Source organism: Polypterus senegalus, chromosome 1 (assembly GCF_016835505.1).
Source record: "Polypterus senegalus isolate Bchr_013 chromosome 1, ASM1683550v1, whole genome shotgun sequence".
Classification (NCBI taxonomy): domain Eukaryota; kingdom Metazoa; phylum Chordata; class Cladistia; order Polypteriformes; family Polypteridae; genus Polypterus; species Polypterus senegalus.
In genome coordinates, this window is record NC_053154.1 from 210,517,033 (window position 1) to 210,661,211 (window position 144,179).

Consider the following 144,179-nt stretch of genomic DNA (forward strand, 5'->3'; position numbering starts at 1 on the left):
ATTGATGTTGTTCATTCAATGTAAATTTTCTCTTTCAAGCAACTTAAAATTAGTCATTTAGTGTTGTAGCTTGAAATATTTGGTTTCAGATCTCAGTCAAAGTAAAAAATTTGATTGAACCAAAATAAGTTATGGTGGAGGGAATAAGCATAAAAATCCTATTTCATTTAACCTAATATTTTAGGTTGTTCATGTGCTGTGTGGAGGGCCGTTTGAATATTCTTCCGGTCGAACTTTCCAGCGTGCTGGCTTTCCAACTGCCAATAAAGAAGAACACTTTCCCGAGTGGAGTGGACATGGCAATACAGATCTGGTCATTTTTAGCAGGATTTCTGATAAGTAACTCTGTTTCTCAACTGTTAATTTTAAGTATAAGAACTCGTAATAAAACATACTTTCCAAAAAGCTGTAGAAATGTTTAATAATTTTTTGTTGTATATTTAAGATTTACACTGCAAAATGCTTGTGTATTTGCACTAGATTTTTAAATAAATGTAAAAAGTACAGCATTGGAATGTTTTATGTTCATAATATTTCTAATAGCATAAAAACAGGTTACGACCAATAAACCATTTTAAATTGTAACAACTTAAAAAACAGATTTACTTCAGTATAAAACAAATGAAATACACCCAATCACACTAAATGAATTGCCTTAACTTAATAATTATGGGTTCAATAAGATACAAAGAATTATATTGGTTCAGTTTGAAAATATTAAGTGTGAATCATTACCTTAATTATTTTAAGTTGAATGGAGGTTATACTTTTTTCAGTGTAAGGTTCATTTGCCAGAAGTTTCAATGCCAAAAATCACACAGACTTTTTACAAAGTATCCATAAACTCGGACAATGAATGCTTTGTTGGCTTTTGTCTGTTGCTGTGACAAACACAAGTAACCAAAGAGAATCTGCTAGACTGCAGCATGGACAATGTCCACCTGTGCTTTTAGTTCCATCCAACTCCTTGAATTGGCAAAAAGGAATGTGAGCAAACTCGATACGGTGTCAACCGGACCAGGAGATGCGCATGCTTTTAAGAAACTATAATGACAGTCATTGTCAAAGACTCCGCTGCCAAAAACGGAAGAACCAAACCATTAGCAAAGCTGCAACAAGGACTGCCAGGAGCTATTAACTATAAGATGTGTTATATGCAAAACTGAGAGACCATAAACAAAGTTGAGATATGGAATGTTATAAACCGTGAACCAGAAAACATAAAATACTGAGCGTAAAAACTGAAGTTGTATCTGTAATACGATTGTTTTTGCACCACAGCAAGACATGGTGTCCTGGTTCCTTCTGGGAAACAGACCCCAATAACAAAGTAAGGCATCCTAGTAACATAAATGGTAATGTGACATATTTACAATTAATGATAAAATTTTCCACTGGTTCCAAACTACAATATTAATATAATACTCCCTGAGATTAAAGCATTTTCACAACCCAGAATAGACCAAAGAGAAAAATGTATCTAAAAATGGAATATTTTAAAGGTAGTGTGCCAAGCTGAAATAGCAATATTTTTTTTTTAAATGGAAGTCCGTTAAAGGAGAGAGGCTCTGGAGAGATCACTTTGCTAAATAGGTTGAATGCGCAAGGGATGGTTGGGGGCTTCGCAGGATGTCTTGAATGTAAGGACGCGGGTCAATGAATTTTAGCAAGGATGTAAAGGAAATGCTGATGATAACTACACATTTCAATTTTTAATAATCAACCTAAATTGGAGATTTAATAGGAAAGAAGGAGAAGGAATAACACAGCTGAGCCTCAGGAACTGAAAGGTGCAGTTGTTGCCATCAATATAAATATCTCCAATGAGGGAGATGCCCTGATCTGACCATGCTGGAAGAACTTACCATCAGTACGTAGGGCTGGGATGACAAAGAAATAATTGCATCTCTTATTTACACTAAATACCCAATGTATAAGTAATCACTGAGCCATTTTACAATGTCTGAGATTATAGTTTTGGCAGAGCAGGAAGGAGAGCCAACAGATATCTGGGGGCAGCAATTAAAGTATTAACAGGAAGCTCAGACGGAGGATTGTGGGAGTGGGAGAAGCAATTCGAAATAGATCATAGCACATAGCATTGTTAGATGTTGAGTTTAAAGCAAGTGATGAGTGACATAGAAGAACTTCATTTCCTACATAGTTTCACAAAATTGCTTTGTATATGATGTCACTACTGCAAAATGCAAGTCACTCAGATTTTGTCAAGTTTTTTTGTGGTGAAAAGTAAGGGATATTGGTTTTTCCACAGCTGAAATTGCTTTCTCCTTTCTCAGCCACCCTCTAGCACCATCCCAAAATTCCATGGCTCCTTCCATGCAGTATCATCACACTGCCTGCCTTTACATTCAGGCCATCAGCTCAATTTAGCACCACTCATTTATCATTATTACTGATTATTTAGCTGATGCATTTACACCAAGCGACTTACAGCATGTAAGATGCAATTAGTTACATTTCTTTTGCTTTTCTACTGGAGCACATGCAGGTATTGTGACTTGTTCTTGGCGATGCAGTGTCAGCAGTGGGATATGAACTGTCAGAAACTCCACACAGAGCCATAGCAAGGTTTGGGGCAGCCACCCGTATATTGGCATCCTGGCTGCAAAATCGTAAATATGTTACACAGCACTGATGTGTATAAAACCGAGTCCAAAACAGAACTGAGGGAATAAGGAAAAGATGGAGGCTTTTAAAGGGGAAGACAGGAAGTGAAGTCAGATGGGTTAGGCTCATAAGGGTCTTTAGCCATAGGCTCAAGTCCAGACGTGACATCAAAGAGGCCAGAGCCGATAACGTTCTTCCTCCATAGGCTCGGACCCAGAAGTGACGTCAACAGGGCCAGGTGGAATCTCCTGTGGATGGTCTGCCGGCCAAAGAGAAAAAGAATCAGTGCACTCTGCCACATCCCGGTGTGTCCTTACTCAAGCCCTTTAGCTGCCTGCCATACGCATGTGTGTGACAGAGCCTTCAACGAGTTCAAAGTCCAAACCCTTAACCAGTATGCCACACTGTCTAGGCTGGGGGCAGAGGTTAACACCACGGGTAACACCACCTGTGCTCAGTTTCTCCACCACTGTAACCTGATCATTGGTGGCCACATACCCAGGCAAGTGAATTTTAGCAACAGCTAAGTGCTTGGAGGTATTTGCTTTGTAGCTGCACACCTCCTTCCACTTTCTGTAGCAAACAAAATTTTCCCATGCTGGTGTACAGGAGAAAAAAGTTCCAGATGAGATGAAAATATCTGAACTAATGGTGCAGAATTCACTTGTGATGAAAAACAATTTGTCTTACCACATTTTTCATTTAGCAAAATAAATTTTACAGCAAATTCAGTTTCACATGAATTGTTTTGCTTATCGCCAATCATCACACTCTGATTTCTCCAATTTTCCATTATATGCAATTTCCCATCTAGAAAAATATTTCTTTGTGGAGTGTATGAACTTTTCTTTGCATGTGGGGTCACTAGCTTGTTTCTGGTTTGCATGGGCAGGTCCTTAGACCCTGCAGTGTTCTAGGCCTACCTTTGCCCAGGTGTACACACATGGCATGCAGCCTGACCTTCTCAGATCTGGTTTGGTGCTTGAACACTACAACGCTTTTAAAGTATTCCATTAGTTAATTTTTTGTGTGATGCAATTTAACTTTCACACTGCTATTTCATTATTATCAATCACCTTGCTTACTTATCTATAACAGGGGTTCTCAAACTCGGTCCTGGGGGCCCACTGTGGCTGCAGGTTTTTGTTCCAACCAGCCTCTGTTTTTAATTGGATTCCTGTACTAATTAAGTGAACTGTTGTTTCCCAGATTCCCTGTTTTGGGAACAATATACAAATTAGAAAACTAAATTTGTTAAAAAAAAAAAAGTATTAAAATGTACTAAGCAGTTATGTATTTTTTTCTTTTTAACAGTATTTTCATCTACTTTTCTAGGTGTTCTAATTGTTTAATTAATCCGTTATTTACTACTTTGTGGGGCTACGCTAAAGTAGTTGCAGCCTTTCACGATTGAGTGTTGTTTGCTTGGGTTTCTGCTCTGCTTGTTTTTAATTGTCATTATTAAGATTCAATGAAGGGAGCAAACTGCACAGAGAAAGGGCGAAATTTAATAAAAAGAGAGTTAAGCATTTAAATCCATAGGAAAACCAGAAATATTTCTATGTTTCTTATCAATGTAAGAATCATGCTGCTGTGCTTTTCTGAATGAAGAATAAAAGATAAATAAAACCAGCTAATTAAGTGAGATCAGTGCTATCAGGTGTTGTCACTGATTAGGAATCTGGTTGGAACAAAAACCTGCAACCACAGGGGGTCCCCAGGACCGAGTTAGAGAACTCCTGATCTATAATATGATTCAGCAGAAATAGGATGAAAATTCACTTATGTGTCTGGTGTTGAGCATTTGATGTTGATATTAGGATATCTTTACTGTATGACAATACATTGATAAATCTTCACTGTGTTTGATATTTTTAATCACATTATTTGGCTCATATTTTGAAATCACTACTACTGGCTGTTCTGTTGTAATATGACAAGGCAGATAAATTTAAGAATGAAATGATGCAATGAAACATGAGCCATAGACATTATGAAAGTCAATATTGGGAAATCAGAAACTCAATATATCAAAAAAAAAGTTCATAATCAGTGAATCACACAAACATAACTACAAACACAAAATATTAAATAATTTGAAAACTGATAGAAACAAAAATTTACATCATAACACTAGTGTCCAAAGTTTTTCTGGAGGCAAGCAACACAGCTACCACCGCTCTGATCTTCCATATCCACTTTAATGCCCCTATGAGCTGATCCAAGACAGGATCCTTCCTGCAGAGGCGTAGCGACAGGACAGGCAAGTAAGGCAATTGTCTATGGCCTTGGACTGGGCAGAGGCCAATGAAGGCATCTGTTTACATCGGTACTCATTACAACAACAAATCTGAGAGAACATCCCTTGATGCATATCATTGACACACTACAATAGCAGAGTCGGAAACTTCTCCCAGGGGTCCCAGTCTCCTTTGTGCGTATGTTTGTGATGAAAAGCAGTGCTGCTTTCATAAATCATGAAGAGGATATACAGGTCTGGAAGCAATAAGAACAGGAGGAAAAGAAGAAGAAGGACACTTGTGTTATGTTTCACCTAGGACACCCAAACTGGGGTTCAGATTATTTTTTTGGCCATTTCTTGATTCTTTGGTTTATATTAATCTTCTTCTTCTTCTTCTTCTTTTTCAGCTGCTTCCATTAGGAGTTGCCACAGCTGATCATCTTTTTCCAATTGCTCGCCAACCCCCACCTGACCACCCTCACCGGCCTGCGCTACACACCACCCACTTTGCGTCTCTGCCGCTCGCGTATGTGGATTTCACCTCATATGCCTCTTAATTGGGAAGTAACATTACTTTTTCCGAATTATACAATCTACAAGTCTTCGCCTTAAAGTTTAAATCCAAACAATATTTTCAATCTCTTTTCACCGAATAATAATTTCCATTTTTTTGAGACTTTCGAATTTTAGTACTTTCATGATCTCTAACCTGCTCTGCATGTGTATCACACCAACGTTTTTGAATTTTTTATGATGTTCTACTTTGTCATCTACTCTTTGTCCTCTCTCGCCACATCCATAAAACTTCTCTTAAGTCTTCCTCTTTTCCTTTTGCCTGGCAGCTCCATCCTTCCATTTTCCCAATATACCCAGCATCTCTCCTCTGCACATATCCAAACCAATGCAGTCTCGCCTCTCTGACTTTGTCGCCAAACCATCCAACCTGAGCTGACCCTCTAATGAACTTTTTTCTAATCCTATCCATCCTCGTCACGCCCAGTGCAAATCTTAAGATCTTTAACTCTGCCACCTCCACCTTTTTCTCCTGTCTTCTTGTCAGTGCCACCATCTCCAACCCATATAATATAGCTGGTCTCACTACTGTCTTGTAGACCTTCCCTTTCAATCTTGCTAATATCTGTCTGTCACAAATCACTCCTGACACTCTTCTCTACCCATTCCACCCTGCCTGCACTCTCTTTTTCACCTCTCTTCCACAATCCCAATTACTCTGTAGGCCTCCCTGCATCCTCATCATTCCATTGACCTCCCTCTCATTTACACACATGGATTCTGTCTTGTTCCTACTGACCTTCATTCCTCTCCTCTCTAGAGCATAACTTCACTTCTCCAGGGTCTCCTCAACCTGCTCCCTATCTATGTTAATATTGTTGATAATTTCGTTTCTGTATCTATGTATCTTCAACTGTGTTACTTGTTTTTGAGGGCAGCTCTTTAGCGGTGATAGGCAGGTGGCCCCACCTTATGGGAAATCACCTGCAAGACACAAGGAGCATAGTAGAAGTTACATAGACACACAGAAACTAAATGATCATCTGTATTAACATAAACAGAATATTCAAAACAGAACAAAAAAGACTTCAAAAAAGGAATTTGAACCCCAGCTGGCTGAAATATAGCAAGTGGTAATTAGTAGAGAATCTGTAATGTTGATTTAGTTAAGCATGTCCATGTTAAAATGTTTGTTGGAGTTTTGAAATGAAATGATCAAGTGGAAGAACAAGAGTATCTCACACACTCTAAACGAACGAAAGGATGAAGTGTTTCACAGCAGCAGAGGAGAATATCTCATAATTTATATAGAGTGAAAAAGTAATCAAATCAGGCAGTAAAACAAAAATTACAGTTGGAATAAAAACCATCATCTGACTAGGAGAAGTAACCAATAGTCTGAAGTCGATTATCGAGCTGATGGTAGAAGCTTGAAAGCAAGTATCATACACCAAACCAGCTAAACTCTGAAGGCACAGAAACAACTGAAAACATCTAGATGATGATGAACTCTGCACTAAATGTAAGTTTGATTTCTCCTGTGCCTGATGAGGGCACATTTGCATATTGTGTGTGTGGCAGCCATTTACGGCTTATGTTTATCAGGTACAGACAGCTTCATTTGCCAAAAGTGTAGCTATCTAATAGTAGTAGATATCTTACAGCTGGTCAGAAAAATATGCAGTTTGGGGGATCTCATTTGGAACCTGATAGCTATTAGTTAAAGCAACAATTAGATTGGCCTGGTTTACTTATATAATGTGGTCAGTTCTGAATTAGCCTCAGACAGTCTCTTCAGGCCCCACTGTAGTCAGTATGAGGCCAGAATCACCAACAAAAAATCAGCCATAGGTGAGTTGGTAACAGTGAGACGAGGTCCAAGAAGTTCAACTTTTGTCCATCACTGTGGCCCCTGGTGAGAGTAGTTTTAAAGCTGATTAAATTTTATTTGAGATCTACCAGATGCCAGGAGAAGCTTTCAGCCCTAGTGCTAATTTCAATAGAACACAAAGTTCAAAGGTCTTTGGCCCAGGAGGACATCATGGCTGCATTTGATGTGGCCAAAGCCTACAAACAGCCATTTTGAAAGTTACATTAATACCTTGTAAGAACAACAACAGAAACAGATGAATCCAGGACATTGTAGTGAATCCAGTATAACTGGCAGATCAAAAAAAAAAAAAAAAACAACTGAAAATAATCTTTTTAGACGCAATTTCCCATTCGATTAGCTCCATGATGGTGGCAAAGAGCCAGTTTTCACTCTGGAGGACAGGAAGAGGCGGGTTCAGGTGACATCATTGGGATGGAACTGTCAATCACAGGCAGGAAGGGAAAACAACAGCGCCATCCCCTGGTTGGGAGTGTAATTACATTTATGTAACCCTTAAGTTGTCTCCCAATCGCATGCGTGTGACAACGTTTATGATCCATTTTAAATTTTTTTTTCCTTTTTTGATTGTTATTATATGCACTTTTTAGTTTATTTTAAAAACTATTATCATGTGCAGTTTGTATTTATTTTTATTACCATGTGCATTTTACATTTATTTACATTTTATTTGCTATTGTACTATACAAGATTTTAAAAAATTACCTTTTTCTATTATTATTGTTTTCCTACATTCAATACCAATGTATTTATTGTGTTGTTTTATTTATATAAATGTTTATCACAAAATTAAAGTAAAGAATTTGTGTTTATTAAATTCTCCCTGTCGATCTTATTAATTTAGACTTTGAGCTAAAATAATGGTAATAAATTTTATCATGTTGGACTTGGAAGGAGGATGAGTTGGAGGGCGCAGTGAAGTGCTTTGCTACAGCCCACAGAATTCCTAGAATTGCCTCTGCCTCATTACAGATGTGGTCCATGGCCGGCTTTGTATCCCGGCCAATACCCCCAGGCCGCCAGAGGGAACCCCTCACAGCATCATGGAAGGTCTCCGAATTCCAGCGGAGCCTCATGGACTTTGTAGTTTTTATGGACAGCCCTGCTGGATACCATGGAGGCCACCAGGAGCCGCTATAGGGAGGCTTGGGGAGTGTTATTTGCCCTGTGCCCCGGAAGTACTTCCAAGTCATATGAATGGAAGGAATGATGTACTTCCGGGGTGACAAAAAAGGACTTTTATCTGACCCGGAAGTGATAAGGAATTATGGGCGAAAGGATGAGAACACTTCCGGGTCTGGGACTATTAAAGGACCATGGGAACTCCAAGAGGGTTGAGCTGAGCTGGGTGGTAGGAGGACAACGTGTCTGGGAGTGGAGGATTGGTTATTGTTACTATTATACTATTGTGTTTGGTTAATGAATAGTGTAGAGTGGAGGGTGCTTAGTACACATTATTATAATAAAAATATTAATTATAGCACTTTTACCTGGTGTTTGGCGTGATACCTGAAGGTTCATGGGAGCGATAGTGCCCCCTACTGCTACACAGGACAATTCCTATTAAATCTGTTCTTAGTTTATTGCTGCATTTTCTTTCATGTGAGAGCCTACAGTATATTTAAATCTCCTCTTTTTTTCTGCATTATGAATTAAATTGTAACTTTCAGCACTGATTCATTTTGCTTATCCACATCACAGATTTAAGCAGCTTGGGGAAACAGTTACGTTAGCAAATAGTTTTATCAGCTAATTATTCTGCCTTTCAATGGCAGGCGCAGTTTTTTATGAGACTGTACAAAAGATAAGGTGTGGTCAAAACAGCTAAAAGTTAAAAACCATGAGGTTGAGAAGTGAGGCAAAAATGAAAGTTAAAAAGTTCATAAAATAAGATCAATGTTGGGAGATTCAAAAGGATTTTTTTAAATGGCAAACAAAACAGAATAGAAGTGTAGAAAGGGGGACCTTTTTTGTGATGGAATTTGAATTGAAATCAAAAACAAGCACTTTAAAGGGGAACATGACAGGAATTACAGCAAAATAAACCCCATGTTTGGTACCCACCTCCCACCTTACCACCCCATGACAGAAAGGGCACTCTCATTGTGAATTAGCACAGGGGTCACAAACTACGTCACCACGTTTCCTGCAGCCACAATGGCGTCCCAGAAAACGGGTACACAAAATAGCAATTCCAGTAAAAGACACAATGGTGGCAGTAATGGTTCAAAATAAAAATAGAAAATAGAAACAAAATGTTGATAATACAAAATAGCTTTCTTGGACAAAAACAAATTTATTAGGTACTGATATCAATAAACAGAGAAGCAAAAAATAATGAACCCTTAAAACAGTAATGAGCAATTCTGCATTATTATAGGGACCACTTTTAATTGGTAGTTGCACACCAATGATTAAGGAACTCATTTAGGGACGGAGACACAATGAAAGTGTTGTCACTTAGAGACAGACCGAAATAGGATCACAGAATTTGTATCAATGCAATAATTAATGCATTTTTATTTATCATGGTGCCCTCACACATACTTATGTCTTAACAATATCATAGGCCCCCGAGCCAAGTAGCACACTGGGGCCCCTGTTTTGATAGCAAAGTAGAAACATACACTAATATCAGAAACATCACGGGCCGCTATGCTCCTCAGCTCCCTGACCACTGCCCATTGTGCACACACTGCATACCTACGCTCACGCATAGAGGGACCAGCTGTGAATCACCACTTAAACTAACAAGCATGTGTCTGAGAGCAAAAGGAAGATACGTTCGGAAAAACCTACACAGACATGGGGACTCTAAACAAACAGTGATTGGGCATGCTCAAACCATTAAGTAGAAGTGCTAATTACTGTGCCTCTTGGCCATTCTTTAGCTCTTGACATGTAACTGTGTGGTTTTCCAATCTCCAGGTCCTGGTTAACTGCCACACTACAAATACTGCAGATTCATTGCTAAGATCAGCTTGCCAAGATAAGCTATAGATAACTACTACTCTGGCTTACTGTACAAACGTCCTGGGGATCCTGTCCCCAGAGTTTTTTTTATAGACACTCGATGCAAGCCCAGAGGCTATCTGACCACAAAAGGGACAGACAATTCTGCCAGAACCAGTTAAGACACAAAGAAAACAGGACCCTAATTACAAGAACATCTGTGTCTTTTCCCAGCCTCTTTATAGGAAGGAGTCCCCAGTCTTCTTCCCTTTTTATAGTACCCCTGTACTGCTGTCTTGGAGGGGCCTTATGATACTCACACAACTGGCATCGTTGCTGATTTGTTCTGGTTTGTCTCCCATCCAAGACAATGTGAAACGTGATGTAACCTTGTACCCGATCCTGTCCTACTTCACACATACCAGGTGAATAAAACAATGTGTCTATGACTTCAGTGAGGATAACAAATGGTAAAGTGTGATCTTTACAAAAAAAATAATACTTACTATAATTTTATTTGGTTCAGAGAGCCTTGAGTCATTTAAAAAAATACAGAGAAAAAGCTCAAAAACTGCAGAACTCATGAGATTCTGACTAATCTGTATCCACCTCTATGTTATGGTCTTTCCTTTGACTGACCAGCAGAAAACAGAGATAAGCTCTTCTTTTTGAAAATGAAGCAGTGACAAAGAGGTTTGCTATATGCTAATTCACAATTTTCAATTTAAATAGGGTATATGATCTCTAAAGTAAGTTTTTTTTCACATAAATGAAGCACAACTTAATACAAATTGACAGTGGCCATATGTTAACTATATTAATGCAATGCACAAATATCCCTTTACTTTACAAGAAATTGTTCGTGAAGTTGGATAGGAATGTTTCAAAACCAAACATGGAAATATGGCAACTAAATATACATAAAAGCTAAAAGAAATATTCTAAATACATGTAATACAGTTATATTATATTACAGTATATTGTGCCAGACCCGGCACAGACTGGACACGGGAGTCATGTATAAAATAAAATAAACTTTTTATTTTCTTCAGCTGGAGGGCACATCTTTCCCATAATCCCTCTAGTCACAACACAGTCCTAAGCACAAGACACACAATACTCCTTTCCACCACCACTCCTCCACAGCTTTGTCCTCCTTATATATATAGTGTGATGGGGAGCCAGGCCAAGACACCTTCTTAAAGGAAGGGCCGAGGGAAGGACTTTCCACAGGGCAATACCTCCCCCAGGACGACAGAGGGCAGCCACCCTGGCTTACTACAGTGCCACAGGTTTGGAGCATTAAAGCGTAAAACTACTGGGGCCTGTGGCCACTGCCAGGGACACAGGGGGAATGGCTGAGCACTCTTCAGCAGGACTGCCAACATATCTGGAAATATGCCCAGAAGGAGATCGCGGGACACCTGGAGCACTTCCGGGTGCTGTATAAAAGGAGCCATCTCACTCCACTCAGGGAGCCAGAGTCGGGAGGGAGAGGATGAAGCTTACCCGAGGAGGAGTGGAGGCAGAAGGAGACAGAGAGAGAAGTAAGACAAAGTACTGTGCACTTGGCACTGTGTTTTACTGGACTGTGTACTGTGCACTGAAAGTGGGAGACAGTTGAAAAGCGTTTCCCACTGAAATAATAAAGTCTTGTGTTCGGCTGTGTTGTGTCTGTTGTGTTTAGGGAGCTGTGCACCACTGGTGGTCACAATTTACATACCATTGATAGTTTTTTTTAATAATTTGTTGTAAGAAAACCACAAACAGATAAATCATAAAGGGTTGAGGCACCAGCAAGGGATCCCTGTATAAGTGTTTGCAAAAAATAACTAAGCAATATAACACAGAAAGTGAGAAAATTTTTCCAGATGCGAGTCCAAAGTCTGACTGCTCAGTGATGGTGGTGGACTATGAAGTAGGTGAGACTGAAAACGTCATCATCCTGCCAACAGTTGTCTGCAGACAGAAAAACGTGACAGAGCCAACCCTTGATTCGGATGAAATAACCATTTTACAAGGTTGACATTTGACCTTACCTTGTTTTGTTGTTACTTATTCTTTAATGTTATTGCCTAATCTTAATTGATTTTCTTTTCTTGTAAGTGTCTCTTTGTAATCTTGTAAAGCACTTTGAGCAACATCGTTGTATGTAAATGTACCATAGAAATAAATGCTGCAATTATTGACAAAGCCCTGAAGTTGTGCCTCAAGCTTATGTGTGTGACAATGTTTTGACTTCATGAATGTTCACCTAAAATCCATTTCTATATGTGACAATTAAACTTTGCTTGTCCATTGGTAATACAGGTTGGTAATTGGTAACAGGTAATGACTGTTATTGGGCTCGAGATAAAAGATGATAAGAAGTGAATCTCAGAGCCTGGTGTCCTGAGGACACTTCTGTTGCCAAAAGTATGCCAGTAATGCCTCAATGACACCAGTCAAAAGAACATGTGAGTGAGTTTGACAAATGCTAAGGGGTTGGTCTTCATGGGATCAAGTGGTTAACCTGATTTACAAAAGCATGAATTTGTTGCAGGAACAAGACTGGTGGCACAATGCCTGCAGAAAATGCGGTGTTCAGAGGAACAACATCACGGGAGGCCGTTACAGTTTTTCTCTCAATGCTTTTCACCAGTTACACAGATGCTGCTTCGTTTCTCTGAGTACTTCACACCATTTATGACGCTGGGCCTGTGAATCCATTCAGTGGGTCTTTTACAGTAACTACCATTGTGTGTCAGATGACATGGACCCTAGAGCTGGTGTTGCATTGCATGACTTGTATTTAGAGGGGATGTCAAAGTTGACGACTGCAGTTTCTAATCTTGCAGCATGAGGATGCCAGATTACACAACTAGAATTAACAGGGGATGACAAATTAGATGACTAATTAGGGATGATTTTCCAGCACAGTTTCACATTTCCAAATTGTTGTGAGGTCACCCTTTTATCTGAAAGCTGACAGACCTGGTAGGTACAGTGAGTTCAGTCACAATCACTGGCATTTATTTCTTTTTTCTGTCCAGTCACGGTACATAAAACATGTAACATCAAACAGATAAGTTTCTATTCTGTTTGAGAGGTTGATTATTCCTTATAGCTGCATTATATACAATACACGTTTGGAATTTTTAGTTACTGTATATAATCTTTACAAATTATTACAAGTTTATACATATAAGAAGTTGTATTAATGAATCAATTAAAACAAGGAAAAGGACTGAAGGTAACTAAAGGAGTAACTAAACATGGCTTAAAACTTAAACATGTGAGGCTTTTGCCTCATCTTCAAGGAGCCACCAAAGTACTTACTAAGGTTAAAATGAGGCAGATGAGTAACGAACACCATTCTGAAAAGAGAGGTTAAAGCAATGGGAAAGTCCAAAGACCCCTCCTAGAAAGCAGCACAAAGTCAATAATAAAGACTCCTCTGTCAATGAGGTGCCATTATGGTAAATGGGAGAGTCTACAGGAGTCTGAAAATACTGGTGGCTGTAGTTGATTGGTTAAGATGATAAATTCTGTATATTAAAAGTCAGATGATGTGATGTGTTAGATAAGGTAATGGTAATAGAAAAGTATAAAAGGTAATGAATTGTTTAATTAATTGGTCATTCCATGGACAGAGACATTTGTGCATATCTATGTGCTGTGATGGACGGCTGGCATTTCAGTCCGGTCGGGACGTCACTCAAATGAAGAAAACAGCCTTTGCAGGACAATACATCCCCCGTGACGCTAGATGGCAAATCCCCTAGATGGAAATGGTTACCCGGATTCCTGCAGGACAGCATGGGACATGGAGTCCAGTTCTTCAGCCCTGTTGGGTGCCATGGGTGCCGCCAGGGGGAGCTCACCAAGAACCAGGGGGATATTATGATGACGTTAACCCGGAAGTACTTAGGAGTCAGGAGGACAGAAACCCGCAGTACTTTCGGGGCACCTGAAGAAGGTGTTTGACCAGCAGACAGAATACTTCCGGGTCAGGGACTTTAAAAAGGATTATGGGAAACCCAGCAGATCGAGCCGGAGTTGGGTGGTAGAGGACGGAGCTGCTGGGAGTGGAGGATTGTGTTTATTATTATTGATTATTGTATTGATTTATTACTGGAGAACTGTGGAGTGTGCGGTACTTTGTGCGCTTTATTGAAGAAAATATTAAAAGAATCTTCTTGTGCTTTTCCAAGTGTGTCTGGGACGTCTGTCTGGTGGGTTCAACGGGGCAACAGTGACCCCTAGCGTCCACAGTGCCAATAAAGAATCATTCTGCATTTTCTTCTGACTCTGTGACTGACTTCTTTGAAAATGGAGGAAAGCTTTTTCCACAACATCCAGCTGAGCATTCATTATTTGTCACCTCTCATCTAGTTTTGGTAACATTTCTTACTTGAGCTCTTGAAAACATACTTGTTCTATGTACCAATCACAAGTCGTTTGTATAACTTGATGACACATTTCTTTTGGCCATCTTGACTTTTTCTTTATCACCATCTTCCCAGATATATTATGACACCTGAAGCAATTTCTATTTTGATCACCAAAAACTAAGCAGCTTCTGTGTGTCTGCTTTCATTGGGATATATAATGACTAACTTCAGTCTAAAGATTTTGTGTTTTTTCCATTAGTCAGTCAAGGCAGTCATTTTTCTAACCTACTTTTTTCTGAACTGGGCTTTTTGGGGGACTGCTTGAGCCTATTCCAGCTAACATAGGGTGTGAGGCAGGGAACAAACCCTGGACAGGGTGCCAATCCATCACAGGGCACACACATACACCAAGCCCACACTAAGGCCAGTTTAGGAGTGCCAATTCACCTAATCTGTATGTGAATTCTTGTATTTGAATATACTCTTGCTTTTAATGGCAGTGGAGAGTTGAATTGTGTTGGATGTTGATCTGACATGCAAGTAAGAATTTTCCTGTACTCTGTACATGTGATGATATTACTACTACTATTACTACGAATGTTGGCAATGAAAGTTATTTCAAAGTTCCGCTGGACTGTAATTTACACTCCTGGCTACAGTGGACAAACCATAAGAGAGCAAAAATACCACAGCTTGGTTGTTAATGAGAGTGCTGCCATGCCATCCAGCCCCTTGGTTTATGTTTACGCAAAACTCAGCAGATGTGAAATTTGTGAATTGCTGCCATGACTAGATTCTTATATGCAGTTCACTGGGTGGACATACTGTTTGATGTGTGGCTGACCGGGCTGTAGAAGGAGGAGATTCAGAAATCTTGCATCGCTTTGTTTTAATCGTACTGTACCTTACAATTTTGGATGTCATAACTACGTATGTTCCTCACATTATGAACAATGAGTGGTGCATGATGGAGCAGTAGTTGGCAAAATTGACTTGTCACAATGATATCCAGGTACAGTCAAAGCATTCATTACTTTACTAGATGTAATTTAAGGGAAAAGGTACCTTAGCTGAAAGGGAACAAATACAACAAAATATAGAAAAATAAGGTCTGTCCTAAGTTAAAATACTGGGTTGTACTCCAGAATAGTTAAGATAAAGTTTTCACAGCCATGTGAGGTGTATAAAAGTGGATTTTCCAATCAAAATCCTATTGTTACATAATAACTTGACTTCTTTCTTCATATCCATATGTTTTTATATACTATTTTGTAATGTTGTGGACTCCATTGTAATGACGATCAGTTATTCAAGTTTCCGTCACCTCCATGGCCTTGAGTTTAAATTCCTTGGGACTTACTAGTTTGAAAATTCATCAAACTCAAGATGAAAAGCAGTGGGTGGCTCTATTCTGAGCCTCCGCTGGTGTGTGCCAAAGGAGAGACCACCACAATGGAAGTGCGTCCCATCTTTTTTGTCTGAAGAGAGTGCCATTTCCAGCTGGCAAATAAAACAAACCCAGAGGTGTAAGAGAATGAACTTATTCCTCTCCATGTAGCCATGTGCTATATGAGAACCCTGGTGGCCACTCTTTAGCTCTCTCTCTCTTGTTCTATATATAGTGCCATGATGCATCTGCAAGAAAGCAGCAGTCTTCTCATCTGCCTGCACTCTGCCTCTGCACTCGGAGCTGTGCAGACCCCAACACTTCCCATTGCACCTCACAGATCCTGTGATGTAAAGGTCTGCTAGGGCATTTTAAAGAAACCCTCCGTGCTCCTACCTTGCGACTTGCCCAAAGCACTTTTTATAAGACGAGGATTCTTTCACGCAGGTAAGCCCATCTCATTCTGGAGTGAAATGTTTTGCTAGCTGCATAGCCTGATAATTACTAACCAGAAACAATTAAGAAAAAAAGCTCACACTAGAGCTTGAAGGAAGGCGTGGCAGGCAGCACTGAGGTTCCTCGTGTGATCCTAATAAACTTAGATACTTTTGGCTAATGGGAACGTTTCTGCATGCCCATAGAAATCATTTGAAATTATTTTTACGGAGTAACTTCATACGGCTATGTGTTTTTCTTGTTAAGCGCACATCTTGAACTGCATATCAGCCTTTGGGAATTTGCTGACCTCCCAACTTTGCTAACTGCAGCAGATTTATATAGCCTGCTAAACCAGGAATACCCATCTGTGGTAACCCGACCTCAAATGTGAACTGTGAAGACTTTACAGGAGGCCTTCCAGTCCTCCCATTAATGTGGGCTTGTGGTGCTGGCTTTGCTGCAGAAGGAGCACACAATTGTGTGTGTTTTTGTTTTGTTTTTTTTTCACTAAGGAGCAGAGACTTTGCTCAATAAGTGAACTGAGCCTTCAGGCCAATGAAAACAAACCTGACATTCTAACAAATGTTTCAACTACTTTGTTGTTTAATTCTGGGTTGGACAGGGCTAGTGTCATTTTAGTCATGGACAGTTTACTCAGCTGGAATAACAAGATCTGTTTTTTTTCTATTAAAACCTGGTATTGAATCTTCACTTACATTACTTTTAAAGATTTGAAATAAATGCATGCAATGGAAAAGACTTTTTGAACAAACCAGCATAACTGGGTTCCTCTGGATTGTCAAATTCAGGTTCTTTTTTGACAGTTCATTGCCATCTTGCAAAGATCATCTTTTATACAACTCTGCTTAGCACCTGCTGTTATTGCCTTTTTATACTTGTAATGTTTTTCTGACTTTTCGTATAACATGCTCACAGTGTAGCTAAATAGATGGTCTGTTTTTGTCTTAAGGCAAAAGTAAACAATTCAAACATTCATGTAGGAGTTAGCAAAACCCATAAGAAATTAGGACATGCATCAACACGAAAAGCAACCTTTAAATTATATTGCTCCTTTTCAGTGTGACTACCATCCCAAGAGGCTTTATGTATGTATGTATGGTATATTTTGGAGCCCAGGCAGGTTATGTGACTTGCTGAAGGTCACACAGTAGGTCAGAATGGGGGGACTGGACAAGGAAAAAAGGATTGGGGTCCACTTCCTGAATAAAGTCCAGTCACTTAGGTCTTGTGAATCACTGCTATCATATACTGCTAGATTCAAAAATCCAATGCTGCATATATCCAGGCTGTTATAAAGGTAGAATGACTTTTTAGGTGTCCACAGAGGGCTTTATGGATGTCGAGTCCTGGAATGATTCTATTCCTTTATCTAGGTTGCAATATCTACTATGCTACTTGGTCTTGAAAGTCATTGGACTAAATAACTTGACCTGTTCATTTCCTCAGTCTACTTTTTCAGAAATTGGCATTATCACAAATAAGGTTTGAACCAAACCAACATGGTGCACCAGACTCACTCATGACAGATAGATAGATAGATAGATAGATAGATAGATAGATAGATAGATAGATAGATAGATAGATAGATAGATAGATAGATACTTTATTAATCCCCAAGGGGAAATTCACAAAAAAGTAATAAAAAGTGTACATAAAAGAAAGTGGTAGGAGTAGTCAGAGAGACAGAGAAAAAGGTAGAAAGATAAAGAAGATAAAGTCATATACCGAGCTGCTGGAAAGGCTGCCACTCACGGCGGCGCCTAACTACTGTAACGATGGACCATGTCTCCATATAACCTAGCATACACTCCATGAGAATGTGGCTAGAAACTCAAAAAGAGAACATACAATCTCTACACTAATAGTGACCGGGCTGTTAAGCAAGCCAAAGCACCTACACTCTTAAAAATATTAGTTCTTTAATGGTAATATACAGTATAGTCCATTATGGGTTGTGTTGTTCTCCATAGAACCTTATTTTGGGATGTGTTCTTTGCATATGAAGTTTTTTTTTTGTGCTTTGAAAAAATTCCAAATGTGTAGAAAAAAAAATTAAGTCTTTAATGCATGGTGGGCTGCAAGACAGTAACAAATTAAGAAAACCTGGTCTTCGCCTTTGTTACTGGACACATGCTGCAAGAGTCCTTTTAAAATCATGACCCAGTGTTATTTCACAAATCTCTTTTCATGGTTATTTAAAGCATTGAGCCTGTTATGGGTCTAAATAAATAAAGGTTCTTTCAGCTACCTTCATGTGGATGCATCTTTTGGGAACCAAAAATGGTTCCCCTATGGCATCACTCGGAAGAACCACTCGTCCACCTTTATTTTTAAGAGTGTCTGCATAGTAGCAGTGCTAAAGGAATATTCCCCTAAAAATTATATATTTTTTTAATTTATGTGCCCCGTGTAGTTTTTAGTGATAGTCAGGAAAATTGTTTAGTCTCATGTTTTCATGCAAAACTGACATAATAAGGTTTCTGGTGGAATGGGAGCCAATGGTGACCAACACTGGACAACAGCAAACACATAATCCATATGTGAAGTCATCCAGTCGTGTGTTCACAATGTGTAAAACACACATATTTTTGCTGTAAATATTGTTAAATAAATATATACCTCCAGAAAATGAAAGTAGTCGATGAACAGGCAGCACCTGCTTTTTTTTATCTCAGAAAGGATTCTTTACCAGTGAATAAGGGGTAGAGGAGGGTCTTCGTTTTAAAAGCACAATCCTGTGTGACGGCTTATTTTTTTCGGACTACTTTAATTTTTCAGAGGCATTTATTTAACAATGTTTTACCTACAAATACATGAATTTCACATGTTGTCATGATCAGGCTGTTTTTTTAATAAATTCTCCTTGAAGTCAAAAAATTTTTAAAACATTGTTTTAGGGATTTTAAGTGTCAAGGAGTCTTGCGGTGACATTAATTTTCGTACCTCTTATAACAATATTTAAAATAAGTAACTTTCTCACCTAACACCATTTTGATTTCCTTATTGGAGCTGCCATTTTGAGGGGTTTTGTTTACTGTTGATATGCCGTTGCTAGGCAAGTTCAGCAGGAGCAGGAAGTACGAGGTATGTAACATATCCAGGTCAACAGTATGAAGACTGCATTGCGCACTTCCTGGTTGTCCTACACACACCAAATAAACTGCTGTTCCTTTGAAATATTTCTGGTTAACAGATTCTGACACTACCTTTTGTCTACAATATCAGATCAACGTCTTGGCTATGGTTACATGTGTGTGTATATTGTTTTTTTGAATTTTTGCACTCTTTCTTGATCATGTTTTTTGTTATGCATATTAAGCATCACTTGTTTTTTATCTTCACGGTCATGACTCTCTGCTTGTTCATTGAGTTACAATTCATCTCCCGATTCTTTATCGAACTTAATTCTGCTACTGTTCTGAACAGTCAGCAGAGCTGTGAGCATACGACTAGAAAACTTCATGTGTGGATTATTCAACAAAAGTATAGTAACGTGAGATATTTTATTTTTGCTTTTGTCCAACATTGGTCACTATAGGTTCCCTTTTTTATCAGAAGCTTTGTTATCTTTGTTTCTGCATAAAAACATAAGATTAAAATGTTTTCTTTCCCATCACTACAAACTACTAAAGGTAAGTAAATAATAAAAAATAAAAATTGTGGGGTGGTGTATTCCTTTAACGTATGTGCCTCTCACTAAACTCCCTCTGGTCTCTTCTGCTTCTCAAAAGCTTGTGCTACATTTTATTCAATGGGAAGCCATTATTTCAACATTATCCCATAAAACATTTTAATGAATTTAATCGTCCAAAACAAGTGTTATATGAATATAAAGTATTTCCGAGTGATGCAAGTCGAGTTCAAGTTTATGGGTGCATGCTCAGAGTATGTGAAAATCTTTTATCATTTATGTTTGACGAAAATGCCTCGTGTCACCTCTCTCTAGTGATATTATCAATAAATATTATCGGCCAAACATTAAAATCTTTAAAAACAAGCTTTTTGGGTTGCCTGGATGTGGGAAAAATCAGTTTATTAGATGAGTATAAATCTCATTGGGTGGGCTTCAAAGAAGAAAATGAAGAAGATAAAAAGGAATTCAGGTCAGAGGTCAGAAATGTCCTGAAGTTGTTTTACAAGGAAATGGGCAAAAGTTGGCCAAAAAGATGTGGTAAAGTTAAATTAGGGATGTTTGAAGGGATTAAGAACACATTTTTACTTCGAACTTTCAGTTGGTACTGCCCATTTGTATGTCTTTCTTTGTTAGCTCTTGTATGAAAATGTTCATATACTGAAAGGTTGCCTAGCTGGGCAAGGGCATGGGTGACAACAGCATGACATCGGGCAAGAATTACTGTAAGTCTCAGAGCAAATCAGAGGTAGTTTCACACAGAACTCATATATGGGTGGAAAGGCCCTGTCATGTTTATTGACCCATAAGTGAAAGACAGGCCAGGATAGTAATGGACAAGATCAAGTCTCATAGCAAGCCTTCATTTAGGTGATTCGATTTGATAGGACTTACTAGTGGGCAGTATACCCTGTCCTGTATGTTGACCCAGAAGTAAAAGAGAAGTTATACATGGATGGCAACCGAATAGGAGGTCTTTTCATTAACAAATGGCAGGACAGGATTCCTAAATGGTAAAGCTGGCTTGAGCCTGCACAGTTATGTACTGTCTGGCATGGCAGAGAGCCAGCCAACAAGTTGTAAAAAAAGACCAGGAGATAGAAAAATGCTGTAACAAAGTTTAGAGACAGACCAGGAAGTCAAAATGACAGTGCACCTGAGCCAATTTGTTAATCAAAATCAAAAATAAGGCTCTAGAATTAATTGCCAGATAATCAAAGAAAACTTTCAACACAACTCACAACGTTAATGTAAATCCAGAAATGGAGACAATTGAAGATGTTTGAAAATGACTTTTATACTGTCAGACTAGTGACTGTAATGAGAATGAAACATAAAGATGATGAAAAGGGTTTGAGGCCTCCAAAAAGACCTATAAAGGCAGGCCAGTATCTTCACTAGCCAACCCAGCTTACCCCAGACAACGTAGGCCTAGCTAGGTCCAAAGTGGGGAAAAGTGGCTTAACAATTGGAAATATAAAGACATTTCGAAAAATATATCAAACACTCCTACAAGGGGATAGGATAACCACAAACCACCAGCTCAGAAGATCAAAACATGATTTACCTAAAAGCCACCCCAAAGCAACCCAAATAAATCAATCCAAAAGGCTCATCTAAATAAACGGCCAAAAAAATCCTGTAACCACCAAAACGAGAAATAATAACACTTACAAAAAAAAGACTCCTAATAAAAACCAATGAACCACTGACCACTAGACCTCTTACTCTTGTCTAGTATTATAGATAAAGCCAGTGGGAGCACCCAGCAGTCGAGCTTTACCCATAAAACACTTGGAATAGAGGCACATTTACATTAAATAATTACAAAAATAATAGAAAATATAGCAAAATCTGAAAAAGTAATAATTCAAAGGTAATAGAAAAACACCAGTTAATACAGTGACATTGTGTAATCTGTTCAGTTAGCCAATAAAAGGTGTCATTTTGGTTAACTTCTCATTGCATCCACACTGGCTAACACAATTCAACACTCTACTACTACAGGCTGAGGAAAGGGTTTAATGGTAGAAGAGGCTGAAGCCAGCAACCTAGGAGTGAAAGGTGTCTCTACCTGAGAAGAATTCATTGTGCCACTGCACCAAGGGAATGAAGGACTATTAGGGGCCAGAAGAGTGTGATATAGCCTGGTCTTCCTGTAGTCAAAGTTGGTAGCTTCTGACCCTGGTATTTTTCTGAAGTTTGGTCTTGAAGTGACCTAACGATAGGGGTTAGGCCCAAGAGCAGAGGTGGGCAAAGTCAGTCCTGGAGGGCCGTAGTGGCTGCAGGTTTTTGATCCAACCTAGTTCCTTAATTAGAAAACAATCCTTGCCAATAATCATATTTCATGGCTTGTTCGTGCTTTAACTCTGCCATGTCAGGTCATTCTCATATCCTAGATTTTTTTTTTCCTTTCTCAGGATAACATCCAAATAATTTGAAGTCTAAAAAGGAGAAGTAATTCTCAGTCCTTCACTTTTTTTCTCTTCACTTTTCTTCCAAGTATTTAATTAAACTAAAAATGCACGATAAATACACACAGGTGTAAATGGTAACAAGCTAAATGGAGAACTGCTGCTTTCCTTTGTCATTTGCATCTTACTGCTAATAAGGAGCAATTAAAAACCAAGAATACAGCTGTTTAAGACTAAAATAAGCAATAAGGGTTCAAAATCTTAACGAGCGAGACAACTAAAATGAAGCAGAAGTGCTTCCTATTAGGCCATTGGGTTGAAACAAAAACCTGCAGCCACTGTGGCCCTCAAGGAACGACTTTGCCTACCCCTGCCCAAGAGTGATGACGAACCTGGAGTCAAGACATGAGTTAGAGCAAGGTGACAGAAATATTGAGAGAGAGAGAGAGATTGGACCGAGCCTTGACTGGGAGAATTTTTGATGCTTGAGCGCAAGTGGACTACCACTTCAGTTTGTAGTCAGGAACCAGACACCATAGCGTTAGGCCCAGGATGGCATCTGAGGTTTGTTTTAAGTGTTGGTAACTGCATGACAACCAGACACATGCACAGAAACAGGAGCCTGCACAATGCAACCCTCTCAGTGCCGGCTTTCCTGCAGGAGAAGGTGAGTGTTACTCTGCAAAGCATGGCTGACAAACCATTGCTGAGATGTAAACCTGGATGAGCTTACAGAGCAGACATAATGTTAATAAAAAACAACAACAATTACTTATTAATCAGTCCTTTACCCAGGGGAAGGTAAGAAATAGTTAGAGAGTCAGACATGATGAATCCAAAAGTACGAGGGAAAGGTTTCCAAGAAGTAAAATAAAACAGTGGGAAGATTAACATAAAAAACAGCAAAGCAAGAATATGCAAAAGTATCCAAGAACATACAAAAAATGTAGAAATTACACAATTGTGACCAAAGCTTTCACAATGCCTTGTTTTACTTATCATGGCCTTGCCATATCATTAATGTTTCATGTCTATAGACACTGATAAAAGGTGAAAAGATGTGGCAGGTGATGCCCAGGTCAATTCCTGGCATGTGTGCTTTGAGTTGAAACTTTGTATTCCCCCTTTGATTATCATTCTCTTCTGTGGCTTTTCTGTAATAAAAATTGATTTTTCAAAAATGTAACTTCTGTGGCACCTTTTTTGGAATTGGGGGCTCACATGTGAAACCTTTCACAATACACTAAAAAACTGTAGCAGTTGCAGCCTTCTGCAATGACGTGCTGCGAATTACACAACAATACAGTTTCTGTGTTGCACCCAATGCTTGCTGGGATAGGCTCCAGCTTCCTCATAATCCTGCTCTGGATCAGCAGGTTTGAAGTGGAAATTATAGAAAAAACATCATTCTTTCTATAGTGTCACTCATAGTAGGTATCATCCACAAAAAAAGGTATTGCATTTTTAAAAATACTCAATAAGTATACGTTAGGTGGGATTGCATTTCACTATGTAGTATATCAATCTCTGTCAAGGAAGGCTCAAAGAGTTATTCCAACCAAACAGTAGTGCTCAATTTTCTGTCCACATGAAGAATAAACCTTTGTACACCTTTTATGCAATAGATATCTTTTAGCACTTTTTCTTAATCATAAATAATTCTCTTTCTCCAACTGTCTGCAGCATACATTACACGAGAACAGAATGAGTCATTGTTAGCACATTTTCAAGAACGTTTTCTTAATTCATCACTAATGCTCAGTGCAGAGTAGAAGATTTTTTCAAATACACTTACAGTATATTGAAAATGTCAGAGATCCTGCATACAATGAAAGATTTTACCAATTGCCAGGGGGCGCCCCGATGACTTGAGAATCCTGGACCTTAGCACTTCCGCCACACCAGGAAGTGCTGGGGGGAAGAGAAGAAGGGACACCCGGAGAGCTTCCAGGAGTACAGCCGGCACTACCGCCACACTGGGGCGTGTCGGCGGGTGATTACCGGGGAGCACCTGGAGCACATTCCGGATGTGGATAAAAGGGGCCGCCTCCCTTCATTCGAGGCTGGAGTCGGGTGGAAGAAGGACGAAGCAGAGGAGAGTGTGGAGGCGGCCCGAAGAAAGGTGTTGTGTGGCCAGGACTTTGGGGGATTTGTGTGCACCTTTGGACTGTGTAAATAGAATACAGTAGTTGTAAATAAACGTGTGGTGGTGACTTTGCAACATGTCTGCCTGTCTGTGTCCGGGCTACGTCCACAAGATGTACATTCACACCTGTATGAACCTGGAATTTTGCAGAACTTCTCGTAAACAAAATGTGACTTTTAAACAAATTCAGACAACAGCAGTCAAATTCAGCGTTCTGTGTGTTATTTTACGGTGAAAATTTAAAAACAAAATGTGGATGGAGCCATGATTGGTGTCAACATGGCTTGTGCATCTTGCAGCACAAGTTCTGCTGCTCATCTCTCATACATACAGTATCTGCCTTTAACATGTAACATCTTTGCATTGCAAATAAAAAACTCAATGCCCCACATACTATAATAGTTAAAGTCCTACAGCATTTTATTGAACGTGTATACTGTAATAATATATTTATGTTTTGAAACAGAAAATTAGAGAGGTTTGATTAATCACTGCACAGCTCACATTTCAAGACAATCTGGGAAGATCATTATTTAAGACATTGTCCCAGAAATTGGGACAACTTTTGTGATTCTTGGAAGAGTTGAATCTGGCTCAAGATTTTGCATGTAATATGTGGCAAGCATAAGAAGCCACCAACCTTGCCCCTTTCCTGGAGCAGAAAATGAAGGTAAGGTAGGTAAGCAAGCCTACTTCACAGTACATACCTGTCCTCCCCTCATGCTGATGGTCAATCCTTAAGGCCTGAAGTTCACTTGAAGTTCAATTTTAAGAGACCACAAACCATGGGTACAGGACTATATATTTTAGCATTTCTATAACCTGAAAGCTAATTTATTAAGTTAGATTTAAACAACATACTTTCATCCTTTTTCTTAACTCATCTTATCCATTAGAGGGATGTAGCAGCATCGGGCAGGAACCAACCGTGGATTTGGTCACAAGTGCATCACAGGCCACACACTTACATCAGGTGTTTTTAAAACTTCCAGCCAACCTAACATGGATCACTACAGGACACTGGACAAAACTAATTAAGTTAGAGAGAACATCCAAACTCTACAGAAGCATTGCCCAGTCACTGGTGTTGTGGGCAGGGCATAGAATTGCTTCTACTAAAACAAAAAATTCAGACGTGTTCATCAGTGGGCTTTGCGCCCTAGGAACCAAGTTACCTGAACTACTCTATAACATTTCAGTAATTACTTACCACTCTGATGCTGATCTTTCTGATCATCTGATCAGTAATTAACGAGAAGAATTCATAGTTAACTTTAGAATTGCGGCATTTGAGGGTTCCTCTAGAGGGCCTCTTTCTCATGTGCGATTTAGCTACAAAAACTAATCAGCACATCATCATCACAGGCTTAAGCTTCAAGTTTCAAGTTAAGTTTCCATTCAGCCATTTTAGCTCTAGATCACCCTCAAGAAACTGTGACACACACCCGTCATCGAGATACTGATGTTTTCGGTATCAGGGGACCCTCAAATCTCAAGATCGGTCAAAAACCGAAGATCAAAATCTTTGGCTAATCTGAAGTTTTCACTCCTCCCCCATAGATGATAGGTTATGGTGGGGAAGGGGGCAAAGTACAAAATCACGCAGAATAACTCAGTTAAGTTAGTTACATCATCTTCAGTTGTCACAATATATGGTATATTGTTCAAGCTAATTTTTTTTTGTCTGTGCAATAGAGAAAGCAAACCTGGAGAGTAAAAACCGTTCAACCACTGTGTGTCATTGAAACAGACCATCTAACCACTCTACTGTAATTCCATTTGAGAATTTAATTTTGGATTTCTTGAGTTTACGTATTCGTAAATTTTATTTTTATTTCACAGATTGCATTATAATGAGTAAAGAGCAAGCAAATCAAACATACAAGGCTACATCATTTTCAAATCAGATCATCTCAAAGGCAGAGTGGTGGCTCTGTGGCCAAGGATCTGCACGGATATCTAGAAGGCTGCTGGTTCAAATCCCGTTACTGCTGGAAGGGATCCTACTCTATTGGGTTCTTAACCTGAAAATTGCTCTAGGGTGTTGAACAATGGCTGACGCTGTGCTTTGACACCCCCTTCCCTGAGATTAATATATTATACCAAATCAAAAAATACTTGCAGTCATATGGATCACTTTTACATTTGACTGTGTATTTTTAGCTGCGGTGGGCTGGCGCCCTGCCCGGGGTTTGTTTCCTGCCTTGCGCCCTGTGTTGGCTAGGATTGGTTCCAGCAGACCCCCGTGACCCTGTAGTTAGGGAATAGCGGGTTGGATAATGGATGGATGGATTTTTAGCAATCAAATATAAACATATTTATATAATTCGAATACATAAAATTGCAGTACCCTACAACTGACAAATTATATGAAAAGTGCAATTGAGAAAATTCCAGTTCAGTTGTCTGGTGCTCCTGTTCTTACGGTATATGCCATGATTTATAGAATGCCACCAACCTGCCATTCCTGTTGTCATAGTGTCTCTGTTGGTTTGTATTTTCTGTGCCTACATTCCTGAATTAGGATTGTGGAGTGTTTGTGGCTGTCCCATAGCAAAGACAGCAAGACAGGAAGCAACTCTGATTGGGATACCAGTCGATTAGAGAGATGTCTTTCGATCCTCTGATTTGTGAGTGTGAATCGGTAAAATACGGGGTGCTAGAAGTAATAAAAGAATCTCATGCATATCAAAAGATGGCTTGCAGTGCTTTCCATTTAGGGAATTTGGAAACACATTTTGTGGGTGTACACTTAAAAATGTAATACAAGGGGTATGAAGTTTGTGGAGCTTTGCCTAGTAAAAGTGTAACACTGCATCTCTAAGTACAGCCTTTCTTCTGCTTATTCTACAGCTTTACAAGAACATCAAGATGCCTCTGTCAGGGACACCAGCACCCAATAAAAGGAAAAAGCCAACCAGCAGCAAAGTCATTGCTGAAATCACACAGGAAGGTGAGCTCTGTTACTGAAACGTCAGGCCATTTGCTGTTTTTAACCCTGTTTATGAGGTGACGGTAACTACCTAGACTTATAGCAATCCCTTTTAACCTTTTTTCCTATTGGGAAAAATAATTCCATTATAAAGATAAACATTTTTAAACCTTTTAAAGGGGCACAATTGCTCTTGGGCCTAGATTTGAATCTCAACTTGGGTGTCTCCTGTGAAGTTAGTATGCTTTTCTTGTGTTTGCTTCAGATTACAGTATATACAAAGATTTAATAAAGCCATCGCCTTTCTGATACTCACAGAAAATATAATTTTAGCATTTTATATTTTCTTAACTAAAGAACTGTATGCATTTAGCATATAATATTTCACAGCATACCTCAAAATCTTTTCAGAAATCTGATCTGTGTGAGCAGTGGCCTCAGTTTTTCTTTCTCTGTCTCATTTATGGAACAGCCTTCACATAAGACTGTGCAACTATTTGGACGTCTTTCCTTTTTCTTTGGCTTTGCACCAAAATCCAAAAAAAGCAGACAGAGAAACAAATATGTGTGTTGCTATTTGATCGCAGTATATCAGTCTTTACAATACATTTAGAAAGAATTATTTTAAGTGTAGTTCAGTAGTAGAGTTCATGCCTAACAGCTCCAGAAGACTAAATTCAGATCCTGGCCTTAGTCCGTCTCTGTCAGTGTCCATGTGGAATTTTCTACACCTACTTTAGTTTTCTTCTCCATGGCCATGAAACAGGATTAAATGGGATCAGAAGTTACACAAATGAATATTTAATATTTTAAAATTGATTATATTTTCATGACTAATCCTGACAAAAAATTGAATCTATTAACTCTGTGTGGCAAAATGGTTAACCAGCTCCAGTTTGCCAGGGACTGATTTCCTTTGTCAGAAAGTTTATCTGTTCCTCCAGTGCTAATGTGAGATTTTTCAAGTATTTTTGTTTCCCCACTATGTCCCAAAGATATGTAGGTTATGTTAATTGACAACTTGAAACTAGTCCAATGTGTCTAAGTGTGTGTTCCATCCAAGAAATGCTCCTGTCTTGTGCTTTATGCTTCACTTTCCACTACCAATGTAGAAAAAGCAGGCTTGACAATCAGAGGCGGCCTTGGAGGTATACGGGGTCTAGAGCTGACCAACCCCACATGGGGCCGGTATTTGTGGACTGTATAAACTTGTGCGTGAATTTAATAAAAATAATGTTAACATATACTGGATTTTCTCATTACAGTATTCCTGCCAAATTTTTGCAAGATAATATGCAGACTTTATCAGAATATAACTGGAGAATATAACTTGACAAAACCGCTCAAATGGGACACCCGGACCTCAAAAGCGGGGCTCCCTTAGTTGCGGGGCCTGGGGTGGTCGCCCCACTTGTCACACCGCCAAACACCACTCTTGTTGACAATACATTAATAGATGTTTTACATTTTCTTTAAGTAACAATTTAAGACATAAAGTGCTGAAAAATAAAACATTTGCTTACCTTACTTAAACATTATGAAAAGATGAGAGAGACTAGAAATACATATTGCTACAGAACTGCGCGTCTTTTGACTTTTTACTTATTTGGTGGAAGGCAATTATTCAAGGCCATCTCCAGCATTTGACACACAATTGGTTACATTTCTTGTGTTTTTCCATTTGGAGTACTGGCAGATGAACTGACTTGCTCATGGTCACACAGTGTCAGTAGCGGGATCTGAACCCCCAATCTCATGGTTTGAAATTTAAAGTTTCCAACACTACACCAGACCACTTGCCTGGCATACAGCACTAGATTATGGGCAACAAACTTGAATCTCACTTGAACCCAAACTGTGATTCCCTTCTGTGATATCTATTATAAGGAGTCTGTAAGCTCTCAGCATATCCATGTGGGTTTCCTCCTATGACTGCAGTTTCTTCTTCCAGTATGGTTGATTGAAAACACTAAATTGGCTCAAGTGTCAGTGAGAATGCCCTTCAGCGGGCTGGCACCTAGCGAAGAAGTCATTCCTGAATTGTACCTGTTGTTCCCAGGATAGGATCCAGCTGGCCGTGACTCTCTGCTGGAGGAAGCAGGGTCCTAATGTCGATGGATAGATTTACTGGTTTATATTACATCTCCATATAGTGCCATTAAAATCACATCACTACATAATTCTATAGAGTGTGGTATTCCACTCCACAAGTGGGTTTAGAAGATAAATAAATGGATAGATGGGTGGAAGATATCATTCCATAAAGAGAAAGCTAGACACCATACAAGACAAGTCTGTTATTTTTTTTTTTTTTTGGCTTTTCAGATTTATGGCTGGTGAGTACATCTGTCATTCTGGGTGTAGTTTCACTGAGAATACAGCGCTGCAGCAAATTTCATCTTTTGAACACTTAATTTTCATTTTTTGTCTGCTCGTTTTGTTCAGTAGCTCATCATCTTCTTGTACTTCCAATGTTATTAATGACTGCAAATGTTTACAATGATTTGACTTATTCCATGTGAAAATGATAATACTGCTTACTTGTGTAGCAACTTCAGTTTACTCGGGACTATGTGCCAGTTTTCTGCTAACTGTGCGCCTTCTTCATTCAGTTTCAACTAAATTCACTGTTTAGCTGACTTATGTGGTCCACATAAGATTTAAAGTTTTGTGATTATGAGGATGCCATAGAGCTAGTTGAGTTAGCTAACCGCTAATAATTCTCGTTCATACTCAGCACACGAGACTCAACTGATTTGATTCAGTTCTCTAAGTACAGGTTTAAAGCTCGTTCACAAGTGTGCAAATATAGTTTTATATAATTATCTGTTAAGATGATTTAATAGTAAATCACACACCTAGAGATGAGGAGTATTTTGTCTGACTACTAGGATTACCTCAGTCATTGTTCTTACTCTGCCCAGTCCATTAAGGGGATTGAAGGGAGCACAGCATATTTTTAGCACTGCACACAAGGCAGGACCCAGCTGTGGATGGGTGTTCAAGTCCAGGCACCATCAAGCATACACCTACACTTATCCATGATGGTCGTCTGTCTATTGACTGGGTGATTAGTTCAGATAAGCCTACTCATCCCAGAGAATTAAACCAGTTTAGTATCATACAGTGAAGACTGTGTGAGGACCTAATCCAGGTCTTTGAAATTCTCAAAGGCATTGATAAAGTAAATCCATCTGTATTCTTTCAGCTTAAGGGTGAATCAGTGGAAATTAAGGGGAAGTTCATTTTGAGTTGAAGTCAGGAAGCAATTCTTTAGGCAAAGAGTTGTGGGAATCTGAAACACGCTACTGAGACAAGGAGTTGAAGCAGGAACCTTCCCAACATTTAAGAAGTGTCTGGATGAGATATTGAGACAGCTTAGCTTATTAGCTAAACAAACAAGTTTGATGGACTGAACGGTCTCTTCTTGTTTGTCAAATTTCTTATGTTCTTATGTATATGGACATGGGTAGAATGTGCAAATGCCATAGAAAAGACAATTCATAAAGAAACAGAACTGGGTTCCCAGTCCTGTGAGGCAGATTATGAAGCTCAGTGCTTCTCTTTATAATTTCCTATAGACACCTTAGACAGCCATGCAAAGAATTAATACTTAAATAATTCACAGTATAATAAAATAGAAATGAAGATAAATATCTAATATTTTTAGTTTCAATTTGGAGCTGATATTGAAACCAGTAAACCTGTAAACTAAAAGAGATCTGCTGTCTTTGACTTGCCAAAGCCGTTGACGTCAGCTATTTAAACCAGTGCCCATAAGGCCAGAGAGTGTGGTGTTTCAATAGTTCGTTTCATTCTGCACGGAGTGGAGGGCCAATACATTTTAGACTTGGTAATTCCCAAACCTTTGCTTTGCTCTTGCAACCCAGGCTGATGAGACAGGGTAAGGCATCATGTTTCAGAAGTGATGTAATTAAGAAAGTTCCTCTGGCAACATAATACTACTTGCCCATCCACCTTCATCCAGCAAGTACATCTGTTTAACCAACTTTGAAACTGACACTGTCCAACCCTGACACACTCTCTAACTCAAATGTTCACTCCAAAATTACTTCATTAATAAGGTACAAAAGCAATTCTTTTTCAGAATTCTGAAACATTCTACTGCACCTGGTCCTGGCAAAGGAGGCTCCTGTCATTCTACTCTTATATCATCACATCAAAAATCTTCCCACCTTTCACATTCAAAGTAAATCCCCACCTTCTGCCCTAATTCTTTGTTATTACCGTAAATGAACTATTCAATTTGGACCAATGGTGAAATGTTGTAGAAGGTGATACTTACATTCTGATTTTGCTATTGGCTACTACAACTTTTAATGCATGATTTAATAATAGTCTAGATTGTATTAAAGTGCCTGTAGTTTATATATCCACTCATTACTTCTCTCTTTCCATTTTTTGTAAAAATCAAATATGTTAAGGGATTATTTATGACTTGTCTAACTATCGTGGACACTTAGGTTTACAGTCATTGAGTAAAATTAACAACTCTGCACTGCACTGCACTGCTCTCTGCAATTGGATCTTCTATAGGACGCCTGTTGTAGAGTGATAAAATACCACATCTCAGCAGAATCTAACATCTACACAGAGAGCAGCTTGGCATGGGTGGCTTGTTCGTTTCTCATATTTAGCAGCATTGCCAAATATAAAACCTCAGCTGGCTATTTAAGGGGAATTTTGACCTTTTCTCAACAATATAGACCCATATTGAAAAATGACACCATGCAATATACTCAACACCCAATTTTATACTTCTTGGTGAAACCACATTTGTTGACTTTTTTTTTTTTAACAAAATATACCTTTAACACAGTACTCCAGATGAGGCCTGACCAGTGTGTTACAAAGCTTGAGCACAACCTCCTTTGACTTGTACTCCACACATCATACTATATAACCTGACATTCTGTTGGCCTTTTTATTGGCTTCCAAACACTACTAGGGAGGTTGACAGCATAGAGTCCACTATAACTCCTAAATCCTTCTCATAAGGTGTATTCTTGATTTTAAGACCTCACACTGTGTATTTAAACCTAACATTTTTACTTCCTATGTGTAATACTTTACATTTACTGACATTAAACATCATCTGCCACAAATCTGTCCAAGCCTGTGTGCTGTCCTAGTCCCTCTGTAATGATATAACAGATTGCGGATTATCTGTCAATCCACCTAATTTGGTATAATCTGCAAACTCAACCATCTTGTTACTTATATTCCTATCTAAATCATTTATATATGTTAAAAATAGCAGCTGCCCTAGCACTGACTCCTGCTGGACACCACTCTGAACATCAAACAATTCTGATGAGGTTCCTCACACCATCACCTTCTGCTTCCTGTGTCTGAGCCAATTCTGCACCCATCTAAAAACATCACCCTGAACTCCCACTTCTTTTAACTTGATGCCCAACCTCTCATGTGGCACCTTATCAAATGCTTTCTGAGAGTTCAGATGAATAATATCATAAGCTCCACTTTGATCATACTCTTTTGTTGCTTCATTGTAGAATTCGAGCATGTTAGTAAAACACGACCTCCCTCTTCTGAAAACATTGTGACTACTCAGTAAAACACATGTACTTGCCAAGTGTTACTCAATCATTTCCTTAAAATTTCCATCCATTAATTTGCCTGTGATGCACGTTAAGCTTACTGGCCTATAGTTGCTTGGATCTACCTGGTCACCCTCTTTATATAGTGGGACAATATTTGTCATTTTCCAGTCTTTCTCAATCTCCCCAGTGAGCATTGACTTCTTAAAAATATGTGCCAAGGGTTTATATATGTATTTGCTAATTTCCTTAAGAACTCCGGGGTAAATATTATCTGATCCTGGAGATTTGTTTGAGCCTATTTAATCTGAGTAGCAATCTCCCTCAACAATTTCGAAATCACATAGTACCTCCTTAGTAATTTCTTTTACTGCTAGGTTATCTACTTCTTCACATGTGAAGACCTCAGAAAAATGATTATTTAGAGCATATGCTATTTTAACGTCTGTATTTTTAAATTCCCATTTACTATTCCTGAAGCACTTCACCTCATCCTTCACTGTTTTTTTACTACTAAAATACTGAAAGAATCTCTTTGGGTCATCTTTTGTCTTATTTGCTATATTATCTGTTATATTCCTCTCCAACTGTCTTTTAACCTCACTAATATCCTTCTTAATGGTTACCTTCATGTTCTCATATGCCCTATGATTCACACTGGAGTTATAGGTCTGACACGCCATATACAGCTGTTTTTTATTTTGTGAGTTCTTTATTAACCGACTACGGAGATTTAATAAATTTCCTACTAATTCCAAATTTAGGTATGTACCTGTCCTGCATTACATGTAAAACATTTTTAAATCTGTTCCACTGCTACATGACTGTCTCCACACTTAAAAAGCTTATCCCAGTCTATCCTTCTTAGACTTTGTTGCATTTGCTCAAAATTTACCCTACCAAAGTTAAACTTAACAGTTATAGTCTTTACATCTGCGCTCTCGTAAAACACTGAGGACAGTATTATATTATGGTCACTTGACCATAGCGGTTCATCACCTCTACAACCTCAATTCTATAGGGTGGTCCAGATCTAATTATGCAATTTTCATTACGCTATAACTTATTAAGTTTATTACATAGAAAATCACCTGAAAAATCCCGGACAATCGAGAAGTGTGCGAACTGAAGACATGAAAAATCATCTTCGTGCCGAACTGGAATCGTCCCCACATAAATCAAAGTCATTCAGACGATCCAGATCTGCATAATTAGATCTGGACCACCCTGTATCCTGATTATTACAAAATACTAAATCCAGATAGGCTTGACCTGGTGCTTTATTATTTGTTGTTTTAAATGTGCTTTTATAAATAAATTTAACTTAACTTGCCTATTGTATTAAAAACAGTCACTGATTACTTTTTAAAACTCCTGCTCTTGTGCTCCACTATTTGCAACATTATCCCATTTAATATTAAGTAAAGTCCACCATGACTATATCTCCCTGTAAACTTGCCTTTTTAATATTACTAAAAAGACGTGTGTTGCAATTACTGTCTGCATTGGGTGGTCTATAACACACGTCTCAAATAAGACTTCTTACCTTCATACTTTCCAGGCGAAGCCACACGTCCTCACTAAAATGGGGTGCATCATCCAACTGAAGAGGACTTGCGTTTAAATTCATTTTGACATAAACAGCAACCGACCTCCTTTTCAGTTATGTCTATCTTTCCTAAAAAATGTGCATCTCACTGTGTTATACTCATCCACATCACTTTTATTTAGCCAGGTTTCTGTTATTGCCATAATATTATAATTATTCTTCTCTACATACAACTCCAACTTATTTGTTTTATTTTCGATACTTCTAGTATTAAGGCAAGCGATTTGTAATGTGTTTTACTTTTCCATGTAAATGTTGGTTTTGAGTTTACATTACTCTGCATTTTTCATTTTACACTATTATGTGTTCCTTCATGTACAATTCTAAACCTGGCCTGTCCTAAACTCCCTGCCCCCCACACCCCCAATTCCCTAGTTTAAGCAATCCTCGACTAGCCTACACATACACCTCCCCAATACATTGGTGCCCCTCCAGTTCAGATGTAACTTGTCATGGTCCCATCTGTTCCGAAAGGAGTCCCAATGCCATATAAACCTATACCCTTCTATCCTGTACCAAGATTTGAGTCACGCATTAAGCCTTCTAATCTCCTCAGTCTTACCTGAACTGGCGTGTGACACAGGCAAAACTTCGGAGAAGACTACCTTGTCGGTTCTGATCCTCAGCCTGGCACATAACTCTTTAAATCTGGATCGCAGAACTGAAAAACTACCGTCATGTATGTCATTTGTTCTAACATGGGCAATGATAACTTGGTCCACCCCCACTCTGGCCAAGAGCCCATCCACAGGTGGGAAGTCCCCCACCTGTGCACCCAGAAGGCAACACACCGTGCAAAGACTCTCTGTGTTTGGAGCAAACCTGCTCTTCAATCCCCATAATCATTGAGTCCAGCTATCATTATCTCTCTCTTTCTGGGAACTGGGTGATGAACATTGGGTTGTATTTTCCCCTAGTTGTCACTGCTAATAATTTTAAAATACTTTTTTCCTGCATTTTCTCTAATTTTTGAACAATTACATGTTGCTTTTGTTTTTACAGTTATTTCAGTGATTGCATTTCCTTTTTGTGAATTTCTATTTTTATGGGCACTGCGATTTTATATTCTTGATGGGTGTCTCTATTTTGTGTGTGTTTTGTTGCTATGATGCTTCATAGCTGGTAGGCACAGGAAGTGCTTTCCATGTAAACTTCATCAACATGGAATTAGTGATATTAAAGATTGTTGATCAAATTGAGAAAGTATACAGATTTTGGTAAAGCAAAGGAAAGACGTTGGCTAGAGATTGAGCACTCAAACAATAACATGAGAATCAAAGATGGCTTATGATACGATTCTGGTTACAGCTTGTGCCTTTTAATGATTTCAACTTGAGGTTTGACCCTGAAAGTTTTCATCAATGACTCTCTGTGATACGACATTTGCTTTAGACATGATTTCTCTTGGTTTTTCTCCTTAAGGAAGATCTTATTGATGTCCGCCACAAAGTCTTTCCTATATTTCGTTCATTATGTACTGAATATAATAGTCATGAAATGACATCCTAGGAGCACCAAAAATGCATGTGAATGTTAAAACAAAGCCTAAATGTTGTAATCTCAGCTTTGCCTTAATTAGCAAAATATTATTGTCATAAAAATCACTTGGATTGATGTACAATTGCTTGTTGTTGTTTTAAGAGGGTCTAAGTCTACTGTAATTGTAGTTTATATTTCTTAAAATGTATATTACCCAATGGAGAATTAGTATTGTAAAAGAGTGATGGTTGTTTACCTCTGAACAAGAACAAGGGACTTAGACCAAGGTATGACAGGGCAAGGAGAGTCAAAATGCAGGCACTGGTCATTACAAATGTCAAAACAGACTGCAAAAAAGTTGTGGAACAAATTAATTGGAAATATTGTCCTCAAGTAGGAGCTCTTTGAGACAAGAACCAGGCAGAAGAAATCTTGTTCATTTGATTTTAATTTATCTTCGTAAAAAAGGAGCACTCTGTTACAGTAGCCTACGACGGGACAGTGACCTGAGTAGATGCTATTCAGTTCTTGTACTTGTGGAGTAAGAATGTAAGAGTTGTGTTAATGTGAATGTATATATGGAAATATGCACCATCTGATACATAATACATTTATTTTTATACAAATGACATTTCAATACAAATATCTTGACAAAACAATGATAGGCACAGCTCCACAGCTCCAGGGAAAGAGGTTCAACTCCAAAATGTTTGGTCCTGTTGAATCATTTGCTCAGTCATTGCCTGCGTGGAGTATAAATGCTTTCTTCAAGCTCGTATGGGTTTTTGCCAGAGTGCTCATCACCTAAAGAGGCACAGGTTAGGTTAATTTGAGACTGTAAATTAAGCCATTGAACCAGACTGTATTGGCTTAAAGTGCCGTATGCTTCCTTTTTCAGCTATTTTTGAATTAGCATACAGTTTTTATGGAGCTTTGGAAACAGAAGTCAAAGCAATAAAGCATCAATGAACCAAATTTAAGGGAAATGAAACAAAGAGAACTGAATTTTAAAAATTAATGTTTGATTATATTAAAACAGGAGTGACCCTTTGTAGCTACACTAAGGCTAAAGGAACTTAAAGTATGCAAAACGGTAAGTTTATTGAAGAAAACACACAGGGGATGGATAAAAAACAGCACAGAGAAAGTATAAAGTACTGTACACAGAATTAAAGAATATTACTCTGCTGCTACTGTGGGTTGTCCTCCATGGGTCTTCAATCTTTGTGTACCTAGTGAGGTGACATGCTCCCTGGATTACGTCCAAAGCTTGACCAAGCATTACATTTACAACCTCTTTCCCACATCTCGTACCAGCTTGGTCTCTTACTCCTGCCAGTGCATCTTTGTTTTTTACATTCTAAACTCACTTTTTGTTAAAAATTCCAAACTCACTTTTTTTAATTCTTTTCTTTTGGGCTGTACCTCAATTTTAGCTTTGCTCTTATTATTACTTATCATTTTTAATATGCTGCAGGGGGCTGGCGCCCTGCCCAGGGTTTGTTTCCTGCCTTGCGCCCTGTGTTGGCTGGGATTGGCTCCAGCAGACCCCCGTGACCCTGTAGTTAGGATATAGCGGGTTGGATAATGGATGGATGGATGGATTTTTTATATGTCACTATTTTGCCATTTTGTTTGTTATTGCAAATACTGATATTTTGTAGCACAGATATGTGGTTACCACTGTGCTGTTTACAGAAACGACTCCCATTGCTACTCACTTGGCTTGTGTCATGAGCTAAATCTGTTTTAATTTTTTCTTTACATGAGTCTGAAACGTGTAGGTTTGCTTCCACGTTTTTATTAGAAAAATATTTCAAGATGTTAAATTAGTTTTATGTGTTTTTCAACACCATATTTGTTAGGTATTGGGGGCTACCTCTGAATGACCAGAGTGCATAGCATGTGACATCACCAATACAACTGTATAAAAGTTAACCCTGGGAACTTCTAGGTTATCCAAGATTGTAGCTAAAAATTCTTCTCATTGGTGTGTGATTTCTTCATTTTAAAGTTCACTAAAAGAATTCAGGGCTTTGATTTAAAGATTACAAATTACCATGCCATTTCTGGTTTTAACAAGAGATTAAGACTGATATTAGGTGTAGAAATGTGGCTTGTTATTTGACTGTATCTTATTTTCCGGTCACTTCATATTAAAATTCAGTACAGTCATCATTCTTGTTTTGATGTTTTAAAAGTTTTTTCATTATTAAAATCAGTGTAAAGATAGGGTGAGAAGCTCAGTCATCCAGGAGGGGCTCAGAGTAGAGCCGCTGCTCCTCCGCATCGAGAGGAGTCAGATGAGGTGGCTCGGGCATCTGATCAGGATGCCTCCTGGACGTCTCCCTGGTGAGGTGTTCCAGGCACGTCCAACTGGGAGGAGGCCCCGGGGAAACCCAGGACACGCTGGAAGGGCCTATGTCTCCCGACTGGCCTGGGAACACCTTGGGATTCTCCCGGAAGAGCTGGAAGAAGTGGCCTGGGAGAGGAAAGTCTGGGCCTCTCTGCTCAAGCTGCTGCCCCCATGAACCGACCCAGGATAAGCAGAAGAGGATGGATGGATGGATGAATACATTCCTGATGATTTATTTTGGATTTTGTTTCAATTTTCAAGTATTAAAATTGAATCTTTTACCAACAACATCTTGGTTTTTGTGGGCACCGCCATATTTTAGTGTGGCTGCTATTAAGTTACTAAGGAAGCCTAAGTGAAAATGTATAATTCATGATGTCACTCTCACAATAGCCTAAAAGGTCAGACTCGGGCATTTCTCGGTTATCCAAGATTGGATAAAGTCTGTAAATTTAGCAAGTGTGTTTTGTTTTTGGTTTCCTGGTAAAAAGAATCTTTGACTTGAACTTTAACTAGGATTTAGGGTTTTGTTTTTGATTTAATGAAAAATCAAATTGAGCAGTATAGAACAATGCTTTGTTACTGATTCATACAGTATTTCTTCCTCTTGTCCGTATTTAAATCCAACTGCTTAGCAGAACAGCTCTTATTGATTCCTCTTCTTAAATACTCCACAGTGCAGTTTAGCTATTTTAAAAATAATTTTAGGGAGCTGGGACTTTGCATATTTATTTACTTCAAGTTCTGTTTGCCAATTTTTGTTTTGCTGTTATTGGTATTTTCCTGTCATTTTAGCCATGATCCCTTCTAGTTTTTGATGTTGATTTTGTTCCTTTCATCTCCTGAACCCTTTCCCACACAAAGGCTTTGTGGCCCAAGTTATTTTCATCTTGGCTAAAGAGTGCCCTTGACAGAAAGGTAGCTTTTGACCTCTAGCTGGGGTAATGGGTGGGTCCGTCAAGTCTCAAGGCCACTACGCCACAATAGCCTCTAGAGATAATGGAACCACTGCACCCCAGATCTGTACATAACTTTTAAATTGTCAGGTCTGTTAGGCAGGAACTGTCCCACTTGAAAGAGCAACAGAAACCCACTCCTTCCACTTTGTGAAATTGTGAAACCATCTATCAAGACTTACAGCGAGGTTCATGCAAGTCTTTTCTGTTAAAAGAGTACCACTTCTCCAGTCGTGGACTGTAAGATACCCAGGCAACCCTTAATTTAACATCGGGTTCCTCAATGCTGCCCCAATCTGTTGATATACCTACATTTATAAAGTGCTCTGTCAGGACAGAAATAAAATGGATTTGTTTGAAAAGGTATCAGAAGATGAAGTACAGTTTTAATCAGGTTAAAGAGATCACCCTAACCCAACATCCTATACAAAACATGAATCAAGAACATAATCAGGAGTTGAAAGCAAGAAGTCTTTAACCAGAAATTCTAAATCTCAATATAACGCCTGCACGTTGTGACAGATAGGGGGTGCTATCACTCCTTTGAACCCTTGTCCAAGACGCCAGACACCAGATAAAAGTCCAAAAGTAGACTATTTTTATTCTGCACAGTGCACAAAGCACCTTCTCCTCCACAATACTCATTAAACAATTCAATCACAATAACAATATACTCTCCACCACTCCCACTCACGTTGCCACCCTTCCACCCAGCTCAGCTCGCCGTCTGGGAGCTCCCATAATCCTTTTATAATCCCTTTTATAAATGTGATCTCCTATCACTTCCGGGTCAGATCGAAAGTCCTTTTCTTTACCCCGGAAGCACATCATTCCCCTTGTCCATGTGACTCGGACGTACTTCTGGGGCGTATGGCAAATAAACATCATTCCTCCCTGCAACATCTCCTAGTGGCCCCCATGGTATCCAGCAGGGCTATGCATAAAAACTCCAATGTTTATGATGCCCTGCTTGTCTTCGTGGCACCTCCATACTGCAGGGAGGGCTCCACCTGGCGGCTTGGGGGTATTGGCTGGGATGAACGGCCGGCATACACCACAACGGTTTTTGTTTGTCTCCACAATCTCAGAGATCCAGGAAGTGTACAGGACTGACCTTTAAACTGTTGCAAAACCCCAGTCATCTGTTCATAGAAAACCCATAGCAACAGTATACACTCCATGTGAAGAAAAATGGTGGCGCCCATGAAAAACAACATGGCAGTGCAATATAACATGAAACATTTCCAACCACAATAAAATGAAGTTAAGACAAAAAAAAGTTGTTGAATTGAATCAGGAATATGATGAAAGGGTGCTGAAGCCTTTAAAAAAAAAAGGATTTTATCTCAGAGACACAAAGAAGATTTTAAAGAGAAGACCATGAGAAGCAGATGTGGTAAAGATGTATTCTTCATTTGTATTAAAAGGGCTAACCCGATCTTGTGTCTAATCCCTAATCACAATCCGAAAATCAAAATTTCAAATGACAAAGCGGAGCCAGAAAACCACTAATATAAAAGTTGCAAGGAAAAATAATATTCAGCCCAATATCAGACGATTTGGGTCAAGATGTGACCTTGCTAAATAATGTTGCATTGGTGATGTCCACATTTATGCAACTTCAGTAGAACATGTCAAGGATTGCCACAGAAATAGGCACACTAGAATGTCAAAACAAAATAGTGTTGCATAAGAACAATAATAATTTTGTTCCGTTGAAAACCAGAGATTGAAATGTTTGACAAATCTAAAACTTTTGCTCCCCATAAACAATATGTTATGGTAGGGGAGGATGCAAAGCAAAAATATAAAAATTACAAACAAGAGGGAGAAGTTTGTGAAAGTTCCGGCTTCTAGCCAAAAACAATAAGTATAACAAAAAGGAGTTGCCTAAAAGGGAATCCTGGGTAACAAAATCCAAATACACAATCCAGAAGAATAATTCAAAGACCACAACAGAAAGAAATAAAAAAAACAGGAAATCCTATTATGCTAGTGTACTAAGTTGGAAAGTTTTAGATAAGAAACCAGTAGCAAAGGTGCAGTCAAAGCCGGAAAAGGGGGCAAAACTGAAATAGTTACCAAAACCAAAATGAGGATCAAAAATACAGGCATGAGTCAAAACCAAAAAGATCTTTTTAGAAACAAGGTCTGCTTTTTAGCAAAAGACTCATCATCAATAAGGGTTTTGGAATCCACACACTCAGAAGAGAAAGTGTTTCAAATGGCAACATTTTAATCTGTTGCATTGTTACCAGAGGTTCACAATTTCTGAGAGCACATGCCAAATGACATGGGAGCTGCATTAATAACAGGATGACAAAAATGATGGAAATTGTAAACAAAATGGACAAAATAATTCACAGGAATGAAAAAAAAAAAGCTAATCGGATATTCAGATTCTAGGGCTCCAAACAAACATACAATGTCTGCAAAATCCTGTAAATTAATGAAGACAAATGTGAGAAATTTTAAATAACAAACCCATTCATAACAAAATCAAAACAAAAAAAAAACACAATATTTAGAGACTCCAGCATTTTCAATGCCCCACTACCCAATCTTCTCTGGTCTTAAATAGCTGGAGGAGTGGTGATGTCAGGGTGACCCTACTTTTTGGGGTACCAACCCACAGAACACATGGAATAGATTCACATTTAAAGTGACAGTAGACAATTAACAGAAAAATGATCAAAAACAATGGTAACTGCAAAGATACATGGAAAGTAATCATTTGGATTTAACAAAAACAACAAAAAAAGATAAATTACACATAAAGCTCAGTTAATACATTTCAAGAAATAATCAAAAAGAAACGAAATGAACTGCACACAATACAAAAAACTTAAAAGAGAAAAAATGATAATTTGGAAGACAGGGAACATGGCAGAAAAAATACACGTATCAACACTCTGAATTCACTAACCTCTGACAATATCCTTTATGCCACAGATACACATTCTTTTATTTTGTCCCTGCCACTTTGAATTTCCCCTTCTCACTTAAAGCTTTATTAAGCCCTGTCCTTGTCTTGTGCCGTGCTTTTCTCCTGTCAACTGGAGAGCTCATCACTGCATACACTGTAGAATGGACAACTTTGCATAATCTACTCATATTGTAAACAGTAAATGCTTCTCATTGTTACTCCTAAGAATTTACCAAAAAAAGAAACTGTTGGAGTTCCTGCTTGCTATGTAAAGAGAAGCTCCAAGAGCCACTGAGTCTCTTCATCAAATGAAGCTCTTTGAACCTTTGTGTATGTTAAGTATGGTACAGTAAAGATCCTGGAGCTTTTTCTGTATATGTGCAGGGTGTTTTATTGCTTCTGTTTATGAAGTGATGTGTTTCAATGTCAGTTACATTGGATAAATCACTAGTTTGTTATAAAAGCATCACTTTGACTTCCTTAAGAAATATTCTTATTGTTTTGTAAAGCCTGGTGGTCAATGGTCTTGATGAAAGGAAAGAATGTACAGCAAGGTCCAACTGAGAAGATCTTTTATTCCTTTATCAATTTTGATTTTCCCACAGGGTGTCAAGAACCACTTAAACATCCAGTGAGATATTCATATTGTTTTCTAAAACATGGTGCTCAGCAGTCATGGTGAAGGGAAGAAACGTAAAGTAAAAAGATAATTTTTTTCCGGTGTCAATTTTGGCTTTCCCACAGATTTTCAACTGCTATGGTTTGAAGGTGAAAAGGAACAGAAAATAAATCTTGTCAAGTACAATTTCTTATTTTTTTTGCCTGGAACATAATGACATGATGGTTTTGCACTTTTGTCTTTTTGCATTTTATTAAATAGCCAGCTGTCATTTCAGCCACCCACTTTATTTACTGATGATGACTTTGAACATAATTCTTCTGTCTGTAGATGCCTCACTTTCATTTCATACACCGCCTCCCCAACCTGACGCCAGATGGATTGTATTGATTTGCATAGGGAAGTGAAGAAGACAAAAAAAAAAAATTACAAATGATTTATCCTATCCTCTTCTTGACATTCTGCAGGCTTCTGCAATGTGAGCAACTGACATATCTCAGCAAGGCATTATTGTGCTGTTAAGTCAATGATGCCTTGGTTGATCTGATAAAGTTTTTAAGAATTTAAGAATCTGAGAGGCTAAAAGACAGTGATTTTTGGAATCCAGGTATCACCTTACAGTGTGACAATTCAAAGCAGGGACAGACCGTGGATGATACACCAAAGCTCACTCATATTCTATATGCATATTCATTAATTGTGGGCTACTTTGAAGTTGTCAACTAACATAACATGAGGGAGGAAATCAAAGTACCTGGTACTGCCCATGCAGACACAGGAAAATGTGCAAACTTCAGACAGACGTTGAATGGTATTTGAACCCAGCAGCCTGAGCTGTGAAGAAACAGTGCTATCTACTGCATCAGTGTGCTATTTTATTCTAAGGGATTTATATTTTTTTAAATTTTTGGCCATGGTTAGCATAAGTAAGTTTTATAATAAATAAGCAAAGATGAGTTTGTATGATTAACTCCAGTGCATGGGTAAAACAAACTTTAAATAATAAAAACAGAGAGTTGCTAATGGTGATGAAACAATGAACTGAGAGAAAGAGAGAGAGAGAGATTATGTATTTATGTATTTATTTTTCTAATTGAATTATACAATTTGCAGTTTTGGAGCAGACAGATCCTGAATCTTCAAAGCTGAATCTTGGCAAGAAAATCAGCACACCCAAAGACATCATGCTGGAGGAGCTGTCGCTGCTTAGCAATAAGGGCTCCAAGATGTTCAAGATGCGTCAGAAGAGAGTGGAGAAGTTTATTTATGAAAACAACCCTGATGTCTTCATTTCCGATTCTGTGGTATGAACAGTAATACATCACCCTCCCCGCGGGTGGTATTCTGCAAAACAGACAGCACATGGCAGCTCTCTAAGTGTTTAAAAAGTGTTACAGCATAAATTTAGTCTCCCTATAAACACAGCAAGTCATCATAAACAGTGAGTTCTTTTGACAAAAAGACATTGTATTGGCATTTGCTAAACTATGGTATTGAAGAGGATTTTTTTGTGGCAGGTTTGAGGGGCTTTGATGAATCATGGACTGTTGTGATAGAAACTGTCCATGATCCCAGTGAGTGTAATGATGTAATCCCGGTATAAGCAGACATACATTTTTTACTAAGAGTCTCTGTAAATAAACATCTTGCACTGTGGATTTATGGAAAAGTATACCCATCATGAGGCTGCTCAGTGGTCTTTCATGGCCCTTAAGGGACATAGTCTTTGTATACTGATGCGTATGAGGAGGTCATGAAGTACAGTGAGACCCATAATCCTAAAAATAATATGCTGGTTATGTTTGGGTCAGTTAACTGTGGCATTGGGCACAATGAAAACAACTTAGAAGGGAAAACAACTCTTGACTAATTATAGTGTAAAACCTCTTCAGTCCAAGAGTAACTAATCAGTCCTCCATGTGAGAGGTGAAAGACACTGGTGAAATATTGTAGTTGGGATTCAAGCTAGTACACTCTCAAACAAGAGTAGATATAACACAAACTGAAGATGTCTGACTAGCAAGAAGGATAAAGCATATGCTTAAAGCATTTTTTTAATAAAAATGTCCTCTATATTTGAGATTTCTTGTGTTTCTGCATCTAGGATAATTTCCAAAAGTTCGTCTCTGGTCTTGGTGGTGATGTACAGTCTGGAAGAAGCATGATGGATGTTGGAGGACGCTTGGTCAGTGTACAGATGGTGGGTCACTCCGGTACTGGAAAGCTACAGCAAGCTCCTGTCCCTCCTCCAAAACCTGGAGACCGTAGCAAGAGTACAGCAGGAGGAACTGGAGCAGGCAAAGGAGGAGGATCAGGGAGCACTGGTGCAGGAGGAGAAACGACTGTGGAGAGTATTCACATTCAAGGTATGCACAAAGATTAATAGAGGGATTCACCTAGTGAGCCCATCACATGAACATGCACTCCACACAGGCCAGAACAACTCGAAAACAGAAGTTAAAAACAGTCTGTTCTGATCGTGAAGCTTGCAATCAGGTTTGGCAGCATCCTCTGATTTCAAAACTGTCCTACTTTTCAGACTACAGTTATGAAAATAAGCTTTTCATTATACTGTATTTCTATTATTTTGAATCACACTTGAATCATAACCAGGGATGAAGAAAATTTTTTAAAATAAAGTAATTGATATAGTACACCAGTTAAGTGGTCTTTATTCAGTTGAGCTTGTTAGGTCATTAACTGAAACTAATTCAGTTACTATTAGTTATAGTAATGTGGCCACTTAAGTGTAAGGTCTATGTTAGGGTGCCACCAGTGCGGGTGCCAAGTTATTTTGCGCCCCAGGCCAAGCTTATTAGTGCACCAACAGACTATTCGGTAGCTAACCCCATGTAGCTGGGTTCCCCTGACCCTTATGATCAGAGTCCTAGGTGAATGCCAAATTCGAATTAATGGTGGTGTTAACCCTGGGTGCCACTCTAATATGTAACAACAATTACATATCACATACAAATATATGTATTTCTATTCCAGAGGGGTGCAGGTTATGTGATTAAATGGTTTAACTTGTGTGAAAAGGTGTGGTGGATATGTGTGATATGTAGTTTTTGACTTGCAGTTGTGCTACCATGACTCTAAAAAAAACTAAATTAAGCAGGTTTTGAACACTGGGTATATATTTGTGTATATACAGTACAAAGAAGAAGGAATATTTAAGGGAGCACAACAAAGTTTCCACATACAAATGATACAAAGAAAACCCTAGGAGTGCCACTGAGTCTACAGTACATATGAGTCACTCATTTCAGGACATTCCAATATCAAACAGAAAACTGCTCTCCTACCTACCAATGGTCTTTGTCAGTTCTTTCCTGTGCATCCAAGCCACTGTGTTAATTCTAGGATCACTAAACTTGGGTTTGACCTCTAAATCCATTCCTGCGGTAATTTTCAGGGATATGTTCCAGATTACGGTTGGTTCAAGAATACCCTAGAAAGCTCTGTTGCTATCTTGGAGTGCCACCTTACAGATAAGAGTATTTACTTTTTTGTTGATCTCCTGTACCTGTCTAGTACAGGCAGAGACATCACACTTATCCTATGCAGGACTACTTGTTCAGCCTGGAGAAGTTAATCAAGTTGTCTGTCAACCTCCCCAAGTCTCTCCTTCATAATGGTGATGTCTGAGCATTTGTTTCCAATGATTCACTGTAATGATAGAGATTCATATCACTTATTTGCTCAAATCCATCCACATCGTAGCGGGTCTTACCATTCACCAGTGTGGGTTCCTTCTTTGGTGAAAAGACCCTGGCTTTACTAATTAACGCACTTTCAGTGCTCCTTTTATTTTGGCAATTTCAACCATTATCTGTCCAGTGCTGGCTGAAGGTCTCTGCCATACTACTCCAAACATTACAGTCAACTGCTTTTATCATCCACAGCATGCTTGTAAATACTTTTATCTCGCACAACCTTCCTTCTTGGTTGTTTCTTGTTGAGAATCCACTGTAAAATTTCTAATGTCCTCCTTAACTTTATGAGCACCCAATTTCCATTTCATTTTTTTTACAGCCTCAACATTACCTGCAATGTTTGTTTTGAATCTGATCCATTTATTTGTCATTCTGTTTCCTTTAGTAATTTTTGGTAATTTCAGCATTCAGGTTCCATGTTTCACATCCATTCGCCATCATGGGTAAACACATAGGTTATATACTGTACTTTACAATGGTAAGCTACTTTTAAAAATAAACTTCAGTTTACAGAATTAACTCCAATCCAATTTAATTCTCCAGGTTATCTCTTGAGTTATTTTTCTGCTTGTAGATTTAAGCAGACCCAAAACACATAATCATCAACTATTCTAATTTTCTCTCTGTTCAGATTTTCATCCTTTCTTTCAGCACAGTAATTTCATAACACTTTAGTTTTAGTCAAATTAATTTTAGGCCTTTCTCCTGTAAATAATTCCTATATCTTTAAATGAATTTATTCTGCATTTGATTTGAAAAGTATTTTGTTATTTGCAAATTGGAGGTGATCAAGACATAACCCATTAATGACCTTTTGCAAAGCTGCAGAGAAAAGATTATATATAGATAAAAGTTTATATATATATATATATATATATATATATATATATATATATATATATATATATATATACCGGCCATTTTATTAGGTACACTTTGGATGACCTTTTGCCTTCAGAACTGCCATAATTCTTCATGTCATACATTTATACATTCAACAAGTTGCTAGAAACATTTCTCAGGGATTTTCATCCATAGTGATATGATAGCATCTTGCAGCATCTCACAGTTGCTGTAAATTTGTCGGCTGCTCATCTATAATGTGAAGCTCCCATTCCAAGACATCCCAAAGTTGTTCTATTGGATTGTGATCAGGTGACTGTGGAGGCGATTTGAGTACAGTGAACTCATTGTCATGTTCAAGAAACCAGTTTGAGATGATTTGAGCTTGGTGACATGGCGCGTTATCCTGCAGGAAGTAGCCATCAGAAGATGGATACACTGTGATCATAAAGAGATGGACATGGTCAGCAAAAATACTCAGGTAGGCTCTGGCATTTAAATGATGCTCATTTGGTACTAACGGGCCCAAAGTGTGCAAAGAACATATCACCCACAGCATTACATCAACACCACCAGGCTTAACCGTTGATTCAAGGCAGGATGGATCCATGCTTTCAAGTTGTTCACACCAAATTCTGACCCTACCATTTGAATGTTGCAACAGAATTAGAGACTAATCAGAGGAGGCAACATTTTTCCAGTCTTCTACTGTCCAATTTCCTGTTCTTAGCTGACAGGAGTGGTGCCCAGTGTGGTCTCCTGCTGCTGTAGCCCATCTGCTTCAAGGTTTGACATGATGTGCATTCAGAGATGATCTTCCATATACCTCAGTTGTAATGAGTGGTTATTTGAGTTGCCTTTCTATCAACCCAAACCCAGCCTGGCCATTCTCCTCTCTGGCATCAACAAGTCATTTTTGCCCAGAAAACTGCTGCTCACTGGATATTTTCCCTTTTTTGGACCATTCTCTTTAGACACTAGAGATGGTTGCATGTGAATATCGCAATAGATCAGTAGTTTCTGAAATACTCATATTGCCAACCATGCCACATTCAAAGTCACCTAAATCCCCTTTCTTCCCCATTCTGATGCTCGGTTTGAACTTCATCAGGTTATCTTGACAATGTCTAAATGCCTAAATGCATTGATTGGCTAATTACATATTTGCATTAACAAGAAGTTGAACAGGTTTCCCTAATAAAGTTTCCCATGAGTGTATGTATGTATGTATGTATGTATGTATGTATGTATGTATGTATGCATATACAGTATATAGTGCTTGTATTGCTTAGACTGATACACTTCTTGAGAAAATTGTTTAGTTTTGGCAGGGATGAAGTCACAAATTAAATAATTCTTTATATTGAAGTTAATTATTTTAATAACTAAAGGTCTCACACAATGATAAGGTTATTTCAGAAGTCAACATTCTGGCCACCCAACCTGCATGCACCTTGCTTATGTTTAATTACCATGTAAAATGGATTCAGCTGACCCGTAACTATCTCTTATGGTGTCCCACAGCCATGTAATGAAAAGCCTGGGTTCAGCAAAGGAAAGGATGAGTTCACTGCCATAGCAATTTCTGTATCTGATTAGTCCTTTATACAGCCTTCCAAAGGAAAAGGATATCAAATTCAAGCCTGTGAGGCAAAAAGAATCAGCATAGGAGCTAAGATTTTGGTATTAATGGTTATGGGCCAGTTAGGCATTCTTCATGTTATTGCTACGCTGTAGTTATTTGCTAAAGAAGATAGTGAGACACTGCAAGATAAACATTTTACTAAATATTACTACAATTGCCAGGCTTTATAAAATAATGATTTCTTTATATTGACCATCTGTTGCCAAGCCATTTTTAACACAGGATACAGCAGCCCTATAATATGTAAATTTGCTTGCTGGCTGTGTATAGATTTTTTACAACTTTAATAGAATCAAAGTCATTTGATTAAAATTAAATCAGTATTATAAGTTTAAAATAAAAGACCTTTAGTAAAGTTAAACTTAGTATATCAGTTTAATGTCCACCATCTGTGGTGGGCTGGTGTCCTGCCCGGGGTTTGTTTCCTGCCTTCCACCCTGTGTTGGCTGGGATTGGCTCCAGCATACCCCCATGAGCCTGTAGTTAGGATATAGCGGGTTGGATAATGGATGGATGGATGTCCACCATATCAATTTTCTTCAAATGTTTTTTTCAAAACATGGCAGAATTTAATCAGTAATATTTTAAAATAAGCTCATGAAGCACAGAGAATTTATTAATTTAAGTATGTTTACAAGCCTTAAATTTCACACCGTTTGACTTGCTCTCTCTCTCAGGGGTGGGAATCAATTTGTCCTTAACTCAATTTTTCTTTTTGTAAAAAATTGATTGATTTGTATGGATTGCAATAAAATTAATGAAAAAAAAATTAAAAATTTTCTTCAAATGGTACAACTTCCATCAGCCTTTTGTGCACAGCCACATGGCACTTTAGAGGTGTTGCTAGTCAATCTCAGGGCACAAAGACAAGGAAAAATGAACATGGTGGCAATCCTAAGGTCTTGTCGTTGGCCTTATAAATATAAGTGGCTGTAATTGATGGTATGGAGTTTCATTTCCAACCATCTTAATAAAAGATGAAATTGAATTCATTTTGCGCAATCAAGCATATCAATTCCAAGCTGAATTTGAAGATTTGCAAAGGTGGCTTGACTAGTAAGAATAAAGCAGAGATCAGGAGTTGAGGCTTCAGCATCAGTTAAAGTAATTCACAGCACAGCTACAGAAACATACCATTAAACTGCATCATAATCAAATGTTGACACTGAGTTAATAATTATTTGATTTGAACATTTTCTAAGCTGGATTTAGAGATTTAAAATGTTACACAGCAATCATCGGCTTAACACTCATAAACCTGGCCAATGATCAGCATTTGTATCCAGTAAAGGCACAAGTTTAAGATTCAGTGAGAAAGTGTATTTTTTTTTAATTATTAATTCAATTAAAAGCAATTTCAGCTTTGATTTAGTAGTAAAATTCTTGAAGCATTTTTAAAAGTTATGTAATCACCTTGAATTACCCTGGCAAGATTTACATTAATTTAATGTGGGAATAAACTCTCACAAGGATGGAGAGGAAATGTAAACTCCTCTCTTAAGAGATCACATGAATCTGAAAGTGAGACAACTATGTTACTATACCAACATCCAGATTAAACTGTAATACATTATCACCTCACTTTCCTGAGCTTATTAACTCGCCTACACATTTCACTTCTTCATCACACTGCTGATATGCTAGCCAAAATGTATATCTTTAAGGACAATCATATTCTGTGTTTCAAGCTCAGATGTGCTTTACAGTTTGAATACAGCATGATATGACATTGTCAAACCTGGATAATCCAATTCATGGTCCTGGGACCTCAGATCCTTTTTCAGCAGCACAGCTTCAGATTACAAGTCAGGAAACAGCCCTGTACTGGGAGCCATTCCATTGCAGAGCCCACTTTGAGCACATAGCTGAATTCACACAGAGTTAATCTGGAATTACCAATTAAAAGAACCTGAATGTCTTTGAGGGATTCAGGAGAAAAATTCACATAGACATGCAACTATACATGCAAACTCCACAAGGACCAATGCCAAGTTTTGGATCTCAAATCCAGGTTACTTTCTTTACAAAGTAACAGCACTGCCTATTATGCTACCTTACTGCTCCTACAAGGAGCTAAAATATTTGAATTGAAAATATCACATCTTTTACTGCAGATGCTACATCATGAGCCACCTAACTTGGATTAAGGGACTTCTCAGGTTTCTATCCTATCAGAAAATACGCTTTTAAAACAGGGGCAGCTCTGTAGAGTTCTTGTGGTTTGATACCACCTTTGTAAGTGTGTGGGAGATGGCCGTTTTATGTTTTTCTTAGCTTACATGGAGAATGATTCATTAAGGGCAATGTGGCCTTGATGTGACAGGATATTTCAGATGCTTAAAAAGGTAACATATACAAGCGAAAGCAGGGAAGCACAGGTGGACTGTGGGTTAAGTTACTTCTGATGACAGTAGGGCTGCTGGCAACTTCAACCCCAGGCAACTTCACTCACCATGAGTCAATTACATTACGCAAAATCATGAGTTCCTCTTTGTGTGTAGCTAGAAGCTGTAACATGCACTATCACTGCCAATTTCTATTTTATTTACAGTTTCAAAATTAAGTTTATGAAATTTTTGGAACTACCTGGATTTCTGCATTGATTACTCATAACAGTGTGATCTTCAACTAAGTTACAATAACATGACAAAAATAAATAACACACAAACATTTGGGCCCCTTCTTGTAAAAACTGAACTTATTTTAACATTCACAGTCCAGGCTGGAAAACAGCTGTGAACCTCTAGGCTAATGACTTGTCCAAAAGCTGGAGGGTGGTGTCCCAATCCATTATATCCGATATGATGTGTGGGTTTGAGGAGGCCACCCTAATAGCAAAAGCTGGCAAATCTTGGTTATTGATAGTTTGCTCTTAAGAAAGATCTGTTCATTTGAAGCATGATCTGATGAAAAGAAACACCGGAGGACCTTATTACAGAATTGTGGAGATGAATAAATCTAGTAAAGACTAGATAGATAGATAGATAGATAGATAGATAGATAGATAGATAGATAGATAGATAGATAGATAGATAGATAGATAGATAGATAGATAGATGGCACTTTAACTGTCCTAATGGGGAAAATTAGCATTCTACAGAATCTAAATAAATAAATTAATATTATAACAGACAATGATAACACTTCTCAAATACACACCAGAATAACTAAAAAGAAGGAGAAATTTCTGATTTGGCCAAAGATAAAAAAGCACATTCTCAGTCACATTGAGGCATTATACAGGTGTATTGCTCTTGGTATAAAGAGCCACAATAACGTTTCCAGTCCAACTTCTGCTCAATAATTCGACGGCTGAAAGTCCTCAGTGCTAGTGTGTAAGAGTGAGGATGTGCAGTATTGTTCATAATGGTCCACATTTTTGTTTTAATCCTCCTTTGCTACTACCTCCTTGGAGTCCAGAATGTGTCCCATAACCGAAACAACATTTTAATTGAGTTGTTGATTCGGTGGGCCTTTCTTGAAGTGATGTTACTAGACCAGCACACCACAGCATACAAAATAATACTGGCCACCACAGAGTTGTAGAAGATGTGAAGGATGTCACATTGCAGTCTCCTAAGGAATAAAGAGCCTGCTCTGATGTTTCATTTATATATTTCCTCTGTGTTACGAGACCAGTCCAACCTTTCATTAATGTGGAGCCACAAGTACTTGTAGAAGTACAGTACACCACTTCAATATCCACTTCTCAAATAGGGACTGGACATAGAGGCTCTTGGCACAGTAAAAGTCAATAACCACTTGCTTCTTCACCCGAGTGGCACAATACTCTGTCTTATCCCCCTTATCAATGCACCCCATTAGTGCAGAATCATACGAGAAGTTTTGCAAGTGACATGACCTGGTGTTACATTTATAATCAGAGGTGTTCAGAGTAAAGAGAAGAGGAGACAGGATTGTTCCTTGTGGTGCTCAAGTGTTGCTCACATCCATCTCAGAAACACAGTGGTTGAGTCCCACAAACTGTGGTCTGCCCGACAGATTATCGACACCATAAGCTCATCCAGCTGCATATCTCTCAGTTTATCCATTAACAGGAATGGCTGGATGGTATTGTAGGCACTAGAAAAAATAAACTACCGACTATAAAAGCATTTCTAAAGGCCTGGGGGATCTTCAATCCACAGTAAGACAAATTACCTACAAATTGAGGAAATTTAGTACTGTTGTTACTCTTCCTAGGTGTAAACTTTCTGCAGTGATCATTTTGAGCACTCAGCTTGCAAAACTGAAAAAGGTAAAAACTACAAAGTAACAGAAATGGACCCGGAGCAATCAAGTCAAGCTCTATTTTCATGTGTACACTATAAGTAAAATCCAAAACAAGAATGATGTTCATGGAATAACAAAACTGAAGACATCACTGCTCTCGAAAAGATACTTGTTGCATGTGTCAGTTTTTCGCAACACCACAAAGGTGTTCCACAATACTTGTAGAATAATGTTCTGTAGTTCAATGAGACAAAATTGGCAGAAATGCTCATTGCTCCCATCTACAGTACACTGTGAAGCATGGTGGATGGAGCATTATGGTTTGGGTCCTGGACAGCTAACTATCATAGAGAGGACTAAGACTTCAAAACTATATCAAGACATTTTAGAGATAGATAGATAGATAGATAGATAGATAGATAGATAGATAGATAGATAGATAGATAGATAGATAGATAGATAGATAGATAGATAGATAGATAGATAGATAGATAGATACTTTATTAATCCCAAGGGATAATAGAGGAGAATTATAGTGGTAGTGCTCTATGAAGCTTAAAATTTCAGCCCAAGTGAAAGAGCTTTTCATAGAAACAATTACAGGAATATCAATGAGCTGAAAGTATTTTGTAATAAGGAACAGTCTGAAAGTCCTCCAAACCCACTCTTCAGCAATAACTTATAAATGCAAAGGTTCAACTACCTTTTCCATTCTACTGTAGACTGTAAATGCTTAAATGGTATTTTTAGTACTGATAAGATCTAGTCCAATTCTTGAGTTATTACTTTAAGTTGTTTGTATTTGACGAGTATTGTGATTGCATTTGTAATTAGTATTATATTTGTAAGCTTCTGGATTAGCAGACTCCAAACAAGTCCAGCTGGCAAAATGGGAAAAGAAGTCCCCAAAAATATATCAAACTCCCTACAAGAGGAGGATGACCAAAAACTTTGACTTAGGCACAAAAGGGCAACAAAGCATCTTTAAAAATGAAAAGGATTAATAGAAAAAAATAGAAAAAAGCAAAAAAGAGCAAAAACAGGCAAAAATGAGTTACATAAAATCCTAAGCTAACAAGTCCAATACACCATTGTACTGTCCAGACAGTAACATTTTTAAAGTAAGGACCAGGAGAAATGTGAAGTCAAAAAATCAGCCAAGGTGTGAAATCCTCTCTGTCAAAAATGTGGGAATGTATTCAAGAAATTAGAAACAAGGACCAAAAGCCAGAGATCAGAAACTGTAAAGACAAAAAAAATGTCCTTAATCAAAACCAAAACACAACCAAAAATTCAAAGTGAAAAATGCAGCAGCAAGAATTTATTTACCAGGAAAAATCAAAAGCAACAGTCTTTAACACAGTGTTTCAAGGTTTATCTGCAAACTTAGAAAAAACATGGACGCTCCTCAAACCCCATTTGGTTGCCATTCTGAAACAACCATACACAGATCGTGTTAATCATCCTCATACGTGAGCAATCACAATTGTCTGTTAGGCTCCCACCTGAGGCATCAAGACACCTCCACCTGCAGTCCTATGGTGCACTCTGCAACTGAGTACTCATGAGCATGTGCAGCATTATAGCAGCTCTCCAATGAATTCTGAGGGTTGGAGGTAGGCATGAGATGCCAGCAGGTAGCTATGAGCACATGGCACATGTAGTGCCATAATTGCTGTTTCAATGAATAATATAGTCCATATGAACCAGCCAGTTACTTTAACAACAAGCAAACTGCCATGTACAGTACCATCAGTGGTTTGTCTGACAAAGCTACTTTGTCTCAAAAGAAACTAATCATGGGTTGACCCAGGCTGCTGAGCCATGACATTTGACAGTCTCACCTTGGTATGACAGATGACTTGTACATTAATGGAATGCCATTGCTTATAGTTAACAAAGGCAATGGGATGCTTGCTACATGCCCTTATTGCAATTTGAGTGCAGTAAATTGCACCAATTAGATTTTGAAAGCTGAACCCTGGTACAAATTGCTTATTTATGTTGGCTAAAGCATGTTATGTTTTTACTCTTCCCATACAAAAACTGGATGTAGTGCCTTGTTGGTCAGTTAACAGCTTCCAGCACAGCTGTCATGATGGAGTAAAGCTTTGCTAAGATATGCCTGACCTGTCAACCATATACACTGACAAAAAAAAAGTTCTTCAGTGTGAATGTGCAGCACTGGCCCATTTAAAAGAGGACTAAAGTTCAATCTGTACATTGCATTACTTTTGAGGTTTAATATGTTTGTCACATCAATACACATTATAATAACAGCTCAGTGATATGGAATATTGCAGGTCAGAGTTGCCCTAAATATACTTAAGTTCTCCTATCAGCTTTTTTTTATTTTTTATTAACCCTTTTAAATTAAAGACTGTTAATTGGGAAGTTCTGTACACACTTTTCTGGCCTCTTTTAGTGAATATGCAAGTTTTATAAATCTGAACCAGGGTCTCTAAGGCAGCTCCTGAAGCTGCCCATTCTCTAAGAGGGATCATGTTCCCAGTAGCAGCCTGGGGATGCTGCCCCTTCTGGTATTTCCTCTTTGGTCTTGCTTTTCCTTTCAGAAGAGTAGCATTTCTAACTGTTGGGTCACTTGCCTCTTAGCATCTTGAGAAAACATTTTGGTTCATGCCCTTCCAGAGCGTAAGGCACATGTACCGAATGAAGCACTCGTAACAGCCCTGAAAGGTCATACTGACATCTGCAGCAACTCATCAACTGCCAGTTCGTCTCACTCTCTTTTATTTGGAACCTAAACCTGTCCTTTGCCATTTTGGTGGTGTATTTCCACTTGAAAATTAATAGGAAGTCTCTCACTCCCAAATTTGAATACAATAAACTAAGCACATATTTCTAAATGTCATAATGATAACTTATTTGACCATCAATGTTGTGCTTTTTATTGAACTTCATTTTGAATTTTAATAAATGATAAGTTCCAAATACAAACCTCTTTTGTCCCAAGTGAAACTCTGTTTTTATTAGCATCAATCTAAAAACAGCAGATTCTCCAGTACAGCTGAGTGCTTGCCTACACATTTCCCACTCTTTTCTGGCTTTCACTATTGTTTTCTGTTGTGTTTTATTATGGCCTTATTTGCCTTACTGTTAACTGATTTTTATTATTTGAACAATATTTATTGAGTTCAGTGGTATAATAAATAATGCAATAAAGTTATTTAAACTATTGGATGCTCTTCTATCAATTCCAGTCCAGTGCTGTTGCCTCAATTCTAGAAACCAATGCCATATTCAGGATGGTCATCTACCTTACACATGATAATGCTGGAAGATGTCCACTCTCACTGTAATTCTGCAGTGCATTAAGGAGGTTCAAAAATGGATGCATTCAACACCTTAAATTAGCTTATTAGTTTAAATAAAAAGCTGAAAACTACGTTTGTAAAGTGGACACCTATGAGTTAATTAGTTATAGTGCCCTGTCCAGGGTGTGTTCCCACCCTGTGTCCAGCACTTTATGTTCAACCCAGTGGTTAGCCTTTTACTGTCAAAAGTCATGGAGTTTGGTTCAATTTTGGTCCATTCTCTGAGGCTTTGCACTTGCCACTTGTCTATGTTCACTTTCTCCTGAATAACCTGTAACCCCATCTGAAAAGACATGCAGGACAGGTCAGCTAGAGAAATTGGCTCTGCATGAATGAGAGAGGAATGTCTGCATTGGTGTGCTTCATGATGAACCGATGTTTCACCCTTAATTCATCCAGAACTATCACTGACATCCCAAAACCTTTTATGAGAATTGTTTGTTTACAAAATGGATAGAGGGATGATGGTAGCTTTTTAAAGGAAGGTTCAATGGAACAGTAATATAGCATTAGAGACAACTGGTGGAGTGGATTACCTTGTCTCCACATATCCATGTGAGCGTTCGTCAGTTGTGAGCTTTTCTTCTCACACCAGAACACTTATATGAAGTTAACTGGTAAGTTTAAATTTATTCTGTCTGAGTTAGTGTGTCCTGCAATGGATTACTTTCTAAATTCTGGCAAATTTTAGCCAATTTCTTATTTTGCGTTTCATTATTATTATTCTAATTGAGATTGTTAACTATCAGGACTACAGATTTATAAAAATTAGTTTAATATTGTGACGTGAGGATCACAGACTTGCACAAGAGACAAGGAGGTGAGTCCAGGTTTCCGAAAAAATCAGCTTTATTGTTGTGAAGACAGGAACATTCTCAAATCATTTATTCCAACAGGAGATCTCACTTAAACACATGCAGCATACAAGCAATGACAATGATGTCGCCCTGCATTTGCTCCCTTCTCAGATCAAAAGAACAGATAGCCTTCCTGCACAGGAGAGGAGACAGAAAGTGAGCACACAGCCGAGGTCAGAGGTCAGTTTTCCCCCGCATAAACTAACAGGCTGCAGACACGTTATATGGTGAGCCTGCAGTGGACAACCAATTCTTGCCTGTTTTAGCGCACAGTGCAGATGGGAGGTGCTATATATAGCAATAAGCACAAAAACAAGGCAAAAAAGAGTTGGGATTCCATCCCATACATTGTACAAAATAAGAAGTTGAGTGTTCCCAAAGACTGATATGAGTACCATATGACTGGACTGACTGATTGAGTTAACTGATTGACTTTATAGCGGGAAAGCAGGGAGGGTGTGTTTGCAGGGCAGGAAGTAGAATGAGGTCATCTGTGTGTGCCACAAGTGAGTTACTTAAGTGGTTTTCTCCTCAGACGGCCTGAGGGTAGAGAAGAGGCATTAGTATTCAGCACCAACCCTTGGTCTGCATGTCAATACCCTGATTTGAACCCTTTCACTGCCTCCCAAGCACACGTGTGTGACTATTTAAACAGCCCTTAATTAAAAAGAAAAGTCCATTTTCTTAAATGCTTATCCAATTCTGGGTCACACATGGAGACAGCTTTCCTGCTTGCAACAGCCAAAAGACAAAGCCCTATTTGTTCTGCAGAGCCAATGGAAAATAAGGGCATCAGAAGAATAACAGTGTGTCAAAACCCAGGTGACTTTATAACCAAGAACTCTGGCTAATCTTTTTGAGAAATCAAAAAAAGATAATCAAAGGTCACATCAAAAATAATATTTAACTAGAAGAAACAAGAAAAGCAAAAGCACACATAAAATTCAGTGTCTTTATCCTAAAGACCCTGAGCATCCTTATGCTGTCACAGCAGTGACCTCATGTGTGGCACATTATTATGTCAATTCCAAAGTAACAGCACCACAAAATAACAGCACCAATGAAAACCAAGATGACATCAATAAAAGACTCACATAGATTTGAGCAACTTGAAAATGACCTAAAATAAAAAGCAGTGTTGAAAATGGATTCAACAACTGGATAAACCATATTAACTTTGATTTTCCATACAAGAAGTCATCTTAGAAAATTAAGCATAAATTAAAAACAAAGTGTAACATTCTTTGCATCAAGTGCTTCTTTGTTACATGGCAATGCATAAGCACAAAAAGAGAAACCAGTTGACTTGTTTTTTAACTATCAATTGATCATCAAAATGCATTTTCTTGTTATTATTTTTATGATGTAGGATTTTGATTTCTGCTCTTACTATTTACCTATATGCATGATGACAGATGAAGGTTTTTATGGCAAAGATTCATGCCCCAGGTCCTCCAGAGTTTGCATGTTATCCCTGTGTCTGTGGGTGCTCCAGTTTACTATCATGGTGCAAAGACATTCCGTTTATGTTACAGGTGAAGTTATTTGGGGTGCCAGCATTCAGAATCCAAACCCCCAGCCAAATGTTTTTATGTGATCTATACAAGTCCAAAGGGACCTTTGATCAATTGTCAATCAACTGAGACACTAACTTCCAAGGAGGACCAATCCCACTCTGGACATTCAATCTATCATCAATGAATCAAGCCACTCCAATCTCTAATCTCTAAGGGAAACACACATACACACCCACCCACACACACATACCCACAAACACCCACACACACACACACGCACACATGGCACTTGCCTGCACTGAACAAAAAGTCTTTGATTTTAGAAACAGTTTATGGCTTGCCCACCCAATTGTTACCTGCACAACCCCCTTTGCAAATCCTGGCTTCGCCACTGCTTTAGATGGTATGGCGATGATAAATTGTCCTGTGTGTGTGTGTGTTTGCATGTGAGTGTGTTTGCTCTACGTTGTTGTTCCAGGACAAGTCATCCACCTTCAGCCAATCAGCTTTAAACTGAGCTTCCGACATCATTCATCAGGAATTGCATGAAAAATTCTCTTCCTTTCTCATTTATGAGCAGGTATGCCAAATACTCTAACCCTGCATATACTATTTTGTCATATAAATTTTTAAATTGTTTAAAGATTGTGAATATAAAGTCCCTTGTTTATGATGTCAGAGTCTTAGTTTATAGCTGATAGAGGGAAAATGAACTACTGTCCCGGGAGAACAATTTTGACGTTCAGAAACTAGATGGTTTCAGATCATCTACTGTTCCCGAAGAGTAGTAGTATTGTGTGTTCTGAAACAGTTTTTTGCAAGATTGTCCTTTCTCCCCCTGCAGGGAAAACTGGTGATGCAAGTGGTGGGAAGGGAGCAGGAAAGACGAACATAACAATTGTAAAGACATACATTTCGCCATGGGAGAGAGCAATGCGTGGGGATGCAGAGCTGACAGCCACCATGAGGGCCACCATGCCAGGCCCCTGCACTCAACAGGATCTGCCTAAGTATAAGTGCTTCAACAGGTACTGTTCATGACTGCTCAGCTATTTCTAATATTATATTGTTATATATAGTCTTTACAGTAAAGATGTTGAATATTCAGCACTTTCCCCCCTCTAGCAGTTTATCTCAACAAAGTGGTGTACAATGGGAGATGGAGAATACCTATGATATACAGTTTACCACAACAACATTTATTTAAATAGCACATTTTCATAGAGAAAATGTAGTTCAAAGTGCTTTACAAGACATTAAAGAGAAAGTTACACAAGAAAAATAATTAAGAATAGGCAAAAACATTAAAAAATAAATAACAAAAGAAAAAGGTAAGATCAGATGGCTAAGAGAACAGAAAAAACACAAAAACTCCAGTTAGACTGGAGAAAAAACAAAAACTACAGGGGTTCAAGGCCAAAAGACCACCCAGCCACCACTGGGCATTCTACCTAACATAATTCTTCATTTTTTGGCTTTCTATGATAGTAATTAATGAAGTTGGTCTCATGGACAGCTGAGGCACCTGCCTTCATTCCATCATTACATGTGGCTGCATGGTGCCTAGATAAGGTGGTGGTGGTGTAGATCACCACTACAGAAGAACCAGAGGAGACAGCAGAGAATAGTAGAGATTAGTACAGATTGTAGAATATGATAATTCTGTGCCCATATACAACTAAAGTGTAGCTGTGAATAATCCAAATTAGAATAAAGGGTTTTAAGCAGTGTATTATAAGTATTATCAAATGCTATGAAAAGTTTCAATTTAATTTCATTTATTTCAGATCAGTGCCTTGTATTAGTTCATTTTTGCTTGGTTGTAATGTTTATTGACTTATTATTAAGCTTATCCAAGGTGGCTTATAACATTTGAGATATAATTCCTGTAGTTACATTTATGTTTTGCTCTTTTTTCAATTTTAACACAGGCAAGTGAAGAGACTTACTCATGGTCACACAGTGTCTGTGGTGTGATTTGAACCTACAGCTTCAGGGTTTGCAGCCCAAGGCCTAACCACCATACCACACTGTTGTTATTATTAAATAAAATAGATAAGAAGTAAATAAATAAATAATAGCATATTTTCATAGTCCTAATCATTAATGATGATAACTTTTTTATTGTGGGAATAACTTTAAAGAAAATTTTAACATGTTCAGAAAAGTTGCTCTAATGTTGCAATTCATACTTCCTGTGAAAACTTCAGAGTAATAACATTTGATAACGATAATGTGGTGAGTCATTACCAGTGATTCATTCAATGTGGGGATGACCATTATAAGACTAACAATCATTTCAGCTACAAAGCTTTCATAGTGAAAAAAATATATGAAAGAGAGGGGGAGGATAAAAAACATTAGATATCGTCATTGGATATCATTTTTATTGCCTAGATTAAACTATTATGATGTGCAGTACATCAAATATAAGAAGTAGTTTTATTTTACAAAAGTGTTGATGAGGGATAGTAGGGAAGGAATAAACTGTCCACCCTTCTGTTATCAAACTTTCTCAATCCAATACAGAGTTGCAGAAGCTAGAGCCTTTCTTAGAAATGCTGTGTGTAAATCAGGAATCAATGTGGACATGATGTCAATCCATCACAGGGCACGGTCACGCACACCCATATATACGGAGTCATTTTAGAATATCCAATTACCATTACTTGCATATCTTTGGGAAGGGAAGGAAACCTGAAGAACTTTATAAACCCTTTTGGAAATGGAGAAGATGTGCACACGATTTAAACTCGGTTTTATTGTGCCATTTATTGTGCTTTTACCCCACCATGTTCCTTGCAAGATAATATACTGGTTTTGTTCCAGTGCTCTATTTTCTCCTGAATGCCAGAACTGATTTTGTTAGGTTAATCGGAATCCCTGAATTGGCCCAATGAGTTAGGCTGCGGATGTGAAGCTGTGGCATCCTGTCCAGCACTGGTTGCTCATTTGCACTTAGTGCTGTAGGAAAAGAATTTGGCCACCTGTGACTCTACATTATAATAAAATTGTTGATAAATGATGAAGTAAAAATGATACCCATACAAGATAGTGAGATGAATCCATACTTTATTATTACTTTGCAAAAAAGTGATTTGAAGCTTGCAAAAATAATAGGATCCCAGTAATAATTACTCTTCTACACTCCACAAACAGTGTATTTACCCGTAATCACAGTTACAAATATTCATCAGATTGGTGTACATAACTCTAAAGCCAGAATGTTATATTCATGCATCTAACAGCTTTGAGCCATTTAGCAAATGAAATGAGAATGAACAAAGGATGGGTTGGATGTGAAGTGTGATCTTAATGGCTTTATATTTCAGAACGCAAAATTTGAGAGAATGCACTGTGAGGAGGGATGCCCTGATATTTATAGTGATATGAAATCTGTTAGATAATTTAATAATTAATCAGTCTATCAACCATTATTTTGTACATTGTCTATCATACTTGGCAAAAACACTAGAACTAATTTATGGATTATGCGCACAATTAGTTACATCCTGAATGCAGTTAAAAAAAATTTTAAATTCTAAATTCCAGGAGAACAACAAAAACAAAATGTGAATTACAAAGAGTAAAAGAGCTTGATGGATGACCCAATGTTGTCGGCTTTTTGCTGTTCCTGAACTGACATTCACCTTCAACCAATCAGCTTTAAACTCAGGCTCTGGCATCATAAAAGAGGGACTTGTGCTCAAAGACAGATGATTTGAAGTTATTTTATTAATGCAATAAAAACTCTTGTTACCTTAGAAATTTTAATGATGAGAGAAGTTTTACTTGCTTTTTGTGAAGAGGAAACGAATGATCTTGTTTATATTCAAACAGAGAAATGTACATGTCTTTTAATGCACTTCTGGCTAATGAAGTCAGTTTAAAACTGATTAGATTGAATGTGAATGGCTGTCATGGAACAGCAGTGCTGATGTTGTTGACAGGCATGTTCATATTAGAGTGAAAAATCAGTTCCGTTCAAAAATCATGGACAGATGTGTACATCCCTTATTGAACAGCCAAGACAGCCACATACAAGCATTTTTTATAGGTGCATTGGCTATACTATTTTCTCTGCCTCTTGGATAAAAGGAATAGCAAAGAAATGGTGCATAAGACTGGTACTGGCAATGGGGCTCTTTCTTGAAATGTCTGTACATTTATAAGTATGCTTGCTTGTAAAAGACAATCCTACTAAAATTTCATGCTAGATGCACAAATGCTGAGTTGAACCCACCTTTGATCACCACCACATATGTAGGTTGATGAACCTCAATCAATCTTAAATACCCAGCACATTGTTGTTATTACTCAATTAGCATAAATGTATACCCATAAACAGTTTCTTTACAAAGATGGTGATAAATATGGGTATACATTATGCAAAAATTTTCCAGTTGGAGAAAGAAAAAATAACTTTTCAAATGCTGAGATGAAGGTTTTTTTAGCTGAGGCTGAAAAGAGAAAAAAACTTTTTTTCCCCTCTATAATTCAAATAAACGCAACTGCACTGTGTATGTTAATATTCTTACCAAGAAGCCTGCAGCCTTCATAGCTCCATGATACAGATGAGCATCAATGCAGTTTTGCTACATAGAATTAAAATTCTATACATCCCACCAGGCCATAACATGACCAACAAACACCTGTATCACATAGGAACTGCATATTTGGGCAATACTTATTACTATTCATGCAAATCATCATGGAATGGAACCTTTATGTGTACATTATGCAGTCTACAACACTCTCATTTTCTCCTGCTTTACTTCCAATTGCCATTGCCTGCTATTGTGGAACTGGGTGCAGTTCAGTCAGTCATTATCCAACCCGCTATATTCTAACATAGGGTCACAGGGGTCTGCTGGAGCCAATCCCAGCCAACACAGGGTGCAAGGCAGAAACAAACCCCAGGCAGGGCACCAGCCCACTGCAGGACACACACACACACACACCAAGAACACAGTAGGTACAATTTAGGATCGCCAATGCACCTAACCTGCATGTCTTTAGACTGTGGGAGGAAACCGGAGCACCCGGAGGAAACCCATGCAGACACGGAGGGAGGACCTAGGAAGCAAACCCCGGTCTCCTTACTGCCACTGCGCCACTATGCCGCCCATGGGTGCAGTTCAGCATTAGTGTAATTATGCCATGGGGTGCAACAGGCAGTTTATGACTCATAGATGGTTGGAATATCCCGGACCTGTCTGCAGTCTTCAGCTGAAATACTCCTGCAGCTAAAAAGCAAAGTTTTGGGTATAGCACATCTTCTGTTTTTCAAACTTTTAAGATTAGGCTCCAAAACTTTGCATAAATCCATCTTAATAAAAGGATAAGTGTTATTATGTCAGTCTGGTTGCTAGGTCTCTGTCATTCCAAAAGAATGTTATAAACGTTATTAGTAATAAAATGCATTACATTTGTTATTCCAATAGATGGCACATCACAAACATTCACACTGCTTGTACATACCAAATGAAATATAGCAGAGACATATGCATTACATGGTGCACTGAGGTCCATGTTAATTGCTTAGATGTCAACTCACCTTAGACAGGAAGTGCAGCTAATACAAGGAACAGATCAAAGCTATTGAACGAATGATTTAATGAGCGATCAGTTTGTTTAAATTCCTTTGTTCTAACAGGCAACATATAACCTTGGGTTTTTACATATGGACAATCAAAATACAAAAGCACTTTTTAATAGAACAATTTCTCTACTGATTAGACAGAGCTGTTGACTTCCAACCCATTTTACCTAGAATAATCCAAAGTAAAAATTCTATTAATATACAAACAAGGGAACACACAATCATTTTTACAGGGTCATTTTGATAATATTTTATCCTTGTCTGTTTTCTTGTTTGAGTATTTCTATTATCTATACCCAAAATGCATGCAGCCAGAACTTAATGCAGAGCAGTGTCCTACTGGTAAAAGAACAAAGGACTCCTGCTTGGTACAGCCTGATGGTGGAAAAAGAATATAGGAGACCCAAGGACAAACATTATCATGAGCATTAAAAGGCTGAATCATTGCTGAATTGCTGTGTCCTGCCCTTGTCAACATCCAATGCCCTGTTTCTTGTTTACCTTTGCTAAGAGATGGCAGCTGTGACCAGAGTTCATTTGAACTTATGACTCTGATACTTAGACAGCCTCTAAGCACTTTTCACTGTTATCTTTGCTGCTGTTTACTCGTGCCTCTTGCTGCCTAGCCTCTTGTATTTATGAACCTATGTCTCAACTACAATGTTTTGTCTAGCATCTTATCTTTGAAGCCACATTCCACATCTTTTTCACTTTCTTTCTTTGACTATGTCTTTGCTAGCTCCTTTTTGTTATTACTTAGCTTGTGTAGTTTATTAATCTTTTGCTTGTTTACACAGTTTTTCATCTTCCTGTTACAATGTTGAATGTTAATTTCAACATTTTGTTTAGCAATTTTCATTTCATTCTAATAGAAAAAAGTCCTTCATCTCCACTTAACTCCATAAGCTCAAATGACAGGCAGCTATTTTAAATTAACAAAAGTGAAAGTCCATTGTATTTTGAGGATATTTCATTTTGAAGGGCCCTTATAAATGTTGTCTTTCTGTTCTAGGTCTGCCATGCCATTCGGTGGCTATGAGAAGGCGTCAAAGTTGATGACATTTCAGCTGCCAGAATTTGACGCTGCTCCAGAAGAACCAGAGCCCCCTGTAGTTTACCAGCATGATATTGCATCCCGACCTTCTTTCAACCGTACGCCAATTGGCTGGGTGGGAAGTGGGGACACAGGTCATATCACTGTGCAGCTGGAAACCGTTCCTTTCGATGGAGAGACTGATGAGCTCTAAACATCTCTCAAGTAAAACCACTGGATAAACACACACACACATCATGTTCATTCATTAGGATCTTTTATGAGGAGGAACTTAATATTCCCCTTTACTCAAGAACAGAGGCATGTCACCACTGAATGACAGTCTTTGTCAATTTCATGCAGTCATATGTGTGGAATGCCCATTGAATCTTTAGAAATTTAGTGCAATATTTAAGTCAAACTATCTACACAGATGAGGAAGTTTAAAAAGATTTGGTATTGTGTTCTAGAACTCTAGCTCTGTTCTGTGTGAATTTGGCTTGCATAGTCCATTGCTGAGTGTGAAACAGCATGATGTCAGTGGCTAAAGAGAGTTCCTAAGACATCTATAAGTAAAATCAGAGTCAGAGGTTTCCTCTTTCATTATTTAATAAATACAATAAATGCTATGTATACAAATGTTTGTCTGTGGTTACTTTTGATATCGTTCCTCTCAGCTTAGGCAGTGAGCAGAAACTGGGGCCAACAGAAACAACATGAAAATAACACCATAAAGGCACGCCACCCTGGAACTGGATGCAGGACTTCAAAGGAATAAGATAGCACATATTGTCTTTGGCAATGCACAAAGGTTTTTCAGTGGAAACAAGCTATACATGAGGCAGCTAAAAACTAACACGGTGTTTAGGATAAAAGAGGAGGATCCCAGCTTTGTGTTTTATATTTTAATTGCTGTGTGTGGTCTTCAGGACAAAAAACAACCTGAAGACTCCATAGAAGTTTTACTATATTTGTGAACTTGGAGAGGTGTCAGCTAATTCTCAAGAATTACCCAGTGGAGAGGACGTGGACCCATTTGTGTTGCTGCCCCACTGGCTTTCGTAAGAAGACACTGGTAATACCATATCTTAGCCATATCGCTGGCATATGAGTCCTATTATTTTTATTCCAAGAAAATACCTCTTGTTAGACAATGTTTTTACTGAAAACATCAAGCTTTGCCCTCTGTTGGTGAGGTGTTTCGCTTGGACATTGTTGAGCTGTGACGTTTGCTTCATTTCAACATTGTGTTCTTCATCTGTGTCATTAGCAGGATGTTGCTATTGCTCAGTGGCGTATGCTGCACACAAGTCTTTCAGAGTGAGAAGTGAGGTGCATGCATGCGCCATCTACTGGCTATAGTTGAGTGTGAGCAGAGTGGACTGCTCCATACACACACAGGTCTCTCGTTTATATATGTCTAATAACCTTATTTATTTGATAGAAACATTTGTCCAAAGAGATTTGCATATCTGTGTGTCAAGTCCTTCTCATCCTATGTGCAGCTAAAATATTTTTTTGTAAAAAACAAATAATTACAAATTGTTTTTGATTAGATTTTTTCAGAAATCTATTTCTCCTGTAAAAATGAATACATTAGAAGTGAGGTTATGATAGTTCCTCATTCAAGGTCATTTATATGTATAAAATGCTATAAAATGCCTGTTCTCCTGTCATGTAATTACTCACAAACTATTGGGGCTAGAACATTGGTCTTCGAATGAGTGTCACCTGATACATTCTGGAATGGGTTTAATTGAAAGCCTGTGACCAGATATATTCTGGAAATTAGAACAATTTTAGGTAGCAGCAACCTCAGTGATGTGACCTGTGTTTATTAAAGCAAAGTGTGCACAAAACCAAGTGACATGGTGTAACGAAAAGAAGAGTAATGACATCTGCTGAGCTTCAGGCAAATTATAGAAGCTGATAATATGATGAAAAACACCATAATAGGAAAAAGAAGAAGAGCAGTGACATCTGTTAGGCATGAAGTGCAGGATACAGAATGAAAGAATGGTGAAGATGAAGAAATGTATACCCACAATCAACAAGATATTCAAATAAGTGTTCAGAATTCATAGTGAAGTGTAAGTACTGTGTTTATAGCTTTTTAAACATTGCACTTTATTAAACATAAATAAAGGACTGAAAAATGTCTTTTGGTCTTTTGTTTATAGCAAAGAGACTGCAAAATCAAGTAATAATCACCATAATAGTAGGGGGAAAAAAGCATAACAACATCTGCTGAGCGTCAGTTAAATCACAGAATGCAATTAAGTGACAAAGAACAAGAAAGAATAAGAAGACAAAATACTGAGCCCGGGTGGCACGGTGGCGCAGTGGTAGCGCTGCTGCCTCGCAGTTAGGAGACCCGGGTTCGCTTCCCGGGTCCTCCCTGCGTGGAGTTTGCATGTTCTCCCCGTGTCTGCATGGGTTTCCTCCGGGCGCTCCGGTTTCCTTCCACAATCCAAAGACATGCAGGTTAGGTGGATTGGCAATTCTAAATTGGCCCTAGTGTGTGCTTGGTGTGTGGGTGTGTTTGTGTGTGTCCTGTGGTGGGATGGCACCCTGCCCAGGATTGGTTCCTGCCTTGTGCCCAGTGTTGGCTGGGATTGGCTCCAGCAGACCCCCGTGACCCTGTATTCGGATTCAGCAGGTTAGAAAATGGATGGATGGATACTGAGCCCCATTGACAAACAAGAAGTAGTCCTGAATTTACAGCAATAGAGCAGCAGATAAACATGATGACTCAAAGTCTACACTACAGAATGTAAGAATGCCCAAGAGACAGAAATGTATGGCAACAATCAAGAAGATCATCAAATAGTTGAAACTTAATTTGAAAACATTGCTTTAACACCCTTACATTGTGTCAGTTTTATTATGGCCTTTTGACTGACTGAAATCTCAAGCTTTATGAACTTGTCTTTTTTACCTCAGGAATTTAATGGAATCACTTTTTTTCTCATTAAGCTTCATTTAGCTTTTCGTTTTTTATTTGGGTGTGATCCTGCCAATCACAACAGAACAGGCTTAAAGAGCTGTTTTAAATTCACTGTCTAATCTGACTAAATGGATTCCAAAATCCTACATTATGATTTCCAAGGGAACTGAAAGAAGTAAATATTTAGAAAACATGAAAAGTTTTAACCTGGCAGCACCTAATCTTTCACTTGATTTTTATTACTATTTAATTTTAAGACCAAAGGTCTGCATGTTTCATTAGTATATTCTAGAATAGTATAACCCCTTATAAGCTTGACTAAAATTTCAAATGTCATTTCACATTGAGGTTTAGAAGGTTTTTCAGTGAAATTTTTGAAGAGGTTTCGAATCATTTTAATCCACTTCCTTCCTTGGAGACTGTTGAAGACAAAGATATGATAGGTAAATCTTTCACTTTAATTTCTATTGATCTTGACAGCAGTCTTGACTGTTGTCTATCTACTGATAGACAAGATCGGTACTTTACATTTATCAAGTAGTCTGAGTTAACCTTACGGTGCTTAGAAAATAGTTTGAAACAAGCAAAATGCAATTCTCATCTTTTTCTCAGATGTTTTGGGTTCTGTCAACATCAGAAATAGCATAATTTCAGCACCCTAAAACTGTGCAATATGTACCTATCAATGCTGTGTGTAGTCTGCTCAGAAAAGGGAATCTTCTTTACAGTACCACCAATATCTTCCACATATTTTAAGGAAAAAATAAAACAGAATTGACTTTGAGTTTATGCTTCCTTGACTTAGAATTACTTCTAGCTGTACAAAGCTACAAGATATACCTTGTTTCACAAGGCCCTAGGGCAATGATGATATGGATTCTTGCACAGTTCTACATTTCTGTCAAGAATCACACATGAACTTATCACCAGATATACTGTATTTGTTCATATATTATATATATGCTTACCCAGAATGCCAAGTCATTTTTTTTAACTTAGCCTGTGTGTGTCATTAGTTGCACATAGACATTCATAATTGGATTAGAAGCACAAAATACAACTAACAAATACCATATTGTATATCATTTATATGAAATAGTACTCAACATCGTTAATAGTTAAAAGTTATTCATTTATCTATTTACTGTACATATTGTATTAGTATCCTCAAGTATATTGAACAACAAGCCTTTTCAGCTGGACTGGTTCTGCCTCCTATCAGATTGTACTAATCTTTCTTTCATTTTTTTTAAAGTGTGGTGCCATTTCAGTTTGAGACTTTTTTGCTTCCTTGGCCTATTTGGCAGTATCAGTTACATGATGGTCTTAGGGTGCCAGTGGTCTTCCAAATGAATTATATGTACAACCAAGAAGATTTTACATTTAGCTGTGATACACTGCAATCACAGGACATTAATTCTACTCAGTATGTCCTTATTTCTAATGTGCTATTATACTGATAATTTAATTTATTTAAAAATTCCATTACAATATTTAATGGTATATGTCATGCTTTAAAAGTAACCACATTTGCTTGGTAAAATTAAGTAAGATGTTAATAGCTCTCATTGAAATGATAGGAAGAAAAAGTAACCACATAAGATAAACCATTCACGTATCTCATTATCTATTCAATTTTGATGTACAACATTGTATGTGTTGACATGTTTATGTGGCACAGTGCTTAATGAAGCTGCATCAGGGTTACAGAGTTTGAATTTTGGCCATTATCTTTGTGAACACTGTACATTTTCAAGATAATACAGCGCTTTTCTAACTACACAAAGCACTTTTCATAGAGTAGGGAACCACCACCGGTGTGCAGAATCTGCCTGGATGGTGCAATGGCAGCTATTTTATGTCTGAATTCTCATCACACATTAGCTATTAGTTGGTTAAGTGTAGAGAGATAGCCAATTAGAGACAGGAGATGATTAGGCCGTGGATAGGCAATTTAGCCTGGACATCAGGATACACTCTGTCTGAACAGAACTTTCCATGGGTTCCCCAATTTTATTTCTGTATCTCAAAGTTAATTAGTACTTGGCCTGGTATGAATAATTTGAGTTAATATATCCTGTATTGTGCTGATGTTCTTTGATGGCTCTAATCCTAACTATCCAGTTTTGCCATCTTAGGATCTGGCATCTACAGCTATGAACTAGATTAAGCAAGTTTGAAAATGGATGGCTATTATTACATATGATGTGCTTGCTAGTTTAATATACACTAAGGAGATACAGAGATGCAGTATTTAGAACTGCAGCTTCACCGTGCCAGTGACTTGTGCTCCCAGCGTGGAATCTGCATATTATCCCCAATTCTGCATGGGTTTCCTCCCACAGTTTAAAGACATGCAGGCTAGGTGAACTGGTTCTGCTAAATTGGCCTTAGTGTGTGTTTGCATGTGAGTGTATTCATTCTGTGAAGGAGTGTCCATTCCAGGGATTGTTCCTTCCTTGTGTCCAATGCTTGATGGGATAGACAAAGGTTTACTCTATAACCCTGCACTGGAAAAGTACGTTTAGAAGATGGATAAATCAATGAAATAAGAAGTTACTTTAAAAATGTGTTCATTTGTAGGAATTTTTTGTTTATTTCCACTAGCACTTTACATATGGAAATGGTTTGGGGGGAATCACACAACTTGGAGTCTACATAGTGTCATCCATATATGCTGCTGTCAGTATATTTATTAACTGAATAGACTAAAATAACGTATATCCAGCCCAGGAGACGATTAAAAAACACTTTCGCCATATCATACACCTGATAAGGTTTTAATAGCTTAAAGATTTGGTATCTAACTTTTTATTTTGTATCAAAATTTTTAAATCTCTTGTTTTCTTACACTTTTATGTGACATTATTTAACTGGTTGTGTTTTGCATTTGCTAAATTAGATTAGATTAGATTAGATTTTACTTTATTGTCATTGCATACAGAACAAATACCATGACAATGAAACATAATTCTGCACCAATCTAAAATGCAAATAGTAGTAAGGTGCAAGATAAACATATAAAAATGAATAAGTATGAATATGAACATAAGCAGAAAAAATAAATGGTATATTACAGAGCCTGAAAACAAGCAACTTTATTCTGTATAGCACCATTTCATAGTGAACATCATTCCGAATTGCCTAGAATAAAATACAATGAAACACAGTTTTATTTGTCAAATATATTTAATTTCTTACTGTATAACACAGAATTAGGCTTTGAACTGGTAACTCTGATATTTAAACTTAAACACATTAGGAACTAGAATATGCTTTCCATGTGAAGAGAACAACTAAGATTTAAACATTTTTTGCCACTTTTGTACATTTGCCTTTGTTCTGACAGTATGGGCCTGTGCCTTTCAAAGTAAGGCTTCAATACTGGAATTGTAATTTCCAGTGAGAGAAAGAAAGCATGCTACTGTTCACAATGCACAAAACTGTGCAAGGGCTCATAGTTTATATAATTTCTGAACACATTCATTTTCACACCTTCTTTATCCACTTATGGTTTGAAGAGGGAATGAAATCTACTCCCATAGCATTAAACATAAGGTATAGGAACCAACCCTGAATCAGAGTTGAAGGAGTTTTCACAGAGTTTTCCTTCAAACTCCCCCTAAGTCAACCCTCCTTCTTATCATGTAAGTGCCAGAAGGAAATTAGGATTAAGAAAGCATTTTCAGAGACTTCTACTGAAATGTTTACTGTAAAATACCTTCCTACATATTTTGTGGCAGACAGACCAATTCTCTGTTTACTATAGAGCTGGTGCTGCCCACATGGCTAAAGGCTTTCATTTCAACCAGTTTCAAAAATCAGCGGGCCAGTCTAATGTCTCATTGTTCTGATTGGTTAGCTGGTCTTTTTTTCTTTCTTATTCTGCATTGAGTTTGATATTTGCATTCAGAAGAAATTCAGAAATGTGTTTTCTTTGTCATAGGTTTAAACACTTAAGTTTCTTTTACCATTTTTATATCAATTCACTTTACTTTTCTGGAATTTTCCCCTTAAATTGTATCCAGATACTGACAAATCATGATGAGCAGCACAGAGACAGGCATAAAGGACACTGAAGTGTTAAATTCATTTGTGTGCTATCCTACATTAATAAAAGGACAAGTATCTGTGTGTGTGTCTGTCTATGTGTCTGGTTGTTATATCTCTGTTATTCCAACAGATGGCACATCACAAATATTTCTAGTAATAAAATGCACTGCATTTGTCATTCCAACAGATGGTGCATCCAAAACATTAACACTGCTTTTACAAATCCCATTCCAAATGGCATATAACAGAGACATATGTAGTTTTACTACATATGTTTGTGATACACATCTCCAGGAATGTCAAATGCAATACATTTTACTGTTACATGCATTATAAATACATTCCAATAGATAGTACGATGCAAAAGTTCATGTTGAGGTCTTATATTTCAATCCGTCTTAGATGGGTAACACGGCTAGTTAGTAGAAAAAGACTAATAAAAATGACTAAACAAAAGACTAATAAAAGTAGTACTCAAGTTCACTTTAACTGGAGGTGTTCATACCAAGCTCCTTCAACTTTTAAAAGGACTCCTGACTTTTATTAAGCCAGCTATCAATTCCGAGTTTCTGCCTTTTTTGTGTCGATCCTGAATTTACAAAATGGCTTTGCTACATTTTTATGGGAATATAAAAATCTGTGTGTGCTACGTGAATTATTGTTCTTTCTTTTGCTCTTTTTTATGTTCTAGTTATTTAGGCATTTTACTATTCATTAGCTCATAAAATAATTTTATACTGAAGTAACTGCTTCCCTTTAGTATTCAGTGTCATTTCTACCTTTGTCTGTATTGCTCATCACTAACCATTAGTATTTGAATTCAATTAAGGGAGTAAACTCCACAGGAAAATTTGAATTGAACAGCATACGGTAAAGGAAAATTAACATTTAAAGATATGGCAAAAATGCAAATTCAACTTACATATTAATATACTAGCACACATTTCTGAAATTAAAATAAGAGAAGAAAAACGAATTAAACAATTAGACCATTTAGCAGTACGACTGAACCATCTATTTGTGAAACTGGTTAGTATGAAAACTCGCAGCCACAGTGGTACCCCAGGAATAAAGTTGTGAACCCCTCTGTAGAGTGTAATATACCGTGCCAATTAAAGTGCAGCGTGGCATGAAATGTCCAGAATCAAAAATCCCGTGTAACCTGTATCACATAACATTTATATTTCACTGGCTACCATTTATGTCGAAATGTGCATTACTGGCTGACTTTCCCATTCTTGTTTAGTTGTACACGTAACAGTAACCTATAAATCTATATATAAGATAATAAATGTGCCTTCATACACTGATACTATAAGGGACTTGAGACGTGGGAGGTGCGAGGTTCTACCTGTACATTCTAAAGAGTCTCCTAAACTGGATCGCCTTAGACAGAACGAAATCTCACGTGTGGACTCTCCACTTACTTCTTATTGTATACGCTGCGCTGTATGCGCAACTCTCGCTCTCCACAAGGCCTGCACTACCTCCATCCGACCAGCGTGGCGCTGTAACGATAGAACTCAACGACCGCTTCAGAATGGAGAGCAGCTCTGCAGCAGGCACATTCCGGACCTTCTCAGCATGGCGATAGCACATCTTTCTGGGCCGTCGAACCGGACCGAGCCGGCCAGGCAGGTAAGAGGATGACGATGGGAGGGTAGCCGGGTGACGCCGTCCCAGTGTCCTTTGGCCGTGACATTGCTTTTCTGAAGCTGACATTGTACAGTTAAGAGTGTTCCAGAATGGGCTAGTGGCTGCAGAGTACAAACCGAAGCCCTGTACGCTCGGGTGGGCTTTGTCATGCTCATCCCTGCTGTGCACACTGGCTAGGACTTGCAGCACTAAAGTGAGAACCCTGGTATGCATGTTATTGTTGCTGGCCTCATTTAATGTTGACTTTGACCGGGTTGCTGCACTAGTTGCTGCATTGCCAATTGAGCTTGCGCCGTTTGCTCGCTAGTCGCCGCACTGTGCTCTGCATTCGGCGCTGGTAATGTTAACGTGTTGCGACGAAGAAATAGTTAGTAAACCACTGAATTGCAACCTCAGTTGACAATCACTCGGCCGTCCTAAGTGGGCGCTTACATTTTCACAGGGACACGTTAGTAATCGAGCTGCATTGGACCTACTTCTGCACCACTTAGCCTGTGCCGAGTTGCTCTGAGCATTACAGTGGGCACCGGAATACTGTGAGACATCTGATGAATGGATGCCGATTGGCTATGGGCTGCTCCTCACTGGACACCTCAGTGAATATCCACTCGATGTGGGGGCCTCATAGCTCAAGGTAATGTACTGCTGCCGTGATTATAACTAAGTGGCAGGTAACTTGGCAGAGAGGTCTTGACGAATTATGCAGTCACGAGACTGGATATAAACGCAGGAAAAATATCCCCTTAGATGGCACACAAGGTATAATTTGGAAGAAAAGTTAACACCTTTTAATAACAGTACTTTTTGAGTTGGCTGCGTTTTAATACACACTTAACGTCCATAACAAGCGACAGGACACCTATATTTTTGTAGTGTTTTCACCTTTATGCACAGAGCTGTTGTGTAGCTCACATGCATCTTAATTTGGGGCAGAGGCAGGTTAATCTACAATGAAGAGGTGAGGACCGTGTCGTTATTATTGTGGCTTTAGTTGCAAAACCTAAACCTTGTAGCACAAAGGTTTCTGTTTTCCCCGTTCAATGCTCACATGTTGTGATGTATAATTATGTTGAAAGTGCAGTGAGCACAGTACATCAAAGCTGGCCCTGCTAACAATGACTTCACTTCAGGCACTGAATGACATTAATATTAACCTCTATGGCCCAGAAGATGTTAATCCTTTGAGTACCCTGTAAAATGTGGTTGGACAACAGGTCCCGTTAAAGTTGTCCCAAGTTCCATTGAAAAGCACATCTGTTCTGCTCTTCATCAAAATTATTTTACTTTTTTACTTTCATTCTCTGAACCACATTGCCAAGGTCTGTATGTAGAGCAACTTAACTATAGCATTTGAATTAGGATTTTAAGACCCATTTCCCTCATGCTTTATAGATTTATTTTTTTGCTTTATTGTTCCTACACCTTCCACATTTGGTTGTGCTGTACTTTACTGTTAAACAGCTTTTCAGTTTTTACAGATTTCTGTTTTTCCACAGTTTCCTATCATATTTTTGTCCAAATTCTTAATAGTGCCAGTTAAAACTGCTTTCTTGTTTATACTATTAGTATAGTTTTTATGTTTCCTATGTTTTTATTTAGTTGTAATTCTTCTGCAGCTGTAATATAGGCAACTTTGAGCTTTTAACAGGATGTAAGGATTTCCAGTCACACAAAGACAGCAAAATTCAGGCTAAGAAACACAGCCAAACTAGTTTTAGAGAATGTGTTTGTACATTGGGTGAAGTAAGTCTATTTAACGGAGAGTCAGAGTAAGCTGAAACAGAATAAGCATAAGCTTTGTAGCTTTGCTTAACAAAAAAGTCTTTGCTTGATTATTATTCTAGTCACTTATTTTATGTTTGGTGGTTAAACAACAGTATTTAGCTGTGACCATACTAAGGAGCAAGATGAATAAATTCTGTTTAAAAATTTATAAACAAAGGAAAATTCTTTTATTAAGAATTACACTTTTAAGTGAATTTTATTTTTCAAAATAAATGTAAGAGGAAACCAAAGATAAGCATGTTTTCAAGTTTTTGCTTATATTTTTTTATTTCATATTTGTTTTGAAGAAGACTCCTGTGAAAGCTGTGTTTTTTTATATTTACAGGAATGAGAGTGTTTGTATCTTTTAGGTGAATACTGCCAGAGGGCTGGTTGACTGTTTGGCAGTGTATTTTTTTTTCACACTGCCCCTTGTGGGGGAAAAAAGTAAATGGTTACACATTATCCCTTCCTCCATCCATCCATTTCCTGACATTACTTGTGAATAATCTACTCATCAGAAAATCCTACATTTACCAAGCCATCAGGCAGCTTTTAATGATTTTAGTGTAGGTTAAAAATAACTTGAAATAGATGTAATAGCAGCCAAATGCTGCATTCCATGTATTATTTGATTTTAAGACTTTGACTTCTTTTATTATTTGATGGTTGTTTTCAGTAGGAAGGGTGCAGTTCTATTTAACATACAGATCTCTAAACTGCTATTTCTATTTAAGGTTGGTAAACTGACATTTGCGTCCTAAAGACATGCATATTAGCTTAACTAGTTATTGTAAATTTTCCAAGTTTAAGTAAGAGTGTTTGTGAGAGGTACTGCATGTTCCCTTTATTCCTTCCAGGATAAATTCCTGCTTTACACCTGATCTTACAGAGGTAGGCTTGAGTCTTGTACTGGAATTAATGGGTTTGGAAAATGAACAAATGAAATTTATCTGTGTTCAAGGTATTGATTGATGTGCCAAGTACTATTTTTAAACATTCTATTTCTGCTTAGCATGACTTTTAAAGGTGAGCTAAATAATCTTAGACTGCAAGTTTGAGTTTGTGTATAAGCTGGAAAAATAGAATTCCAGGCATAACAGGTTAGATCATATTGCATTTAGAATTAATGTAATATTCTCCAACTCAAAATCCATATGTGCAAAAAAATAATACCTGTGGTAAATTATCTTCTGTTTTTAATCTGGAAAATTCTGTGTAGCAATATGAGTGTTGTGACAGACATAACTTAATATTTTCCGACTGTGTATTCCTTCCTTTTCCCAGACATCCTTGTTTTGCACCAGGCTCAGTAGGATTAGTGGGATAACAGCAGATTGAAGTAATCTGTGTGGATCAGGAGAGGATTGATAATGACGGCTATTTCGTCTTCAGCTCCCTTTAAACAATGTTTTGTTAAATGAAGACTTACCAGACAGGCATGCTGCTTAGGACTGTACCATTCTTATTCATCAGCTTTCATTTCATTGCCACACTATTTGTAGCAGTATATTGTTTTATTTGGTCAACTGTGTACTTATCTAATACGTAGTATTTCTTATTTTGTTTGCCCTGTTCTGGCATAACAAGTTTCCCCATGAGAATAATAAATGTAATGTGTGCCTTAGACTCACAAATAATCTGGGGCAGGAGTTGATGTAACAGAAAGTATTCATTTAACTCTGCTTAATTTCTTCTTGTTGATTTGTTGGAAAATGGATGGATGGATGGATTTGTAGTAGACAACTGTAGATGTTGTGCTATCCATCTCTTAACTATATCGCCTCACCTAACTAATAAGCTTCTGAAAGTTTATAGATAGTCTTTTCTAAAGTTTGAGCCTTACTTATTGTGGGTCAGCATAAATTATATATCTAAAGATAGCTGCTGATTGTGCTATATGTCATATCTCTGACAGTGCAGTTCATGCAAGATGGGAGGAGCCATCTTTCATAAAATTGATGCTTCAAATTTGAATAATTAGTACTTCACATATGTGAGTTTTAAACAGAGTAATAGCTGAGGTAGGACGGTGTGTCACAGAGTGCCTTTAATAGGATTTGAATGACTGTGAGCGGTTGAGCAAGCATCTTCTTAAACCAATAATAATTAGACATCTGCTTCTATTTTCTGCCATGTCTCATCTATCAGATATAAACAAGGTGCAATCAGGATGGGATAAATGTTTTTTAAGGTTTTTGCCCTTACCTAACTGAGAGCATTTTATGAACACTTATGGTGACCTTCTGAAATGTTAAAAGTATAGTAGTTTTACCTTGACATATTTATTCTCACCAATAGCAGGGAAAAAGTAGTGTGTAGATTCGTTTTCCATTCTTTTTTATTAAAAAATATAGTTAAAATTTGTATTGATTTAATCAAACAAAATGATCTTTCTTGGATGTAATAAGTACACATTTCGGCATGGGAAAGTTTAATGTAATTCTCTACAGAGAGAGAGAGGTTAGGAGCACACACTGATACAGTGCATTAGAAATAAGGAAAATACTGTACTAGAAAGTGGAAACATTTTCATTAACCAGCAAAGGTGGCATCTTAAGAACATTTTATGGGGATTAAGTCATCATCATCTTCTTCAACATTGTCAGCAATGGTAGTGTAATATTTGAGCATGCCTGTTAGCCAACTAAATGAACCCAATCATTAACAATCGTCAAAGAAGTTGAATATCACCTACCATGATTTGACACTTTGTTGACTGGTGTGGTAAAATGACTCCCCCCATTTTTATCAGCATGCATTTCAATCTTGAGGCAGTTTAACTTAATGTCTCTATGATTAGTAGTTTGACCCATTTAATAGGTGTGGGCTATTGTGTGATGGTGGTATATTGATTGTCCTTTGTTTTTGCTGTAGGTTTTGCATCAGTTGGTTGTATATTAAAGCCCACCATCTTACTAATGAGAGTGCTTATGTAGCAAGTCAGGTGTGAGGCATGAGAGGAAAAATGAGTAAAAAGCATAGCATTGGATGGTCTTGTTTTATTTTAGTTAGATACTAGAGTTGTACACATTACATTATGCATAATATTAGTAATGGCTTTGAACTAACTTTAGAAGTGTATTTTGGTCTTAGCCTACCCATCCATCCATCCATCTATCTTCTTCCGCTTATCCGAGGTCAGATCACGGAGGCAGCAGCTTGAGCAGGGATGCCCAGACATCTCTCTACCCGGCCACTTCTTCTAGCTCTTCTGGGGGAATCCCGTGGCATTCCCAGGCCAGCCAGGAGACATAGTCCCTCCAGCGTGTCCTGGGTCTTCCCCGGGGCCTCCTCCCGGTTGGACGTGCCAGGAACACCTCGCCAGGGAGGCATCCTGATCAGATGCCCAAGCCACCTCATCTGACTCCTCTCGATGCGGAGAAGCAGCGGCTGTACTCTGAGCCCCTCCCGGATGACTGAGCTTCTCATCCTATCTTTAAAGGAAGGCCCAGACACCCTGCAGAGGAAACTCATTTCAGCCGCTTGTATTTGAGATCTTGTTCTTTTGGTCACTACCCATAGCTCATGACCATAGGTGAGGGTAGGAACATAGATCGACTGGTAAATTGAGAGCCTTGCCTTACGGCTTAGCTCCTTTTTCACCACGACAGACCGATGCAGAGCCTGCATCACTGCGGACACTGCACCGATCCGCCTGACAATCTCACGCTCCATTCTTGCCTCACTCGCTCCCAACCCTGAGAGGGCACTCCACCCTTTTCCGGCTGAGGACCATGGTCTCGGATTTGGAGGTGGTGATTCCCATCCCAGCCCCTTCACACTCAGCTGCAAACCGATTCAGAGAGAGCTGAAGATCACGGCCTGATGAAGCAAACAGGACTACATCATCTGCAAAAAGCAGTGACCCAATCCTGAGTCCACCAAACCGGACCCCCTCAATAGCCTGGCTGCACCTAGAAATTCTGTCCATAAAAATTATGAACAGAATCAATGACAAAGGGCAGCCCTGGCGGAGTCCAACTCTCACTGGAAACGGGTTCGACTTACTGCTGGCAATGCAGACCACGCTCTGACACAGGTTGTACAAGGACCGAACAGCCCTTATCAGGGGGTCCGGTACCCCACACTCCCTGAGCCCCCCCCCACAGGATTACCCGAGGGACACGGTCAAACGCCTTTTCCAAGTCCACAAAAAAAATGTAAACTGGTTGGGCAAACTCCCATGCACTCTCCAGGACCTTGCTAAGGGCGTAGAGCTGGTCCACTGTTCCGCGTCCAGGACGAAAACCACGCTGTTCCTCCTGAATCTTGGCCTACCCATGCATGCAATATACAGCAGTGGATATGTGTAACACCAGTAACAATTAAAAATCTTACTTTTTTTTATTTTTCCCCCCAACAGATTAAAATTTTGTAATATAAAAGTGTTCACTCCTTACAATTACTTCTGACTAAATTACTTTATAGGAGTGTTAGTTTAGGATTGGTACCTACAGTGTTTTGGTTCATAGTCATCGACTAGTAATGTTAGGCTGGATGTTTAACTTGCAACTTCTCAAACTGGAAATGCAAATTCTGACTATAATTGATAGTCATTTGTTGAAAAAAAAACATGAACTTTAACTTAATTGCTATGAAGAGACACTTTTTGTAATAATGCAGAAAATAGGACATTCTTATATTTCCTGGAATTTTTTTTTGTTTGAGTATGATATAAAAGAGTTTTTTTGTTATTAAGGGAAAGTGTTTCTCAAGCAATTAGTTATGTTACTGGAAAGTGTTCTATGAATTTTAACGCAGAGTCATATTGATGTACATGGGTGTTACAGATGTGCAGAAGTAGCCTCTTGCCTCCGTTAATATAAAAGTTTAATCCATCTGTGACTTGTAGTGTATAAATGCAACATGCTGCTGTATTTAATGGGTACAGTGGTCCATGTGTTATCTTGAAAACATTTAGCACTTTGCCTACAAGACGATGGGTGTATGGAGTAGCAGTTAGGTTATAGACAAGACTCTTGGATATACCTTTTTCTGGAAAACTTGTGTCTGTAGTAACCCCTGTATTTTCTAGTAGTGTTCATGTATGTAGCATCACATTATTATGATACACCTTCTGGCTGTTAGTACAATACTAAAGTGTAATTTGTGGCTAGTTGGGTTTTCTTGTCTTTAGGCTGATTCAGAAATTACTTTTATATGGCTGGAGACAGTGTCTTGTAATGGAATGTGGTGCCTTTGGTGAAGATAATTTATTAGTTGGTGAAAATGTTTGCAGTCAACAACAGTGAATTGTAACATGGTTGATAGCAAATAACAATTGTGTGACTTTTTTTGGCTGGTCTTCTTTGCTTGCTAGAGCTGCTGATTTAGTAGATTTCGGTAGTTCGACCTCACAAGTGGCATACTTGTTTTTGTGCATGACGGTGCATTGTTAATGACATGCTTTGGTATCTGCACAAAATAAACAGTATTCATACTAAAACTGAGCTACATTTAGTATTCTTTATTTTTGCATAAGGTGTTTATTGTACTTCTGGATGTTAAACAATCTTATTCGTAGTTTAAATACTGCCCTCACATGACTATTTAATTGAAAAGAATCTATACTGGGCATTGCTTTGCATCAAGGCATTTCAATTTTAAAATGTAATTATATAGTTGTTAATCTAATATTAATTGTAGACATCTCAAGCTATAGCTATTAAAATCCACTCCTGTTATCTTCAAAGTGTCAAGACTGTTTATTTTAAGGCACCATATGAAATTTAGAATATTTTAAATTGTTGTGACTAAATTGTGACCTTTTTATTACTAGACAATACCAGTGAGTATATTTCAGAGTTCTGTTTAGGGTGCCTGTTTGTCTTTTTAACTGCTGGATTTATTGCATGACTCAAAACTGTATACTTATTCTAACTAGCTCCATTTGACCATTTTTGTTTAGTGTTCAATAACACTCTTCGCTTAGTACAGGCCACAGACTTGGAACACTTGCACAAATTTACCATGACCATAGCACATTAACAGCAAATATTTATATATGAGAACACTCAAGCAGTTGATTATCAAAAACAAAACATTACGATATGAAGTCCTTTGTAATTAAGACATGGCCAGTTGGCACTGGAGAACAAAGTTATGCTTAATAGCATTTCTCGAGAAAATAAATCTCTGAGGGATCTACACTCTTGTTATAGGAGACAAAGTCAGACACGAACAAAGTCATATGTGCAAGCCTACTTAATACTGGACCATTGCCCCTCCAACACAAAAGTATTGAAATTATGAAATATAGTTATTATGCTATTATGTCGTGCTGCCAGTTATTAGATTGCAGATGAGTTCAATTTAGTGCGACCAGTGTGATTTTACGCAATTGCACACTTGTTGCCTTAGGAGAAAGTACAGTTACAGTAGTTAGGCTTGAGCTAGTAAGAATGAGAACACCTGTGCATAAAGCTGTATAATCTTAGTAGTTGATCCCTTTACTGCCTACCGTCTTAATTGAAAAAGCCATATTCATATTTAAAAAATTTAACTCCCATGAAGGAAATGGACATGCTTATATTATGCAGCTTTATAATTCTTACCAACAACATTTGAAAAAAATGTTTGTTATCAGTGAAGAAATATTTAATATTCACAACTACTTTACTTTAGGCTGGCTGACTAGATACATACAAGTTGTTTATGAAAATGATTAAGATTTCTTGTTTTAAAGTCTCCAAATATTTTCCCAGGCTCCATACTTTGTAAAACCTGCTTTTCCCATTTTGTGGTTGTGAGAACTGCAGCTTGTCCATTCAGCATTCATCATTCTAGGGCCCAACCTTGGACAGAGGAACAGTCCATTGTTTTCAGCATTCAAGCCCACTTACTCATAAGGGCCCAACAGTATCTTTAGGACGAGAAAAAAAAATGGATGCATCTCATCTTTAGGACGAGAAAGGAAAAACTAACAGTTTCCATAGACAAACCAACACAGATACAGAGAGAATGAGTGTGTGTAAACTGTATACAGATGGTTCATGGGCAGAGATTCAAACCTGGAACTATACAGTTGTGAAGCAGCAGTGCTAACTACTATTACTGTACAGTATTGTGCTGTCCGAAAAATGTTTGTAACCAAAGTTTTTGTTTTGGTTTAATTCTCAAGGCCACACACTTTGTGTAGCTGCCTAAATGCTGTAATAAATGTTTTATTTGCTATAGATGATAAAGCCTTGTTTGTTTTTGACTGTGATTCTCAAGTCTTTCATAAATATATATGTGTGAGTAACTTGGTACTGTCAGTGTTTCCTTCCTTTCTCTGTGGATGCTAAGCTAGTTACCAAAAGACCTGGGAAAATGCATTGATGATGAGAGGAGAGGCTTTGTGTACAAATGTTGTTGTGAGTGGAGTGGGATTCTTTGGAATTCCTTTGATGGCGGCCAGGAAGGAAGAGGAGGAGATGGTGCTGGCTAGCATTCAACTTGTGGGGAAAAAAAAAACTGCAGAAGTCCTTCACAGTATCTGTTTTGTCTTTAAACTCTTTAGGGATCCATGTGCTTATATTTTTATGAACTACAACCCCATGCATGCATGCACACACACACACACACACACACACACACCCACCCACCCCTCTGCCAAGCTTTTGTAATCTGTGTTCTTTTCTGGGATCACAGATACTGCGCCAGTAACATTGTTCCCCATCATGCTCAAACCATGCAGGACTCCCTATACAATTCAATCTTGCAAGCCTTCTGCGCTTAGTAATAGAGTATCGTTCCTGATCTGCTGCAGAGTAATCTCTTTGTAAATACTGAGCGTTTTGAATGAATATAAAACAACAGAAATTCCTTTAGAAGGCTGAGTCACCACAAATAGGAGGATGTTAGTTAGCAAAGTCAACTAGGACGCTGCAACAGGACTTCTGCATCCGTGATATTTTTTCTTTTTTTGTTTTTTTTGATGCTCCTGAATACATGAGCTTTTGGTTGTGCTCTCTGCATTATGCTGGCAAAGGCTGAGTGCTACAATGTTAACAAGCTGCATGAGAGGGAAGAGGTGGGACTTTGCCAGGAAACAGGTGTGTGTTGTTTGGAATGATGTCATCTTTAGCCTTACCTGAAACACAAGTCTGCGTTGAGAAGTGGAGAAACAGATCACAGGTCAGTAGTAGGTGTTGTATATTAGCAGTGTTCAATGGGTGTGCTTGTGGGTGGTCAGCACATTGTGGAACTGAATAGGGATTCAGAAACAGAAACTTTTGGTAGACTGCCTGGTTCAGAAGCCATATCCTCTATTCCTATAACAGGGTGGAGTTCAGATTTTGACTAATCTACTTCTTCAGTATTTGTAGATGATATCTGAAAATGTTATTAGTTGAAAGAGAGTGTGGTGAGAATAGGCTGGCTATTGTGCTAGATACAGTGTGGTGAATATAGAACAAAATAGGGCGGCTGATGAGAACTGAATTTTCAAGCAAAGTGGTAGCTAGTTACTTTGCAGTGGTGGCAAAGTTCGATTTAAGATTAATAGGAAGGGATCGAAGGGCAGTCAGAATTCATTGAGTGCATGTTTAAAATATTTTTTATTTGTTTTGGGTAAGTGACCATGGTCACTGTTTGGCTGCACTTTGTGATATGAATTACAAAGCTACCCCACTTAGAAATCTGTAGTGCAACATTATTAATATTTTAATAGACATGACATTATCACATTCAATTTCATAGTGTGCTTTGCAAGTGGAAACACTCACTTATAAGTATAATAGCCTTTTGTGCTTCATTCAAATTGTTTAAGTTGCCTGGAGAATTTAGTAGAATTAACCCCATGTTGTTATACCTCATGTAGCAATGTGTATTTTGAAGTGTTCTAATTGTTTAGAAGAAAGTTTGCAGAAGCTATGTTGTCTCTACTGAGATGAAATAGATGATACAGAGATCTGCATTACCTTTTTGGTTTATAGGAAATAGCATATCAACACCAGTGGTCTTTGTAGTATAGCTTTTTTTGAAGGCAAAGACAAACTTGACAAAGTTGAGAAAAGATTGCTAGGTGCTAGTAGTAGATGTTAGTTTCTCTTAATACTTGTAATGTACTGCAGCATCACTAAGAGACTACATTGTTTACTTATTTTAAAAAAGTGGGCTTTGTGAATCAAATTTTACAATAATCAAACTTTTTAAACTTTTGTTTCACAAGAGTTGAGTACAGTTGTGTAGTGGCAACATTACTTAGTGGCAGCACATTTACTGCAATTAAATATTATTGTTTAAATCTAATCATGTCTCCATGCTTGGAATGTTACTACCAGTGTCCAGCTGTTTTTCTTTGCTTTTAGGGAGAACTATTTAAATAGCCCATACTCCGCATTGTTTAAAAAGGCTGCTGGAAAGTTTTTTTTTTCTCTGTTGAAAAATTTGTAGATTCAAGGAGTTGTATAATAGAATTTATAAGTATAATGATTAGAAGACATAGCTGAAAGAACAAAATACAATAGCTGCTTGCCCTTTGGGCATTTCTAGCACAGTTTTTTTGTTCATGATTTTCTTTTTTTTTTTTTTTATTTTATTTATTAATTTTATTACAATCAATACATAGCAATCAAGTTTTTACAAAACAAAAGAATTATGCTAAGAACAGATCGATCCCCACCCTTGAGAGAGAGAGCAAGCCAAACGGTGTAAAATTTAAGGCTTGTAAAAATACCTAAATCAACAAATTCTCTGTGCTTTATAAACTCATTTCAAAATATTACTGATTAGATCCTGCCATGTTTTGAAAAAAGTCTGCACAGATCCTCTAACTGAGTATTTGATTTTTCCAATTTTAAATAATATAACACATCAGTTTCCCACTGACTTAAAGAGGAGAGTTTGGGTTCTTCCAGTTTATCAGAATAAGTCTGCGTGCCAACAGTGTAGTGAATGCAATCACAATTTGTTTGTCTTTCTCCACTTTAAGACCCTCTGGAAGAACCCCAAACACAGCTGTTAATGGGTTAGGAGGGATTGTGAGTCCAAGACTGTCTGAGAGGTAATTAAAATTTTTGTCCAGAATAATGTTAATTTGGTGCAGGCCCAGAACATGTGACCTAGTGAGGCTGGGGCTTGGTTGCAACGTTCGCAGGTTGGATCATGCCCTGGAAACATTTTGGAGAGTTTTAGTCGAGACAGATGTGCTCGATATATAATTTTGAGTTGTATAATTGTATGCTTTGCATATGGAGCTTGAGTGAATTCTCTGCATTGCTACTTTCCACTCCTTTTCTGATATATTAATTGAGAGGTCATTTTCCCAGTGTCCTCTTGGATCTTTGAAAGGAAGGGATTGTAAAAGGATTTTATATATTGTAGAGATGGAGTCTAACTCCTTGAAATTGAGCAATAATTTTTCCAGCGTGGATGAGGGTGCAAGATGAGGAAAATCTGGAAGGTTCTGTTTAACAAAGTTCCTGATTTGAAGATAGTGAAAGAAATTTGTAGCTGGAATGTTAAATTTGGAATGTAATTGTTCATAGGATGCAAAGGCGTTGTCTATATAAAGATCTCTAAGCAAGTTAATTCCAAATTTTTCCAGATATTAAAACTGCATATGTTTGTGAGGGTTGAAAGAGGTGGTTCTTTTGCAGGGTGCCACAGAAAGAAGCTTCTCCGTCTTAAAATGCTTTCTACATTGGTTCCAGATTCTAAGTGAGTGGAGCACAATTGGGTTATTAGTGTATTGCCGATAGCGTGTGTTTATTGGAGCAGAGCAAGGAATACAAAGAAGTACTGCAGGATTTTACTTCTATTGCGGTCCATGCCTGTGTATGTTCTTCTATTTGTGTCCAGGTTCTTATCGACTGTATATTTGCCCAGTAATAAAACTGGAAGTTAGGTAGAGCCATGCCGCCTTCTGCCTTTTGTCTTTGTAGGGTCGCTCTTTTGATGCGTGGATGTTTAGAATTCCAAATAAATGAGGTTATTGTTGAATCTAATTGCTTAAAGAACGATTTATTAATGTATATTGGTATGTTTTGAAATAAAAAGGAGCTTAGGAAGAATATTCATCTTAACAGTGTTAATTCTTCCAGCTAGTGTGAGATGAAGGGTTGACCATCTATGCAAGTCTTGTTTAATTTTTTCCATGCAGACGACGAAATTTTGTTGATAAAGAGCTTTATGTTTACTTGTGATGTTTACCCCGAGGTATTTAAACTGTTCTGCAATGATAAAAGGAAGGGTGTCTAATCTAATATTATATGCTTGAATTCACGGAAAGAGTACACTTTTATTCAGATTAATTCTGAGACCAGAGAGCTTTTGAAATTCTGTGAGTGCTGCTAAGACTGCAGGCACAGAATTTTCTGGGTCCGATATATACAGTACCATGTCATCTGCATATAATGAGATTTTCTGTTCCAGTCCTTCTCTGCTAATCCCCTTTATCTGATCAGTATTTCGACAATGTATTGCCAGTGGTTCAATGGCAATTGCAAACAGCAGTGGTGACAAAGGGCATCCTTGTCTTGTGCCACGTTCTAGTTTAAAGTAGTCTGAGCAAATGTTATTGATGCAAACTGAAGCTTCTGGGTTAGTATACAGTAATTTAATCCATGCACAAATGTTCGGGCCAAACCCAAACTTCTCCAAAATAGTAAAAGGTATTTCCATTCAATCATGTCGAATGCTTTTTCTGCATCCAATGATAATAATATTTCTGGGGTGTTTGATTTAGTTGGTGAGTATATTACATTAAACAGGCGTCGAAGATTTGAAGATAAGTGTCGGCCCCTAATAAATCCAGTTTGGTCTTGTGATATTACCGAGGGAGCACTTTCTCCATCCTTCTAGCTATGATTTTAGAGAGTATTTTAACGTCGTTATTCAGAAGTGAAATTGGTCTGTATGATGCACATTGTAATAAGTCCTTATTTTGTTTTGGAAAGACAGTGATTAGTGCTTGGCGAAAGGTTTGGTTATCTCTGGCTTCTGTAAATGTTGCTAATAGGAGGGGAGCTAGCTGAGCGGAGAATTTCTTGTAAAACTCTGCAGGGTAGCCGTCAGGGCCTGCTGCTTTTCCACCTTGGAGTGACTTTATAGCATCCAGTAATTCTGATAATGACAGAGGTTTATCGAGTTCCTCCACACTAAAAGCGTCAATTTGTGGTATCTGTAATTTATCCAGAAATGCATTAGATTGTATATTGTCTTCTTTAAACTCAGTAGTATATAGGGATTTATAGTAGTCTCTAAAAGTGTACATTATATTTTTGTGTTCGATGATTTTATCTCCGTTCGTGTTAGTAATTACCGAGGTTGCGTACATCTTGCTTGTGAATTTGTTTGTTCATGATTTTCTGAAAATACCAATGTCACATTACACAACTTCTAGATAGATAGAGGGGGGGTGTCAACATTGATGACTAAGTTGCTGATCTCATTACCATCAATTTACACGACTAGAAATCACTGGGCATATCAAATTACGCAACTCCATGATGACTTTCTAGCATAGTTTCACATTTCTAACGTATCTAGAGCTCACCTTCTTTTCTGAATGACAATAATATGCTGTTTGACTGAGCCAGAGGGTTTACATGTATGGCAAGTTCAGCTGCAATATCTGCTCTTTTTGTATTTCCATTCTGTTGCTGTACACAAAACATCAGACACACAAGCCTCTCATCTGTTTGCAGGGTGTAAAATGTCTGTGTTCCTCATTCCTCATAGCTGCACTGTATGCTTTGTGCTTCCTCAAGAGCACACATTGGTTGTCAGTTCTTATGCATGTAGAGTCCATCCCTTCGACTTGAGGCAAAGTTTGATTGTGTTGGAGTGGTCCGTAGACTAGTTGGACTGTGCCGCTGGATATATCAAACTCCACAAATGGTGGTCAGTGGAATGCACCACTACTGTATAGCCAAGTTTCCATCCAGTTTTTTGTGACGTTTTGTTAATCGACAAACAGAATATACGTAAAAAAAACGTGCGAAATTTGCTGTCTTCAGCCTGTTTCCATCCAACTGGCTTTTTATTGATAAAATGGTGTGCGTGATGACGTCATCCCCCCCGAAACGAACTGTCGCATAAGTTTTGTTGTATCGCGAAAAAAAATCTGCCCTTGAGCCGTTTCCATACATAATTTTGTGTATGTCGCAAATTATCTACCTTTTGTGTTCCACGTTACACCCCCTCCACTAAACAATGAAACAAAGAAATGGAGAGATTATTCAGACAGTGTTTTTGAAATTTGCCAGCTTACTGTTGTTTCACAAATAATTGGAATTGTACATAATTACCGAAGACGACAGCAGAATGAAGCAGTTGCTTGTCCGATAGCCCCTGAGCTCAAAGAAAGTACCCCAGTGCGACGAAACCCACGGGTATGGGAGAGAAGACGGAATAAGACCTTCTGGGAGGAGGTGGTGGAGAGACACTTCACAGAAAATCTCTGGCTGCAACATTTTAGAATGACACGGCCGACATTTGAGATATTGTGTGGATTTATCAGCCCTGTTGTTGCGCCCATCACAGGTTGCCACTGACCACCAGTTCCAACCCAAAAGCGGATTGCCATCGCCCTTTACAAGCTGGCAACCTGCGCCGAGTATAGAGTAGTTGAAGAAACTTTCGGGGTTAGTAAAACTACCGTCCATCGATGTGTAAATGCTGTGTGCACCACTATTAAAGAAAAATTAATGCGGTGTTATATCAGACTTCCGACTGTAGCGGAGGCCAATGAAATTGCATAACGCAATTCCTTGGTACATCTTGTGCCACAGATTTACGGTGCGCTGGATGGCACGCATGTACCTATTCTTCCCCCGACGGAAGGCTACCGCGATTACATTAATCGCAAAGGATGGCCATCTATTGTTCTCCAGGCCCTTGTTGATGACAGGTGCATGATATGAGACATTTGCGTTGGCACTCCTGGAAGTGCCCATGATGCAGCTGTGTTTGCAGCATCGGATCTGTACAGGTGAGCCTACCTTTCAACATCCCTTCTCAGTGCGATAACAACTGAATTAGTACTGTAACCTGCTTCCCTTAAGGTTTTTAATTAAAACTGAAATTTGAATTAATACAAAATAACGTTTAATAAAAAAAAAAACTAAAGTTAATATTAATGAGAGAATTTCTCATATATGCTAAAACATCTGCCATTTAATAATAAGAAAAAAATGTTTAGATAATGAAACACATGGTTTATTCAATATTTTGACTGGCACAGTAAATTACCTTTGCGGTTTTTGTATTATTTAGACATCCTGAGAGACACCCCCAGGCTACAGTTGATGTGGAGGGAGTTCAGGTACCCCTTTTAGTAGCAGGAGACCCAGCCTATCCGCTACTACATTGGCTCATCACAAGAAATAACGAGTCTCTTCATCAGACCATGTGAACCGCTCCGCTATTCTCATTTTGATTGCACGTGATGAAAATGTATCATGTGACACATTTATTTGTGTTAAAGCCTTTTTTTTCAGACAAAAAGTGTTTCCAATGTAGTTTTTGCGACATCTGAAGTATCGATATGGAATTTATGAGCTAAAGTTAAACGGAAAAATATGTCGACATGTACAACATTTTATCGATAATTAGCATTTCCAGCAGCTAAAATTTGAAGCGCTAAATATTTTTTCGCAATAACTCCTTAGATGGAAACCTGGTTTATGTGACTCACAAGGATTATGTAAATGGAGTCTATGATTGAAAATCATTGGAAAAGATGTGTAATTTGACATGGCCTTAAGGTGACATGATCAATTTTATTAGAAACACCGTAAATTTAATCATCAAATGTTTTTGAATCTTTTAAAAATGTCTCTGGCTTCATTCATTACTGTCAATTGAGATCCTGGATCTGTTCACAGATTCAAAGAGCGCTTGGAATGAATGGCCTTTTAAAATCTCCTTTGTGGTTATTTTGGGGGATTAAGGAAGTACTGCCAAATTTCAAGATTAATAGGGAAGGATGAAAGATGCCCATATGAATTTTGGACCACATGTTCTTTGTCATTTGAAATAGCATTTTATATATTCCAAGTGAGCATCTTTTCCTTCTTCATAGTTTGAGGAAACAGCATTTACTTCCTGTGTATGTATCATAATCCTTCTTTGATATTGTGTAAAATATACCAGTCTTTCCCTGATCACAATAGCATTGAGCATGATGCATTTAATTATTGTTCCTATCAAGGTCTGTGCCCTTCCCATGCCAGCCCTTTGCATTTTATGCTCCTGGTAACCTGTCAACAGTTATATTTTGTTTCAAGCTACTTATTCAGTTTCAAAACAAATCACTGCTTCCTGTTCAAGGTCATGAGGCCTGGAGACTTTTTTGCTACATTAGATATGATGGTGATAAAGGAAGACAAATTATTATTGTGTTTGAGCCTTCATGAAAGTTCTATTAAGCCTCTATCAAGTGTCAATTTTTTTTTTGTTTCTGCATGGGCAGTGTTCACATTGCATGTAAAAGTAACTCAATTACAGTTTTTTTTGTATCATATGTGACCCAGGCTAGATTTTTCTAACGGTGTCTGAACATCAAAAAACAACAAGGAATCACATCTTTTTAGATTAGATTTAGAGCAGTGTATGTGTATGGCACTGACTTCAGTTCAGACTTGTGCAACTTCCAAGTGACCTGGTTCTGAATGCTGCAGGTGGAATTGTTTGGAAGTAAAGTTGAAATTGCAGAAAACGGTCCTTACCAGAAGAGGTGTTGATCAGCTTCTTTCAGAAGGGTAGAATGCCATGTCTTCTGATTTTGAATAATTAGCATAATTATTGGAGAAAGAGTGATGAAAATATGATTCCTGCCAATGGAACCTGCACACTACAGGAATCTCCAATGCATTTGAAAGCCGTCTAAGATATCCTAGAAGTAATCTTGTTGGAGCAGTCTGATGTAGCATAAGGCACTACTGCATAGTGAATAGATTATCAGAAACACTGTTAAACTCCATCAAGAAACACACTGAACGTCCAATACTCTTTGCCCTTTGCTGGTTCATTTATCTCCATCATAAAGGAACTATCAACTGGGCTACTGTGTGTTAAACTCATATTTTCAAGAGGTTTTTTGTATACAGATGTTGACATAAGTTTACATGAATTGTTAATCCACTGTTTTCGTCCCATGAATCCGTGCTCTTGTGCTCATAGGTTTCTGTCATCAGATGGCAGTGACAATAATGCTCAATTTTCTTTCAGTTTTTTTGGACTTGCCATCATAAGCTGCCAACCTTCTCCAAAAACAGTTGTATTAGTGCTGTTTTCATTTATGACAATCTTTTGGGTCATATCTGTGTGGTGCATTTCTGTTTATTAATTCCATGCATACAGAGCACATTCACTTTTGAAATTTATATGCACATGCATATTAAATTTGGGTCACTTAAACAAAATTCATTTGAACAGTTACAAAAAATCGGATAAGAGCCAAAAATGGTTATTGATTTAATTTTACCTAGTCTGAACATATCACAGAACTTCATTTTTTTAAGCAAATGCTGACACAACCATCCTTTCTAAGAAATGTATGTATACATATAATAAAGCCTTGCAGTTCAAAAAATCTAAGAAATTATCAAGCTAATGCTAGTATCTGCATTTAGGGACAAATTTGTTGGTACAGTTCATTAAAAAGTACCGCATGCCTCCTAAGAAGTGATTAAATAAATAGCAATTATCTCCGATACACCTGCATACTTATGATATGTCAGATACATATCTCTGAACGGCTTTATAAATACACTGAAATTAACCGCATATTGCTTATTAGTTTAATGCATCTGATTGTAATTAACCTGTAATAATATAATGGTCCACAGAATGGTCAAACTATTCCAATTACCATAACTGCTTTAGCGTTGTTACTCTCACTTCACCTTCTTGTTCTTTCAGCTGCTCCCATTAGGGGTTGCCACATCGGATCATCTTTTTCCATATTACTGTCACTGCACCACTCGGAGTATTTATATCACTGTATCTGAGTGTGAACCACAGCTGTACAGCAGCTGATTGGAAAGAGAACTATCCGTATACAGCATCAAGCACACACTGTCTCAGCCATTCGCTATTTAAACTGCTCTCATCCGACAAACGCTTCAGAATCTTACCTGTACTGACCTTGCGGTTCTGAAACTGTTTCATCCCAAGAACTCTAAACGCAATCAATCAGTCCACCACATGCTCTTTGTAGAACTGTCAGTACTTATAAGTACAATCACCTCACTGTAAACTTGCAATACAGTTATAATATTGCACAACCTGAACCACTTTATAAAGCACATATTTACATATGCTGATATCATTTTTAAGATGAAATGCAGCAAAATATATTTATTATATTATACAGATAAAACTTTAACTTTAACTACATGGTGCTGCAGTGCTAGCCAGGAGCTGGAACTTCGTTCACAGATTGTTCCTGTCTCGCGCTGTATTCTTGCTGTGGCTGGCACGACACTGGAAGGATAGATGGATAGAATAATTAAACATTACGAAGATATTTCAATGTTCCTTAAAAGTTTTGAAGAATCAGCGTTCTAAGCTTACAGATGGCCTAACATCTATTACAGAGCTGATTGTGTGGCGATTGGGTATTTGGAGAAAGAAAAGTAAGGACAGTAATTGGGGGTTAGTATGTTTGAAAGAGACAGTACTGCTGTAATAAAGTATTTCATCAAAGGTCGCGCATGGTGCAGCAAGCATCTTGTGTGAGACTTGAACAATCACTGTGCCACTGTGTTCCCATGTTTACTAACATGCTTTAACTCCTGTTATCATGAAAACTATATCATGTATACTTCTCAGTATTTTAATTATTCAGAGAGCTGTAATATTCCGAATGTAATGGATTCTGTGTCCTGTCGGAGGAAGAGAAAGCCCGGAAGCACGTGGTGATTCACACACACAGAGCACATAGAAGATCAAATACAAAACAAAGCATTTAATGTGCTACTTTAGTTACGATGGGATTTGAGAAACTAGTAAATTAAATGATTTTAAGGTGAAGTTTATGATGTTCTACTTTAATGGCAAAATAAATTATGTGATTAAAGTGGAAATTTCGAGATTGAAGTTGATATTTTGTGCTTTTTCCCCACTGTGTGCCTTTTTTTCCCTCTGTACCCTAATAAGCTTTTATATGACACTCAGACGGTGGACTACGACTCGCCTTTTCACAGCGACTTTGATATGTGACAACTTCTTTTTTTATTTCGGGCAGCGTGCAACTTTGTGAACTTGAGCTTTCGAGTTTCTCTGACACGCTATGTCACTCATCAGTTTCCTTTTGTTGTTTCTACCACTGTTTAAACCAACAAATAGTAAGTTTTTCTTGCATCCACTTGGTATTCGCTGTAATTCTTCTATTTTCCCTCTTGCTTTTGCTATTGTCTTTTTACAGAAGGCTGATCGTAAGGGCTATTTATATTGATTTGCATATTCAAAGAGGCGTAGTTCTGGGAGGAGACGGGGCGGAACAGCAGGCACGTGCATGTGTGTTACTTTTCACGCTGACCAGGATTTATGTAGCGGAAGAACGTGGAAGTTGGTGAACGCACAGATTTATGCATCTGGATTTTTTTGTGCATAAGCACATTTCCGCTTTTGTGCTTACGTCATGTTACAATGCGAATTCTACGCACGCCATTATGCATGAGGCCCCTGGTCACATTGGTTGGTACTCCTAGAAAAGATCATAAAAAATTATTGGATTAAAGTGATTTTTCAAACTAGCTGTTTTCTATAATTAGCATCACACATATTTCCAATTGTATAAGCAGTCATTCAGGATATTTAAATGGAGAAAAGTAGTCACTCGGCTGTTTGGTATCACTGTGTGTCCCACACTGAGTACAGTCCAGTGAGAGTAGTCTGGGGAGATCAGGAAGAAAATTATAGACAAGAATGTTAAAGGCAAAGGCTATACTACCATCTCCAAGCAGCTTAATATTCCTGTGACAATTACATATGTTATTAAGACGTTTAAGGTCCATGGGACTATAGCCTCCCCGGATGAGAATGAAGAAAAACAACCCCAGAATGGGCAGAAGCATAGTGAGAATGGTAGATCAAAAGCCAAGGACATCTTTCAAAGAGATACAATTTGTACATCAAAGTAAAAGGTTCATCAGTGTTTGATTGCACCATCCATCATTTTTTTGAATGATAGTGGTCTCAATGGAAGAAGACTTAGGAGAACTCTACTGTTGAAAGAAAATCTAGAAAGCCAGACTGAAATTTGTCAAAATGCATATTGACAAACCACAATGCATCTGGAAGAATGTCCTTTGGCTCAGTGAGACAAAACTGGAGCTGCGTGGCAAATCAGATCAGCTCTGTGTCCACAGACAAAAAATGAAGCTTTCAAAGAAAATAATGTCATACCTACTTTGAAACATGGAGGAAGCTCAGTTGTGTTTTGGGGCTGCTTTGTCGCCTCTGGCATTGGGGTAGCTTGAGTCTATGCAGGGAAAAATGAAATCTCAAGACTATCAAGACATTCTGAAGTGAACTGTACTGCTAAATGTCAGAAAGCTGTTTTTCAGTTATATGTTCTTGATCCTCCCACAGGATAATGACCCAAAACACACAAATGAAATCATCCAAGAATGGCTAAGAACAAAACATTGGACTGTTAGGAAGTGATCTTCTGTGAACCCTGATTTACTGTACATCCTATTGAACATCTCTGGGAAGATGCTGCCTGGAGAAGGCCTCTTCAAATCTGACATAGCTGGAGCAGTTTGCTCAAGAAGAGTGGGCCAAACTACCGTTTTAACAGGTGCAGAAGTTGAGAGCTACAGGAATTGTCTGCTTGCAATGATTGCCTCTAAATGTTGGGTAATAAAATATTAGATTAAAGGTCCAATTTCTGTTCATCCTGTTTTCATTTGTATTATTTTAATTTTCTGTTGAATTAAAACTTTAAAGCAAAGTCTGATTTTTGTTAAATACTGAATAAACAATGATGGGTGTTTGGACAATTTCAAGTTATTTCAGACAATTTCGGGTTCTTCTTTTTTCGTAGAGGGGTACCAAAAAAATTGTCAGTACCTGTATATATTCACTGAGCAAATTACAAGAACCTGTACACCTGCTTATCTGCACAATTATATAATCAGCCAATCATGTGAGAACAACATGGTGCAGAAAATCATGAAGATACCGGTCACATCAAAAACCAGGATGGGGAAGAAAATATGATCTCCAAGATTTTAACCATGGCATGCTTGTTGGTACCAGACAAGATGGTTTGAGTATTTCTGTAACTGCTGATATCCTTCAATTTTCACGCACAACATTCTCTATAAAGTTTACTCAGACTGGCGTGATAAACATGAGTGAGCTACTGTTCTTCACACTGAAAATACCTTTTTGGTGAGAGAGGTCATAGGACAATGGTCGGACTGGTATGAGCTTACAGAAAGGCTTTGATAACTCATATACACTCTTCAACTGTGATGAGCAGAAAAGCATCTTGGAATGCACATCACATTAATCCTTGAGGCAGGTGGAATGCAACAGCAGAAGACCAAATTGCATTCTACTCCTGTCAGCCACGAGCAGAAAACTGAAGCTGTAGTAGACACAGTACAGGACAAAACTGGATAGACTGGAAAAACATGGCCAGGTCTGATGAATTTGAAGTTTTGCTGAGGCACACAAATGGTAGGGTCAACATTTGGTGCCAACATAATGAATTTATTTACCCAAATTACATTGTGTCAACAATTTATCTTGTTTGTGGTGGTGGTGTAATGGTTTAGGAAGTGTGTGCTTTGGACCAATTAATACCAATCAGTTATTTCTTGAATGCGGTGGCCTATTTGAGTATTGCTGCTGACCATGTGCATTCCTTCATGGTCACAATATACCCTTGTTTTAAGGGTTCCTTCCAGCATGATAATGCACCATGTCACAAAGCAAAAGCCATGTTATTTCAAGCCAGTTTCATGATTATGAGAATAAGTTCAGTGGTCTTCACAGTCACCAGATCTGAAACTAATAGAGCACCTTTGGGATATGGTAGTGCTGGAGATTCACAGCATTAATGTGCTTCTGGCAAATATGCAGTAATTGTGTGATGCAATCATGTCAACATGGACCAGAATCTCAAAGGAATGTTTCCAGCAACACGTAGTGGAACCTTGCCACAATAATAATATTAATTCAAGCTGTTTTGACAGCGAACAGTTAGATCACATTTTTGTGGTCAGTAATGTCTCTTTCATTCATGTTGTGGTTTTTTTCCCTAAATTAACACACACAATTTACTGCTGGGCAGAAAAACAATGTTTTACAAAGAACTCAACAGCGTCTGAGTATAGACAAATTAACATTGGCCTGTATTTCAAAAGGTTGTTTTAAGAATGGTCATGTCAGTTGTTAAGTACTTCTGCTTCAGTTGCCTGAAAACCAAGACTCCAAAGGCATACATTTGGATTTTATTTTAATATTTAGACATTGAAATGGATACTAATCCTGTCATTTTGTCAAAAATTCAAACCCAGCCCTTATTAAATAATTTCATCCCTAACTAGGATGAATGTGCAATGGAGCAGCTACTATATTTTGGTTATGACTTGCAAAACAATTTATTGCTTACCTCTTTGAATTTTGCAAACCTTCCTAAAATATGCTGAAAGTATCAGAGAGGATGGACTGGCATTCTGAATGAGATTAAGGATAATTCTCTCCCTGGCTGGGATGCTGCAATAGGACAACAAGAAGGGAGGATCACCAATTTCTGTCCCAGTTGGGACGAACTAATAATGGATGGACAAGGGACGAAGGGATTTTATGAACTGGTCATCCCCCAGTTGAGAGGGCAGTGCCCTTCTAATTGGGGCCCAGTTTGGACACCAGCATGGTTGCCAGGGACTAGTAGTGTGGAAGGGCAGGCCTGTCACAGAAGAATGCTGGATATCCCTATTATGAGGAACTTCTTTATGAACTGGAAGTATTCCTGGGCCCAGCATAAAAGAGGGTGCCTCAGGTACCTAAAGTTTAGAATCGGGAACAGGTTGATGAGGCTCACAGAGGTTGTAGTGGAAGGAGGCTGAGGTGCTTGTTCTTTTAATTATATTGTGTTGAACTGCCTTGTACTGTGTTGAGCTACGATTCTAAGATAAACGTCATTTCATTTTGCTCTTGAAATGTTGTTTGGCTGAGTTGTGTGTGGTTGTTGGGGCTCAGGGATGCCCCCTACAATCTGCAATGTCCATTATATAATTAAAAAGTGTTAATTTATCTTTTTATTGTTTGTATCATTTTTCCCTAAAATCTGTCATTTTAAAAATGTAAAGTTGTTTTTGAGTTCCAGAAACACTGTAGATCCATATTAAATTTCTGGAAGCTTGTTGTTTGCATCTCAAAACTGGACTTCCTTTATTTTGAGCATCTTTAAAAAATATATCATTATGAGTGATTTTTGGTCCCGGGCATTCAGTATAGTCAGTAATAAGCAGTGGTGGCAGGGTGCAGTTTTTGGCGGGGAGGGGGGGACAAACTGAAAGAGTACTTATCTATTATAAAGTGCCTTTCATATCTATCTATCTATCTATCTGGTCATTCTCGTGGTCCTCATCATAGTGTCAAGGAAAATCTTGGCCTGTCCAGTACCAGACCCATTGGACAATTCCAGGCTAAAATGTATTATACCGTTTTCACCATGCTGCCCAATCTGATGCCACCTTTCCCATTTGTACATTTCTACAGAACGTCAGTCTGTGACATCCACAGTCCCCTTATTCTTCACATAAATTGCCTTATAGATGTGGAAAGAAACAACTGTTCCTGCCACCCAAATTTTATACTACACCTGTCTCTAAATTGCCCAGTTATCTTCCAGCTTGTCCAGTTCCCCATTCTGACAAAACCCACACTATAATCTCTGCACCCCCACCTCTGTATTCTTCCAATAACGTGGACTTTTGTCTGTACTATAATGCATCCATAGCACAAGTCTAATCCAAATCTTGTTCTGCCTTTGCTAATAGAGTGCCTAGTACTTGGCCATTTCCAATATTCCATAAATCCACATCATACAATCACTAATCCCTTGATTTGTCTTAAGTGCTCCATCCCAGTTTATCATTTACACACCCACAGTGTTTTTCCCACCCTAATTGTATTCTATAGTTGCTGCCAGTCTTCCTTTCTTCTTCTTTCGGCTGCTCCCGTTAGGGGTTGCCACAGCAGATCATCTTCTTCCATATCTTTTTGTCCTCTGCATCTTGTTCTGTCACACCCATCACCTGCATGTCCCCTCTCACCACATCCATAAATCTTCGCTTAGGCCTTACTCTTTTCCTGTTCCCTAAGATCTCTATCTTTAGCATCCTTCTCCCAATATACCCAGCATCTCTTCTCTGCACATGTCCAAACCAACGCAATCTCGCTTCTCTGACTTTGTCTCCCAACTGTCCAACTTGAGCTGACCCTCTAATGTACTCATTTCTAATCCTATCCATCCTCGTCACACCCAATGTAAATCTTAGCATCTTTAACTCTGCCACCTCCAGCTCTGTCTCCTGCTTTCTGGTTAGTGCCACTGTCTCCAACCCATATAACATGGCTGGTCTTACTACCATCCTGTAGACCTTCCCTTTCACTCTTGCTGATACCCGTCTGTCACAAATTACTACTGACACTCTTCTCCACCCATTCCACCCTGCCTGCACTCTCTTTTTCACCTCTCTTCCACAATCCCCATTACTCTGTACTGTTGATCCCAAGTATTTAAACTCATCCACCTTCGCCAACTCTAGTCCCTGCATCTTCACCATTCCACTGACCTCCCTCTCATTTACACACATGTATTCTGTCTTGTTCCTACTGATCTTCATTCCTCTTCTGTCTAGAGCATATCTCCACCTCTCCAGGGTCTCCTCAACCTGCTCCCTACTATCGCTACAGATCAAAACGTCATTAGCAAACATCATAGTCCACAGGGACTCCTGTCTAATCTCGTCTGTCAACCTGTCCATCACCATTGCAAATAAGAAAGGGCTCAGAGCTGAACCCTGATGTAATCCCACCTCCAACTTGAATGCATCCGTCACTCCTACCGCAGACCTCACCACTGTCACATTTCTCTCGTACATATCCTGTACAACTCTTACGTACTTCTCCGCCACTCCCGACTTCCTCATACCATAGCTCCTCTCGAGGCACCCTGTCATATGCTTTCTCCAGGTCCACAAAGACGCAATGGAACTTCTTCTGGCCTTCTCTAAACATCTCCATCCAAATCCTCATAGCAAACATCACATCTGTGGTGCTCTTTCTTAGCAAGAAACCATACTGCTGCTCACTAATCATCACCTCACTTCTTAACCTAGCTTCCACTACTCTTTCCCATAACTTCATGCTGTGGCTCATCAGTTTTATTCCCCTATAGTTACTGCAGTCTTGCACATCCCCCTTATTCTTAAATATCTGCACCAGTACACTTCTTCTCCACTCCTCAGGCATCCTCACACTTTCCAAGATTCCATTGAACAATCTGGTTAAAATCTCCACTGCCATCTCTCTTATACACCTCCATGCTTCCATAGGTATGTCTTCTGCACCAACGGCCTTTCCATTTTTCATCCTCTTCAAAGCTGTCCTTACTTCCTCCTTGCTAATCTGTTGCACTTCCTGATTCACTATCTCCACATCATCCAACCTCTTCTCTCTCTCATTCTCTTCATTCATCAGCCTCTCAAAGTACTCTTTCCATCTGCTTAACACACTCTCCTCGCTTGTGAGTACATTTCCATCTTTATCCTTTATCACCCTAACCTGCTGCACATGTTTCCCAGCTCGGTCCCTCTGTCTAGCCAATTGGTACTGGTCCTTTTCTCCCTCCTTTATGTCTAACCTCTCATACAACTCATCATACGCCTTTTCTTTAGCCTTCGCCACCTCTCTCTTCACCTTGCGCCTTATCTCCTTGTACTCTTGTTTACTTTCTGCATCTTTCTAACTATCCCACTTCTTCTTTGCCATCCTCTTCCTCTGTATACTGTCCTGTATTTTCTCATTCCACCACCAGGTTCCTCTTTCCAGATGTCATGCTAAGCGCCCTTCTTGCTGTCACCCTTACTACATCTGCTGTAGTTTCCCAGCTGTCTGGTAACTCTTCACTGTCTCCCAGTGCCTGTCTCACCTCCTCCCTAAACTTAACCTTGCAGTCTTCCTTATTCTACTTCCACTATTTGGTCCTTGGCTCTGCTCTCACTCTCTTCCTCTTCTTCATCTCCAACGTCATCCTACAGACCACTATGCTGCTTAACTATACTTTCCCCTACCACCACTTTGCAGTCTTCAATCTCCTTCAGATCAACTCTTCTGCATAGGATGTATTCTACCTGTGTGCATCTTCCTCCACTCTTGTATGTAACCCTATGTTCTTCCCTCTTCTTAAAATATGTAATCACCACAGGCATGTCCATCCTTTTGGCAAAATCCACTATCCTCTGACCTTCTTCATTCCTTTCTTTGACACCATACCTACCCATCACCTCCTTATCTCTATGTTCTCTTCACCAACATGCCCATTGAAATCCGCTCCAATCACCTTTCTGTCTCTTGTGTACACTGTTCATCACTTCATCCAACTCACTCCAAAAATCTTCTTTCTTACCCATTGCACACCCAACTTGCAGGGCTTATGCACTAACAACATTCATCATCACACCTCCAATTTCCAGCTTCATAATCATTACTTTGCCTGACACTCTTTTCACCTCCAAAACATTCTTGACATACTGTTCCTTCAGAATAATTCCTACCCCATTTCTCCTCCCATCCACACCATGATAGATCAATTTGAATCCGCCTCCGATCCAACTGGCCTTACTCCCCTTCCATTTCATCTCTTGCACACACAACATATCAACCTTCCTTCTCTCCATCATATCTGCTAATTCTCTCCCCTTACCAGTCATACTGCCAACATTCAAAGTTCGTACCCTCAGTTCGACGCTTTACTTCCCTCCTCTCCTCCTACCTCCGGACACGTCTCCCCCCTCTTCTTCTCCTTCGGCCAACAGTAGCCCGTACTACACCCATTGGACAATATCAATCTGCCTTTACGATAAGGATACCTATATTTCCTTAAACATAAATGTTGCCCTCCTTTCCTTCAGGCCTGAAAATTTTTTTAGTTTCTTTCTGATTAAATTCAGTCATTTGACAAAGCCTGCCAGAAAAATTTAGCTTCATACGGTCTAGATCAGTGTTTCCCAGCCTTTTTTCTGTAGTGTTACACTTTTTGTAACCAATATCATCCCACAGCACACCACTATTTTACTAACCATATACAGTATATCTCATGCACTTGTTCAGTAGCTTGAAGGGGCAGGACTGCAAGGGAAACCAGTGAAAAAAGGAGTTCCGAGATCGGTACTCGCAGACAGGGCACATAGTGAGTGAGCACTTTGGTGGCTTTTCCTAGCTGCTTTGCCTGCCTTTTTCTGCCACAGAGAGAACTTGTATGCCCACTATCCACTAGCCGTGTGATGCTTGCTGGTGACCACACACCCAGGGCAGATAGACTCTAGCAGCAAAGAGACACATCTGAAGTGCTCTAACATGATGATCGTAGTTCTGCTTTTATGGCAGTTCTCCAGGTAGACCACTCCTCAGACGCATCTCAAACCCGTGTGGAGCTTGTGCGGGGAAAAGTCAGTTTGTTAGCTCATCCTCAATCGCTTTCCTGCTGTCGAATCACCTCAGTCTGGTCCAAGCTCCTTTATGTTTTTTTTTCTTCAAGTGAACGATTTATGAATTGGTGTTTCATTAAAGAAATAACTGAATTTTCTTTGATTTCTGAAGTTCCACTTGAAGTTGCCATCCCCCTAAAGCCTTGCTCGCTCATCTGTAGTTATGTTAATGGCGAGTGTGAACCTGAAATAGTGTGCCGATGACTGACCAATCACATTAGATTAAAAAAACCTAAAACAATACTAATTTGCTGTCAATAAATGTGAGAGTGTCTGGGGCATACAATACTATATACAATACTATATCCCCGGAAAATTCTGAAAGCAACCAATTAAAGGACAGCCACAGGTAAACTGCAGGAGTTGCATTCACTCTTTTGGCTGATCCCCTTCACTCAGGAAATATAGGTATTCCTAGAGAGAGAGAGAGGTTAGGAGCACACACTGATACAATGCATTGCCACATCCATCACATGACAAACCAACTCAGGATCCAAATTAGGATCCGAGTGCAGCCATGCAACGGGTGATACCTCAGCACCACACTAGTTCAGATGGAGTGGAGCAGTATGAGGTTTTTTTTTATGGTGGCTGGAGTGCCAATTCATACCCAGGACGTAGCAATTGCAGGTTAAGGGCCTTGATCAAGAGTTCCTTTTTGCATATTCCTTTAGAAATTAAACAAATACAAGTTGGAACCTTATTTTTAATGGATATTGACACGCGCTGACACCAGGCACATTGTGTAAATATACTGATTTATTTCATGATTATTTTACAATATCTATTAAGTAGAGTTTTTAAAATATGTGAGGGGACGGTGCCCCACATTACAAACTGCCACTGGTAATTAGAAAGCAAAACATTACTGTACTCATATGAATAATTTGATACTTTAAATGAATAATGCAAAAATATATTTTATTTGAATTTTGTTTTTAATAAACCATTTAACTGAAAGTTAAAATGATTGTGGAATATGAAAATAAGCTGGTTCACCTACAATTTTATGATATCAACTCTTCTCATTACAAAGATCAGTATTCATTTCCAGATTCTGGAACGCAACCCCCGCGATAGGTGAAAATCCGCAAAGTAGAAACCATATGTTTGTATGGTTATTTTTATATATTTTAAGCCTTTATAAACTCTCCCACACTGTTAATAAATATTCCCTGCTTAGTTATACAGCATAAACCCTTTGTATTCTCTAGATATTAGGTAAGATTCATTGAAATTATGTGTGTAAACACACTGTTTATATACAGTAAAACCTAAATATTATTTTAAAGATATCGAGCGTCTCTGATATCACATATGTTACAGCCATTACGATAGACAGGCTACCAGCAATAAATACATACAATGCAAGAAAAATTGTATACGGTAAATATATGCACAGTGACACTAAACGTACGTACATGTACTAAGTACTGTAAGTAGAAAATTAATTATGGTTACTCACCAACAATCACACGACGACTTGTCCGATAACGATGAGTTTAACTTCACTGCACAACAAAGGAGAGCGTTACAGCTCTTCTAAAGGAGCCTCTTCAGGCGACTGTGTAGCACCGCCGTTGTTCTTCTTCCGGCAGTCTTCAATCCAAATCCCTAAAGCAGATTCCATCTGGACTACTGCCTCATTACGTCCACTTACAACTTGTTTTGCGCCCTGGTTAAAAGGACACTGCAGCCGTCGATCTTTTTAATTTAAATTTTTATTACTGTTTAGTATCTGTAGGGATATGCATTTAAATAATAGATGAACTACAGAATTTTCTATATTTTGCATCCAAAATGAAGATGACTTCTCATATCTGTTAATTCAAGGAAGATATTAATAAACACATGCACTTGAAGCACTGTTCAGCTAAGAAAGAATTGGTTTGAAAGTTTTCTTTAGACAAATTCATTTTAGTACTGTTGAAGTTGATCAGGAGATCTTTCAAGTGGTGAATAAGCATGAGTTGTGTTACTGAAGTGGTTAAAATACCTTTTCAAAATTGGATGTTTACTGTCTTTTTTTTTTTTTGGATTAAGTGTCTGTCTGTTGCAAGCAAGCACAGAATACATACAGTAAAAACTGTCCAACCCAATTCATTGGTGCTTGCTTATTATTATTGTATGTTTTGTGTAGTAGTCAGAAGTGTACATCCCCAAGAATATGACACTTTTGCCCTGAACAATATGTGGCAATATAAGTATATCTAGCATGCACTTCATTTGGTTGCGGGAGGAAAACTGAAGTAGTCCACACAGACCCAGGGACATTGTGTAAACTCTATACAGATCCTGTGCAGAGTGAAATTCAGACCTAGGAATTATGGGTTTTAAAAGTAACATTACCCTAAGTTACCTATTTTAGATTTTTATCTGGTCTTCTACAATATTTGACCTTAAACATCTACTGTATTCTCATTATGAGCTGGTTGTGATTTTGTTTTTGGTGTTGTAAAAGTTATATATAAAAAGTGTTAAGATTTGTTTACTCCATTTTTTTTAAATGCATGGGAGACGTTTAAATAATGAATTTCTTTAAAGCCTCTGACTTTGTTTAAAAGCCTAAACTCAGGTCTTGGTCTATGCAATAACAAACCCATTAGTTTATACCTTGATGTACGATGGGTCTGGACCATCACTTTGATATTTTATTTGTGTTTCTGTCTTCATTGGAAGTTGCCACAGTAGCTGCCTCAATAATATAGTAAAACATTTAACGAAGTCCACTATGTCAAACAAAGATTTATTGCAGCCTTAATTCAAGACTGCATACATAATCAAAGCTTTTGGGTAACTCATTGCTGTAATTGGTATCTCTACACTTCCAAATTCAACAATTTATTGCTTTTCTGGAAAACCACCTGCAGTTCAGGTGAATATGGTTTAAACTCCTTCATTGATTTCAGATGACTAATTTTCTCCCCATATATCGAGTGCAAAGGTGGATGGACAAAGGAGTTGAGAGAACATGACAGTAAAATATCTAGTTCATCAGTTTTCAAGCCTACTTTCAGTACAGATTAGCGAATAACAAAAGAACCAAAACTGGCTAGACTGGCACACAGAGCTCTTCTTTAAACATCCTCACTCACTCACACTTGCTGTTGAATTAGATGACCTGAAAACAACTTCACTATGTTTCAGTTTACAGAAGAATTCATTCAGTCCAAAAAAGTGAACTGGAGGAAATTTTTACATGTTTTGTTCAGATATGCCACTGTAACCTATTTTTCAGTTGTGTCTATTTTTAAGCACCTGTTTGCATTTTTATACTGCATAACACATTTTACTAAATTTATAATTGAGACTGTGTAGTAGAAGTTGCTTTGATGAACTGATTAAAGTTGGCACTTAGAGGGGGGAGGTTGACAATAATTTAGAGATGTGCTGTTAAAGAATGTTTTATAAAAGTTTGCACCTGTTGTTTTTTCTTCTGAGCCCTGGATAATTGAATTGAAGATTTCACTCCTTTCCAAGCACCTCATTAAAAATAACTTTTAAAAAACAAAATTTGTAAACAGGCCGACCGCCCTCTTTTCCCTGACTATTCAGGGATTAACTGGGACAGAGACAGGCTGTTTTATTTTCCATTGTGTTGCAGCAGTTGCCTTTGTGTTTCCCATGAATAGCTGATTGTGTGGCGGTATTTTGACACTCGCTGTTCCCTGCGGCTTTTCTACAAAACGTCCTCCCTCAACGATCACAGTCCCCTCCCCCACTTATTTCTGTTTTGTTTATGTAAAAGAACAAATCCAGGATACACCTTGTTCAGTGTTCTCTCCAGTAGCTGTTGGCTCTATAGTGTAGACCAGATCAAGCGTGATTATATACTGAATATATACTGTCTTGGTATGAAAGGTGATATTGCAATCATATTGGGAGCAAATTTCCATGTGAAATAATGAGAAGCCAAGCAATATTGCACATTTTATTGACTAACTGAACAGGTTACAATATGCAAGCTTTTGAGGCAGCTCAGGCCCCTTCTTCAGCCAAGTTTGTTGCTTCCGTAATGGCTCAAACGGTACAGCACTCTACTACCACATGTAACATAATGTAAGAGATTTTAAAGCTTTTTTTTTTAAGTTGCCATATAAGAATGTGTTTGTATAACAGAGATACATATGTTGTGCTGAATCTTAATGTGCCCACCCAGCTTTCTCTTTTTTAACAAAATTAGAGATTAAGCAGGAGAAATGAACACTGTCAACTGATAACTGTTATTACTAATATGGGTGATTGAGTAAAAACATTTAATTTGCAATAATTGTAAAACAATTAACATGTCAATCTGTTATTCAAGCAAAATATGCTAATGTTAAGGGTGAAAATTACTAGTCACCCCAAAATGCAATACAGTAATGTGTTTTTTGGTCCTTTTTTGCATTTTGCAATATATTAAGGTTCACTTTTGTGATGTATTTAAATATATTCCATATTGAAGCTGAAAGTTGAAATTATATTCCTAGAGACAAAAATGTCACACCTATTAACACAAAACCTTGACTTAATTCTTTAATAGTGAAAAGGGATTTTGAGCATCTCAGCCTACACATAGCAAGACTATGAATATTCAGTTACAGTATAACATGCACACAGTAGCATATGATCTACCTTTTTGTACTGTATGAGTGCTTGTGAGTTCTTTGTAGTAGGTCTGTCTACCAGTAATTAACAGAATACAGTGGTAACTCGTATACGTCCGCTTTGGAATAAATCCAACTTGGTATACGTCCTGTTTGGAGGTGAAAAATTTTGCTTGGTATACAACCTTTGTTTGGAAAATGACTCTCGTGCTAGAACACTGCGCGCTACCCTTGTTTACCTCTCTCTCAAGACAAAGCCACGATTTTCCACGAGTGTCAGTATGCCAGTAGCTAGCATTCAGTGAACAACCCACACGCTACTCTTGTTTACCTCTCTCGAGATAAAGCCACGATTGCCCACAAGCGTCAGTACACCAGTTGTTAGCATTCAGTGAAAAACCCGCGCTATATCTCTATGTGAATTTTCATGTTATTTTTTGTTTTTTTCGTGTAAATTTGAATTGATCATTGAAAAGTATGAAGGTGGCATGCGTATCCAGGACATGGCTGCTGCATACCGTATGCTGAGAACGGCGGTATCTACGATTGTGAAAAACAAAAATGTTATTAAAAAGTAACAGAGAGGTTAAATTTTCATTTATTTTATCTGACTGCTTTTGTATTTATGTATTTTAGTATTAAGCAGTGTTTAAATTATTTTATACAACCCCATCAATGTATATTATGCCAATAACAATAGGGTTTTTTTCATGGGAATGGATTAATCATTTTCCCTGTCTTATGGGAACAATTCGTTTGGTATATGTCCTGTTCGGTATAAGTCAAAGGATCTGGAATGCATTAAGGATGTATATCGAGGTACCACTGTATTTAATATTAAAAATAATGTTTGAATATATGTAAAAGTTCTTGAACCTCAGACTACATAAATGTGTTCCAGTGAGATAAATGTAGCCTGTTTTCTCAAACTATTAGTTTCATACACATTCAAAACATGTTCAGCACTATTCACAGACATTCATAAAAGTTATGTAGTATGTAACCAGAAGTGGTAAAAAGCATGAGATGCTCTGCCTGTTACTTTTTTTAAGCATATTATTCTTGTTTTACATGTTGAGCCTCTTTATAGTTAAAGAAGAGATGGTTACTGGGCTGTCAAAATGGGTGCAAAGCTTTCACAGGGGCTTTCATATTATAATTGATTTCAGCTAAGGCTTCTTGCTTCCACATGTAGAAATCTAAGTATACGTCAACCTTTGTGCACTTCCTGTCAGCTGAAGGGAAGCATAGCACTAGTCTGTAGTTTACTGGAGCACTTAATATCCGTATGATAGTGCATGTACAGGGTGCATACAAAGTCTGAATACCCCTATCTTTTGAAGGATTTTGATAGCTAAAGGTTACCTCTTAGGAATCCAAGCCATCTGTATGGGTCCCTCTATGATCTCTGCATAGCCGAATGCACTGGCAGGTTCTCCTGCTCATGTTCTGCGACATTTGCGGGGTGACTTTCTGGAACGCTGCGCGAACCACATATTTCAGTTCATCGTTTGATGAATAACTGCGCTTCCGCACATCTTCTTTGATAAACCCCCAGAGTGCATTATCTGGAGTTGTGAGATCAGGGCTTCTCGGAGGCCACGGAAGAGGAGCGGGATTCTTGTTTGATCCTCGTGCGATCCAACGATTCCCAAAAACTTTGTAGAGGTGATCACGCACGGTGATTGCGAAATGGGAAGGTGCCCCGTCTTGTTGAAACCAAACACTGTCAAGGACGCCCTGGTTTCTGCCAGCCATTGAGCATTTCCAGATAACTGATTTGGTTAACAGAACCATCAAAAAAATAAGGCCCAAACAAATGCTGTGCTGTCATTCTGGCCCATATCATTACGTGTGGTGGGTTATGCTCAATTTCTTCAAAGAAATGTGGATTTTCTTTTCCCCAGAAAAATACGTTTCGATTGTGGAAGCTGCGATAAATCGCGTACTCATCAGAGAACATAACCTTTTCCTTCTCAGCATTTGTTGCAAATTGGTGCAGCATCAGATGACAAGCTTCCTGACGTCTGTCCAAGTCGGCATCTGATAACTGGTTAACATGCAATGGATGCCAAAATTTCATTTGCAAGTCCTGTTTGATGTGTTTTCGCAATTTCGATTCCGCTATTCCCAACTCAGCAGCACGTTTACGAGTGGATTTCATTGGGAATCGTTGGACAGATTCTGCCACATCTGCACACGTTTCATGCCTTGTGGATGGTCTTCCACTTCGCGGCGCATCTTGGACGCTGCCCGTTGCAAAAGCCTTCTTCTCCTACTTCAACAACGGCCTCTTTGTCGCCGATGCCTTCCCAAAATGCACAACAAAGTCATCCATGACATTTTTGTGCAGCACCAGACAGGATGTCGGAAACACACCTCGAAATACTGGGAAGACTTGAGCTGATGTCCACAGGAACCAAATTGTCATGGTTATTCCTGTAAATGCTCCTAAAGATAGGGGTATACGGACTTTGTGCGCACCCTGTAGATTGTATGGTTTTCATTCACTTTTTTTCTTATAATCTTGAAAACTAAATCTAACCCTAATGCTCTAACAGAATGTGGACAAGACATTGTGACAGTGTGGGTTGGCTCCTTGTTGCCTTTTTGATTTTGGGAGCCTCTTGAACCTGACGCCATCAATATCGTAACTGAGATGAGCTTGGCAGATGATGACAAAAAACACATGAAGCAAGGGGAAGGTGCAGTGTGCTCAGTGCTTTTATTATAAATTTTTTCTTATAATCTTGAAAACTAAATCTAACCCTAATGCTCTAACAGAATGTGGACAAGACATTGTGACAGTGTGGGTTGGCTCCTTATTGCCTTTTTGATTTTGGGAGCCTCTTGAACCTGACGCCATCAATATCGTAACTGAGATGAGCTTGGCAGATGATGACAAAAAACACATGAAGCAAGGGGAAGGTGCAGTGTGCTCAGTGCTTTTATTATAAAACCAAATCCAAATAGCGTCAAAAGAGCAGTGCTCAAAAAAATTCAATAAATAAATAATCCGTTAAATGAGTGTACAATGGAGGTTAAAATCCAATAAATAAGTAATCCAGTAAAACAAAGCTAAAGTTCAGGCAAGAGTCTTTAATATTCTAAACCCCAGTTTTTCCCTTTTTAAACCAATGCCTCACTGACAAAAGCTTCTTACTTCTGAAAGCTAAAAAATATGAATTTGACTGAGGCTCCAGCTTTAGCATATGTAGTGTTTCAAAATGTAGCTTTTTTAGAAAGCATTTTCATTGTTTGTTTAATACTCCTTTATAATCTTACTTATGATGGATGCACAAATGTCATAGTGTACAGTAAATGAGTGAACCACAACAAATGAAGATGTCTGTCATGGCTGTGTATTGAGACTGTGATCCTAGAGGACTCCACCTAGAGGTTGTGGATAAGAGACCATTTTAGTAGGTCAATATTGTACAGTAAAAAACAATGGGTGGTCGGACAGTTGGAGTGGATTTTCATTGACTTGACATTTATGTGCTCTGCTAGGATCCAGGAAGGGGAAAACTTAGTGAGTTTTGTTGCACTTGTGTGTGAAGACATTTGTTCGTTCATATGATTTTGTAGCTGCTCAATAACTTCCAGCTGCAAAATAAGACCGATTTCATATACTCATGAATAATGCATCTAAATGTAATGCATACGGCACATTTTTTTTTGTTTTTTTGTGTTTTTTTTTCCATTTAATTCTCAGCCGTTCCAAAATGTATTTTATGCTGTGATGCATTTTGATGCATTTGTGTTCATCATGGTCCTACTGTAGGACACACAGTTTCCATATCAACCCTACATAAACAACTTGTCATTTGAAACTCGACAAGCACTTTCATTAAACCAAGTCATGCATTCATTTCAAAAGCGCATACCTATACTAATAATCTTAATTTTACAATGGTTTGCCCTCTGTTAACATATTTTAAATTAATGTGCAATGGACAAGAGCAGTCACAGTATCTTTGGGAATGCAATTAACAAACAGTCTGGTGAACAGGTTTAATGTACATGTAGCATTCATATACCCTGCAGCTTCAGTGGTATTTGCTCTTATTCCATAACTTAATCTGCATATCTAGTTCATGGTACATAGTTGAAATAATGGTATCCAAATTACATTTGAAGTTAGTGTATTGGTATTCTTTATATTATTATTAATGTTGGGCACTGAAAACTGATAAGAAATCATTATATGTACCTGTATATTATATCATTATATAGCTAAATTATTCCAGAGGGCGATATTGCTTGCTTTTGCTCCATGAGCTTACTGAATGTTGTGCCACGTGCAGAGATGCAGGTGACTTCTAGTGTGCATTCCTTTTATTGATAGGTACATAAAAGTTTTTAAAATAACATGGAGCTTGATGATAAACAGTTTGGAGTAGGTTGTAGACCCTCAATTTCCTCCGATTTGGTGCCTATAGTATGGTGTTGATTTAATAAAAAAAAAAATATATATATATATATATAATTATTTTGTTTTGTCAAACTTAATTCAAAGTTGAAAAGTAAAGTTAGCAGCTTAACATCTTAGCTGTTAAGGTTTCCATTTTTATATTCTGTGTACCAAGTGATTGAGACTTGCAGCCTAAATGTTGAGTTTCTTTTTCTTTATTTTGTTTTTTTTTGTACACATTGACCTAATCTTTTCTTTTTCAAGCATATTTATAAAACACATGGCCTATCGAGAAGTCAAGTGTGCAATACAAATAAGTGTAGTTGTAATATAACACAAAATGGCATACAACTGAAACACAAAATACTTTACTGAATCATCAAAAGAAAAAACATCATTTATAATAAAAGCACACCAGACAAATGTATGTGTTGTTACCAAAAGGTTCAGCACTTTGCCTAGAGAGTCCAAGCAGTGCAACACTCAGATACTCACTAGACAGTGTAAAAGAATAGACAAGACAAAGTAAATGTTTTGGGGAATTGACCCATTTAGTCAAATGATGCTGGTGATAGAGAAGTATTTATAGACAGGCGTTTAAAACAGAACTGAATCAATCAATCAATCAACATTTATTTATATAGCACATATTCATACAAAAAAATGTAGCTCAAAATGCTTTACAAAATGAATAGAGAAATAGAAGACACAATAAAAAATAAACATAAGTCAACATTAATTAACATAGAATAAGTAAGGTCCGATGGCCAGGGTGGACAGAAAAACAAAAAAACTCCAAAGGCTGGAGAAAAAAATAAAATCTGTAGGGGTTCCAGACCACGAGACCGCCCAGTCCCCTCTGGGCAATCTACCTAACATAAGTCAAACAGTCCTCTTTGTATTTAGGGTTTTCATGGAAGGACCTGATGATGATGGTCACGTAGACTTCTGGCTTTCAGTCCATCAATGTTGGTGCATCATGATGCTTTGAGTAGGTGGTGGTGGCAGGCCGCCACCACAAAAACCGGAAAAAGAAACAGAAGAGAGAGTTGGGGTCAGTATGGATTTTGGAGCCACTGTGAATAGTTATTATGAAGAATTGAACATACAGAGTATCAGGATTAAGTTAAAGTGAAGTTATAGAAAGGCCATGTTAAAGTAATGTGTTTTCAGCAGTGTTTTAAAGTGCTCTACTGTATTTGCCTGGCGAATTCCTATTGGCAGGCTATTCCAGATTTTAGGTGCATAACAGCAGAAGGCCGCCTCACCACTTCTTTTAAGTTTAGCTTTTGGAATTATAAGGAGACACTCATTTGAAGATCTAAGGTTACGATTTGGAATATAACGTGTCAGGCATTCCGATATATAAGATGGAGCGAGATTATTTAAGGCTTTATAAACCATAAGCAGTATTTTAAAGTCAATCCTGAATGACACAGGCAACCAGTGTAGTGACATCAAAACTGGAGAAATGTGTTGGATTTTCTTTTACCAGTTAGGATTCTAGCAGCTGCATTCTGCACTCGTTGCAAGTGATTGATGTCTTTTTTGGGTAGTCCTGAGAGGAGTGTGTTACAGTAATCTAGTCTACTGAAAACAAAAGCGTGAATTAATTTCTCAGCATCTTTCAATGATATAAGAGGTCTAACTTTAGCTATGTTTCTTAAGTGAAAAAATGCTGTCCTAGTGGTCTGATGAATATGCAATTTAAAATTCAGATTACAGTCAACGGTTACCCCTAAATTTTTTACTTCCGTCTTAACTTGTAATCCTAGTGCATCTAGTTTATTTCTGATAACCTCACTGAATCCATTATTGCCAATTACTAAAATTTCAGTTTTCTCTTTATTTAGTTTGAGAAAATTACTATTCATCCATTCAGAAATACCAGTAAGACATTGTGTTAGTGTATCGAAAGAGTCTGAGTCATCAGGTGCTATAGATAAGTACAGCTGTGTGTCATCAGCATAGCTGTGGTAACTCACGTTGTAACCTGAGATAATCTGACCTAACGGAAGCATGTAGATTGAGAAAAGCAGCGGACCCAGGATAGAGCCTTGTGGAACACCATATCGGATATCATGTGTCTTTGAGATTTGATTACCACAACTCACAAAGAATTTTCTCCCTGCCAGGTAGGATTCAAACCAATTTAAGACACTGCCAGAGAGGCCCACCCATTGACTAAGGCGATTTCTAAGAATATTATGATCAATGGTGTCAAATGCAGCACTCAGATCTAAGAGGATGAGAACAGATAAATGGCCTCTGTCTGCATTCACTCGCAAGTCATTTACTACTTTAACGAGTGCAGTTTCTGTGCTGTGATTTGTTCTGAAACCTGACTGAAATTTATCAAGAATAGCATGTTTATTGAGGTGGTCATTTAACTGCATAATGACTGCCTTTTCTAGAATTTTACTTAAGAAGGGCAGGTTAGAAATGGGTCTAAAATTTTCAAAGGCAGAGGGGTCGAGATTATTTTTCTTGAGCAGGGGTTTAACTACAGCAGTCTTAAGACAGTCTGGAAAGACCCCCGTATCTAATGATGAATTAACTATGTCCAGAATATTGTCAATTAGCATGCCTGATATTTCTTTGAAAAACCTGGTTGGAATTGGATCAAGGACGCAGGTGGAGGGTTTCATTTGAGAGATTATACTATGTAATTCAGGTAAATCTATCCTGGTGAAAGCATTTAATTTGTTTATAATAGAGTACCGGGGCTTTGGAGGTTCTGCAGTGTTGGGGAGATATACTATGTTATCTCTAATATCATTAATTTTTTGATTGAAAAATACAGCAATGTTCTCACAGGTTTCACTGGAAGTATTCTGGGGGCATTCCTTTGTGTTACCTGGGTTTAAAAGACAATCAATTGTTGAAAATAAAACTCTGGGATTACTAGCATTGTTATTTATAATATTAGAGAAATAGCAGCGCCTCTCAAGACGGTCTGTGTTATTGTAACATTGTATTGAAGAAAACAAAAGATGTATATCTATCTATCTATATCTATATAGCTATATCTATATATAATATAGTTGCCAAATGGGAAATTTAGCATGTATTTGGGAGAATGGTATTCTGGGAACTGGAAATGACATCAGAAGGAGATGAGATCTTGATAACTGGAAGATGAAGTACTGGTGCTTGTCTTCTGAGGACTGGAAATGGCTTTAGGTTGATGGTTCATCTGATGGTCTAGGAGGAGAGAGGAGAAAGAGTTTGAGAACAGTGCCAACCCCTGGTCTGGCAGGAACATGCACTTACTCGAGCCCATACACTGTTTCCCAAGTGCACAACTCTTCCACTGATGCTGTGGCTTTTGTAAACACTCACATCTGCTAACATGGCAGTGCAGTTCCCAGTGTCACACTAGACAGAAGTCTCTACAGTAAACAGTTAATGAATATTAAAGCTTTGGTTGTAAACGAAGTGCCAGATATTTCTGAACGTTCAACTACTCACAATAAATTTAGCATTACAATGATGACCCATGTTACCTGTTTCAAGATGTCATATCTGGTGCTGGAACCCAGCCAGCTGCCAGAGACTAATTCTGAAGCTGATGTCTGAATTGTACAGAACTCTGGCTGCCTGGGGTAGTGTTCTTATTTGCGAAAAGCCACTGCACGTTTTCTGTAAATTGATGTTTTCCCTGCTTTTGCTATTCCTTTCAGTTTGAAATGAAGGATGAGACTGCAAGCATACAAAAAGGGCCTTTTCTGAAGTATTTTGAGCACTGCAGAACCCAGGACAGCTAAAATATGCAAAGCTTTTGTTATGTGATGAAAGTTTTAGCATAGAAAGTTTATTAGTCCCATATTTCATAGTTCAGCCAAACTCTGCAATGGATTGCTGTGTAGCCAACCATGACAATTAGCGCAGTATACTATCAAGCGTTGACAGCAGGACCATAATTAATGACAATACGTTCACTCCAGGGTACATTAGTTGCCACCACAAGATGCTGATAAGAAAGAGGAAAATTGGAAAGGCTTAATTCACAAACAAAACAGCTGCCAGTTGTTAAAAAAATGAAATCGCTCCGGAAACAACTTGAACAAGCATATGCTGTGCTAAAATAGTGAATCTTTAGCCTATATTTAAATTCTAAGACTGAAACAGCTTCTCTAATATTGGTAGATAGATTACTCTGTAGCTTATGAGTCCAATAACTGAAGTCATTGCCTGCAAAAAATGTACGATTTAAAGTGTATACTATGGAGTATGTGGATTTACATATGTAATGTAAAGTGGGTGGGGTGGAACAGGTTAGGCCATTTCAAGTTTTATGTGTTAAAAGGAGGATTTTAACAGTGGCTTTAAACATGACTATGATCTGGTGTAGTGATTTAACAACTGAAATTCCATGTTTGTAATTCTTTACATCTAGTTATAATAACTGCTGTCATGTCTTTAACTAACTGTATTAAGTGAATGTTTTATCAGTCAGGTGTTAGAGTAGTCAGTTCTGCCTGAAATTAACATTGTTGTTCAATAACATTAGAAACTGTCCTAGTTTCACTAAATTACTAAGGTATAGAAAGATGTAAAAAGATGATGACTAGTGTTTATTTCTGTGTATGATAACTTAATATCCATGAATTTGAGTGTAGCTAAATTTAAAGTACTAGACAACCTGTGGCGTAGCATACGGTGCATATAATTTATTGATGAGTGAACACTTCCTGAAAGACACAGTTGTCCAAATGGGGAGGGTTTGAGGATACAACTGTCAGTGAATGAAAAGATGGAACTCTGGAGAGAGCAACATACAGTTGTCTGTGAGTGAAAAAAGGTTTTGGCGGATACAGGCATATTTTTTTTTAAAGTTTGTCCTTGTGCCTTATTAATAGTCATTGCAAACGCCATTCTAACAGGAAATTGTTTGCGTGTAAAAGTAAAAGGCAAATTAGAATCTGATGGGGTCAGGGAAATCCGGGGAATAAGGACAATTTGTGAGGTAGCAGATGTGATAGTCTTACACTCCAGTACATTCCGATGAATGCTGGTAACAGAAAGTCTAGTGCCATTACAGAGACCTTTTGCTAGCATGAGGTTCCTGAGAAGTCTGATGACTGAACCAATTTTAATTTTGAGTTTATGCAGAGGCATGCCAGTGGGAGTAAGACTATTAAGAAATTCTTCGGGGAATGCAAGTTGATCTGCAGGATCGTCTGTGACGATGGAGTCAATGCTGGTGAAAGTTACTTCGTCGTTAGGGATAAGTTTCAGCACCTGTTCATTAAGATGTAGTGAGTCTTCGTTGGTGGCGCTTATTATAGCTCGCTTACTGAGTTGTTCCAGAGTGACAGTTGAGAAGTCGATGTTGCCATATAATTGCCTCAAGAGCGATGTTGGAAGCCTGCGGAGGGTGAGAGTTGGCAGGCGGGGCCTTGCTGTGTGTTCCCCATTAAATGGGAGAAGGGTTAGAGTGGGAGTTTTTGGCTCTTTCGTGCGTAACTCATGGACAGGGCTCTGTTAGAGTTGGCGGTCGTGGCTCTCTGTCTTGCGTGCGGTGAAAAGTCAACGTGGCTCAGAGGTGCATGTGGACTTTTGCACAGACGAAAGTGACTGAGGCTCTGTTTGGTGAGTTGTTGCGTGTGGGCACATAAGCAGGCAGTGCACATGCCTCGAGTGTGACACTGGTCGTGGGAGGACGGTTACAGTTGGCTCTGTCGTGCGTATCCAATGACACGGTAGGAGGGTTAGAGTTGGCGGGCAGGGCTCTGTGGAGCGTATCCCATGGTCTTAGAGTTGGCGGGTGTGGCTCTCAGTCTTGCTTGCGCTCACTGTCTTGCGTGCCCTTAGTGAATTATATATATAGAATGTAGGTTTCCTAAACTGCCACTCATTAAAAGAGAACTTGTTTTTTTGCATACAAATTTTTGTTTTTAATCATGTTAAATCATGTGTTGCTAACATACAAATACAACTTGATACCTTGCTTATGAAATGTATCTTCTAATGGGTAACATCTAGTCCAAAGTCTTCCAAATTATATATACACATTTATTGTAATTTATGAATTAAGGGTTTTTTGTCAGTAGTGAAATTTCAAGCACAGCATAACTTTGTGTTTCTTAAAGTGAAATATTTGTGCTCTTTGTAGCCTTGAATTTAAGCTGGCTATTTTAAGGTTTTCTACTGTAACAGTAGACAGACACATTTTAGCTGTGGTTCCACTGGGCACTTAATTGTAAAGCACATAAAGCAGGAAAAGAAGTAGTCAGACATTGCTTAACATGTGAAAATTTTGCTGTATGTGGATGGTAAGATGTTGCTCGCTGAAAAGATGAGGTCAGAAGATAAAACATAACATAACACTAAATCAATAACTCTGTGAAGATGATATAAAAGAAGGTGTCTGAATACTGCTGCATATATCTGATACCACAGACTAAACTAGTCCTCAAATATTACTTAAAGGTCATTTGAGTATGTATGCGCTAGTGTGCGTTACATCTAAACAGAAGGGAAGAAGTCTGTTTTAACAAATAATTTTGTGAGAGCACAAACTTTTAGGATTATTTAGTACTGTTATTGTTTAAGGACTGCTAACTTTACCTGTGTGGTGTTTAATGCTCAGAGCAGTTTTCCTGTCAAATTCAGTAGAAATTTTTGAGCTTCTGCATTTAAAATGTATGTAAAAGATGAAATTCTGAATTGGTAATCTATGGATTTTAATATTTTAATAGAATTCAGGAACTGTGTAAACAGAAAATAAAATGTATAAATAATTTGATCCTACAGAGAAACTATATTTAGACTTAAAGTAAATCCTGGCGGAGTAGCATTCGTTGGTGTGTTTTAAAACTGAAAAAAAAAAAATGGCATAATAGATATGCTGTGCCGATACAACCTTGAGTTCTATGTGAGAAATCCTTACAGAAGTAGAAATTTAAATAAGTTGAAATTGACCTTATCCACCCACCTATATTTCACACAACTGCATATATGTGTGCACTATAGTATGTTTTCTTGCTTTTAGGATGTAATTTCTGTAAATTTATAAAAGACAAAAAAATAGAATATTTATTTCAGAAGTACTTAGATTGTTCTAGTATTACTGTAGCTCACTGTAGGCTGTGTTTTAGTTGTGGGTGACAATGGACTTAGTTTCTAGTTGAAGATGGAGGAATTATTGCAAGAGGCATTATATTGTATACTATATAGTGAAAATTCTTTTTAAAAAATTGGTAGCAAATACTACTTCTCAAGTAAGAATTATATAAATTAAACTCATATTATAACTCCAAACAGGTCTGAAGTCATAATGTTTTGTACTATTTACATCTCTGTAAAGCATCAATAGCCCAGACACTGTATAATTATAAATGAGGGAATACAGTGTTCTGGAATACTTCGTAAATACTGTAGGTCAATCAGATTTGACAGCCTAGATTTTAATACTTTTTACAAAAGGGGCACTGTTTTTCATTTTTGTAGGCACCACCTCTATTTTAAATAAAATCAAATTTTGAATCTTCGATTGTCTCAGTATCATTACAAATATCAACAATGTCTGGGCTGTTGATGCAAAAGGTGTTACTTTTGAAGAGAGTTATGATCTCTTTAGTTTTTCTCAGATCAAAATCATCCACTACTACATCATGAGTTATTTTATACTCATAAAGTAGTCTCAGAATTAGAGTCCTCAGCAAATTCTAAAATTAACATATTTTCAGACTTGCTGTGACTTCCACTTGTGTACTCATGAGGAGGTAATGTTGGTGAAGACAGCGTGTCAGTCAGGCAAACATTTGCTTTAACTTTTGAGTCCTTTCTGTTAGAAAGTCACTTAGAATCTCCACCAAGTTAAAACCAAATTTAAACTTTCCAATATGTCTGAAGCCTAAAGTTTTAGACTATTTGCATTTAGCTAAAGTTAATATTGTAGTCTGTTTCTTTATGTTTTGGGCCTTGTAGCGGTCTAACGACAACCAAAATAAGATTTAATAAATGAGACTGAGCTGCTTTGTACAAAATGTAAAAAATATTTCAGTAGAAGATTTGACCCAGGATTTTTATTAACTTTTCATTTACTGAAAATGTTCTCCGCATTACTTATTATTATTGCACTTGGTCATTAAAATAAAACTGTTGAAATCTTACACTGAATTCAGTAAACACATTGGCTATTAAAATTGTAAATGTTGGTGCTAAAATAAAACATCCTTCTATGATTTGGTAAGCCAGAGTTTTAATAGTTTGGTTTCAAAAATAAACATATTACCAAGGTAGCTGTGCTGTCTATTGTTGACCTGCTACAGCTAGCTAGAGCTACCACCTTGTCAGCCAATTTTTATCTTTCTTGAGTTTTCTTTTGCCATTGACACCATTAACAACCAGATTCTTCTTACCATCCCCTCTGACCTAGGTAACACTTGGACTGCTCTGACATGATTTGAATTTAATCTCACAGGAAGATCCTGCCTTTTGTCTTGGAGAGTAACATCAGGCAAACACAGTGATGCACCAAGGATCGCTGCTGGTCCTTTTCTCCTTGTACACCACATCACTATGCCCTATCATCCAGTTCCATGGTTTCTCTTATCACTGCTATGCTGGTGATACTTGTCTGTACCTGTTGTCTCCTCTAGTGGACCTCATAGTCTTGGCTGAAATCTTGGGATGTCTCACTGATATCTCTGTTCAATGAAGGGAGACCATCTTCAGCTCAGCCTGTCAAAAACTATGGTCCTTGTTATCCTAGTCAGTCTGTCTGTTCAATACTCTAGTATATCTCTGTAAAGTATGGTTCATAATCACTAACATTTGTTAAGTTGGTATGTACCCCTGGGGTGATGATCGATAGGCAGCTATCCTTCACAGATTACATTGCAACTGTCTCCTGTTTATGCCAATTCACTCTCTATAATATCCGCAAGATTTGACCAAGGTCACATCTTGACTACTGCAACTTCTGCATGTGCTGCCAAGCCACTGGTGATATTTCAAACTGCAGTAGCATGTCTTGTTTTTAATCAGCCAAAACTGGCACCTGTCACTTATTATTTCAGCTAATTTCACTGGCATCCAGTAGCAGTATGCATCATGTTCGAATACTTGTTGCTTGGCTACAGAGTAGTCCATGGTTCAACACCTATGTATATAGAGGTGCTCATTAAGTCCTATGTTCATTCTGGTAATAAATGGTGTCTGGTGATACCACCACAATATAGCATTAAAATCTCAGTCCAGGTATGCATATAGGTCCTAGCTGGTGGAATGAGCTATACACCTCTATCCATACTGCTTAATCCCTCACTATGTTTAAGAAGTGTTTGAAGATTCTCTTGCTTTTCTAATTGATAATAGTATTGATACTAGGTTCTTTATAGCTAAGGTAAGTGCAACTACATAGAATATTATTTGTTGTCAGGGGGGAATTTGGCTTTTAGCACAGACTAATTAGATAAATAGATGGATGGATAGATAGATAAATATGTATACACATACACATTATGGTCTGAACACACACCAGAATGAGTAATAAGGTAAAACGTTTAAAAGAAAGTAACAAGGAAAAAAGAAACAATTGAAAAACTAGTGTTGTGGTTGTCTGATTGTTTTAGTGTTCTTCACTTGTGATGGTGTTATCTTGTCCTGTCACACTTGTTTCAAAATAGTCTCAAGACTTATGTTTACTTAATTATGCTGACATCTTTTGCAAGATGTTTTGGATAAAAAAGTGACTGATAAATGGGTAAATGTAAATTGCATGCCAGAAGAGGTAGAGCTCAAATTATTTGTAGAGAATTACTGTTCAATTAAATCCTTAAAATCAACTTTAGAATTTTTATTTCCATGTTTTACATTCATTTATCTTTTTGTGTGATATTGCCACTGAAAACATTGGAAAGTTGAACTAAATCTCTACTTTTGTCTTTGAATATTTCCAAATCTGTACTTTGAAATCATTCTTGTAGGTGCTGAGCTGAACATTCATTTCAGAGTTTATCTTTTTGTGTATTTTTCTCACTTCTTTAGTAAAAGAAGTGAACGCAAACACCATTGTCCTCAGCAGGGTTTAGATTGGGTTTTACCTGTAGTATAGGTCAAGAATTTTATTGTTGCATTTTATGCAGATTCAATACATGTTTCTGAGGGATTTCTTTCATGTGCAGCGATTGAAGTCCCCATGAACAAAATGTGGTGGATTAGGCAAGACTGATGTGATTGAAAATATTATGCCATATTTAATAATTTGTTGCAGTAGTAAGGTTTGCCTCAGGATATTCACAACTGTAACAAATATTTATGGAAAATATTTAAGGCAAATAGGCATTAAGTTCAAGTCTGCAGAGTACAATATTTTTCTATTAATAATTTTACAGATTTTGTTAATTAACATACAGTCTTCACTGCCTTACCCTTTACCTGTGGTACTGCTGTCTTGATCCAACATGGTGGTACTGGAAAGCCATCAATATAAGCTCTGCATCACTGATCGTCTCAGAAAGCCACACTTCTGTAAAAAGCCATTTTTCTGGCTTCTCTGTAATCCAACTGAAAACAAGCGTTAGCCTGTAATTTATCTAGTTTATTACATAAGAAGTGCACTTTTGCTGGGATTACAGTAGGAAGAGAAATCTGTTTCAAAATGTTGTAGCTATCACGGTGTATGCATAAATAATAAACAATACTGTTAGTATGTGGATATGCTATCAACATAAAAATAAGAAAGCTAATATCTATATTGACAGATTCTACAGCTTTTACCAGGGCTGATTAAATAATGGATGAAAAATATTTCCCCTCTGAAATAGTAATAAAATAAATGAATGCCTGTATCATTGATTGTTGTTATCTACTTTGAAAAATAGAAACAAAAAATCATTGTTTTATTATTTTCTTATGAATAGTGTTGCTGTTGCTTTAACTTTCATTAGTGCGCAAAGTTACCATAATTTGAATTACCCTTCATCAAACTTGCTGTCAATGTATTCTTGTTTTTTTTTTTAAATTAATATAGATGTCAAAAGTGACTCAAGTGAAAAAGTTATACATTAAACACTGACTTTTACATTAAAAATTGCACTGTTGTACTCAAACCTGGGTGCAAATTATGTTTTGTATAGAATTAATTATGTTATGGACACATTTTGTTTTGCTCACTGACCTTAGTCTTTATTTTAATTGATCTTTACAGAAAATAATACTGGTATTTACTATTTTGTATCAAAGTGCCACCAGTCCAATTGGTTATTAAAACCAAGTATGTAATTAAAAAAAAATTCAAGTGATATTAACCATTGTTACACGTGCTACCCAGGAAGTTTACTGGGCCTTGCTTGTTCATGTATACCAGATTGATCTTGTAGTTTGCAGAGCTGCACATGAAACACACAAAGCTCCTACTCTCATCATAAGTAAAGAAGAAGTGATTCAGAAAAGTGCACAGATATGTATATGGTCAATTTTTAAGTAGTCCTAAATAAACGATGAGAAGCTTGCTTTGATTTCATAATCTGTTCAATATATAGACGCCGCCCGAGCGGCTTAATTGGAAAATACTTTTCCAGAATTTTGTGAAATAATCAACCTAATCACTTGAGTCTTTTAGGATTTAGTAACTTCCTAAAGACTTAGTGATGCGCACAAGCTTTACCTGGCGATTTTGGTACTTCATCTGCACGTACAGCAGTCGTGACATTGATGTGAATTATAGTATCATTGGCCTGAGAAATTACCAGGTTGATAACTGTTGGATTTTTTGAGCTTGCTTTGTTCATAGATAAACTAAGATTATCCTGTAAATCAGGGGTTCTCAATTACAGTCCTGGAGGGGTGCAATGGCTGCAGGTTTTTGTTCTAACCCGGTTGCTTAATTAGAAAGCAATTCTTGCCAATAATTTAATTTCATGGTTTGTTAGTGCTTTAAGTCTGCCATGTCAGGTCATTCTCAGATCCTAGATTTTCTTCCCCGTTCTAAGAATATAATTCAAATGATTTGAAGGCTAAAATGGATGAGTAATTCTCAGTCCTTCACTTTTTTCTCTTCGCTTTCCTTCCATGTATTTTATTAAACCCAAAATTGTCTGATAAATACACACAGGTGTAAATGGTAACAAGCTAAATGGAGAAATGCTCTACTCTTTTGTCATTTGCATGTTATTGCTAATTAGGAGCAATTAAAAACCAAGAATACAGCTGTTTAAGACTAAAATAAGCAACAAAGGTTAAAATTCTTAACGAGCGAGACAACTAAAATGAAGCAGAAGTGTTACTTGAGCAATAAGTGTTTCTTATTAAGCAATTGGGCTGGAGCAAAAAGCTGCAGCCACTGCGGCCCTCCAGGACCGCGATTGAGGACCCCTGCTCTAAATATTTGAAATGAGTTAGTCAATATATTTCCTTGAAGGCATAGGTGGAAGATGTTATGTTATGTTAGGCATTTCATGGTATACTTTAAAGCAGTAGGCAGTTTGATACATTTTAACAAAAGACATGAAAATTGTTTCCATTTTCCAAAATTGTTAAACCCTAGTGTATCTTGTCTAGTTACCATTGGATTACTACCAACAGAATATTTTGTTATTTTGTAAAGTGGTGGGTGAGGAGTGATTTCTCATCTTTTTAAGGCCAGCCAAAAGTTTTTGCCACTCTGAGAAATGTATAGGACCATACACTGCTGCTGTTAATCATATAAAAGAAGGGAGTGTGCAGTCCTGACAAACCAGTAACTAATGAAACTATAATAATCATCCAGCAACACTTGATTGACAAGATTCTTGAATGTTTTTATTAATCTAGCTGTTTATACCAACACCCTATGAGTTCCAGATTTATTTGAGAATATTTGTAATGGATTTGTTTTAAAAGTAGTCACAGCTTAAGTCATATTCTAAAAGCTTTACATATGTGTTTCAGATTTGAATCACCAACAGTCATAAAATTGAGAAACATTACCTTCTGTGACCTCCGTTCATGAAATGTGCAGGGTAAATCTGTCTTGCATGCAGTGACAGATACAGGATTTTAAAATTTTGTGTCTGCTATCTGTTCTAAAGAGTCAAATGCTTTTTAATTTTTTTTTTGCCACTGACAACTTTTGAATCTGTTCTGCTTTACATTTTCCTTAAGCTGATAATACAGCAATTTAGAAATAAATGTGAGTGGAAATATTGAAATACTAAAAACACATTGTAGCTTTTTTAACTAACGTTGAAATTAGTCTCGGAAACAATAATATTTAAGGGAAAAAGTAGATAATTTTTAGGACAAATAAAGCTTAATTGCATAAATTTGCACACTCTTTATAATTTTCATTGTAAATTGATTGTGATTATGATTAATCCTAAACAAAATCAGTTTTTCCCTGATGTAAAGATAACCTTGGCTTACAAACAGACAACTAAAAAATGTATATCATTGAACGTTAAATATCACAAAAGGGATTCGATACAGTTTGGAAGGCATTACACATTTGTGAGTATTGATGTGTGATTGTGTTTACTATGAGATAGGCTGGCATTCTGTCAAGGATTTATTTCTTCTGCTGGAGTAAGTACAGGCCCACTGCGACCCTGAATTGATCAAGCAGGTTTGAAAATGTTTTTATATTACATATTTGAAGGAAATAACTTATTAAAGCTTGATAAAATGCCCAACATAATTTTTTGATCACAGTATTTATTTCAAGAAAATGTTTAATTTCACTTAGTGTCTTCAGACTTTCAAAGAAATCACATTTCTGTACATGTTAAAGAGTACATTTTTCACTTTTATTTGTTGTTTGTGCTAAAATCTCTATATTAAAAAGTAAGTAAATAATTTATGGGGAATAAATAATACTGGATGGGTATAGGGGAGTGATAAGGGCAATGGTAGCAAACCGGGTATAATAGTACCTTCAATCTATTCACACTGACCTTGCTTAGCATGGCACATACGTTTTATACTAATTAAAAACTGCAGTATCTGTGCTCCTCTTCATGGTTTATAAAATCTTTATTTTATTTTTTTTTTAACCTGGCACACTTTCTTAGTAGGCCTTGTCAGAGCCTCTGCGGTTTTTACCTGCACTTTCCTTGTTTTCCCGATTCCAAAAAATCTGTGGTAAATAGAACTGTGCATATTGTGTTTTGCCTTTTAATGCCTATAATAGTGAGAAACATTACAGAATGATTACTAACACTGTTGTCTAACATGGTTTTCACAGTTGGATGAATTATAGCTGATTCTTCTTAGAATTTAGTTTATAACATGATATCGCTTTTTAAAATGTAAATAATTAAAAGGCATAGATGAGTTAAGACAGTGTTCACCGAGGTCACATTGAATTACTAGCAACTGTATTGGTTTATGCAATTCAGCTGTGCATTCAGCCATGAAGGATGATTTGGTAATTAGCCTCTGCAATAGTGTTGGTGAATTAAATAAGTAGAAACAGAGTTATATATATATTTGTGGGTGGGTGTGTTGTGTGTGCAAGCATATATGCAAAAGTCTTGGGGAACCCAATAAAATTAGCTTCACAACTAATTTTGTGGAAAATAAGTGTTTATCTGCCCAGTAAAACACTGTATAAAATTAGGTTGAACACAAATACGCCTAGATACAATTGAAAGTAACAAGAACATCTTGTGGTTTTAAAACATGTCAGTATTTTCTATAGCCCCACTTGGAATCGAAAGCCAAAGCATTTCTCTTTGGTACACTGCGGTATTTTTTTTTTTTTAAGTAGTCTTGTGTTATTCTTCCAAGCTTCTTGCAGTTTTTACCATAACTCTTTTGACTTTGGCTGATCTTTGTTCATTTCTACACCTGGACGATTGCACATAATTTCAGTTATGTTGAAGTTCTGAGGTAACCAATCAAATACTTCTAATATACTGTAGGCATCTACTTCAAGTATGTGTTAATTGTGCTTTCATTGTGTTTAGGGTTGCTGTTAAGTTGAAAGGTGACATTTTTACTATTAAGTTGTTTAACTGAAGGTTAAGTACTATATTAATCGGAAATATGTTTGCACATTTTATTAATAATCCTTCCGTTGATTTTTATCCCGATCCCCTACACAGAAATGTATCCTAGGCTCTACCACTATGCTTAACAAAACGCTGCAGACAGGCATCAACCTTCTTCATTACATATCTTCTTTTGACTTTTTTTTTCCCATCTTTGCAAACCAGAAATTTCTCGTTACTCCTTAAAAATGTCTTCCTCTGATTGATTGTCAGCCCTTGCCTTATGGTCTTAATGGTCTAGAGTCCTATGCTACAATAATTGGGAGATATGAAAATTCATGTAAAAGACTACCCTTAGCTAAGAAAGTCATTTTGTGTATGCATGTTGGATAATGTGAGCATGTGTTAATTGTAAATGTTCTATGGCAGTGTACGCTATTAACTAACAGAAGTCTAGTTCAATCCAGTAACCATTTAAAAAAAAAGTGCTTGTACTTAATATTGAAGCTGTTTAGGTTAGGACTGGGTTATGTCAGTAGCAGTGCTATCTTTGTATAGGTGTGAATTTCCATTATTAAAATGAATGTGTACTGAATTAAAGCCTGTGAAAGAATTACAAAGAGAACAAATGTGTTGAGTCTCTTAATTTAATTGGTTTAATTTGGTTATAGGTTTAACAGAGCTAGATGCAGAGGATAGGAAGATATGGAAAAAGATGATCTGCTGTGACAACACCTAATGAGAGCAGCCGAAAGAAGACGAATTTGACTAACTTAGCATAATCATTTAAAATAATCATATAAAAATATAAACTTTTACTTTGTTTAAAGGATATTAATGGTAGTTTTCCTTTCTCACAAGGATTCCACTTCCATTATTCATGCAATTTCTGACTTGAATAACTACTGTAGATAGCGCAGACACCTGTTTACAGTCTTTTTCTTGTTTTTGATCTTGATTCCAGTTAAGTTTAAAATATTTTGCATATCTCAGGGAAATTTCTGGAAGGTACAATGAAATACTGTTGTGGCAAACACTTGCTTGTACACTATTTTTCCAAGTACATTCACAGTCCACATACTATTACAGTGTTAAAAAATGTGTGTATTGTTAGCTTACTCTGTGCATGAATCACACTAGTCCTCTGTTTCTTCTATATTTAGTCCTTTACATCCATAGTAATACTATTTAAGAAAAGGACTGGCTAATGATCATTGTTGTTACCCTTTCACTGCCCTTTGATTTAAGAATGGAACCACTTTTAATGCTTCTCTAAGTCTGTAAATAGTCATCTTGTTTTGTTTATAATGGTAAGGAAGAACAAGAACCAGGAACAGTTTTTTAATGCCTCTGCTATGCTATGTTACTTAATATTTAATTTGCCTGGAACTGCCAATTCTGACACAAATAAGAGATGTCATTGTCATATATAGAGACTCCAGTGTATAAATATAACCATTCATGCTATTATTTAGATGTTCCTTTTACATGCTCCTCTGTGTGTTTTTCTTAACAGCCTGCTTTAAGACATGGTCTATATTTAGATTGTTCATATTAATTGTGTTCATTGTTAAACTGCTGTTATGTCACGGTGGGGTGTGGTGGTGGCGGCAAGCATTGTCACACCTTTAAATCCTGTACATCTATCCATCATTTAACCTGCTTAATCCTTTTCAGCATAGCAATGGCTGAAGCTAGTTCTAAATTCAAATTTCACCTTATTTATCTTCTGCTTTGTCATGGCTTACAATTATGGAATTAACAGGTAATAAATATAGTTAGATGACCCATGCAGTCCAGTCTAAAAAAGTTGGCTGAAGCTGATGTGTTGGCCGACCATCTGCAAAGTGAAGGATGGGATTTTGATGGTGGTAATAACAGTGGCAAAATAAGATTCTTCTGTTAATTTTTTTCATCTTTATCAAATTGAAAGTGATTCCTCCTAAAATTAACTCAAACAAATGGCACTGTAAAATTCTGTTGCAGTTCTTTTTTAAATACTGAAAAGAAAGGCACAATATTTACTTCACATGTTGTACCCTAACTTTCAGGTACTTGTCACATTCTGACCACAAAGAGTTAACTGATTTCTGGCTGTTTTGTTTTTCATTGTACTTCATACACACTTGTTGTTTTTGTTTATTTAGCTCTGTATTTTGCAAGTCAAAGATATTTCTTCATAAACCTGGTGTGTATATAAATTTGTCACTTGAAATTTTTTGTGGTGTACCTTGCCTAAACACAATCAAAACAATAGTCAAAAAATAAAAAAACTGGCAGAGTGTATGATAGAGCAGATTGATGTGATACAGACCAACTACAGTAATCCCTACTCGATCACGGGGGTTGCGTTCCAGACCCCCCCCCCGCGATAGGTGAAAATCCGCGAAGTAGAAACCATATGTTTCTATGGTTATTTTTATATATTTTAAGCCCTTATAAACTCTCCCACACTGTTTATAAATATTCCCTGCAGAGTTATACAGCATAATCCCTTTGTATTCTCTTAGATATTAGGTAAGATTAATTGAAATTATGTATATAAACACACTGTTTATATACAGTAAAACCTAAATATTATTTTAAAGATATTGAGTGTCTCCGATATCACATGTTACAGCCATTACGATAGACAGGCCACCAGCAATAAATACGTACAATGCAACAAAAATAGTATACAGTAAATGTGTGTGCACAGTGACACTAAACGTACAGTGGAGGAAATAATTATTTGACCCCTCACTGATTTTGTAAGTTTGTCCAATGACAAAGAAATGAAAAAGTCTCAGAACAGTATCATTTCAATGGTAGGTTTATTTCAACAGTGGCAGATTGCACATCAAAAGGAAAATCGAAAAAATAACTTTAAATAAAAGATAGAAATTGATTTGCATTTCATTGAGGGAAATAAGTTTTTGAACCCCTACCAACCATTAAGAGTTCTGGCTCCCACAGAGTGGTTAGACACTTCTACTCAATTAGTCACCCTCATTAAGGACACCTGTCTTAACTAGTCACCTGTATAAAAGACACCTGTCCACAGAATCAATCAATCAAGCAGACTCCACACTCTACAACATGGGAAAGACCAAAGAGCTGTCCAAGGATGTCAGAGACAAAATTGTAGACCTGCACAAGGCTGGAATGGGCTACAAAACCATTAGCAAGAAGCTGGGAGAGAAGGTGACAACTGTTGGTGCGATTGTTCGAAAATGGAAGGAGCACAAAATGACCATCAATCGACCTCGCTCTGGGGCTCCACGCAAGATCTCACCTCGTGGGGTGTCAATGGTTCTGAGAAAGGTGAAAAAGAATCCTAGAACTACACGGGAGGAGTTAGTTAATGACCTCAAATTAGCAGGGACCACAGTCACCAAGAAAACCATTGGAAACACATTACACCGCAATGGATTAAAATCCTGCAGGGCTCGCAAGGTCCCCCTGCTCAAGAAGGCACATGTGCAGGCCCGTCTGAAGTTTGCCAATGAACACCTGAATGATTCAGAGAGTGACTGAGTGCCTAGGAGAAGGTGCTGTGGTCTGATGAGACCAAAATAGAGCTCTTTGGCATTAACTCAACTCGCTGTGTTTGGAGGAAGAAAAATGCTGCCTATGACCCCCAAAACACCGTCCCCACCGAATAACTACAAGCACCTTTTGTCTTTTCTTGTTTTGATCTTGATTCCAGTTAAGTTTAAAACATTTTGCACATCTCAGGGAAATTTCTGGAAGGTACAATGGAATAATGTGGCAAACACATGTTTCGTGAAATCCTGATTCACAATCTCCTTCCCTCTGCCAGGTTAAAAATGTGTGTATTGTTAGCTTACTCTGTGCATGAATCACACTAGTCCTCAAGAAGAAGCACATTCTATATTTAGTCCTAGTTACATCCATAGTAATACTATTTAAGAAAAGGACTGGCTAATGATCATTGTTGTTACCCTTTCACTGCCCTTTGATTTAAGGGAATGGAACCACTTTTAATGCTTCTCTAAGTCTGTAAATAGTCATCTTGTTTTGTTTATAATGGTAAGGAAGAACAAGAACCAGGAACAGTTTTTAATGCCTCTGCTATGCTATGTTACTTAATATTTAATTTGCCTGGAACTGCCAATTCTAACAAATAAGAGATGGTCATATATAGAGATGGACTATTATTTAGATGTTCCTTTTACATGCTCCTCTGTGCCAGCCTGCTTTATGGTCTATATTTAGATTGTTCGTGAAACTCCACGGTGGGGTGTGGTGGTGCAAGCATTGTCACACCTTTAAATCCTGTACCTATCCATCATTTCTGCTTAATCCTTTTCAGCATAGCAATGGCTGAAGCTAGTTCTAAATTCAAATTTCACCTTATTTATCTTCTGCTTTGTCATGGCTTACAATTATGGAATTAACAGGTAATAAATATAGTGGCTCAAGAAGAAGCACATTGCAGTCATGGAGTCTAGTCAGTTCCGGCTTAATCCAATAGAAAACCTCTGGAGTGGAGAGGGATTTCAGAGTAGCACAGAGACAGCCTGATTCCTTGTTAATTTAGAGATGATCTGAAAGTGATTGGACCAACATTCCTCAAAAAATGGCAAACTTGGTCATCAATTACAAGAAACGCAATTTGACCTCTGTGCTTGCAAACAAGGGTTTTTCCACTAAGTATTAAGTCTGGCTTTTTGTTAGAGGGTTCATAAAACTTATTTCCCTCAATGAAATGCAAATCAATTTCTATAAACCTGGTGTGTATATAAATTTTTTTGAAATTGGTGTACCTTGCCTATGGTTATTTTTATATATTTTAAGCCCTTATAAACTCTCTGCCACTGTTTATAAATATACCATTGAGAGTTATACAGCATAACTTTGTATTCTCTTAGATATTAGGTAAGATTGAAATTATGTATATAAACACACTGTTTAATACAGTAAAACCTAAATATTATTTTGATATTGAGTGTCTCCGATATCACATGTTACAGCCATTACGATAGACAGGCCACCAGCAATAAATTACTGCAACAAAATAGTATACAGTAAATGTGTGTGCACAGTGTACAGCATACATGTACTAAGTACAGTGTACTGTAAGTAGAAAATTAATTATGGTTACTCACCAACAATGACACGATGACTTGTCCGATAACAATGAGTTTTATTTTACTGCACAACAAAGGAGAGCGTTACAGCCCTTAAAGGAGCCACTTCAGGCGATTGTGTAGCACTGCCGTTCTTCTTCTTCTGGCAGTCTTCAATCCAAATCCCTAAAGCAGATTCCATCCAGACTACTGCCTTATTACATCCACTTACAACTTGTTTTGCACCCTGGTTAAAAGGACACTGCGGCCGTAGATCTTATATTCCTTTCCTACTTTTTAAATAAAAAGAATCGTAGCCTTCAACAAATCCAAAACGCTTACCTTTTCGGCAATCGTTAACATCTTCCGTTTGCGCTTGGGCACGGCCCCTAAAGCAGTAGCAGATCATTTTGGAGCCATAATGAAGGGCTTGACTATGCACAAAGATAAACACAAAAGAGCACAACTCGAGCGAGACGAGACTTCCTGGTTAACACTGCATTCAGCAAGCAGGAACTTAACTGCGTGCTCTGATTGGTTAGCTTCTCAGTCAGGAGAACTTAACTGCGTGCTCTGATTGGTTAGCTTCTCAGTCATCCGCCAATAGCGTCCCTTGTATGAAATCAACTGGGCAAACCAACTGAGGAAGCATGTACAGGAAGTAAAAAGACACATTGTCCGCAGAACCCGCGAAGCAGCGAAAAATCCGCGTTATATATTTAGTTATGCTTTCATATAAAATCCGCGATAGAGCGAAACCGCGAAAGTCCAAGCGCGATATAGCGAGGGTTTACTGTATATCAATTTTCTTTTAATGCAGGAGTAGTCACTTTTGCTGACGATATAGTCGTAAAATACTGTTTCTGAATAAGTAAATTCACTCACACTGATAACAGTCAATCTGTTAATACACAGAGAGAACATGCAGACTCTATGTAGAACCTGGCACTGTGAGGTAGGATTGACAGCCCACTCTGCCTTTGCACAACATCTGTACTGAATTTAGTAAACTTCATACAGATCAATTAGGAGAATTGCCTTCACAAAATTGGATCCTTTGTGTGTGTGTGTGTGTGTGTTTGCGTGTGTGTGCGCACGGCCGTATGATAAACTGCTGCCATGACCAGGGATTGTTCTTGCCTTGCTTGCGTAGACACCAGTTGTATCATGTTCCTGCCCTGGATAAGTGGGATGGATGCCTATAATTACTGTTCAGTTTGTGTCATCTGATACATGATATGTGCAGTGCTTGAACTGGACACAAATAATTGTAGGCTCCTTGGTCCTTCCTGAAACATGTTTTAAATTTTGTGCAGTTTCTTAATATGGTAGGTGTGGGGGTCTTCCTTGGAGTTTTCAACATGCTGTAATAAACTTCTAAGACTAGGCCGTGGTGGGAAGTGGGTGCTTTCTGTGGGATCACAAGGTGCAGCATCCGTTTGCTGTAAGCACTTCATAGCTGAAACAGGAAAATCACCCCCTTCAAGCCCTGGCTATGCACCTGTTAAAATTTAACAGTGCAGCAGTAGCATGCGAATTAAAGAAAAAAGCTTCTGTATAGTGATAGATTATAAGCAATCATATGACTCTCACAGTTATTATCGTCCAGGTGTCTGCAGAACTAAGACAAGAATTCACATGGGGAAATCAAAATTTAATGTCAGTAACCCATGATTGGAGACGACTGTCTGAGGTGAATCCACTCCCCGCTGTCCTTGAAGGGTGCTACACTCATGCTGAGTAAGACCAAAGAGTGGTAAAGTGCACAGTCTCCTTTTAAAATGACTGAATTTCACAACAATGGTTTGTCGTTTTGCTTTTTAAAGTGTAAAGGATACACAGTTTTACAATATATATATAATCTTTAGGTGCAAATTTATACTTGATATCAGTATGGCTTACAAAATGGACTTTCTGTATTGCATGTCAACTGCATACCCTAAAGCTTCATTGTAAACTATAAGAACAGACATTGTATTATTAAAATTTGTCAAAACGCTTTACTTTAGAACACAGTTTCAAATGGCAAATTAATATATGCCGTGATTGTGAAGAAATAACTTGAAAAATACCAAACTTATCTTTTTAATAGAAAAAAAATAAGTTCTTTGCTTTATAGTTGTCATGAGATATCTCTGACTGGGCACCATTCCTTTGCATGCCACACATCCTATATATCTTTAATATACAGTTACAAAGCTAAATCAATAAAAACTAGTCATAATTACCAGTATCATAGTTAGAGCTTTTGTTGCTCAGGGTGGTCTTTGAGTTTGCCACTCAGTCCCATTAAAAAAATAACAATACATATCATACAAAAAATGAAAATTACAAAATTTTAACTGCATTTTTAATTATGAGTTATAATTACAATTTAATTAAAACAAAATCTACAATCAACAACTTTTTCAACAATAAATCTACAATACTACTTTTCTTGCTTTTATGCTGGCAAAATTGTCGAGGACATTATTGGAGTCGATTTTGTTTGCTGTTCAATGGCAAGGTTTCTTAAATACAAAGTACTCATTGAAGATCTTAAATATTTTTTTATTAACTTCTCTCACAGCTTGCCACACTAATAGCACTTGTGAGGAAAATTCGCAGAAGTATTACAATATTTGGAACTGAATTTCCAAGATTGAATTTTTGAATAAATTTCAAGAGGAGGGACCGTCGTTCCAAACCTCTTTTGTGTCTTGCATAGCCACAACACCAATAAAACGTTGAAGTCTTTTTCTCTCAAGGAAGAACTCTTCCTTGTGTATGTCATCAAAATCGTGATAGAGTTGACACTCGTAATCAGTATTTAAAAGATTAGTTGGCAATAGAAATTAATATTTCTCAGCAATAGCGTAGCGCTGTTAAAATTGTATAGTTATTTCTCGAATGACTGTGTCTAGCGAAGAAAACATTTCTCTTCATAATTAATGTTTATGTGATACTTTCCCAGACGATTGTTTTTTTTTCTGCAGCAATGCTGACATTCTATGACTATTCCTAGTTCATTTCAAACTTCTTTGGCATATTTCACTGAATTGTTCACTAGGTTATCCCTGTTTTCATTCAAAAATGTTTTTAAAGCTTTGAGTTTTGTATCATTTTGCTGTATACTTTAAAGGTAAGCTTGTATGTTTGCAACATATGTATTTGTAACAGTTTTTAAACATTAAAAATGGCGTACTTTTGACATAAATAAAACACATTAGCTTGCCAAAGCCCTATCAAACAAAATTGTCAAAAAAGTTTAAAAAGTCTAGTACTCAAGTTTATTAAAAAGTGCCTCACTTAAAAAACTGCCACCTGGGGCAGAGACCGTCCCCTCCACCAACACCAGCTATGCCAGTGATAATTAAGTTAGTAAAGGTGAAGTTAATAAAGGTGAACGCAAAATTTGAGTTTAACCACTTTTGTTTTGAATAAAAGATGGCATGACTAAAATATAGTTTAGACTGAGTTCACTAATACCTTTTTTGAAAGCTGATACTGAGTTGACATGAAGAATCAGAGTAAGTACTTTTTTATTTAAAAACTGGCTTCAGCTGCACTGATAAAGTTATCCATCTATGTGATTGCATCTGCAGGATGCACTTCTGTGGCTGTAGCAATATATGAGTATACGCAATGTATATTACCTGTTTCATCACATTTTAGGTGTACTGACATATGCTCCGCTGTGTTTCAGTATCTAACTAGGACCACAAATTAATTGTTTGTCAGTTTGTTTTTAGCAATGTAGTAAACGTTTCAGTAAACCTAGAAATATCATTAAACCAGTCTGCCTTGTGTTTCTGTTTTAAAACAAAATGAGTGAAGCCACTTGAGTGTCTGCCCATTGTCTAAGAAATATAAATTTGTAAATTTTATTTTGAAATGTCATTAGTATATGGATCAGCTCATTTTTATAACCATTGTAAAAATAAAAACAAAAGCTTAGAGAAATTTAGTTGCATTTTTGTCCCAATTTTTACTTTCTACAAGTTTAGCTCCATTACTTTCAGAGGATGAATGTGAACTCTGTCATTTCCTTACTTAGGCTAAATATTAAAGGATAAGTTTGGTATTTTTCAAGTTGAAGTTATTCGCAATCATGGTTTATATGAATATCCCAAATAAGACTGTGTTTTAAAATAAAGCATTTTCTATAAATTAAAACAATACCTAGTCTGTTTTTGTGTTTTACAATAGAGGTGATGCATCTAGGTTCCCAAAGTGAAAACAAAAGCCTTAAAAATTACAGAATATATCCACTTTGAAGCAGCAGCTTTCGATTTCAGAAAATGTGCCATCTATGTTTCTGCGGCATACTTGTGACAATTGTGGAATATGGCTGGCAGCTTATCCTGGCCAATACCCCCAAGCCGCCAGATGGAGCTATCCCTGCAACATGGAGGGGCCCCAAATTCCAGCAGGACATCATGGAACTTGGAGTCTTTCATCACAGCCCTGCTGGATAACATGGGGACCGCCGGGGGGCACTGCAGGGAGGCCCAGGGACTTCTATTTGCCTTATAGCCCGGAAGTACTTCTCAGTCGAGGGGATGGAATCAGGGCTGTGGAGTCGGTAGATAAATGCTCCGACTCCTCAGTTTCTAAATCTTCCGACTCCGACTCTCCGACTCCTCTGTATGTACATACTATGCTAATGTATTTTCTACATCCATTGAAGGAAAGGAAGGCAACATACATGTCATTTCACCACAGAACTACCGGCTAGGGAGCCAACACTCTACTATAATGCCAGATTAAAGACAAACACAATTGATTGGCGGCCGCAGATTGCGGGTGTCCACATGGACGGGCAGATCCAGCTTGCCGAAAATCTCGACCACCGCCCCCATCCAAAGTAATGTGATGCCTCTGTCTGCTGCAGTGGCTGTCTCCTCTGTCAGCCAGCCGGAAGTTTAGTGCATTTTGTCACTCACCGGCCAGCTGATCAGCAGAACGAGCCTCTGCTGGAGACAGGTAGGGAGATCTGTGTTCTCGGCTCCTCGCCCCTTCACTAGCGCATAGCGAAGGGGAGCCGACGGAGCTGAGAACACACCAGGTGATTTTTCAGGAGTTTGACGCGTGATGACTCGTTGAACGGCCGAAAAATCGGCAGTGCATCTGTAAATGTATGGGGGGTTTTAGGCTAGGTTCACAGTTCCCTGTAACAGTGGAACACGACACAATGGAAAGCGGTGCTGCACCTTACCTGTGCATTACATCCCATATAGTGACACATACAGTACAGTCAATGAAAAGCATGCTTCATGGTTACTTGACATGTTCGTTTTGTGGTAACATTATGCACTGCATGCATTGGGCTTTATTCTTACAGCAGAGAAGTAGTTCATTATGACTGTTTGTGAATTGGGACATTTCAACTTACTTTTTTAATTCCTATTTAAATTTAGTAGGAGTCAGAGTCGGTTAACTTTTTGCCGACTCCGACTCCAGGTACCCAAAATTGTCTCCGACTCCTCGACTCCGACTCCACAGCCCTGGATGGAATGAATGACTTGCTTCCAGACTGAAGAAAAGGAGTTTTACCCGACCCAGAAGTGTTACAAAGTCACATGGACAGAGAGAGAGAGAGAGAAACACTTCCTGGTCAAGGACTTTAAAAAGTCTGTGGGAGATCCCATTTGGGAGCCGAGTTGGGAGGAAGGGTGACTAAGCTGCTGGGAGGTGTGGAGGATTTGATTATTGATTGTGATTATTGTGTTTATTGTTAAGTATAGGAGGTAGAGGTGCTTTGTGCACTTTATTGTATGAATAAAATAATTTCTTGGACTTTTATCTGGTGTCTGGTCCGAGGGTTCAAGGGGACAAAAGCGCCCCCTATCTGTCACACAATATAAAATAAAATGTTATCATAAATTCTTGGTGCTGTTTTCTTGTGTACTCACAGAGGCGGTCATGGCTAGAGTTTTGATATTTTCCACAGGGGCCCCCTAATTCAATCAAAGTTCTGTAGCTTCAGGCTGTATATTATCCTACTTTGTTTTGTTTTTCTAATGGTTATATTCTGCCTTTGCTTATAACAAATGATGCTCTACACAACGGTTATATTGAGTATCTGCGGTTTTGACAGCTGTCTGTTTGACTTGACATTTTCAGATCTGAGTAAGCATCTGGCATGATTCAAAATGTGCGCCACAGCTGGCATATCATACATACTGATATCATTATTTTCTTGTGCTTGTGTACTCAAGTCCTGTTTTTTTTTTTACATAAGCTATGTAGGCAGACATACTGGATCACATAAAGGGACCGTGGTTTAATGGCAGATGAACACTCAAATTATATAGATTTTTTTCCTTAAACCGCACCTACCTTTTGCCTGTTACATTCTATTGTTTCATAGAGTGAGGTTCATGCCAGGTGACTAACTGCGAAAATATTAGATTTATAAATAAAGAATCCTACTTCGTGGAAATTTATTTATCGTGGTAGAGTCTGGAACGGATTAACCGCGATAAACAAGGGTTTACTGTATAACTGTGCGGAGAATATTTATAAACAGTGTGGGAGAGTTTATAAAGGCTTAAAATATATAAAAATAACCATGCAAACATATGGTTTCTACTTCACGGATTTTCACCTATTCTGGGGGGTTCTGGAACGCAACCCCCGCGATCGAGGAGGGATTACTGTACTTTGTACACAGAAAAATAAATCTGAACTGAACTGATTAGACTGTATTGCAATTATTTTTATAAAAGCCTTAGGTTTTTGAAAGAGCCATGGCCACCTGCATATCATTACTAAGTTCACAGTCCAATCAACTTGGCATTATATGTTTTCTGTGGCATTACATGTGCATACACGATAAACAAAAAAAATAATATTCAGAAAATGGAAAAGACAGATTTAATGATCAAGTCAAACCACAATGAAACAGACTGAAGTGCCACAGAACAATTAGCAAATTTTATAGTGCTTGCTGAGACACTCTCTTGAAGGTTTGGCAATAAAAGAACTGAGAACAATGTTTTTGGGTGAGTGAATGTTTTGTGTTTCTTTATCCTCCTTTAACTCACAGTTTGTGTAAATTTGTTGCTAATCTTAATTTAGTTGATTCATATTGTTTAAGTAACACCTCTGTTTAAGAGTATTCCTTTTTTCCTCACCGATAATCACTCTCATATAGATTGGATTTTTGTGTCTTGCTCTCTAGCTTCACAGTTACTAATGCCAGTGGCTTGCCCCATGAATCTCATCAAAAGATCTCTTATCTGGAATATTGTCTCTCACTTTTAGAGAGCTTATGCCCCTCTGTGGTGGACAGAGACTCTCATTGCTAGCACTAGGGCTGAACTGATTGCTTTGTTATTGTGTTGTATAGACAAGTAGGGGTGTCTTACTGCAAACCCAGGTAAAATTAAAGTGTGTTTTTCAGTTCTATTTTGATTTGTTCTCTTCAGTCTCCCACTGATTCTGCTGATGAGGACTCATTTCTAGAATCCATACCCCTCCCTGAGCTGGATAGGCCCCTATCACTTAATGAACTAAAGGTAATGCTGGATTCTAAGTTCCGGGAAATCTCTGGGTCCTGATGTCCACCCTGTTGCTTAAATAGGGTAGGGACCCCACTAATTGCTCCATTTATCATCCATTATCATTGATGAATTCTGATGCAAAGGTGCTTGCATGTTGGCTGCAGGCGGTGAATCCTAAACTATTTTTCTATTTATTAAATCCCATCATCCGCTTGACAGTGTTCAGCGCTTGCTACATCTTTTACATGTTTCCCATACTCTTTCCCTTCTGATATTTTTTCTCTAGATGCAGAGAAGACACTTGCCAAGAAGAACTGGTCCTTTTTAGGAAGGTCAAAGTTAGAATGGGCTTTGGCCCAGACTTTACAAATATGGTTCAGACCCTTTATTAATCTTTTGCATGTTTTAAGAAACCAGACAGGGCTGTCCCCTTTCCTTGCTTCTCTTTATTCTTTAATTACAGCCCCTGGCAGTTTGCAGATAATCTATCCAAATCTCAGACAATATCAGTCCCATATTGATTAAAGATACACCCCAAAATTATTCATTGCATGTGGACAATGTTCTTCTCTACCTTGGTAATGCCCCTGCTAATCTTCACCATTTCCTTTGTTTAATATCTATGAAGCCCTGTCCGGTTATAAGATTAACTGGTCTAAATCTGTTCTTTCCCTACTAAATTCTCCCTTTCATCTCTTTACATTTCCCTCATTCTTTTATTGGAGAGTGTCTTTCAGATACCTTGGATTGGACAGCTATGCCAGGGTCCTTGACATTGCAGCTGCCAGCGTTTGCCAGGCTCTGAAGGGTGAAAGAGACTCCAGCTCTATACTTCCTCTTTCAACCCCACCTAAATTCTAGCAATCTGTTAAGTCTCTGGTGTCTTCATTCCTTGGGAATTGCAAGAGACCATTTATTAAACACTACACTTTGATCTGATATGTCTTGTCTTTACTCTAAGGCCAGTCTGAATCTGGGTCTGTCCTCCCCAGCATCCTTCTTCCTGGTTGCCCATTGAAACAAAAATATATTTTTTTCCCCATTGCCCAACATCATTTCCATTTCTTTCTAATAAAATAAAGCCCCTTTTCCTATTGTTGGCCCCATTGTCACTTGTGCCCTTCAGACATGGAGAAGTTTTGAAAAGTTGATGGGTCGTCTGCCAAAATGGCACCTCTATACTCCTTTATTTTGTAATTCTGCCCGAAATATCAGAGGATGTCCAATTTCCTCCTCCCCCTTGTGTAAGTTTGGTATATTTGGTCTAGGAGATATATTTAATGAGTCAGACCTTGCAATGTTCCTTTCTCTTTGATCTTGGCCTCCTATCCCTCCTACTTCTTACTTTTTGTTTGCAGCTGAGGTCTCTTATCAGGACATGTGGAGTTCTCCTCTCTTCTCCTCTTCCAGTGCATCCCCTGTATTCATTTGCTTCATCCCTTTCTCATAAAACAAAACCATTATCTGGTCTCTTTTTCCTCCTTTGCAAAGCTTCTCTCAAAATTCTCCCAACCATGTCTAATTGGCTAGCAGACCTTTCCCCGTCTCATCCTCTGCAATGTGCTGGTAATCTGTCTTTCTAAATATCAACAATTGCTCTAAAAATCATAATCACCAGCACACACAATTGAAATTTGTTCATAACTGTACCCTAATCCTTGGAGATGTTATCTAATGGGACTAGAATTAGATCTCCTGAGTCACCTTTGTCCTCTTAAAGTCCCTGGCACTTTTCTCTACATGTTCTGGGAATGACCTCCAGCTCTCTGGTGCTATCTAGCTGAATTCCTCTCTGCGATTTTCTTTCCCCATTCCTTTGTCCCCTCAAGTTCTTTTTCTCCTAGACCTTTATTCTCTTTCTTCATTTTCCCTTTCTATTCTTCCAGCCAGAGGCTTTTAATGACTGCAACCATTGCAGCTAAATTGTTTTTAGCCTTTCAGTGGAAATCTCTTGCCCTTGTCTCTCATTTAATCTGTAAGTCTTCACTTTGCTATCTTATCCTTCTTCAACTTTCTGTGTCCCAGAGCAACAGCTCTTCTCGCTTTCCACAGCTGGCTTCATACTGTTCAGTTAGTTAAGAAACGGGTTGGGTTGGCTCCATGAGGCAGTTTTTCTTGTCCACTCTTCTTAATTTTTATTTCTTTATTTTTTCTTACTTTTCCTTATGCTTCTCCACTATGTGTCTGCCATTTTACCCATCTACTCCCCCACCCACCCTTTTGTATTTATGTTTAAATATCCATCTCAAATGGTGGGGAATCTTGTTTTGTTTTTGTTCTTATATAGCCCAAAAATCTGTTATTTTTGTTACTTGTCTTTTGCTGTATTCCTTTTTCATTTTATCAATAAAAATGTGATCAGAAAAAAAAATGTTTTTGCCACATATAGTGAAAAACTGTGAATGATCATGATTGTGATGTTTTTTCATTGCTAATTGTCTAGTTGTCTACAGAACAATTACAACAATTCACATCTGTGAATCAACATACAATAATGTCAGTACTGCGGTTGGCTGGCACCCTGCCCAGGGTTTGTTTCCTGCCTTGCACCCTGTGTTGGCTGGGATTGGCTCTAGCAGACCTCTGTGACCCTGTAGTTAGGATATAGCTGGATGGATGGATGGATAATGTCAGTAACAGCATTTGGAGATGACTTTTGAAGTGAAACCACACCCCAGCGGCTGAAAATTTACCATAGATATAGATGGTCAGTGAGAGGAAACACACACAGTTGGTCTCCTTTTAAAGTGCTTTTTACTTTTTTTCCTAAGTAAAATGATAAGAATACACTGCAATATGTATGCAATCTCAAGACAAAGATCAATATTTGATAACACTCTTGACTCAAGAAGTTTAAGTTGTTAGGCTTTTGTTTTCTTGTTTGGACCCTGGACCCATTATCTCCATTTTAAAATGCAAGAATGGGCTAGTTAATTTGTAAAATTTCTAATAATTGCTTCACTTTAGGAAACAAATTAATTTGACAAATTAATACATTATATAATTTTGAAGAAAACTTTAACATGAAAAATACCAAACTTATCATTTAAAATGATAACCATAGTTAATCAATTGGTCATGTCATTGCATGCTCAAATAATGTACTAAAACGTAATTTTATTTCTTAAGTTGTACTATAAAACTAAAACTAACATCTTTTTAATTCAATATTTGATTTGAAAGTTAAACTGATTTTTTGTAACTAAAATTATGCTGTGCACACTTCTCATACTGAACTTCAGAGTCTTTAAATACAGAGTGTTAACAATTTAACCTACTATTAACAATTTAAGCAGGAAAATACAATTATAATTCTAAATTAAAATATTTTGAACTAAACGTGTTTCTTGTTAAATATAAATCTGTGAAAAACCTGTATATACAAATGAATGTTTTGACCTTTGAATCAAATCACTTTTGAGTTATTTTTTTTAATCATGCAACATGATCAGCATAAGAGTATCCCTTCCATGTTATGCTTTACTAATATACTGTACATCAGTTCTATTTCTGCGTGATCTTACATGTACGAGGGGCGTTTAAAATTTTCCGCACTTTTTTTTAACTCTATTAAGAGTTTCAAAAACAAATTACACCACTTTTCTATATAGTCACCTTCCTTTGCAATGCAATTTTCCCATCGTCGTACCAATATTTTAGTGCCATAGACAAAAAATGATTTTGGTTTACCTACTGATGCACCGCTGCTTTCACATCAGGGTTCTTATTTCAATCCTCGTGGTTGTGGCTTTAGCTGGATGTCTGGAGCACTCTGCATCTGTCACACTAGTATAGCCATTTCCGAACATTTCAATCCACTCATAGATGACTACAAGAGAGAACTTTATCCCCATACTGAGAACATATGCGGAGATGAATTTGTGCTTCTAGCACACCTTCTACCCATAAAAAGCATATGACAGAACATTGCATCCATCTTTACCACAGGTTGACAGCTCTTATATTAAACTGCAAGGGCAGCTGGCTTGCCAGGCAGAACTAGTCACGTGACACTTTCAGACACAACCAATTGCTAGTCCTCCCGCCTTCACCGTTTCCATCAAAAATATAAGAGTGCAGAAACGTTTTGAACAACCCTCGTATATATTTTGTATACTATTCATTATTAATCCTTGAGCAATTAAAATAATTTACTATTAGTACTGACAATGATGTCTTCATCCTTCCGTATATTTATTCTTGTTATCTTTACTATTAGTGAGCACTTTTGTTTTTCAGTGAGTTTATACTTCTATTTGTTTTTATTTTTTACTTTTTCTTTCAGTTATATTTCCTTTGTAAAGTGCATTTCATTAAATAAGCATGATGAAATGGTAGCAGAACTTATATTACCGCACACACTAGGGTTACAAAAATTGTCACCTGTATTTCTTTAATGCAGTTATGTATGACTTACTAAAGAATTAGAGGAAAGATGGGACCCAAAAATCTATGTTCATGATTAGTCCAAGTTATGAACAGCATTAAGTTTATATTTTTGTAGCCTCTCGCATATTCTTCAGTTTCTGTTATCTGAATTGGACATTGTTATTAGTTATAGGTTTCACAGATCAAGCAACTGGAAGCACTAAATCATTATATTTTAACTGTGGTGCATGTAGGAGGCCATCAATGCATGTTTGAAGCTTTGGCAGGACTGGAAGGTTCATGTACCAGGTCTAATGGGGAGCCCACAGACAATAGGCACTTACTGGTGGTGGATGACTC

The 144,179-nt window shown here is 37.8% G+C and overlaps 2 protein-coding genes across 9 annotated transcripts in view; both read left to right on the top strand.

Moving 5' to 3' along the window:
• Positions 1-16,249: 16,249 nt before the first annotated feature.
• Positions 16,250-66,515, top strand: myoz1a (myozenin 1a). Its single transcript, XM_039768293.1, has 6 exons — positions 16,250-16,433; positions 27,490-27,589; positions 44,209-44,399; positions 45,200-45,461; positions 60,086-60,269; positions 65,856-66,515. Exons 2-6 carry the CDS (start codon positions 27,508-27,510, stop codon positions 66,088-66,090), a joined length of 954 nt encoding a protein of 317 aa, XP_039624227.1. The 5' UTR covers positions 16,250-16,433; positions 27,490-27,507; the 3' UTR covers positions 66,091-66,515.
• A 7,904-nt stretch (positions 66,516-74,419) lies between these two features.
• The window catches only part of usp54a (ubiquitin specific peptidase 54a), a 276,084-nt gene continuing 206,324 nt past the window's right edge, over positions 74,420-144,179 (top strand). For all 8 annotated transcript variants that reach the window (XM_039768304.1, XM_039768332.1, XM_039768343.1 and 5 more), the window contains exon 1: positions 74,420-74,514. The gene's annotated coding sequence lies outside the window, so the exon portion shown is untranslated. The remainder of the gene's footprint in view (positions 74,515-144,179) is intronic.

What these genes read in the sequence shown, in the direction of transcription:
- myoz1a (XM_039768293.1), top strand. Translation starts at nt 27,508, where the DNA reads ATGCCTCTGTCAGGGACACCAGCACCCAATAAAAGGAAAAAGCCAACC. An exon ending in TCTTCATTTCCGATTCTGTG is followed by an intron (nt 44,400 to 45,199) that starts GTATGAACAGTA and finishes TTCTGCATCTAG; the next exon opens with GATAATTTCCAAAAGTTCGT. An exon ending in GGAGAGTATTCACATTCAAG is followed by an intron (nt 45,462 to 60,085) that starts GTATGCACAAAG and finishes CTCCCCCTGCAG; the next exon opens with GGAAAACTGGTGATGCAAGT.